Source organism: Syzygium oleosum, unplaced genomic scaffold (assembly GCF_021117445.2).
Source record: "Syzygium oleosum isolate NSW1041296 unplaced genomic scaffold, Sole_v2.1 Sole_v2.21, whole genome shotgun sequence".
Taxonomy (NCBI): domain Eukaryota; kingdom Viridiplantae; phylum Streptophyta; class Magnoliopsida; order Myrtales; family Myrtaceae; genus Syzygium; species Syzygium oleosum.
The window spans coordinates 4,809,560-4,938,389 of NW_026607505.1; the positions used below are offsets into that span (position 1 = coordinate 4,809,560).

A 128,830-nucleotide genomic window follows, 5' to 3' on the forward strand; every position below is an offset into this window, starting at 1 on the left:
TATAATTCACAAAAGAAATTATTGGTACGTAGAAGTTTCAAACATCACCAATGATTTCGTGAATTATATTTCATTCTTTGTAAGTTTAGTTCATAGCCTAATAAGCACCAGTTCCGATGCATTACATTTAATTTAATTTAACCCGGCATTTATTTTTATTTTCTTTTCAAAACCTTTTAAAATATGTAGGAGATTGTTGAATATTTCAACAATTTTGAAAATCTGAAAACCATTATTTGTAACGGCTTTGTAATGTATGTTTTGATTCGTTTCTTTATTAACCCTCTCCTTCATTTGCCTATAAAGAGAATCTCCAAATCAAACCAAAACATACCAAAAACAAGAAATTCTTTCTTTTATTTTCATTTATTTGATGGGTTTTACATATAATGTTGTTATTTCTACTCTTTCTATTTATGCCATGCAGAGTAAAGAGGAACATTTATTGTATCCTGGGACGATAATCGTTAGAACTTGTCGCACCGAGTTTCGTACTCTAATAGGCTAAATTATGTTTAAGGACGATGTCTGCACGCCCTCGGATATTAGTTCGTATGTTTTCATCTTTTCCAACAAATTTTCCTACATGGGCTCCACTTGAAGTACGCTTCAACTTTAATCGGGCTTCCTTGAAAAATCGTTTTCAATTTGCACGAAGTGATCAAGACGCAACAAGATGATGGCGACAATTGATAAAACACTTACATTCTGATTTCTCGAAAAAAGAACACTTTTACCTTAAGAACAGATCCTTGTGCTGGACAAAAACTTTAAATGGCTTAAGTCGCTCGACCCGATTCACGACATTAGTTCTTATGACTAGAAAGTCCGCCTTATACTGTCACGAAATACTGTTAAATGGGCTCAACAACAAGAGTACTCAAGTTCGAGCAGACTCCAACTAGCTCAACTGCTGAAGTGGTTCAACAACCAAATTTGCATTATTCCATTCCATTTTAGTTCCAAGTTTTGAGTTTAAGCTTGCGCTGTTCTTAGTATTGTTTTTGCCAAAAAGCATGCGGCTCTGCTGGTAAACGGATTGAGAGGTGGGGACGCTAGTATCACAGATGTGGGGTTCAACTTCCGCGCTCTGCAAGAGGCAGAGCAAAAGTTAAAAAGTGAGAAGAGTTAGAGATACGACAAAAAAAAAAACAAGTCCATTTTTTTTTGGAGATTTGGAACAAAATTTGACATTTTAGATATTATCTTAATTAAGATTGGTATCCTCTTTTTTAGGAGGCGAAGTTACTTCATCAATCTACCGTTTGCACAGGTTGACACATTATCATAAGGGAGTTTGGGAGGCCCAAAGTTTATTCTTCATTTCTTTTTGTTCCCCTTTCTCTCATTTCTTAGTTTCCACCGCTGCCCTTTGTCTATCCCATGAGCGACTGTGTTCTGCACACTGTGCACATAGGCGTCCTCTCCCGTCGCCGCTACAAAAATTTGTCTGAGCCAGGCGGCCTCCACCGACCATCGCATCACAGTCGCACTTCCACCGAACATTGAAACGGGACAACGGAGCGACAGGCGAAGGAAGCAGCATGCAACGGAGGTCGAGGAAGCCACGACGAGGCGTGCCGCATGGCACGGCAGTGGCAGAGCCAATGGAAGGGAGGGAGAGGCGCACATTAAGTACACTCGTAAGGATAAGGCGAACATTAGACAATAATGCCAGTGCTGGTCAAAATCTTAGATAGCAAGTTAAGCACAGTGCTCGGTCTAAGCTCCATCCTAAGACTAATCAAAATGCTACTTTGGTCGTCTGATCATGACACCAACATACCAAACATCAGTCGACCGCAAATATAACGCGCACGTTGTAATTAATACTCTTCAGACTTTCTTACATTTTTCTATGCTTTGAATTAGGAACACAGTTTTGACCAAAAAAAAAAAAATAGGAACACAGTGCCGCTCTTAAAAGATTATTAATAATATCCTCATCAGTCCTGTCCTTTTCTTTGTATACACATCTACACCGTACTTTAAGAAAGGGTCTACCCTGGCTAGTGAATTTATGGCTGGTATGCTTCATTTTTTCTTAAAACTAGATAGTGGCCCCAATGTGCACCAGCAGTGTCGCTACTAAGGCTATATTGTTCTTCTTATTCTTTGGTTGTAGCTTAAATAAAGATGCACTTATGAGCAAAAGGCCAAATTATTATACCGAATACCTATAGTCTATAAAATTATTATTCACATAGTAATTTGAATGTGAATGAACAGTATGTGCACCGATATAACTAGATGTATGTAGCATTTGGGCGAAAAAAGCAAAAAGCGAACTTTAGGTACCTAGTCTAAGTTATCGGTAGATAGTGGATGATAGCAAAAGCTATACTTCGTTTTCCTCAAAAATTATAAATTACCAATTATATATATTGTAGTCTTACATTTATTAAGAGTCCAACATCGCCTAGTTATGGAGTACCAGTACACACGGACATTATTCCCTCGTGTTAATAATTCATGTTTTAGGGTTGAATTTGAGAACGTGAATAGTAGTAGAAAGGACTCTATGGTTATGGGGGTTAGTAGGAAAGTTGAAGTTTCAACCAAACGAAAAGGCGAAGGCGACAGAAGAAAAAGATGCAAGAGGGTCGCTCATTTCGCGTAATGGCGGTGGCTCTGGCTATATAGCTAGAGACTATTCATTACACTTGCTCTGAAATGATCCCCGAACGATAGTCTTTTTAGAGATCTACGCATGTGCTGGTCCCTTGAATTGGGTCAATATTGAAGGGTGGTAAAGGACAAAAGTGAACAGCGATTCCAACCAAATTCAGCGCATCGATTCCAGCAAATTATGTAGTTACGAACGGCGTAAATCCACAGATGCTCTTTTTTAATAGGAATTTTTCTTATTTAAAAAGAAAAACCCAACATCTAAATTCATGCTTCAACTCAGAACTTTTATGAAGCTCGCATCCGAAAGTGTGGATAAGCCTAGTTGCAGTCAAAATCTTGCACCTTAGGGACAAAAAACCCCAGGTAATTAAGGCAATTTTGATCTATTCGTTCGATTAGACTATCGTTTGTCTAGTAAAGATAACGTTGCTGAGTCAAAAAACCAATTTGTTGGTCAAATCTAGGGTTTCTGAAAAATTCAAAGGGTCCGATTTGCACGCGAATTCAAGAACCTAACCCAAGAACTTTCAATAGTTAAATAATCGTCCGATTCGAACACGATGGTCCTGCTGAACAGTAAGATCCTCGCACGGCACGTCGACCACCCGAACCCAACAACAGTTGACTATTTTCATATTCATCTATCAACTATCAAGACACGTGCTTTCATATTTTCCTTGTTTTTTTCCTCGTTTACTTTCCCCATGATCCCCGCAATCTTCTCCTAAGAAACAGCAACGGGAACCACGCCACGATTCGGGAATCGATCCCTTCGTTTGCGTGACGAGACAAAACGATGCTTTTTTGAGGAACTACACGGCATTATTGGCTTATGTTATTTCTGACAACCAATCATAGTGTGAGATTTGGCCTTTTGGGTGTATTCACTCACCGAAGTGGAACATGTATGGGATGCTATAATTCGATTGACAATATCTCATTTGCTGTCGAAGTGCAATGTGTCAAATCATGCCCGGCAACTTTGGAGAATATCTGCCAAATCGACAGTAATTTTTCTATATATGAAAATTTATGAAAATTTATTTGACTTGGTACCATGGGAAATGAGAATACGTATCCATTTATAAAGCTAATAACAATGTCTTTTCTAAGGGTCGTCCCTATTATTGAAACATAGGACTCTAATCTGTACGAGTATTCTCTTTGTAAAGAGTGCTTTTCTTGCACCCCCAATTCATTTTGCTACCTAATTATTACCCATGTTCTTCCGCTCTCTCTTCATTATTCTTTCTTCCATTTACGAGTCTTTTGTATTAAAGAAGTTTCTTTTGCATTGACATATAATATTTTGTGCTAGTATACAAATACGACGTAAACTAACGTGTACTTGAGGCATAATAAAGAACAAACACAACATGGTGGGTAACACCATTGCGTTAAATATTTTGTTATATAAGTTGCTCAAAATGATTGATGTTATGTCGAAAGTAGCATTTTATAAAATAAGTATGCTTAAATGTTTATATATCATCTTTGCTATAAATTTGCACAATAAAATTTTCTCTAAGCGTTGCCCCTAGATGTGCCACCTAGGAGTAAAGATTGCTAGAATTAGATTCTCCTCGATTTTGATGTTTTCTCCACAAACGCAGCAAAATATAAGTTATTGCCCATCATCCTTTTCCATTCTCTTGATTATATTACTATTTAACTGTAACTCATTTGTATTTATGAGATATTCTTTAATTGAGCATAATAACATAATTTAAAGCTCTTCCCCTATTAATTAGTAGACAAAAGCTTCTAGTGTTTATATGCATTTCAGAGACAAAATAACGTCCGCAATGTATTATATTTCATATTATGTTTGTAAATTTTTATTTTCATACTAGTAAGTAAGTTCGTACTTTAATAATTTCAATTCCATGTGTACATTTTACAACTAATGATATGTCAATATAATGACACATTTACACTAAACTATTTCATGCTCCATTTCAATCATATCTTTTGTACGAAAATCCACGCAGTGCGGATAAATGTTCTGTTATTTATATTACACTTGACCTCCAATATCTTCGGTTAATATGCATTTCTTCGTTTCCAATGCAATAAGAAAATAAAAGAGTCCTTTTGATTGGTGGTGAATGGTGAATATTAGGCCTAAAAATCCAGACTTTTCGCCTTGTGTCAACTCCTATATACTTCGTAGGGGTGAGCGGTTCCCAATCTGGTCCGGTCTAACCCAAGAACTGGGAATCGGATCGGGAGGACCAGTTCCCAGTTTCTAGGACCGAGGACCGGACCGGCTAGTCTTGGGATCGTGGTCCGATCCAGTTCTAATGGGACCAATCACTTTATTAGTAAAGGCAAGAGGGAATTTGGGAAATTAGATTAGGCTTTCTATTTTTTTCAAAAATTTTAAAAAGTAAATAAATATGTATATGAAAAAATTATAAAAATATATATTTATCGGTCCGATCCGGTTCCCACCCTAGAACCAGGAGCCGGACCACCCGGAAACCGGTTCCAATTTTAGGAACCAGAAACTAGACCAATATTCCCTAAAACCGGACCAAACCGGTCGGTCCGGTCCCGATTTGGACGGTCCATCTTGCTCACCCCTAATACTTCGGAAACGGGGGAAGAACACTAAAAGTGCCAAAACTTGTATACGGCGCTCACTTTAGTGCCAAAAGTTTTCGCCGACTCACTTAGTGCCAAATCGGAGGAAAAACGATCACTTAAGTGCCAACGGCAAGAAATTCCGGCCAAATTAATATATGGCTTTTATAATTAAAATTTTAATCTAAGTTGGATTTTTTTAAAAAAGAAATCAGTCTACGTGGCATTTTCATGTGTATATTTCGATTTTTTAAATATTTTCTGATTTTTTTTCCAGGTTGATAGAAGGAAAAAAAATCAAAAAAATGTTTAAAAAATCGAAAAAACTATTAGAATATTATTAAATATTTTCCCCGTCAGTGCCTACGTGCCACATAGGACTGAGAAATTAATAAACTATGATCACGTCAAATTTTCGACGACCCAAATTAAAGTTTGCACTTAAGTGATTGTTTCTTTTAAAAAGTGACACTTAAGTGATTCGAAAAAAAAAATTTGGTACTAAAGTGAGCGCCGTACACAAGTTTTGACACTTCTAATGTTCTTTTCCCCTTAAAAAACATAAGAACATCCAATTGGAATAAATAAAACAAATTTAGCACCAATTAGAATAAGCTCTAAGAGCATCAAGTACCTGGTTGGCTCATTTCTATTTTAATTAACGAAAAATAAATTAATGTTGTTCACATCACGAGACAATGAAACGCATCTGGTTGGCTCATTTCTATTTTTTTTTTAATGTTTTTTTTCTCCTCCACGTCCTTAGAAGTCAGTGAATTTAAGTAACCATTTATAGTCACCTTCGCTCTGCAACTCCACGTTTCACGCCCCATCACCCCATAACTATAAGATCAGAGAATCAGTGTGACAGTCCAAGTGGTTCTTCCAACATTTATCAATGTGCCCACCCAACTGCATAAGTAACTTTTGCTTTCCTGACAAGAACATCGCTTTAGCCATAGTTGCATTCTTTTCTTTTATTTTTTTATGTTTTACCGATTAAGCTAACCTAGTGTCGGCAGGAGAGATTGGATTCTTATGCGGTTGTTATTGTTCTATCTGTGAGATATTATGAAATTACTATCGACTGTTCTAAAAACTTAAATGGGTCTCATATTTTCTAACTGTCTTCTTGTTCTAGTACCATAAAAGATATCATGGCCTCACTGCTAATTGTTCTTAAAGTTTAAATTGTTTGATGAATGCGTTGTTTAATATTTAAGTATTCTACCGCTCTCCTCATGAATCCAGACCGACACTTTTTACGTGTTTAATTTTCTTGTAGTTCACAAGTTCATTACTGCATTTTTTTTCCATTTCGCATGTTTTTAAATTATATACTTGTTAACTATCACAAAATTGACATAACTTGAATTTTTAGATACGCACCAATAATTTAGAAAATATTTTCTTAAAATTAATCGCTTGTATCATTTACAAAAATAAATTAACAAAAAATATTTTCATCACCATTAAAATATTTAGATATAAATTATTATCGATGGTAAAAACGTTTTTCATTAATCAATTACTCCAAGAGATAATATTTAAAAATATATATTTTTAAATAATTTATTTTTCGTAAAATAGACGGAGCCACGTGTTAAATTTTCTGCTGGGTAAGGTGTCCGTTCCAATTCGCCCGTCTCCTGTTTCCTTGTGTATTTATTCACTCCCACGTCTTTTGGTGTGGAATTAAATTGCCAGAAGATAGGAAGAGCAAGTGAGTTATGAACTATGAAAAGATGGAGCAGCAGATACACTTCCCTCTCTCCCCCTCTCTCTCTCTCTCTCTATATATATATATAAATGGAGGAACCCTGGACAGGTGCACATCTTACTGCAAGAGAAGTAAATCATAGCAGCATTATTGGGGAAGAGATGGTTGGGACTACACTGACAACTTTCACTGACATTTGGTTAAATTCCTAGCTGCCAAATTAATTACCATCATTATTCAGAGGACAAAGAGGGACTCTCCAATGCCCCGGAGACTGTCATCATCATCATCGTCATCAGTTCACCTCAATCCTCTTGCTAACAGCCAAAAATCTTGACCCACCATTGTTTTCAATGCCTAATGGAGAAGTATCTGCCCTAAACTGAAAACGTGGCTGCACTGTAGCCCACTGCCCAAAAAAAGAATAAAGAAAGAAAGGAACCCACGATTTAATGCATTGTCTTTTAATTTCTACGTGTATTTTCCCAAGGCGAACATAACTACACGTTCTTGATGGAAGCACTCAAGCATAGAAATACAAAACATATTCATATTGGGTAAGAGAGAAACGTGTATAACGCCGAGATCAGTACGCTCAAACACAGCGCTACGGTTTTGGGGAACTCTTCCATCCATTAATTCGGCGATACGGGTTTCATGTTATCTTGACCAGAAGGCTCATGTCTGCCCAAGGCAAAATGCCTTGATCTTCGGACACCAAAAGCTACTTCAAATACAGAGCATCGGTCTGATTTTCTAGCATTTCTTATTGACCACTTCTTGCTCCGGAGTGATCAGCTAAGAGGAAGCTTCCTGACGTCTTCCTGTATCGCAACTGAATTTCTTGTTTTTCTTTTGCGTTCTTGGGTGAAGTAGGGATAACTATGGAGAGGAACCAGAAGTGGGGTTGGGGTTAATAATAGTTTGACAGTGTACTGCAGAAGAAACAAAAAAATAATGCTCGGTGGCAATTTGACCACGCGTGCCCTAGTCGCCGGGTGGGTACGGGACAATAATACACCATCAATCCATTTCTATGGAACTAGGCCCACATTTTCATTGAGATAATTACCAGAAAAAAAACTCCTATATTTATTGTACGAATATCGGTTCAGTCATAAATCTTTTAATTTGATCGAATTTAATCTTAAAATTTTTTACGATTTGTCAGTATAGTCCTTTCGGCCAATTTTGATCGAAAATCACTGACGTGGATGCTGACCATCTTACATAGCACAAGACGGCCGGCACTGATGAAAATAATTTTTTTAAAAAAATTTGAACTTCTTATATATTTTTTATTTTCTTTTTTATTTTTATTTTTATTTTTTTCATTGTGGTCGATGAGGAACGGGCAAGGGCCGCATCCCTCACCAGCGGTCCGGAGGGCTTGTTGTCAGTGCGAATCCTCGCCGGCCACAATTAAAAAAAGGGAAAAATTAAATTAAATTAAATTAAATTTCAAAAAATAATTTAAAATTTTAAAAATTTGTCCACATTAGTGCTAGTCGGCCATGTCAGTAATTTCTAGTCTAAATTAGCCGGAAAGACTATATTGATAAATCGTTAAAAGATTTAGGTCTAAATTTGTCAAATTAAAAGTTTATGACTAAATAGAATTATGACTTTTCCTTTCGTAATTTTCCCCATTGTCAGCTGCACGGTAACTCATCATTCGACCTGTGATTGGGCACCACATCGAAAAAAGAAGAATAACCTGGACACCCGAAAGTGTACGTTGGTGACATACATTGTGTGGTCGTGAGCTATTTTAGCCTATTTGTTAGGCATTTTTATTGTATAGATTTCTTCCTAGTATAGAATCCTTCCTATTATATATCTCCTATTTAGGGTTGTCATATGTCATATATATATATATATATATATCAGGATTGAGCATTGTAAATGTACAGAAAACATATTCATTGAATAGAAAAAGGAGAGTCTTTTCCTACATGGTATCAGAGCCCTAGGGTTTGATTCTTGGGGTACTGTACGTCAATCATCGACTACGGCGGTCTTGCTTTCTTTCTCTATTGCGCCGTCCGACGTGCGTCTTTCCCGATCTTCTTCATCGCAATTCAGTTTGCGAATCTGATCTCATGGCCGACGAACAGTCGAGTGTTACAACTGACCAAGCAGATGCTAGCGCCTCTGCTACTGCCATCCTGGCAGACCTGACCGCTGCGATGAAGCAGCTCTTGACCCAGCAGGCCGCGCCGCCGCGCGTTGAACCTCCTGTTGCACCGATTGCTGTCAAGCTTGATGGCAAAAATTATGGCGTATGGTCCCAGGTTGTTGAGATGTATGTCTCGGGCAAAGACAAACTGGGTTATTTGAATGGTGATTCTCCTGAGCCCCCTCCTACAGATCCATCTTTTAGACAATGGAAGACCGATGATTCTACGGTGAAAGGTTGGCTTATCAATTCTATAGACCCAGCCTTGATACCAAACTTTATTCGGTTTCCTACTGCCAGAGCCGTATGGGATGATGTGGCAACGACCTTTTTTGATGGATCTGACACCTCCCAAATCTATGATATTAAGAGGCAGGTTTCTCGATTGAAGCAAGGCGGTGGACCCATCGAGAAATATTACAATGATCTTCAAGGGCTCTGGCGTGAGATTGATTTCCGCCGTCCTAATCCTATGCAATGTCCGGCCGATATTCTGAGGTACAATGCCATTGTTCATGAAGATCGAGTTTATACTTTTTTGGATGGTCTCGATGACCGCCTGGATAATGTTCGTGCTGATGTTATGAAGATGGATCCATTTCCCACTATTGAGCAAGCTTATGCCCGAGTCAGGCGAGAGGATATGCGCCAATCTGTCATGCTCTCCACTCCTGTCGAGGTCACCTCTGGTTCCGCCATGGTGTCACGGCGGGCAAGGGTGATCGTTAGTGCTTTCGCCCGGGACCTCGCCCTAAACCCGGTATGCCAATTCAATCCGAGGGATGCTCTCACCTGTGGGAATCCTAAACATATAGCAAAGCATCTTGTTTTAAACTGCATGGTTATCCGGATTGGTGGGATGATTTTCAGACCAAGAAGAAGAAACAGGGCTCCCAAAAAGGGCGGAATGGAGGGCAAGCCTCCTTAGTGACTAGCGGCTTGTCATTAATTCCCATGGAGACTGAATCTGCTAATGCCAAATCTCTTGAAGGTAATTGTGGGTTTGTCTTTGCTAATGGACATGGTGATGGTCATCATGGGTGGATAATTGATTCTGGCACTACAGATCATATGACTCCGAAATCTGGTGATCTTCTTACATCTACTACACCACGTCGAGATCATATTTACAATGCTAATGGATATAGCTTTCCTGTGACGGCTGCTGGGCGTGTGTCTGTCACGCCTTCTCTCTCTCTATCTCATACCTTGCTTGTTCCTTCATTGTCTAATCGTCTGTTATCAGTTGGACAACTTACTAGTGAGTTGAACTGTGTTGTGCTTATGTACCCTGATTTTTGCCTGTTTCAGAACATTCTCACGAAGGAGATTATTGGGCGTGGTACTAAGAGGGAGGGGCTGTATTTCGTGGATGAAATTACTTCTGGACGAACCTATCATTCTCGTGGACAGTTAGCTCAAGAGAAGGAACTTTGGTTATGGCACCGTCGGTTAGGTCACCCATCTTTTGGGTATTTACGGCATTTGTTTCCCAAGTTATTTCATGGTCTATCGAACTCTAGTTTTCAGTGTGATACATGTATTTTGGCAAAGAGCCATCGCACTTGTTTTCCTCCCAGTTTGAATATAAGTTATGCTCCTTTTTCCTTAATTGATTCTGATGTATGGGGTGTGTCTCCTATTACTACTGTATCTGGGTTTAGATGGTTTATCATCTTTGTTGATGATTGCACACGTATGACTTGGCTATATTTGATGAAACATAAGAATGAGGCTGAAGCTATCTTTCGGACTTTCCACCGTATGATTCAGACTCAGTTTGGGGCCAAACTTCAGGTTCTCAGGTCTGATAATAGTGGCGAATACTTAAGTAAACCTCTTGCAGCTTATTTTCAAGAACATGGTTTGATACATGAAACTTCTTGCCCTCAGACTCCTCAGCAGAATGGTGTTGCTAAGCGCAAGAATCGCCATCTTCTTGAAACCACTCGAGCACTCTTGGAGGGTAGCCATGTTCCCCATCGTTTTTGGGATTCTGCCGTAGTCACAGCTGCTTATTTGTTGAATCGCATGCCTTCCCGCATTCTGAGCTATCGCACGCCAATGCAAGCACTTGCTGCCCATGTGTCTCTTCCTTCGGTTCTCACATTGCCTCCTAAGGTGTTTGGGTGTGTCGCTTATGTCCATCTTCACAAAAATCAGCGGACCAAACTTGACCCTTGTGCAGTCAAATGTGTGTTTCTTGGTTATGGCCCTTCTCAAAAAGGGTATCGGTGTTATGATCTTGCCGAGAAGCGCATGTATGTCACCATGGATGTAACATTTATTGAGACGGAGTCCTATTTTCCTTCCCCCCATTGTCCTGTTTAGGGGGAGACTAGTTGTAGAACCAGACATTGGTGGGAGGTAGGAATTGCAGGAGCGACGGATGGGTGCACACGTGATTTTGAGGTTGCACGTGATTCTGAGGCTGCTGAGGCTTTTGAGCTACTGCCGCATGATTCTGAGGATGCACGACCAGACAACACTGAATTACGGCATGGGTCCGAACAGGTGTCAACAGATGCACAGCTGCAACTGTCAACAGATGCACAACTGCAACAGCCCTCCTTGTCTTCGCCCTCTTTAGTACCACTCCAAGCTCCTGAGAATGTACCTGAGGTAAGTACTTCTACTGTACTTGATTCTTTTGAAGATACTGATGTGCTTACTGGTTATAAGCTACCCGATAGGCATAATAGGGGTAAACCACCGAATCGATATTCTCCAGATGTAGAGGACCGCCGGTCTCGATACCCTATTGCAGACTATGTGTCTGCCAAGAGGCTGTCCACACCACTACAAGCCTTCGTGTTTACGATTTCCTCAGTTCAAGTTCCAAACAGGGTTGAAGAAGCCATGAAGGATCCGAAATGGCTTCAAGCGATGGAGGCAGAGATGGAAGCGTTGGAGAAAAATCGAACTTGGAAACTTGTGGAACTACCAAAGGATAAAAAGCCGGTTGGATGTAGGTGGGTGTTCACAGTCAAACATAAGGCAGACGGCACTATTGAGAGGTATAAGGCGCGACTGGTAGCTAAAGGGTATACACAGACTTATGGGATGGATTATCAGGAAACATTCTCTCCAGTTGCAAAGTTAGACACTATAAGAGTGTTGTTATCTCTGGCTGCAAACTTGGACTGGCCTTTGCATCAATTTGATGTGAAGAATGCATTTCTTCATGGAGATTTAGAGGAGGAGATCTATATGGAGCTTCCACCTGGATACAGATGCGCGAGATAAGCCGAACATGGTCCGTAAGTTTGGAAAGATCATTGTATGGGTTGAAGCGGTCCCCTTGTGCATGGTTTGGTCGCTTTAGCTCAGCTATGAAAGGGTATGGATACTCCCAAAGTAACTCAGATCATACTTTGTTCTTAAAAGGTGCTCAAGGAAGGATGACAGCTCTTATCATATATGTAGACAACATGATTATTACAGGCAATGATAGTGCGAGATTATGAGGCTGAGGATTATTATCAAGGGAGTTTGAGATGAAGAACTTGGGAGGTTTGAAATATTTCCGGGAATCGAGGTTGCTAGGTCGAAGGAAGGGATTTACTTGTCTCGGCGGAAGTATGTTCTTGATCTTTTGACCGAAGTTGGCATGCTAGATTGCAAGCCTGCAGACACTCCTATGGTACAAAACTGTAAGCTTGGAGAGTACCCTGATCAAACGCCTACTAATAAAGAGAAATACCAAAGGTTAGTAGGTCGATTGATTTACTTATCACATACACGTCCTGATATTGCTCATGCAGTAAGTGTGGTGAGTCAGTTCATGCATGCACCTAGTGAGGATCATATGAGTCTTTGTGTGGCGCATCATTCGATATTTGAAGTCAGCCCCAGGAAAGGGGTTGCTATTTGCAAAGAATGGCCACCTTGAAATAGAAGGTTACACAGATGCAGATTGGGCTAGAAGTGTGACAGACAGGAGGTCTACATCATGGTATCTTACATTTGTGGGAGGCAACCTTGTTACATGGAGAAGTAAGAAACAAAAGGTTGTAGCTCGGTCTAGTGCGTTTGAATTCGGAGGTGTAGCAAAGGGGTTATGCGAACTTCTATGGCTTCAAAGCGCTAACCGAGCTCGGGTATCCACCAGGTTTGGAAATCAAATTGTTTTGTGATAATAAAGCAGCCATAAATATTGCTCATAATCCAGTTCAGCATGATAGAACCAAACATGTGGAGATTGACAGACATTTCATCAAAGAGAATTTGGAGGCAAAAGTGATCCAGTTACCATTTGTCAAGTCTGAAGACCAATTAGCTGATATATTGACAAAGGCTCTGTCAAGTAGAGAATTTCATTGCTCACTTATCAAGTTGGGTATCAAAGACATCTTTGCACCTACTTGAGGGGGAGTGTGGTCGTGAGCTATTTTAGCCTATTTGTTAGGCATTTTTATTGTATAGATTTCTTCCTAGTATAGAATCCTTCCTATTGTATATCTTCTATTTAGGGTTGTCATATGTCCTATATATATATATCAGGATTGAGCATTGTAAATGTACAGAAAACATATTCATTGAATAGAAAAAGGAGAGTCTTTTCCTACACATTGCACCATGCATATGTCACACATTTGGTACAATGTACGGTTCAATTTTCAAACACTTAGGGAAATTAACGGACAGCAGCTTTATCTATAATCTAAGTGTTTTGAATCCTCTAGAGAATCCAAATTATTCCGATCGAATCACAATAGTTTTCCCATTTCCGCGATAACCGTATAATTTAATTATCAAGACAATGGGTCTTTCGTATTAATTATAAGCCCCAATTGGTAATATTTGTTAAATAACTTATGGTCAAGACATTTGCAAAATCACCATCAGGACGACACATGTAAGTACTCGCGGCCACTTAAAAGATTATATTTAACAAGTGTTATACGTACAATAACGGGGCTAATTCCAAAAAAAATATCAACTTTACCTTGAGTAATAATTTTAACCTGAATTTATTTTTGTCTCAATAAAAAAACACTAATTTTTACTCGAGTCCCAAATCTGGTCCCCGCAATATGAAATTTTCAAATTGTTCAAGTCATATTTGGAATTTGAGTGAAAGTTAGTGTTTTTTACGAGACAAAAAAAAGTTCAGATCATAATTGTCACTCAAGATAAAATTAATATTTTTTTGTGGAATTAGGCCTACAATAATGACATCTGATTAAGTTCCGTTTTACATTGCCAGTGTACCAAATTATATCGCCATGAAATGGGGACGAAAATCGATAAGTTTAGGTACAATGAAAGCTATAACCAAAAAAAAGTGCAACGAAAGTATGCGTTGGCTTGTCGAAATAAATGTGAGAGTTGACGATGCAAATTGGTGGTCGCAGCAAACCCAAGTTTTGCTCTGGGGACCAAGTTTTGTCCAGTCAATAGGAGCAAGTAGGATTTTTTCTAAGCATATATATTATCTCGCTAATTATTCGACGGGCGTTCATGACAAGCAAGGCTCTCCTGTTTGACTTACGTGCATAGAGTATAGAAGTCAATAAGGATGACCCACCAAAAAAGTTCTGAAAAGATAATTGCTTAGCAACCTTGAATATTAGAAAAAAAATGGCCCATCGACACAAGCAGTACACAATAAATCTCAACCATGCTATTGCTGAGGCACGGGTTCTCGAGAAAAACCGCAGCAGGTTCTTGTTCACACCAGCTATAAGCCAAGATTTTCACTCGTAAGAAATCAAATTACAATCTGTGATGAAATGCCTAGAGAAATCTGCGGGTACTTAGAAAAAGAGAGCGACAGAGAGAGAAGATATGTGCAGTAGTCACTCCCCAAGATGATATTTGTTAATTATATGTATGCAGAGTCCAAAGCCTGCATTCACATGAGACTAAAGACCAGTTGGCTATCTTATAATGCACAGCTGATCCATTCACATATCTCTCTCTCTCTCTCTCTCTCTCTCTCTCTCTCTCTCTCTCTCTCTCTCTACATATATATATATATATATATATATATATATATGTACATGCAGGGCTTGGATGTGACCATGCCCTCCAATAGGAACTTCTTCCTTCACTTTCCCAGGGAAACCAAAAGAAATCCAAAACCTTCCAAATGAGCTTTTAGTGGAGAAGCACCTAAAGAAAAAAGAGAGAAAGCAAAGGGGCTTTCCAAGTCCGCCACCATTATCAAAAAGGGGAAAAAGTAGAAAGAAAGAAAGAGGGGAAAAGATGGGAAGAAGTCCTTGTTGCACCAAGGAGGGACTGAACAGAGGGGCTTGGACAGTTCTCGAGGACCTGATCCTCACGGATTATATCAAAGCTCACGGTGAAGGCAAGTGGAGGAACATTCCTAAGGAATCTGGTGAGTGAAAGCTTCTCTCACTTTTCTGGTTTTTGGGTTTGTTGAACGAGAGCAAAGTGGAAGTTTTTGTGTGAGTTTCTTGATTATAAGTTAAATAGCGAAAAGGGTTATTGTAATTTTCTGCAACATAATTTGTTGTTCTTGCTGTGTTTTAGGGCTGAGGAGATGTGGGAAGAGTTGCAGGCTGAGATGGTTGAATTATCTGAGGCCTGACATCAAGAGAGGCAACATCGCTCCCGAGGAAGAGGACCTCATCATCAGGCTTCACAAGCTTCTGGGCAACAGGTTCTTCACCAATACTTTTCTCATTACAAAGAAAAAAGCGAACACTTGAGTGAGTCCAAAAAAAGACTGTTAATGGAGAAAATCCAATCAAAAAATCATTGTGAGAGCCAACTCTTTATGATCACCGCCTGGACTTCATGGGGGCTTGATCCCTTTCAAAAGTTTTTGGATCCTCTTCAAGTCTTTAACTTCTTTAAAGAAACAAAAAATAAAAATCCCATGAGCAATGAATATTACATGTTATGGTAACTGATTTTTTGGTAGTATTTAAATTTCTTCCAGAAGTAGTCTCAGTCCTTTTCTTTTACCAAGCACAAAAAACAAGACAAAACTTGGATCTGATAGTGAAAGCACACTAGCACTACTCAGCATAGAAGTTGAATAGAAGTGAGGCTTAGCCCATGAGCTAGAGTTTTACCAAGAGTACTAAAATGGCATAATAGGCTGAAAGCTTAGTGTTCGATTTACTCGTAATGATGCATATTGTTGCTGGTTTAACCTTGTAGATGGTCTTTGATAGCCGGAAGACTTCCAGGGCGAACAGACAATGAAATCAAGAACTATTGGAACACCACCTTAGGAAAGAAGGTGAAAGGAGAAGAACCAAAGCAACCTAAGAAGGATGAGACCAAGAAGCCCAAGACTAAACAACCCAGCAAAGATCCGACGCCAACATCGGCAGCTAACATCGACCCAGACGCGGTTCGGCCCCAAACGGCAGAGTGCAATGAGATAATTGTCTATCCAGAGCCACAGCCAGAAGCATCAGTAACAGATTTCGCCTCGGTTCAAGATCTGGCGGGGGATTACGCATATGCAGTGCCGAAATCCAGCGAGGGATCGCCATTGATCTTGTCGGAGGAAGAGGACTTCGGGAATCTGCCGATGGACTTCAGTCTGAGCGAGCTCTTGCTGTCTGATGTTCCTGAGTCCGAGTTCTGGGAGCTGTGCCAGTTTGATAATACTTTGGATCAGCCTCTCCGCTTCTCAGAAGAGATGATGAGGAGTTGGGCCAGTGAGGATGGTTTCTAATTCAAAGCTTAATTGACCTGCAAGTTCGAATCTACTTTGCTTTTTAATTGGATCCATGAACCATTTTGTGCTACAGTGATTTTAACTCTGGGGATGAACCCATTAAAGAACCAATGCTCAAGTTTGGCTGGTCCTGCAATCATTAACGCCTATGGTCTTCGATCAGCTAGCGTTCTGGAGCTGTGTTTGACTAGCTAGTCGTTTATGTTCTTGTTTCTTTGTCCAAAGTATTGGTGTTTATACCGTGGCAATAAGCGACGATCGATTTAATCTGAATAAAACGATGTATATCATTAACTTTGCAATGCAGCAAATGTGCCATTTGTGCGTTTTAGCTCTTCGTCATTTTGCTTGATTCTTGCAACCGATGATGTTCCGCTTTTATAAGACCCGATTCGAAAAGACGAAGAAAACACCGGGTTACATGTGCTTCTTTAACTTTGAGAAACGAAGAAGATTGACGCAAGTAATGGGGGTCCGATTTTGATACCAAACTTCATTCTCGAGCCATAATTATTATTATAGTGCAACTACCATAATTATAGAGAAGAAAATGACTTCATTGATAACTTTTCAAGCCCGCACGGTACTTTTGCCTTATTGACATTTTGCTCTGCCTCTCTATGCAACGCACTAAGAAAAATGGGATTTCAATTGAGAGTCAATAAGGGCAGCTACTTCTTGATGAAGAAAACTCTTCGATCTTGAAGTCTACTTATCTAGCTTCTTGGATTACATCATCCCTGGTTTTTGTCCAAGGTGTGATTGAATCAAATTCAATGTCCCGATGGAACCAGCAAGGCCGTTTAAATATCTAGAAACCTATGAATTATGAAGGTAAAATGACACAATAAACATTTGTCCAATGCGCAATATGGTCCATTGACTTTTTATTTATTCGATGTGACCCCCAAACTATTGGTAAATGTTCAAAGTAATCCTTCCGTTTGCTCAAACGGCAAACTAGACTTTATTTGATGGCGTGGGTTTATTATATGCTAAATTAGATTTTTAAAAATGATAAGTCAAACTATTGATAAATGCTCAATGTAATCCTTCCCTTTGCTCAAAATGACAAATTAGACTTTATATGACCATGTGGATTATTATATGCTAAGTTAGATTTTTAAAAATGATAAGTCAACGTGTCCATCCTTTTATCCATCTATTTTAGAAAGTAAAATAAAAAATTAGGTTGTTAATATGTCCATCGTGATTTGATGACGTGAATTATAAAATCTTGATTTTAGATGAATATCTTACGTGAATAATCCACATGTAACTTTTTTTTCTTTTCCACCATTCAAACTTAAGTATTAGAAGCCACATCAACAGATTCCATTGACTTGAATATAATGGACTGACGACATTGAACATTCTCATATAATCTAAGGACTAGATCAGACATTAACCAATAGTCTAAGGATCACATTGAATAAATTCAAAGTTCGGAGACGGCGTTGCGCATCGAACCAAGGCTTAGGAACCATTTGTATTATTCCCGATTATTAATAACTAACCTGAAAGTAATGTAATATTGATAACTTACAGATTATTCAATAAATTAGACCGCTCGTATAGTGTCGGTGGATGGTGGCATCATCCATGCAATCAAAATATTGATATGGTAGTTGGGCTATACCCATCAAGATGAATCAGCTTGTCACTTTCCCTTTCCTTGGACCGACCATAATAAAAATAAATCCTCTGTTTAATTTATTTTTTAATGCCAATAGGGGCATCTTGACTTTAGAAAGATGGCATTTAGACAATGACCTAGGCAAGCAGGATCTCTCAAATTCGGCCCCAGATGTATTTGTCCAGTTATCCTTGGACCTTCCTAAATTGAGGGGATTCTTTCCCGCCATGAGTTTTACGGCCTAATTCTCTAAAAAAAAAAAAACCATAAACTTATGGGTTTAGCCCGATTCCAACATGAACTTTCATTTGTCTTAAAAAAAAAGAGCGCAAACTTATTATCGAAGTCATAATCGCTAAAAATGCCGACATGTCGATGGACGTGGACTGGGCGCCTTACATCATTGCTAACCTACTGTCCAAATTGAAGAAACAACCCCGTTTCGTCAAGCCTTCATCAAAAGCTAACCCCTCTCCCTCTCTCTCTCTCGCTTCATCAGTTGCAAAAAGGGTTATCCATTTTGGGGGCAAAATTAGGGTTTCAGGGGAAAGAAACTTAGGGTTCTTGCCCTTTGTCAGTTACTCGAAGGGCAAGCGGAGGCAGCTCCTTCGTGCTATAAGTGGGCGCGCCAGATAAAACTATATGCGATCGTTTTTTAAGCCCCTACTCCTATAAAGGCAGGCTGCCCCGTTTCCTTTGAGACTATTTTTTGCCTAGAAGAGCAAAAAACAGGACCCTGGACCCGTGTCCAAAATCCAGTGCAGAGGCAGAATACCGGGCTATGTCTGTAGCCACTGGTGAAGTGGTTTGGCTACGCAGCCTTCTATCTAATATGGAGATCCATCTCACCGCCTGCAAGGCCTCTTCATTGGAGACAAATGAAAGTCCGCGCCATAATTGGGCTAAACGCATAAGTTTGTGCCTTTTTTTTCGGGGAATTAGACCTTAATTAAGAAAAATAGAGGATAAAAAGAAAAACGATCACATAATCGCAGTCTAATTTATTCAAAACCGAAAATCCCGTGCCATTCACTCTTGTTTTGCAGTGTAGCATTGCACTTTCTTTCTCTACCAGTAATTTAGCATCAGTGATCTAAGTTCGGACCAAGATGGGTCACGACGAGCCGACGACCCTTCTTTGGCCTGCGATTTTCTCCATGCACGAGACGATCGCCGCCGCTCTGGCCGAAGCCAGAGCTCGCTCGCGCGCTCCCGCCGCGGCTTCGCTCTCGCGCCTCTCCGCCTCTTCGCGTCTCCGCGCCTCTTCTCGCTCCTCCCTCTCTCGGTTCATCTTCTCGACCGCCTCCAGGAACTCCCTCTGGAGGCCCTCCAGGTGCTCGACCAATTGCCTCGCCAGCCCCTCGAAGAACCTGCTCGTGGATCTCGATCCGCACCTCGCTCTTCTCTTCCTCTTCCTCTCCGGAGCCCTCCTGCCCGGAGACCCGGCTTCTTTTGCCTCACGGGTCGAGCTCTCCGAGGCATGGCCACCACCTGTTCGACCATTTGTCTCCTCGTTCGGATGCCCCGTGCTGCTCGATGTTTTTGGGAGCGAGGCTTCGAGGGATGGGCATTGGCTGTTGAGGGCCGAAGGGGGGCTCATTTGACTGGTCTGGCCGATCTTTGCGAGGCCACAAATCACCTCAAGCTCAAGCTCCGGACATTTTATTGCCGGTTTTTATCTCCCTCAGTCTTTTGACTTCGATGATTGTAATGTTTTCTTGTTGTCGTTCAACGGTTCACTGTCGAGTGGCTTCCTTCATCTACCAGATAAGACACCATCGTTGCCAGAAAGTCTCACCAAAAAAGGCAACAAATCGGATCTCGAGGTGGCCGAATGCTCTTGATGAATCCAGGAAGAAAGGGTCATCACAAGCGAATGTGGGCCAAAATCTTTACCAAATTATTATATTGAATCGTCTTGTTGTGTTCAACCCAAAAAAGAAAAAAAATCGTCTTGTTGTCGAGTAATAGACGACATCACAGGTCTCCTCAAACAGAGAATTAACTGTCGGTCTCATTATCTCCAGAAATGCGAAGATTGGTCTCATAAAAGAGAATATATGCTTTCAACAGATTATATGCTTGGACGATGGTCGTCTTATTTATGCAACCCGAGAAGCAAGCGAAAGCAAGAGAGGAGGTGTCACGGGCTTGTGAAAAACGGACTCCTGATATCGATGAGATTAATCACCTAAAATTTGTAAGGGTTTGTTCATTCTATGTCTCAATTAATAGTCATTATTTACTAAGTTCCTAGTGAGGATCGCCCAAAAAGATGGCAGTGAACTTTCACTATGGGAAATTTTCTCAGTAACTATGTAGCGTATGCAAGTGAGTAACACTGGCTCAAGTGATTCTTTCGCAGGTACTGATGATATTACACGAAGTCATGAGACTACATTGACCCATGACCGCCCTTTACCGACACTCGTAAAATACCACTTTAGGAGGAATGTCGATCCCCGCCGGGGTGGACATCCTACTTCCGACTCTGCTGCTTCATTTCGACCCCAAGCTTTGGGGCAACAATCGAGATGAATTTGACTGGAGAGATTTCCCGACAGCATCACGAATGCTTCAAAGCATCAGTTGGCATTCTATCCACTTGGGTGGGGACCTAGAGTATGCCTAGGCCAGAACTTCTCCACAATCGAAGGAAGATGGTATAAAGTTTAAAAGATTTTATGCAACCGATGCATTTTCCATGCGCTGAGTACATGTATTTATACAAAAGATTACAAGCCGTTAGAATCAATCAAATTCAACTTACAAAATCGATCAAATTGAATTTTACAATCCCTTGATCTTAGCACTTGCTTGTTATGTTAGATGCTTCCTTGACTTTAGTACTTGTGTGATTTGATTTGATCTTGATTCCTTGATCTGTGCCATTATCCTTAACACGCCCCGCAAGATGGCACTTCCATCGAAGATGCCAATCTTGGGTCGCAAATAACTTAACCGAGGTTTGGATAATGATTTTGTGATGGCATCTGCAAGTTGATCCGTGGTTGAGATGTGAGAGACGCGAAGAGCTCCACTTGCAACTAGATTACGAACGAAATGGTAATCTATGGCAATGTGCTTCATTCGGTAGTCAATGTGCTTCATTCGGGAGTGAAATACCGGATTTGCACATACATATGTGGCGCCGATGTTGTCACAGTACAGAGTTGGAGTGGTGATCGATTAGATGCCAAGTTCGGACAGCAAATTTCAAACCCACTGTAGTTCTTCTATGGCGATGGCAACAGCTCGGTACTCGGCTTTGGTCGAAGACCGGGCAATTGTGCATTGGTTCCGTGCACTCCAAGACACTGGATTAGGGCCAAGATAGATGACAAATGCAAAGGTGGATGATCGGTCATCTGCATTACCTGCCCAATCAGCATCAGAGAACCCATGAAGAATAGATGTTGTGGAGCGTGTTAGATGTAACCCATGAAATATGCTTCCTTTTAAGTACTGGAGAAGTCGCTTAGCAACATCCCAATGTGTGATAGTGGGACGTTGCATGAATTGAGATAATTTGTTGACGGAGAATGCGATATTGAAGGACCCCAATAAGACTTTGATACTCGCTTGCATTGGTTGCCTCAGCTGGATCATTGACAGATAAGTTGATTCCCACTGCCAGTGGAATGCCTACCTCCTTGGCTTCATTCATTTTATGTTTTTGTAGAATCTCACGGATATACTTATGTTGAGAGAGAAGTATACCTGTCTTAGTTAGGATCACTTCAATGCCAAGGAAGTAATGAAGTGTTCCCAAATCTTTCACAGAGAAATGCGTATACAGTGCTTCAATAAATTTGGTGATGAAAGAGGTGTCATTGCTTGTGATGACGAGATCGTCAATGTAGACAAGAAAGAATGTTGTAATTGGACCCATGGTGTAAATGAACAAGGATGGATTGGAGTGGAAGCTATGAAAGCCGTGAGTGTGTAGGAATTTACTCAATGCGGTGTACCATGCCCTTGGCGTTTGTTTTAATCCGTAAATAGCTTTCCTCAATTTGCATACATGGTTCGGTCGAGTCGGATCAATAAACCCCGGAGGTTAAGTCATGTATACTTCATCCATGAGATCCCCTTGTAGGAACGCATTGTTGACATCAAGTTGCCGAAGTGACCATCCTCGGTTCAATGCAATAGAAAACACAACACGAATGGTGGTCAGTTTGACAACGGAACTAAAGGTATCCTTGTAGTCAATCCCAGGGCATTGGTGGAAGCTTTTGGCAACGAGACGCGCTTTATAGCACTCAATACTGCTGTCAGGTCGGCGTTTAATCCGGAAGATCCACCTGCAACCAACAACATTGCTGGAATTTGTGTTAGGGGTGAGTTCCCATGTTTCATTGCGCAACAGCACATTAAACTCCTCGGACATGGCATGTTGCCATTTGGCATCCTGCAAGACTTGAGTAACGCATGTTGGTTCGATGGTGTCGGGTAGAGGATATTTAGTGGTGTGATGAATTTGTTTGGGTTTGAAGATGTTATTCCTTAATCGTGTAATCATTGGATGGCTGCGGGTTGCGGTTGGTGGAGGTGGTGGTAGGGCCAGTTGTGGTGGTGGATTAGAGGATGAGGGAGGTGGGTCTGATGGGGTGGGGTTTATGGTAGACAGTGGTGTGTTATTTTGGTTTAAGTTGGTCCTGGTTTTAGGTAAGGGGTCAGTTGTGGGTGGGTTGAGTGGTGGCTAAGGTTGTCGTTCGGGTTGAGGATGGTTATTGGTGGCGTCAGTGCTACGAACTGGAGAAGCAGCTGTTGCGTAGGGAGCAGTCAGTAGGTCGGTAGCAGTTGTAGGAGCTTGTGATCGAATCGGTGATGAGACAGGAGGCGAGGCTGGACTCGTTTGTTGGGCAGTGATTTGGAGTTGGATCCATGTGGGATTCGTAGGTGGTAATGGGTTTGGAGGTGAGGAGTTTGTTGTGACATATGGAAAAATGTGTTCATGGAACACAACGTGACGAGAAGTGTAAACGCATTTGGTTGGTGTTCGAAACATTTGTATGCGCTTTGAGAGAGCGAGCAACCAAAGAATATATACGAACGGGAACGGTTATTAAGCTTGTTTTGGGCATATGGGCGAAGCCACGAATAGCATAAGTATCTGAAAATTCGAAGTTTGAGATAGTTCGACTTTTGATTGAAGATTTTTTGATATGGAGATTGATATTGAAGGATTGGGGTAGGTAGTCGATTGATAAGATATGCAGCGGTTCGAAAGGCATAATACCAAAACGAGGTTGGAAGAGATGCGTTGTGGAGTAAAGTTAAGCCCGTTTCTATAACATGGCGATGTCACCATTCGGCGATGCCATTGTGTTACGGGGTGTGAGGAGGAGTGGTGAAGTGAGAAATACCGTGTGTGGTGAAAAAAGTTTTGAGTTTTAGATACTCACCTCCTCTATTGGAGTAGATAGAGATAATAGGATGTTGAAATTGTTTTTCGACAATTGGTTCAAAAGCACTAAAAATTGCATAAACGTCGGATTTTTTTTGCATAGGATAAAACCATATGCATTTTGTAAAATGGTCGACAAATAAAACGTAATATTTGAAACCATCAACCGAGGTGTCTTGAGCAAGACCCCAAGCGTCGATGTATAGGAGTTCTAGTGGATTTTGACTCGAGAGAGTAGAAACATTGAATGTCAAACGATGACTTTTATTGCATTGGCACGAATCACAGTATGATTTGGAAATGGGTTTGGATGGGGGAAGAACAGCAGAAGTGCCAAAAGTTGTGTACGGAGCTCACTTTGGTGCCAAAAATTCTATTTGGATCATTTAAGTGCCAAAAATTTTTTAAAACGATCACTTAAGTGCCAACTCCGGTCAGTTTGGCCGGAAATCCGACTTGGCTTTTTTTATTAATTTCTTAAGCCGATGTGGCTCGCCAGAGATATAGTCAGCACGTACAGTCAGCATTTTTTTATTTTAAATAATTTTTTTCTTTTTTCCTTTTTTTTTTTTCTTTCTTTTTTCCTTCTTTTCTTTTTTTCTTTTCTTTCTTCTCCCTTTGGTCACCGCCGGTGACCGGAGGCCGGCCACCGGCCGCCTGGCCTCTCCCGGACGAGGCCGCCGCCGCCTGCCACAGGCGAGGCCCGGCAGACCCTCTCCTGTGGCGGGCGGCGGGCAAGCCTCGGCGAGGTCGGCCTCGTCTCGCATGGGCGAGGCTCCCTCGCCCAGTCCGGCGAGGCCGGCCGTCGCCCGAGCCACGGCCCGCCGGACGTCACCCGGTGGAAGCGACGCCGGCGGGGCCACCGTGGCCCGGGCGACGGCCGGCCTCGCCGGATCTAGCGAGGAGCCCTCGCCAGGGGTCGCCCTCGCCCATGCGAGGCGAGGCCGACCTCGCCGTGGCTTGCCCGCCGCCCGCCACTAGCGAGGGTCGGCGGGCCTCGCCGTGGAGGGCGACGGACAAGCCCGGGCGAGGTCGGCCTCGCCGCCGCATGGGCGGCGAGCCCCGTGAGTTTTCCCCTCCCCGAGATCCGGCGAGGCCGGCCGTCGCCCAGCCACGGCGGCCCGCCGGGATCGCCCGAGCCACGGCGGCCCCGCCGGGCGTCGCCCGGGGAAGGCGACGCACCGGCGGGGCCGCCGTGGCCCGGGCGACGGCCGGCCTCGCCGGATCCTGGGAGGGGAAACTCGCCGGGGCTCGCCCTCGCCCATGCGAGGCGAGGCCGACTCGCCGGGCTTGCCCGCCGTCGCTCTAGGCAAGGGTCGGCCGGGCCTCGCCTGTGGCGGGCGGCGGCGGCCTCGTCCGGGCGAGGCCAGGCAGCCGGTGGCCGGCCTCCGATCACCGGTGGTGACCAAAGGGAGAAGAAAGAAAAGAAAAGAAGAAAAAAAAGAAAAAAATTCAGAAAAGTATTTAAAAAATCGAAATATATACGTGGAGATGCCACGTAGACTAATTTTTAAAAAAAATCCAACTAAGATTAAAAATTTAATTATAAATGCCACGTATTAATTTGGCCGGAATCTCTTGCCGTTGGCACCAAAATGATCATTTTTCCTCCGATTTGGCACTTAAGTGATCCAAATGGAACTTTTTGTACCAAAGTGAGCTCCGTACACAACTTTTGGCACTTCTGTTGTTCTTCCCCCGGGTTTGGACATAGGACTTATGGGTAATGAAAATGTCCTAACTACATAATTTTGAATGGAGAGAGAAGGATGTCCCAAACGTCGATGCCAGTCGCTTTCTCTCCTATGAACGCCATAGGTTGGTCTTTGTGTGGCCGTAGGGAGAGTGGCATCCGATAAACTCCGTGCTTATGCTCGCCACGCAACAGCGTCGCTCCCGTTCGAAGATCCTTTACAAAAAGAACGTGGCAAAAAATTCAATAGAGGTATTATTTTGGACACAAAATTTAGAGACGGAAATTAAATTTTGAGTAAGAGACGGTGCGCAAAGTGTGTTAGGTAAAACAAAGGTGTTTTAGGGAGACACAAGTTTTATCGTTCCAACATGTGAAATACTCAAACCTGTTCCGTCGCCAATCACAATGTCATCTGGTCCTTCATACTCCGAGTGGAGAGATAGGTTTGCTAAGTCGTTGGTGACGTGGTAGGACGCTCCTGAATCAACAAGCCATTGCGAGGTTGAGAGTGTGGCAGTTGTGTGGTGCATAACAGGTTCGGTATTTGGACGACCTCGGATACAGTAGCAAGTCTTGGTCACGTGGCCGTATTTATCGCAAAATTGACATAGAGACCGAGAGTCATGAGATTGAGATAGGCTGCCCCGCTGGGTGAGAGACTATTGGCTGCCAGAGTTGTTGCGGGCACCATGAGAATCACCGCGTCCGTTGTGGGCACCGTTCCAGCGAGCAGCGGACGAACTAGAGCATGATTTGGCAGTATACTGAGCTATGACAGGAATAAATTCTACAGCTTTTTCTTCATGCTTAAGGTAAGTTTCATAAGCGACAAGTTTGTCGTGTAATTCCTCAAATGAAATAGGATTTTCTCTAGCATGAATTGCAGCCGCTAATTCTTTAATTCAGGACCAATTCCATGTATGGCATGAATAACAATATCGTCATCTTGAAGAGGTGTATCAATAATGGAGAGTTCATCAGCAATACCCTTTAATTCTTGAAGATATTCGGAAACTGACCTCGATTGATGCCCGATTGTGGACAACTGGTCCTTAAGAAACATTACCCGAGAATGGGATTTGTTGGCATAAAGGTTGGTAGCTTTTTTGGTGCCTCTTGAGAGGTTTCGCTGAATGCAATCAGCAGCAAAATAGATTCAGAAACTGAGCCGAAAATGGCAGATAACAACAGCTGGTCCTGGCGAATCCACAATGTGCGTGCTGGACTGGCTGATCTGGATGAATCAAGTGACGGACAAGGGTGTGTGCCGTCAACAAATCGAAGCAGATTATGCCCGATTAAAATGGCTTGAAGTTGTGCTCGCCAAGAGGGAAAGTTGCCAACTGTGAGCTTCATAGTAAGCTGAACAATGTTGCCGATAGTGATCAGACTAGTGTTGCCGATGGTGATGAGACCGGTTGCGAAAGAGTTGGTTTTGTCACTGGTTGAACTCGACATGGTGGGATCGAAGGCTCGGTTGAGCAAAAAAGCTCCGATACCATATAAAGTTTAAGAAAATCGAGAGAATTCTGAGAAAAAGATTTTATGCAACTGATACATTTTCCATGCGCTGAGTACATGTATTTATACAAGAGATTACAAGCCGTTAGAATCAATCAAATTGAATTTACAAAATCGATCAAATTGAATTTACAATCCCTTGATTATAGTACTTGCTTGTTATATGAAATTCTTCCTTGACTTTAGTACTTATGTGATTTGATTTGATGTGATCTTGATTCCTTGATTTGTGCCATTATCCTTAACAGATGGCCCTAGCAATGATATTGCAGAACTATGAGTTTCAGCTTTCTCCTGCTCATGTCGACGCCACACATACCTTCATTACTATCCAACCACAGCATGGAGCTCCGATAATACTGCCCCCGGTTCAACATTTTAAGACATTGTGAAAGTAAGGTATGTCAATAAGTAAGGTATGTCAAGATTAGTTCTTTCGTTTCCGAGATTTGAGACTTTTGAAGCTCAAATCTCTCTTGTGTGTGTCCTACCCCAAAGTGCATATTTAGTGCAGAAATAAAGAATCTTGACTACCGATTCAACTTGCCTCTGGTGCACAAATTTGACAAAATTTTCAGACATGGCTATATTGTAACAAAAAGAAATGTCCTTTACTTGGGTAAATGTATCAAGCTAAGGCATAATACGTAGCATTTCTCTTCTTTCTACGGATGACCTCTTTGGCAATTCTTCTCATCATGCATGCTCACGTACTAGATTTATGAAAAAGAGAATATATGCTTTATCAGTTTGTCAGATATAACCTCAAAGGGGAAATGAATGACATCGGAATGGCAAGAACATGGTCCGGAACAATCTGTTATGTAATTTTTGTCGAGTATGTGAATTCTGCTTTAGCTCTCTGCCTTGTCTTGTTAGGTCCAGTTGAAATCGATGACAAAATCTCGTGCCTATGGAGACACCAAAGGGTCAGATTTTCAGCTCTCTCCGGCTCAGTTGACACCACACAAAAAATGTTTCAGCTCTCTCCTGCTCAAGTCGATGCTATACGTACCGTCATTACTCTCCAACCTCAGCATGGAGCTCCAATAATACTGCCCCGGGTTCAACATTTCAAGTCATTGGGAAAGTAAATCAATAAATTAGGTATGTCAAGATTAGTTCCTTCATGTCCGAGATTTGAGCTTCAAAAAGATTTGAGACTTTTGAAGCTCAAATGTCTCTCGTTTGTGTCCCGCCCCAAAGTGCAAAAATAAAGAATCTTGACTACCGATTCAGCTTGCCTCTGGTACACAAATTTGACAAAATTTTCAGACATGGCTGCATGGTTACAAAAAGATATGTCCTTTACTTGGGTAAATGAATCGAGCTAAGGCATACTAGCATTTCTCATCTTTCTACAGATGACTATTTTGGCAATCCCTCTCATCATGCAAGCTCACATACTAGATTTATGAAAAAGAGAACATATGCTTTATCAGTTTGTCAGGTATAAGCTTAAAGGGGAAATGAAATACAATGGAATGGCAAGAATATGGTCCGGAACAATGTGTCACGTAATTTTTGTCTGGTATGTGAATTCTGCTTTAACTCTCGGCCTTGTCTTGTTTGGTTCATTTGAAAACGATGACAAAATCTCGTGCATATGGAGACACCAAAGGGTCAGATTTTTTCTGTTCAGCAGAGACATTTGATTGAGCCAAAAAGCACCGAGTCATGGGCACAAGAAAGACTGAGGTTGCAGATAAACATATTTAAGGTCATTGTTCTCTGATATAAAAGCTCATCCATGTAGACGGGTGTCGCTGCTCGTGCTCCTGAGTTAAAAGAAACAAAATTTCCATCCATATTGACTTAAGCTTGTTTAATCTCTGGACCCTTCTGTTATCGTGATTTACTAATCTCTATACCCACAAATCAAGATTCTTCTTTTTACCCGTTTTACTATTTCATTTCGGAATCTGTATCTCGAATAATGAGACTGATTGGCCTTTTCCAATTTGATGATTGCTTTCTGTATATTGACAACATCTTTTGAGGGAGCTTTTTCTCTCTGTTCACGGATGGAACATTTCTGAATCTGTCTCCAATAATGAGACTGAGTGGCCTTTGCCACTTTGATGATTGCTGTCTGTAGCTTGACAACATCTTTTGAGAGAGATTTTTCTATCTGTTAATGATGGAACCTGACGGCCGTACAAATTTTGGCCAAAATCTGCTCAGCTAAATTGGTTTTTAGGCGATGACAACAATAGTTGTCTGCTTTTGATAATTGGGACCAAACCATTGATGGAGTCTTGTATTTTTCTTCTGTCTTGCCCTGTTGCCGAGGTCGGGCTTGCGGGTCCATGGAAAACTGGACCATTCCATCAGACTCACGCGAGGTTTACTTTATAGTTACAGTCAAAATCGACATAAACTAGTGCGTGGGCAAGATCATAAGTCCATATCAATCATGGAAACACTAGACAATTAAGAAAATAGCACATGGTTGTCAACCTTGGTTAAAGATCCACACTTTAGGATAAATTAATGTTGGTGCAGTTTACAATTGAGTGAACTTCTGGGAAAACACTCGAACACTCCAATGAAGAACGCTAATACTAATTGGCACATTTTATTGATACCTTTTAGGGTCTTTGGAGGAATCAACATATGCCATTACAATATGATGTCATATTCTAGAGCAAGAAGTTCTGCCAAAAGATAAGAAAATGATCCAACCCTAGACGTGTTGAACACCTAGCTTGAGTAAATATGCAAGATTTGCCAAGCGGTATCAACAAAAGAGTAACATTCTTGGCAGTTTCCCCATAAATTCCTACAAAAACTACCATTCCCTGCCTGAAAAATACCATTCCATTATGGGGTGGTAGAATCTAAATGTTGGACTGCCCAATCATTGCTTATCATAAATTGGGGGGAAAAGAAGAAAATCTACAGTTTTGGCAAATCAAAACCAACTCTCATCCATTTCCAAAAATGTGCTCATCCATTCCAAGTTGAGAGGACCCTCATCGAAGCTATCAAGGAAGTCAACCCTAGAGAAGTCGGTTTTCATCTCTTCCTCTCTCTTTGATGTACCTCCATCGTTGCCCGCCGTACTATGCATCGCCGTCGCATTATTCCTCATGTCCTGAGATTGATCCGGCTGGAGCAATTTGCTTTGGTACTCCTTCTGCTTTATCTTTTTGCTCAAACGAGAGTTCCAATAGTTCTTGATCTCGTTATCTGTCCGACCTGGCAGCCTTCCAGCGATTAAGGACCACCTGAAATAGTTTGCAAAAGGAAGAAAAAAAATTAATTCAACCAGTCATTGAATTCTGGCAAGATGGGTAATCAGTTGTTGCAAGAAGCTGTGATTCTGGTGAGAAAGTCCACCTGTTTCCTAGGAGTTTGTGAAGCCTGAAAATCAAGTCCTCTTCTTGGTCTGAGATGTTGCCTCTCTTGATATTGGGTCTCAGATAATTCAGCCATCTTAATCTGCAACTCTTCCCACATCTATTGAGGCCTACACCAAAAAACAGAAAAACTCAATTCAAACTCACATGGGTCCTAATTACCTTAAAAAAGGAAGGATCTAGAGTGGTCGTGAATGAAATGGGACATTGCATTAAACATTGTCAACAAACCCATATACCTGCTTTAGCTGCAACTAGCTTCCACCTTCTTGGGCCATGGGTTTCTATTACTTGAGCTAGCTTTCGGTCTTCTTCAGAAGTCCATGCTCCTCTGTTAGCATCTCTCTTCGAGTACTGACTTCTTGTTGGTGTCGTCGGCATGCTTAGTGTGCACAGGCAACCCCAACTCAAGCACTGAATATGAGGCCTTGTGTTTTGTGTCTGAGAGAGGGAGAGAGATAGAGGTTAAGTGTTGGAAGAAGAATTGATGTGCATGTTGCAGAGTGGAGAGAAATGGGGTCCCCTGTATCTATCTAATCTAGCTACCTTTCTTCAGAGACTCCAACTAACCATTTATAGATGGGTTTGGGAGAGAGAGTGTGTGTGAGGCTGCCCAGCAAGCGATTTTCTCATTTTCTTTTTCTTTTCTCTGCGGTTTATGATTGAGTAAAAGAAAGAAAACAGAGGGAGAGAGAATCTTGTGCAGGACTTTGTCCCTTTTGCTGGAGCTCACATTCCCTCGTCTCTTTTTTTTTTTTATACTTCCAACTGCCTGAGTTTTGCTGCATTAAGTAGGTTTCTTATGGGCGTATGGCACCCCAATGGGAAAGAGAGAGAATGTAATGTGATATTGAATAAACACAACACCAGCACTTGAAGTAGTGTTGAAGTGGTCAAATTTCAGTTTTACATGTCTTCGATAATGTAGTAGTGGAGTCCTAGTTTGTATGGGTTTGTTTCTACACGTTTTAGTTAGTGAGATATGTTAGTGGGTCTTTGTTATTGTTATCCTGTTGTTATTTTCTTGCTGAATAGTTTTTTGATGTTATGCCTGTTTTCAGGCTTGTGATCTGTTGAATAAAAAGTACGAGAGTTTTTCAGCAGCAATTTTTCGTGTGTGTCCTCTTCTACTCTTTGCTCTCTTTAGAGGTTATTGAACCATACTTGCCGCTTGTTCTTTTTCAACAATCTGGTATCAGAGCCAGGTTCTGGGTATTTTGTGAGCATCTCTATTGCCAAGATGGGTGATCTTCAAGTCGTTGGCGGAATCAAGAAGCTCAGCAACCAAAACTACAATTCTTGGTCTACCTGCATGATGTCTTATATGCAGGGCCAGGATTTGTGGGAGGTTGTCAATGGAAACGATGTGAGACAACTGGAGGCTGAAGATGCGAATGGGACATTGCGGAAGTGGAAGATTAAAGCGGGCAAAGCCATGTTCGTTTTGAAGACGACAGTTGAAGAGGATGTGCTGGAGCATATCCGAGATGCGGAAACTCCCAAAGAAGCTTAGGATACGTTCGCCAAGCTGTTCTCTAAGAAGAACGATACGAAGCTCCAACTCTTAGAAAGTGAGTTGTTGTCGATGGCGCAACGCGACATGACGGTCGCTCAGTACTTCCACAAAGTGAAGACGTTATGCCGAGAGATTGCGAATTGGATCCGGAGGCTCCGATTGGCGATACCGGGATAAAGCGGATCATCATCCATGGTTTGAAGCCGATTCGGGAGTTTTGTTTTTGCCATACAAGGATGGCAAACTCAGCCGTCGCTTGTCGAATTCGAAAATTTGCTAGCTGGTCAAGAAGCATTAGCTAAGCAAATGGGAGGAGTCTCGTTGAAGAATGAAGAAGAGGCACTCTATGCCAACAAAGGCAAGTGGAATTCCAAGCGGCATGCCTACGGTGGATCCAAAAAGAACGATGACAAGGCGAGAAGTCATCAAGATGAAGGGAGCGTTCGTGCATGGAAAGGTTCTAAGAACCATGGCAATGGCCAAAAGTTTGAAGGGAAGTGCTACAACTGCAATAAGAAAGGTCATATGGCGAAAGATTTCTGGTCCAAAAAGAAGGCCATCGAGAGTAACGCTGCTACTTCAAAAAACGAAGACGAATGGGATGATGAGGCTTTCTTTGCTGTAGATAAGGAGGAGCTAGCCCTTACAGCAACAACATTCAATCAAATTGATTATGAGAATGATTGGATCGTTGACTCGGGCTGTTCAAACCATATGACCGGTGATAAAGAAAAGTTGCAGAACTTGTCGGAGTACAAGGGAAGTCGGGTGGTGGTGACGGCGAATAACTCAAAGTTACTGATAGCCCATATCGGTAATACGGCCGTCTCTCCCCAATGTAGCGATGCCGAGGTGCCACTCCAAAACGTCTATCATGTTCCAGGTATGAGAAAAAATCTTCTCTCGGTAGCACAATTAACATCTTCTGGCCATTTTGTTCTGTTTGGTCCACAAGATGTGAAGATATATCGAGACCTTGAGATTACAGAAGAGCCGGTAATGAAGGGATGAAGAACGGAGTCTGTCTACGTAATGTCTGCGGAAACCGCATATGTAGACAAGACGAGAAGGAATGAGACAGCAAACTTATGGCATATGCGACTAAGTCACGTTAGCTATTCTAAGCTAGATGTGATGATAAAGAAGTCGATGCTGAAGGGACTTCCACAACTTGAAGTGAGAGCAGACACTGTATGTGCAGGCTGTCAGTATGGAAAAGCGCACCAGTTGCCGTATGAAGAGTCCAAATTTAAAGCGAAGGAACCATTAGAGTTGATACACTCTGATGTGTTTGGACCAATTAAGCAAGCCTCCGTTGGTGGGATGAAGTATATGGTGACCTTCATTGACGACTTCTCGAGGTACGTGTGGGTTTACTTTATGAAGGAAAAATCTGAAACTCTTTCAAAATTCACAGAGTTCAAGAAGGTAGCGGAAGCGGAGGTTGGTAAAAGAGTCTGTTGTCTACGCACCGACAATGGGGGAGAGTACATCTCAAATGAGTTCGCAAATTTCCTTCAGGAGTGCAGAATACGCCATCAGTTTACATGTGCTAGCACTCCGCAGCAAAACGAGGTGTCAGAAAGGAAAAACAGGCATCTGGCAGAAGTATGTCGAAGTATGCTTCATTCAAAGAATGTTCCGGGACAGTTTTGGGCGGAAGCGATGAAGACTGCGGCCTTCGTGACCAATAGGCTTCCTCAACAAAGGTTATGCTTTCGTTCACCTTTTGAAAAAATATCGAACATGAAGCCTGTTGTTGGTCATTTTCGAGTTTTTGGATGCGTGTGCTATGTATTTGTACCTGACCAGTTACGTAGCAAGATGGAGAAAAAGGCTGTTAGGTGTATCTTTGTAGGATACGACAGTCAAAGAAAAGGGTGGCGATGTTGCGATCCAACAACCAGGAAATGCTACATATCTCGGAATGTGGTGTTTGATGAAGCTTCCTCATGGTGGTCCTCGAACAAGGAAGTACTACCGGACTCGGATGTTTTTAAGGAAATGTTAGAAATTTCTCAATTCCAGTTGAGTTCAAGTGAAACAGAGGTTGCAGACGACGATGTAGATGTTGAAGAAGGCATAGCTCAAAATCCTTGGCAAACAGGTGTATACCAAAGGCCAAGCGAAGAAGATGAGCCAAGTGAAGCAAGTACACCAACTGCACTTAGAAGGTCAACAAGAGCCCGAAAGCCAAATCCTAAGTATGCTAATGCCGCCATAGTAGAAGAGGCAGATGCAAAAAAGCCTGAGACATTTGAGGAAGCGTCTCAGAGTTCGGAATGGATTAAGGCTATGGAAGAGGAAATTGCTGCAAGAGAGCGAAATCAGACTTGGGAGCTCATACCAAAGCCAAGAGATGTGAAGCCTATTTCTTGCAAATGGGTGTACAAGATAAAGCGCCGCACAGATGGATCAATAGAGAGGCACAAAGCTCGTCTGGTAGCTCGAGGGTTCTCTCAACAATATGGACTAGACTATGATGAAACGTTTAGTCCAGTTGCGAAGTTTACAACTGTACGAGTCCTACTGGCACTTGCAGCAAGCAAAAGTTGGAACTTGTGGCAAATGGACGTGAAAAATGCATTTTTGCATGGGGAGCTAGATCGGGAGATCTACATGAGCCAACCAATGGGCTTTCAGAATCAAGATCATCCTGAGTATGTGTGTAAGCTCTGGAAGGCTCTCTATGGGCTAAAACAAGCACCGAGGGCTTGGTATGGTAAGATTGCTGAATTTCTTACTCATAGTGGTTATTCGGTGATATCTGCGGATTCTAGCTTGTTTGTCAAAGCTAAAGGAGGGAAGTTAGCTATTTTGCTGGTGTATGTGGATGATTTAATCATCACAGGAGATTGGGAAGAAGAAATTCTCCAAACCAAGGAGAATTTGTCAGTTCGCTTTCAGATGAAAGAACTTGGACAGCTCAAACATTTTCTTGGTTTAGAGGTCGACTATACTCAGGAAGGAATATTTCTCCATCAGCAAAAGTATTCCAAAGATTTGTTGAAGAAATTTGCAATGCTTAGATGCAAGCCAATCTCGACACCGATGGAGCCAAACGCCAAAATGTGTGCTCATGAAGGGAAAGATTTAGAAGACGCTACCATGTATCGGCAGTTGGTGGGTAGTCTTATCTACTTAACTTTAACAAGACTGGATGTTTCTTTTGCAGTTGGTGTGATGAGTCGCTACATGCAAAATCCAAAGAAGACTCATTTGAAATCAGTTCGTCGAATCTTGAGATATGTGAAGAGCATGCTTGGCTATGGTATTATGTACAAGAAAGGTGGAGATTGCAGACTAGTTGGCTACTATGATGCCGACTATGCAGGTGACCATGATTCCTGGCGTTCAACTACCGGGTATGTCTTCATGCTTGGGTCCGGAGCAATTTCTTGGTGTAGTAAAAGACAACCAACGGTGTCTTTGTCAAACACGGAAGCAGAATACCGAGCAGCAGTGATGGCAGCTCAAGAAAGCACTTGGCTTATGTAATTGTTGAAAGACTTGCATCAACCAACAGAGTATGGTGTCTCTTTGTACTGTGACAACTTGTCGGCAATACGTTTGGCGGAGAATCCAGTTTTTCACGCAAGAACTAAGCATGTGGAGGTGCATCATCATTTTATCAGAGAGAAAGTCTTGCAAGAAGAAATTGAGTTGGAGCATGTCAAAACGAGAAAACCAAGTTGCAGATTTGTTTACAAAAAGCTTGAGTAGCAACAAGTTCGAAAGTTTCTGTCATCAGCTCGGTATGGTGAAAAGAGTAGAAGCTGGTGTTGAGGGGGAGTATTGAATAAACACAACACCAGCACATGAAGTAGTGTTGAAGTGGTCAAATTTCAGTTTTACATGTCTTCAATAATATAGTAGTGGAGTCCTAGTTTGTATGGGTTTATTTCTACACGTTTTAGTTAGTGGGATATGTTAGTGGGTCTTTGTTATTGTTATCCCGTTGTTATTTTCTTGCTGAGTAGTTTTTTGATGTTATGCCTGTTTTCAGGCTTGTGATCTGTTGAATAAAAAGTACGAGAGTTTTTCAACAGCAATTTTTCGTGTGTGTCCTCTTCTACTCTTTGCTCTCTTTAGAGGTTATTGAACCATACTTGCCGCTTGTTCTTTTTCAACATGTGACACAATTGGAAGAGCTAGTCACTCTTTCATGGCTTGGTCAACAAACCCCAAATGTTCCTACATTTCCTTTGAATACTTTGATTCGTGGTGGGCTGAAATGGAATTTGAAATCATAGTGTCATTTGCCCTTGACCCAACATGCACAAGATTAGAACAAAGAAGAAAAAAAAGGTTGCATTTTGACGTACCATGTTTTACATAGTGCTTAGTCATATCGCTGAAAGTACTTAGTACATATTCGACCGCCTCCGCATGTGACGTGCTCATACTGGCTCCAGTACGAATCGGGTTCCCAAGCAGGGACCCGGCGCGGTGTTGTCATGATGAGATCAAGAAGCAAAAGGGCAGGGGAGGGGGAGTGGGGGCAGGGGCAGCGCAGTGCGCGGACAGCGAGAGCGCCAAATTACAGTTCAAAACAAGGGTCAAACCGAGTCATCATCAAATCCTGTGAAGCTCGAACGAAGCAGAGCGAGGCAAGGCAGGGCAAGGCGAGCATGTGAGCGAGGAGGGAATAACGCTACGGTACATCGAGAAATGGCGGAACAGGACAAAAGGGTGAGAGGAACACGAATCATCGATGGCGTGATTGTCGACGATGCTGATGATGATGATGAAGATGGTCCTCTCTCGCGGTCCAGGGCCACGGGATTCTGCGCCATTGCGTGATGCTATTTTATCCTGCGCTCTTGTCCGTAAGCCTACGAGTTGCACGAAAAACAGGGTCGGGGCTTCGTAGATTATTGTTTTTTTGCATTTTGCTGCTCTTTCTTCTGATTTGAGGTCAAAGGAGCCCACTTGGGATTTCTGACGCTGGTCGGGGAGATTGGGGCCCGAATCCCCTGATCTTGGTCCACCGATCCATAGCTGTTCGAAGAAATTTTCAATTGCGCTAACACAAGCTAGATGTGACAAGGACAGTTCAGCAAGGATAAATTCTACGAGGAATCAACCATTATAGGGTGGAAAGAACCTGCACATGAACAAGTCAGTTTAGTGAAGGTGTGTCACACAGATTGCCGTATTGGGAAGGCGGCATGTGTTAACCTTACATCTATAATATATCAATAACATTTGGGCCCCAATCAAATGATTAAGTTGGCATTACGGTGATTAAGGTTGCGGTTCGTTTCGCGAATTTTTTTTCGAAAAAAAAACAATCTTTTGAATCATTTGCAAAAATTACCAAACGAACGAAATATATTTCCATTGCTCACGAAAATATTAGGACATAAATCGTTGTCGATAATAACATTTTTTATTGGCTAATTATTTCAAACGATTCGAGCGATCATTTTTAAAGAAATATTCTCCAAATCATTCGTCTTCCGCAAAAATAAACAAACGGGAGCCTAAGTATCTAACTTAGCCATGGACGCAATTAGTAAACATCACTACCTAGCATGTATTTGAGTAAGATCGATTGCATCTTTCGAGGTAAATTTCGCTATGATAAGGGCATGTGGGATGTTGGGAAGTGGATCTTTCTTGTAACTAGGGAAGACAATCGGTCTACCCTTTGACAAAAAAAAACAATGATTGCTCCCTAATCGCTTTGTCTTGAGAAGGCTTCCGTACATTACGCTGATAATGATATTATAGATAATTTCATGCACCGAAAAGATGAACACCCAGACCTGCTCTAAGCCAAATCCTGTGTAGAACACGAAGGAATCCATCGTCGCGCATCGTGTGATGGTGAAGAAGAAACACCACTGCACATTCTTTTGAACTGGTCATCTAAGCTATGGCGGTTTGGGCTTACCCTGAAGGCTTCAGGGCTGCTGTGATGCGCTTCAATGCGCAGAGGACCCGATCGATATAGTCGATCGAGGAACGATGCTATAACACGGACACCTCCGACCACCCTTCTTTGAGGAATGAGGGTATGACGGAGATACCTGCGAGATGTTGCTCCTTTTTTTAACCAGCATGATGCAGTTTCACATGAGAAAAACCACATAAATGTTCCAACACAGAAAGCTCGAACTAATCATCTGACGTGATATGAATTTCATCTAGAATGGTACAACGAAAAACCATCAAACCGAAGAACTCCCGGTTTCCTAAACTGTATAATTCAGCGGGTAAGAGTTTGGATGTCTAGTTGAATTTAATCATATCAGAGGGAGGTTTTCCAGAAGAAAGGAAGCACAGTAATTCAACAATCACAAAATTGATCCAACTGCTTCTTTTCAGGTCTAGTATTTCGGGTTCCCGTCTCCTGGAATCCTATATGGATCTGCCGCAGCCTTGCCTTTGTCCAACACGTCTTGGGGAACACTGTGGAGGAGACAGTAAATGGAAGAACTAAAAGTTTAGGATTAACCATTTAAATGCATACTAAGCTGAACACTCAAAATAAACCGTCACTAGCAAAGGAGAATAGCATGTTTCCAGAGACAAAAGCATGTGTGTGTGTGTAAACAGAAACGAGCAAAAGCATATATGTATCTGTGCGTGTGCGCGTGAGTGTGCCTGCATTTGAACAGGAAAGAGATGAAGTGATACCTATCTGATGCATCAACTGCAATACCTGTCGTGGCTTTCATGGAGTTTACCGAGGCATCAAATTCATTTGTTAATGCATTCAGAAGCAAGGAATCAAGTTCTTTCAAGGCTCTACAATAAAGAAATTTTCAGCTCTCTTAAAATGACGCTTGCTCCTGTTTGTGGATGATCATATAACATTTGTAATTACATAGGGACAAGTTGATAAGGTGAGACATATTCAAGTGCTTTGGTAAGGTGAGAGATGTTCAAGTGATGAATATATCGCGGTTCTAGTATGAATCTGAGGTTTCAATCAGTTCATAGGGTCTTAACAAGGGAATTCCTATCAATAATAAAGAAAAGAAGAGTAAAACTGCATTCCACTCGTTCCCTCCAAACTTGGATTTAACCCATATAGTGCAGCCTTAAGTATCAACTAAGGCACCCAATGTTTATCTGAAATCGAGTATTTAATTTTTAGGGGAATATAGGAGCATCCTCTTTAGAAATGAAAACTCAGGCAGAACAAAGCTTCTCAAAGGCTTCAACCCCTGACTTTCCACTCTTAGGATTTAGAAATCTTTTCCCAAATGAAGCTTCTTTGCCTTAAACACATTGCAAGCAAGAAAAGTTTGAAGGAGTAATGGATAAATGAAGGAGTGCTAGTCGAATATCTTTTGAGGATATGAAGATGCTATTTTTCTAGAAATATTATTTCACAAAAAAAAAATGTGGTTGCATATGCTGGCTTTGGTGCATTGTTCGCAACCCACAAAAGAATTTCGTATCCCCAGAATTTTTAGATTTCTATATTCTATAATTCATGTGAAGAGAATCATTACAGCAATAAATCTGTCAATGACCTGTTACAAAATTCAGTCATCATCATCTTCTGAATAGACTGGATATGATGCTGACAAGCAAGCAAAAGCATTCCCAAATAATCATTAACAAGCAAGGCTCATTAAATCCTAAAATAAAAACAAGTATGAACTCACTGGTATACAGCTTTGACTTCATCATTACAGTAAAAACAGCAGGGACATTACGTTAACTCAACTCGAATTAAATATATATCGCCAAAGTTTCAAATGAAGTAACTGAGACATTGATCGACATTGTTGAGAGCAGCTTTACCATTCCCACTGTCTGAAGCATATTGTGCCACCTATAGTTCCGAAGAAAATTTCCAAAGATATAGAAAGTCAATGCTTGCAAAACTGCCATGAAGCGAATGGAAAAAGAGCATGAAAAACAATGCCAACATAACAGTTATTAGTCTGAGATAAACACTCGCGTAAGTGTTTTGTCAAATTAAACACAAAATGAGAGTCAAAAGAGATAGTACCACAACACAAACTGATAGATCGTCAGAAAGTGTGAAGAAACATTTTGGATAAGAAATTAGACAATGGACACCAATTGACAAAATATTAAGTAAACACAACGCAGTAGTTGCTAGACCTGGTCTATCCAACAATACACTCCATTTCATCGGCTCTCGCAAAAGAGTTGTTCAATATGCTGGTTATATGTCTTAGTCAAATTAAATAAATGAAAAAACAATTCCTTCTGCCAAACTTGCCAATGGTCAAAAGATTGATTCGTTGGTCGGACTTCGAAGTAGAGGTTAAAAGTGAGAAAAAAAGCAAGAAACTAGAGCATGCACAGATGAGATCAGCCAAGACCTCAGAAGATCGTCAACCTACCGCACTGGTGTTATCGCGAAGAGATCCTGTTGGGCCAGAGCATAAAAGTGATCGACACGAAGCAAACGCAGGCTTCACACCCTAAGTAGCACCGACACCGACACCGATATCGACACGCAACACGACACGACACGTTGACACGTCATTTCCCAAAAAATAGAGAATTTCGACACGTTATATATTAAATATATATTTTTATATATACAAGATAAATTATCATTTTTATGATTATTTTTATCAAATTAATTTGATTCAGATCTATAAATAAATAAATAAATAACAATAAAAAGAGTGTCGGTGTCCGACACGACACGGAGGCCCCCGGCGAGTGTCCATGCTTCCCAGTTCACACCTCCCAGAGCTTTCTATGCAATATTGGCATTGCTAAGTGAGGACCAATCTATCTAATTTGACTAAAAAAGCCTAGTTCTATCTTGTGGAGAGAAAGGCAGATATGGAATGTTTATGCCGAAGAAAATAAAAGTGAGGCAGCTGAATAACATCAAAAAAGATGCTATCGGTGATGTACATAATTAGGAATGCTCTCACCTACCGATAAAAGGGGAAAAAGTTAACGCAAAAGGAGAAGGAAATCTGCCTAATTCTTAATCTGCAGCTGACTTGATATTACAGCTGGCACATAAGCTCTCCCTAGCGGGTCAAGCCCTTTTCTAATCATTGTATGTTAAGAAGGATCAGTATCAAACTCTAGCACCCAATAACAAGGTGCCAAAGAACAAATCTTGAGAGTTCCACCAACTGACTTCTTTACATATTTTATCCAAAAAGCTGCCAGCAATAGCATCTGCATTCAACAAGAGAGGAAAAAGAAACTGGAATTAACAGTCAATAACGAAACTTTTAACTGCATCCATAGATCTTACTTCGATTTCTAATGCAGAAGATGACTTTCACGGCATAATGAGCGATCGCATCAAACAAAGGGTTCGCTCTTGATTCCCGACCCAACTTACGTCGCATTATAACAAAGAGGCGAAACCGATAACTCCGGCAAGAAACCTATCGTCGGAAACTTAGCCCCGGAAGAAAGGTCTCAACCCCCACTACCATTTAATAGGATTATCACCACCCGAAACATACCACTCTTCGGTCCACCCCCTTTTCCCCCACTGCCCTTTTTGTTTCAGTAAATCTCCTCTGTGTTACCTCCGAAAGGATAGAAAGAACTAGTGGAAATCGCCATCCGCAGCAACCAACACAAAAGAATCTGAAAAACACTTCAAAAGGCTATCATGACTATGACAATTCAATCCACGTTATTTCACATCCTGAACTAACACTCCGCGTAAGGACTATTCGTACCACCCCCCCCCAGAGGCTTTTTGAATTCAGCTCTAGTACCGTGACAACCGAATCGGGCCATGGATCACCTGAAAAACTTTAAGCTGTTCCGAAACGATACGCCATACCGCTGCCAACAAGGTCCCTGAGTTCCTCCGTCGAGTTAGTTAGGCGCCAAATCCACGAAATGCCAGATCGCTGAGCTCAACCAGATACGATCGATGAACTTCGAAGCGAAGAGTAGGAGAGCGACCGCCTGCTTTCCCGCCATTCCGGCCGGCGTTGCGCACCCCCGAGCGGGAGAGCTTCTCCGGCGCCGCCGCGCGCCGGCGGAGAGAGCGAGTGCGTTAACATGCGCGAGCGAGGAGGTCGATGTTGATCGGCGTCGCCATCGATGCATGCTCGCATGCATTTTAAGATTTCCTTTTTTCTTTTTTTTTTTCTTGGCGAGCTTCCTTTTAGTCGTCGGAGCTGGAGGTGCGAGCGAGGAGGGTGTTAGCCGTTGGTTTCAACGTGGACAGCTGTTCCCGACAGCTCCCATGCGAATTGACGTTCTTGCCCTCGCGCGCGTGTCTTCTCCATTTTTTGTCGGGGAGGGGATAATTAATAGAAATTTTTTTTTTGGTCGAAATAATTAATAGAAATTCACCGAGTGGGAATACACACAACACATGATCTAAATGGCACGACCGTACGAGTCCGACGGATAACGATTCTTTGCCCATCTCTAATCTCGACATAAAAAATCCGTCTCCATCGATTGTCGAATTGTCATGATCAGTTGATTCCATTTGACGCATGAAAAAACCGGCACGAGATTTACGCATCATTGCTATAAGAAAATGAAAACTAAGGATCTTATGAAAATCTAAAATTAAATGCAATTTCCTCTTCCTCCGCTGCACCTTGTCTTAGTAGATTCGCCGTCCAACGGTTGTCCTGTGACTAAGTTAGTTAACTCATTGTATTCGTGCAACGTGGTCCTCTTCTTGATCCTATGATTGCTGGCATCATAATAATATATATTGACAAACATATTTCCCCATTGTGCATGTTTAAATAAACGACTGTGTTGTAGAAACCTTGTGACCTAACTATGAAAAACAGGTAATGGTGGGCCAAATTCAAAAGTTGTTTAATTTTGGGATAATCATACTAAAAGTCCCAACACTTGTCACAAAAGTGTAATTGAGTTTTAAAACTTTTAAAAAATACAATCAAGTCCTAAAACTTATCACGAAAGTCCAATCGAGTCCTAAAACTTTCAAAAAGTACGATCGAGTCCTAAAACTTTCAAAAAGTACGATCAAGACTTTTTGAAAATTTTAGAAATCAATTGCACTTTCGTGACAAGTTTTAGAATTTAATTACATTTTTTTAAAGTTTTATGAGTCAACTACACTTTCGTGATAAATTTTAGGATTTTTAACGCACTTATTCACTTTTTTTTTTTTCAAGTAAGAAGTAAGGCGCCAAAATTACGCGTAGTAAATAGCGTTCCGAAGAAGGGCAATTTCGGCAAGCGCGGCCCGCCCGACCGGGCATGACTCGGGCTTGGAAACCCGAGGACCCGTTAAGGTGGCCGGTCACGGTCGAGCCAGCCCCGTACCGGTAGTTGTTAAAGCCCGAGAGACCGGAGGGATCGAAGTTGACGTGTCGCTCGACTCCGTCGCTGAAGAAGACAAGCCCCCGAAATCTCATCCTCTGTTTCACTTCACCTCTCTCTCTCTCTCTCTCTCTCTCCGTGTCGCCGACAATGTCGAGGCTCGCATGGCTTCTGCCGCTCTCCCTCCTCCTCCTCGTTTCGGTCTCCGCCGCCGCCGACGTCCAGAGTAAGTCCTTCCCACCCCGCGCTCGCCGCCGCTCTTCGCCTGCATTCCCGTGATCTCCGTCTCCGTTTCTTGGAATGTGGTGTGGGGTGGTGGCGCGGGGGCCTCTGAGCTCCGGCGTCGGTCAGCTTGGTGGTTCATTACGTTTGATCTGCTCGAGATGTTTCTGGGTTCTCCGTTTCCTTTCTAAATATAGCTCTGCGATATTATGTGCACTGGTTTGAGCGCATTCTTGATTTAGTGGGTGTCGTTGTTTGTGCGCGTTGCTGGTGTTGGATCTCTTGCCTGAGATCTGATGCTCCCGTTCGAGATCCTGCCGTGATACGGAAAATGTCTTTGCTGGTTCTTCGGGATTGAGCTGCCGACCAATTTAAACCGAGGTTTTGACTTTCTTTCTTTTTTATTTATGTCGGTTGGATCTTCTAGGAAATAAAGCCTAACAAGAAGGGATCTTGCGATTGAACGCAATGCAAATGACTTTCGGGCCGGTTTGAAATTCTAAATTTAGTAACAGGAGATTAGAATGGCCTCCATTTTGGGACTTAAAAGAATGGTCTGGATGTGGGGAACAGTGATGAGGGTATTCTCTGAGTGGAGCATGAGCTAACTATATATGGGCACGGTGGTGATATACGAGAGGCCTCCCAAATGGGTGTCGAGCTGCCTTTTCTAGTATTTCTCTGTTTTTCTGAAGTAAAAGCTAAGGGATGAAGGGAGGAAAAAGGTACATAGAGCATTTCAAGGACCAAGGGCTGGAAATTTGATCACCACTAGGTGCTGTTGTTTCCGCTCTCCTTAGCTTAGTGAAATGCGTCGCCTATTTTGTTCTCTCATGTTAGTCTCATCATAAATACTATTGCAGTAAGTGAAACCTTGTAGTAACTAGTAAGAAACAAAGATTCTAGCAGGGGATTAATTTGTCATTAAGGTAGTGGTTAAGTCTGGATTGAGGAGGGTTGGTAGATCAGAAATGTTTAATAGGTGGCTGCATAACTGCTCAAGGTCAGTTCTTTTCCGCTTACTGTGCGAGGATACACGAAATCCGTTTTTTTATTTACTCCTATAAATAACGGCAGACAGAGAAAAGTTCATTTGAGTACATCATATTAGAAATTCAATGTTGATGGCGATTGGTGTCTGTTAATTGGATGATGTGCGTGATATTCTGAGGTAACTGTGGTCTGTGAATGCTTCACGGATTAGTTCTTGTTTTGTGTCAAGACTCTTGCCAGAAAGTTATGGTAAGAAATGCCATATTGTTGCAAGTGCTTTTTCTATTCATCGAAGTATATACCTAAACTTTCATATGGACACTGACACACCAATACTAACTATACAGCTAGATGCAAGCAGACATTCCATACTCAGAATTTTGACTTCAGTGATAAAATCGAATTTTGCAGTCAACGGGCTAATGCAGGTCTACTTGCATGATATTATGCACTCCTACATCATAGTCAAGCTCATTGCCTGTTGCTTGTTGGGATCATCAATTTTAACGTATTTAGTTTTGATATGTCATCATCCCTCCTGCATCTTAAAGGCGGTTGATAGTGAAATCGTGCATTTCGATATACTTGTCACTCGGCATGTCACCTGAATTTCATATCAAAATTATCTTATATATCTACTTTAGATAAAGTAAACAAAGTAAAAGCATCAGCAGTGTGCTCTCAGATAGTCTTTTTTTTTTCCTCCCTCTTCCACATTCAAGTATATTCCACCTGTATGATTATGCCTAAGAAGCAATTTTGTGATCTTGATTGCAGTAAAAGTTACCAATAACCCTGCGGATGAGTTGGTGGCTGTAGTTAACAGCAATAGAACTGCAAGCAAAGGATCTTCCCTCTATGACAACCCTGGGCTAGCGTGCATTGCTCTGCAGTACATAAAGGCATACCAAGGTGATTGCGGTGCCGTAGGAGGCGCCAAAGCTATGAAACCTTCCGATGCTGACTTCGCCGAGACTTTTGCCCCCAATTGTGGTGTTCAGACCTCGACGCTTTCCCCTATCACTGGTCGTTTACTTGGGTGCCAGACTAAGTATGTGTCTCCTTCCGAAGCATTCTCGGAAATCTTGATGCAGAAAGAAAAGAGCATAGAAATTCTCACTGACAAAAACCATACTGAAGTGGGAGCTGCAGTCAGTGGCAGTGATGGTGGATCTCCTTACTTCTGGTGCGTCTTCTTCAGCAATGGCACATCCAACGGTAGCTTTGTTTTAGATGGGGGTGTGGCCAAGATTACTAAACCCGGATGCTTTAGCGGCGCCAATGACGACTGCAGTAGCGCATATCCTTCTCAAGTTCATCACCTATGGCCATTTGTTGCCTCGGGTTTGGTTGCACTATGGTATGTCTTTGCCCTATGATCAAGTCTCTAAGGCTGTTCACCATTTAATTTTTTGGCTCTCTGTATTTGTCTAGTCAATTCCTTTGCCACTGTAATTTGTTTTCTGTATCTTGGTCATTTTGCCCCCCGCAATATACAGTCCGTGAAGTAAGCTCTTTATTTTTGTACTTAATTCACGTTGAAGAGTTCGTCGTTACGCGATCTACTCACATGGAATACACTATTCGGAGTGCTTTTTCACTATTGCTTTTACTTTTAACGCTTCAGCCGATTGAACAGTCTACTCAATGTAATTCTGGACGAGAAATGTAAACCAGAAATTGGAAACTTCCTCCGTTTACCTAAATTTGGAAGAACAGCCACATCCCCCTTCTCCTGAACTTCAGGCTTGCTCGCGACTGTTCTGTTTCTTATTGTTAGAAAGATAGCTAATAGCTGCTCCGTTTTTGTTCGCAAGAAGGAATTATTTGGACGGATTTTCTGAAAGAATCTCCGAATAAAAAAGCAAGTTCGTTCTTAAGGATGTTTTTTTAAAGCATCGTATGGAGACGACTTAAGCTAAGCAAGCAGAAAAAAGATGAAACTTTGAGATACTCTTTCACTATTGATTTCACAAAACGCCCTCAAATCTTGACATAGATTACACGGAGAGTGAAACGTCCTTTCGAGTTCCTCCTCCTCTCTCTCAAGCTTTCAACTTTAATATAAGAGCAAGAACGACGAGAATAAAGAGAATACCACCCGAAGAACCTCCCACTCTATGAATCCAGTAAGGATCGAACCTCGCAAAGTTCTTGTCCAGGAAAGGCGACAAGGCAATCGCAAAGATCAGCATGAGGAGCAGCAGCGGTAGCCAAGCAGCGAAGTTGATAAATTCAGCTTCTTCTTCTTCCTCTTCCGCCGGCTCCCGGTCGATGAATAGCGGCGAGGCCACGGCCACAATTGCCAATCCTATGGCCACCAGCCTCTCATACGATGAGAACCTGCTCCTCGGGGCAGAAGCAGTCGATCCTTCCTCCATTGGAAGAGACAAGCAGAGAGGTTTCTGAGGAAATAACTTGGTTTCTTTCTTCCTTGATGCAACATATAGGTGATACAATAGAGAAGGGTTTTACAGGAATCTTTGCTTTGCTGGATATGGGAACAAAGCTGGTCTGCACAAACTAATGAGGTTATGAGCTAACTGGAATCTTTTCTTCTTTTACATAGATGCCCTGTTGGAAAAGCAACATTGCGCGGTTTGTTCTAGTGCTGTTGTTGCGTCCAAAATGGTTGCGCTTCGATCATTGGTAACAGTTGGAATTTAAGAATTCGTGTAACTATCTAGTTTGATCTGCTGACTGTATGCATAGCCTTTTCCAGGAGAAGTGACTCCCTGCGATCTGTCAATCTGCAGATTCTTCAGCTCACAGACATAAAATGGTGGGAAAATCTTCCGTTATTCAAGCAACTAGTGGCTCAGGACAATAATTGAGAAACTTTACAATCCAGCACCATCCGTTTGAGCCTTCAGGAAAAAGAATCTTCTTTACCTTTAACAGTTCGTCTTTGCCAACGAATCGTTGAAGACCAAGAAGAACTCTGGATTATTTCAGATAACTTGCAGTTGGCAGCTTCAACAGGAAGCTTAAATTTCCATGTTGCTTAAGATTTTGAGGACCGTCCATAGTGGAAACAGGACGGATTCTGCAGAATCCGATTCTTACTGAAATTCTCTGTAGAACTCTGCGATCGGAAAGTCAGAAACCATACGCAATACTTCATAAAACGAAAATCTAACAAGCCCCTTAGACCGATTTATTTTGGTCATAGCTTGTGAATCAAAAGCACAAACGAACTATTCAACATGAACCGGGCGCATTCGGTAAGACCCCTACATATTATTAGAGGCTGTGCCGCGTCGAATACAGTCACAAGCAAATTCGGCGCTTCAATTGATAAGGAAAATAGGGGGAAAAGAGCTGTCTAGGCAGTCGTGATATGTTCAACTTAAGGGCAGGCAAACAGTTGAATCTTGTGCTTGAATAGTGAAATACTAAGCAAAATGAGCATTATTATCTAGAGAATAACATGATCATAGCATACTTAGCTTTCCGTGTCTGTGGATACAAAAGGAATATCAAAGAACATAAACAGTGACCGATGAAAAATGGCCTAAAAAGGACCCGTTGTGCTCTTTTGCTTGTGGCCGCTCAGCCGTCTCACCCATTTCTTCTGGGAAGTCGTTGCGGAGCTGATGCAAGAAGCAGCATTTTCTTGAGACGCTAATGTTGGAGGAAGCTCCGCAGGAAGAGCAGCTGCGGCACTGGTGAAGGCATTTAGGGCGAGAAATGCCAGGATCGGAGAGAAGTCCAAAGTCCCTCCGAGCGGCGGTATGATTCCGCGGAATATGTTCAAGTACGGGTCGCACAGGGTGCTGAGACAAAGCATCAAAGATTACAAATAAATGACTTAGATAAATAACGCAAAGTGGATCTTCGTAATTAAACCTCATGTAATCAAACACACGTCAAAAGAGGAAAAAAAAACATGTTGCCAGGATGATTATGATGTTCTATGATAAAATTTGATCCCGTGATGCGAGAGACGAACCTGAGAGGGCTGACAATGGCTGGAGGAGCATTCGGGAACCAAGTCAAGACGAGCCTGGCAACCAACAGGGTGTTGTAGATATTCAGGAAATTCGATATGCCATTGGCCACCACAAGCCCCGCCAACGAGTCACCGCCGGGCAACACCGCGGCGAAGTTGTGACCCGACAGCGAGATCACATTCCTAGAGCTCCTGCAGTGAATCTGAATTGAAGTTCAAAATCACAGTCATGCGCACCGTAAGAACAAGAGAAACTATAAATTCAGAACCAGTTCAAGAAATCAGCACCAACATGACCGAGCTCGAGCTACCAATGATAAAATATCTTAATGGGTATTACCAGACAAACTCGCATAGAATACCCAAGTGGTGAATAACAAAAACTCATAATGCTTCAAGAATCAAGCGCAACATAGAGCGACCGAGTCGGATTACCTGTCGGCAGATGCTGCGGAAGTCGGAGTGCAAGGAGAGGACTTTCCCGACGAGCGGGCTCCGCGAGGCGACGGAGTGGAGGAATCCGAGGCACCCGTCGGCCGCGGAGGCGAGCGACCTGCGGAGGGCGTCGAGGTTGAGGGGATGGTCGTCGTGGCGGTGGTGCTTCATCGCGGGCCTGAACGATAGGGGAAGCGCGAGCGGGGTTTGGACGTTCGACGCCGGGACGAACGCGCGCCTGGGCGCGTGATGTCGCCAGGCCTCGTCGGAGGAGGACGGCGGCGGCGGCGGGGGCTCCGCTGGCGAAGCCATTTGCTCCGCGGCGGAGCTCGCAGAGCTCGGGCTGATGAGAGAGAAAGAGAGAGAGAGGGGAGGCGGGGAAGTGAAGCTGATGAAGAAGAAGATGATGAACCGGATAATTAGGAGAGAGAAAGCAGTCGTTTGGGGGTGGTCGGATCGACTGCCCACGTGGCACGCAACTGTTCGTTGATGATGTATTGGATTGGGCTTTGCCCAAGGAGAGAGAGTCCACGACTTTTGGGTCCATGGGTGTGCCCAGCACAGCGACGACAGCCCATCGGATCCGACCCGACGGCCCACGTAAGTTAGGAGTTCGACTGAGCATTTGGTCCGGTTCGACCCGGAAACTGAACCGAACCGAACCGAACGGGCCAGTTCGAGACCGGTTCCGTGTTCAAGACCCTAAACCGGACCTAATCGAACCGAGACTGACTCTGATTTCTATCTTTTAGACCTCTTGGTCCTGTTGCTGCCCCGTCCTCACTCGAGAAAATATTCGGTGGTTTCAAACCACCGCATCATCAGTATACGTGGCATACGTAATCCTATTCAGATCCATTAAAAAAGTGACACATGTCCACGTGACATACGAGGCAGAAGAGACTCTCGATGACTAAAAACAATTTCATGAAAATTACACTTAATGACCACTAATCGATCTATAATATGCAAACTACATAAATGAATCTTCGGATTGGACTGTAAAAAGTATTATTTCGCAAATAAATCTTACGAACAATCTGTCGAACAGGTCTGTGCACTTTCAACACAAGTCTCAGTTTCGAAATCGATGCAATTTTTTAATCCAAACTATGAGCAGCAATCAAGCACGGTATTGCCTCTTCAAGGTTTCCGGACACAACACGGAGAAGAATAGGGATGATTCTATACCCTCTCGAGACTAGATGGCTTATGGCAACAAGCGAAGGCGGGCGATGTTCGACGATAGTGAGGAAAAAGGAAACGAAACTCAAATGTTCGCTTTTTTTCTCAAGCAATTTTCTCTCTCTCTTAAGGATGCACAAAATCAAGGGCAACTAATCATCCCAAAATTAAGGGCAACAAATTTCAAGCACTAATCAAAAGCAATGGCAGCAGCAAGGATGTGCTAGTTAAGAGCAGCGGCAATGTAAGCTTACCGATGGGCAACTAATCATCTCGATGGACGTAGGCAATGTGCCGGAGGACGAGGAGAAGGAAGAGGAGAGACAAAAGCAAGACGAGCGGGCAACAAAGAAGACGATAGTGCCAGTGAATGCAGAGGTGGGATGGTGACAACGACAGGGAGTTCGACTTCGCCCTTTCTTCTGCATCTCACAGACGCGAACATTCCGTTGTTTGTATCTCTCTCTCTGACAATCTCTTATTCAAAGGGAAGCTCTAGCTATCGAGCTCTCCGACCCGAACTCCATCAAGCCTTCATCGTTTTCCAGCAACTAAAAAGAGAGCATACGATGGTGATCGTCCGGAGGTGGCCATCGGATTTTGCGAGACAAAGAGGAGAGAGAGAGAGAGAGAGAGAGTGAGAGAGGCGTGAGCTGTTTGGAGTGAAATTTGAAATGAAGGAAGAAAGAGAGGGGGGAGAAGACACGGAAAGAAGAGAGAGAGGGTAATTAACGAGTAGGGAGAGAATTTGCGCAACTATTCCCACTAGCCTACAAGGTTTTTAATTTTTCATCTTTTAATTTCCGCCTCACTTGGACACGTCACTTCTTTAATGAATCTGAGTAGGATTATATATGTTACGTATGCTGATAACGATAACGTACGTGGTGGTTTAAAACCAAATATTCTCTCCCCCTGTCTCTCTCTCTCTTCATCTCACAACTCCCTCGTTGGTTGCTCGATTGCTCCCCTCGCAGCCGTTTCTCGCTCTCTTTGTCTCTCCCTATCGCCCGTCCGGCCAAGAGCCAACAACACGAGGCTCGGGTCTGTGTTGCGTGTCACATATGCTGATAACGTGCGAAATTCGTGTCCGGAACGGCAACCTCGACGTGCCAGCCTGGCACCTGCGTGGGACAGTAGGATCTCCTCCGCCACCGTCTTGACCACAAAAGCGTTGACCCCACATCCTTCCTTTCGGGATAAAGGCTTCCCCACCGCCACGTGTCCCCTCTTTTGACCACCACCACCACCACCACCACCTACCCAAAAAAAATCAACCGCCGTCTCATCTCCGCCCACCTCCTTCCCCTCCTCCTCCTTGTCCGGACCATCTGCAACTCTCTCTCTCTCTCCCGATGACTACGGACTTGCTCAAGCTCTCGTCTCATCGCGCGCTCCGCTTCGCCAATGGCGACGACCGGAGCCTCCTCCTCCTCCGCAGCCACCGCCTCCTCCCCCTCCCCCCGCGGCGGCTGCGCGGCGGCGGCGGCCGCCACCACCTGCTCCCGCTGCGTCTCGCCTCCCGAGCGCCTCGCCTCGCCCTCTCCAACACCCTCGAGGCGAGCCGCCCGACCCCGTCTCCGGCTCCTCCGGAGAATGGGGACGAGCCCGGGCGGCGGGGCGGCACGTCGGTCCTCCTCGACGTCTCCGGCATGCTGTGCGGCGGCTGCGTCTCCCGGGTCAAGTCGGTCCTCTCCGCCGACGCGCGGGTGGAGTCCGCCGTGGTCAACATGTTGACCCAGACCGCGGCGGTCAAGCTGAGCCCGCGGGCGCTTGGTGGGGGCGGCGGCGGCGGCGATGATTCCGCGGCCGGGGTTGCGGAGAGCCTCGCCGCGAGGCTGACGGAGTGCGGGTTCCCGGCGAAGAGGAGGTCGTCGAGGATCGGGGTGGCGGAGAACGTGAAGAAGTGGGAGGACATGGCGAAGAAGAAGGAGGAGTTGCTCGCTAAGAGCAGGAATCGCGTGGCTTTTGCTTGGACATTGGTGGCGCTGTGCTGCGGATCGCATGCCTCGCACATACTGCATTCTCTCGGGATTCATATTGCTCATGGTGAGTACATCGAGCTCTTCGCATCTTAGTAACGAATCGATCTCAGCTCGCTGATGATGTCAAGTGAAATCTGCACTTTGAATTGACTGTTCTGTTCGTGGTGGCCGACTTAGGATCATTTTGGGAGTTTCTTCACAATTCGTATGTTAAAGGGGGGTTGGCTTTGGGGGCTCTTCTTGGACCAGGAAGAGGTTAGTTGACCATTCCCTTCTCTTTTACTCCCATAATCGTTAAATTCCTGCGCGTAATATGGTATATTTGGACATCCGATGCCTTTGGAAAGGCTGATGGGTGAGTGGGTCATCGTCCAAAAATAGATGGTTTGCAGAGTGAATCATGCGGCTCTAGATTTTAAGACTAAGATCTTGTGCAGACTTGCTCTTTGATGGTCTAAAGGCTTTCGAGAGGGGATCTCCGAATATGAACTCACTCGTCGGATTTGGATCAATTGCAGCCTTTTTAATCAGTTCGGTGAGGCTCTTCGCGGATAGGTTTTTGGTGTTTCCCCAGTTTTTTTTTCTGGTTTTGTCGCTCTCTTGAAAATTAAATTGTCGAGTTACTTTCTCGTAGGTCTCCCTTCTGAACCCTGGGCTTGACTGGGATGCATCTTTCTTCGATGAGCCGGTGATTTGCTATCTTTTATGAGTTTCCGCTGCTTCCTTTCCATGTTTATACCTGATGTCAAGCGGCCTGTGAGAAGCGACTCATACTGGATGCATGCTATGGCCACTCGGTTATTATTGTTTTGTTTGAATGGTTTGGTAATGTCATTTCTAAAAGCCATAATACTGATTAAAATAAATCTCAAAATCTCGATGAGGATCTTCGCAGCAAGCCTTTTCAAGCTGCACTAAGATATACTGTTTCATGCTCACGCAAATGACATTCTTCTACACGAAAGATAATAGATAAATGTCTCACACAAGGCAATTTATTTTTAGCATGCAGGTCATGCTTCTTGGCTTTGTGCTCCTGGGACGTTCCCTAGAAGAGAAGGCAAGAGTCAGTGCATCTAGTGATATGAATGAACTTCTAGTAAGTCAAAATCTTCTCTATATCTTTTTTACATAAAACATTTGAACAGGATGCGCCTTGAGATCTGTTGATGTTAAACTACACTTTAGTCTAGGACGTGCAAGGAATCTTCAAAGTGAACATCACAAATTTGATTATGCCCAGAAACTATTTTAACATCATTTTTATTTTGATCTGTCAATATAATGTTGTAGATCTGCCAAATTAAACTTTTCGGCTTGTTATTGTATTCGTTGATTTCACCTTAACTGAATGGCAGAAATTTCCTTATATAAAACATAATCTATTAATGCGGTATCCTCAGGCTAAATATTCCACTTGCTCCTCCTTGTTGATCTTTCCACTAGTTTTTATGCCTTTGTGAAACAAGAAATCTGGTTGGGCAGTTGGAGGCTCATGATATGGAGTTTTCTGATGCACTTTGTCCAGTTTCGCATTTATGCGCAAGAGGCATTTCAGAAGCACCTTCTGATTGGGCTTATTTCGTAAGCATATCTGCATCATGTCTCATCTATCCTAGGTTTACGCCTAGTGCCTATATAAGGGCACACATATTTGAATTGCTTTCAGAAGTACTTGGGCTGTACTAATTATCCTATCCTGATTAATGTCAACTGTTTTCCAGTGTTCTCTTTTAACCTCGACTGTACATCACTATGATCTTTTTAAATCCTGGGTATTGTTTCACAGATTAGTTGTTTAAAGACTTATCATTACTTCAAGTAAGTTTTATACATGGTTTAAGCACTTTGAAGCTTTTTGGGAGATTTTTGCTCATCTTGAATACCCCTAAATCCTAATACTCTAAGACTGACCGATGCTGGTAATTTGCAGTCATTGATATCCACTCAGTCTCGACTGGTCATTACTTCCTCAGAAAGTGATCTCTCTACTGATAGTGTACTTTGCTCTGACGCATTATGCGTTGAGGTTCCAACAGATGATATTCGAGCTGGTGATTCTGTGCTGGTATTGCCTGGGGAGACCATTCCTGTGGATGTGAGTGTCTAATAACCTCGTGAAGTTATGATTTACATGAATACGCCACATAGGCAAAAGATGCAGTAATAGTCTTTTCCTTAGTATGAGAGTACCTTTATACTGGTGAATTTTTTTATTCAGCTTATTCATCCTGCTTCTGTTGAATAACCTTTGCTATAGTCATCTAGTACATCGAAATTTGCAATTTACTTTACTGAAGTATCTTTCCCAAATGTTCAATCATTATGAAGGACTGTGATTGTAGTATAGTACATCGAAATTTTCAATTTGCTTTACTGAAGTATCTTTCACAAATGTTCAATCGTTATGAAGGACTGTGGTTTTAGTGGCCCTTTAAATTGCTTTGCGTACCGGTTTGTTTTTTTAGTATGGTGCTACATTACTCGTGTAAGTGTACTTCTATTGAATCAGCAAACCAGTGATCCGGGCATAGTCAGTGTTACACTTTTAAGCAGTAGATTTTGTGGCATATCTCATAGATATGTTTTTCTTAGCTCAAGTCTTACTTTACAGGGGAAAGTTCTTGCCGGTAGAAGTGTTGTTGATGAATCCATGCTTACTGGAGAATCACTTCCTGTTTTCAAGGAAAAAGGTCTCAGGGTCTCAGCAGGAACAATAAACTGGGTAAAGTTTTGCATTCATAGCTTATTCCTCATTTTAACTCTAATGACAAGGAAATTGATTTCCCCTTATCTTACAAATGATTTGCATAATACCATGCATAATTACCCTGAGACAAACATTCTGGCCTTTCGTGCTTGACTAACAAAAGGAATTATGCAGTGACATTTCAGGCAATTATTTTGTAATGAGTTTGTTCAGAGGATTTGCCATTTATGGTTGACCTTTAATGTTCTTAATGGTGGACATTTCTTCTGTATTTATTTTCAGGATGGTCCTTTAAGAATTGAAGCCACTACAACTGGTTCCAATTCAACGATATCCAAGATATTTCGCATGGTTAGTAAAAGACTCTCTTTGTCAATGCTTGGATATTCTGACATTTAACCTTACCTGAAATCTGGATTTTGACACTCTTTATCCTTATAATGGATGTGTGGCTGTGACATGGGTGACATCCAGCTTTACCTTTCAACCCTGGGCATTAACATATTATCGGCACAATTATAGTGAAAGTAATACAATTGGCATCATACAAGCGTGGATTTTTTTCCTTATATAGTTGTCCAGGATCTTTAAAAGTAGGTGAAGAAAATGTACAAAGTGAAGTTGAAAAAAGAGAGGAACAGATGGATTTATAAATGAAGATGCATGAGGACTAGTAATGCTAGGGAGAATCAGAATGGGCAATTGAAGAAAGACAAGGTAGATAGATTGAAACAGAAGCAGGAAAAGATCCGGATTAAAAAAACTGAGGGAGTGTGATGTATATGACTTATGAATCAACTGATAGAAGTAAGTTAGGAAAATGAGTTCATCAGATTTCACGTGTCAATCAAGCTACACAATGATGCCTGAAGTTGCTGTTGTGATCTCTTTTGCATCCATTGAAGCCGACAGATGAATCTTTGTTTATAATTCACTTTGGTGCTCTGCCACACTCTTCTCATTGTCTTTTTTTTCCCTTGTTAATTGTCAATAGTTTTCTTTGTGGGGTCAATGTCATTTCTAACATATATCATGTCAGGGTCACGAGTCACCCAAATCTTTAATCATGGAGCTAAAAACACGCGTCGGAATTCAATGATTATGGCTTTTGACAAAGCATTACAAAAATTTCTAAAACAAAGTTAAGGAATTGGTGAAAAGCATGGACGAGCTGATAATTTTGTCGATTATTCTATGACAGATGAACGAATTTAAGCTTTATCCTGTGCAATGTTTTGGGAATATTTTAAGCTTACACTGTCAGGTATACAGACAGAGAGACAATAATGCACTAAAGGTGTTGCTTTCAAAATTTTAGGTTGAGGATGCTCAAGCTCGGGAAGCACCCATACAAAGACTTGCAGATGCAATAGCTGGACCATTTGTGTACAGTATAATGACCCTATCGGCAGCAACATTTGCTTTCTGGTGGGTATGCTTGTTTAATGTTTTCCATCACCAGCCATGCTACATTCATTGTGAGAACTGTTATTGGGGATTCTGGCTTATAATATTCCTCCTGAATATGGGTCACAATATAATGAGTCAAAATCTATCTTAAAGTATTCTGAGTGAAATGTGCCGTTACTAGTATTAGTATTGTCTATCCTTTGTGAAGAGGAGCTATCAATAACCTATGTAATGTGTTTACCTTCTTTTTTAGGTACTACATCGGGACACACATTTTTCCTGATGTCTTGCTTAATGATATTGCTGGTCCAGATGGAGATCCCTTGCTCTTAAGTTTGAAGCTTTCTGTAGATGTCCTGGTAAGTAATAGTCTAGAAAACCGTATGTCACATTCTATTTTCGGTGGAGTTCAAAGTGTGTTTTTTTGAAACTGTCACAATCCATGTTCAGAGGCAAGATGGTAGATTGACCATGGGTAAGATTTTCAGGAGTTTCTTCTGCCAGGGTTGTAATGATCTGCTTCGTTCCTCAATACCGGAACTTAGCCTGCTAAACGTGAAATGAGTAACTAGTGCTGTGTACTCCCCGAAAATTGTCAGTCTTCATGTGATGCAGCTCACAGAACTCCTAATGCTTAATCTTTTCTCTTAGTTGGATTAATACACTCCAATGAAGAATCCAAACCTTATCACTTAAGTTTCTTCCGTCAATATTCCTGTGCTCTGAATCTTAGCTGATAATCCCGTGTGTAAGTTTTGTCTTCTGCGTGTCTCTCCAGGTGGTCTCCTGCCCTTGCGCATTGGGCCTTGCAACTCCAACCGCAATCTTGGTCGGCACATCTCTTGGTAATTACTTTACTTTTGTGATTGATCGCATAAATGAAAGAGTCATACACTCCCAAGAAAGTAAATGGTGCTGGTAATTGCTACGATTCACTTTACTTTTGTTTCTAGAAGGTCGCCCTTTGGATGTTTGGGTAGGATTCTGGAATAGTTGACAATAAACTTGAAGGTGCTGCTTATGATGCCATTCTCTTCTGGTCTTTATCACTGCAATTTTGGAGTTTTTACAGGCATCTCTGTGCAAAAGTTTTCTTTTTTAAGAGCTTACTATAAGTCTTCATATTCTGGTACAAATTACACGATTCGTTTCAAAATTTTAAACTTCTGCATATTGTGGGGAGATATCTATTCCTTATGGGAACTAGAATGAGTAAGACTTATTCGACTTGGGTTGATCCTGTCTTCTCTATTAGATCTTTCTACATGTGCAGGTTTATTTTCTCCTAAAAAGAAAAGCAAGGTTTACAATGTTTTCCCAACAAATGAATGAACATTGACTTTTGGCAGATCTAATTTCCCTTTTGTCATGCTGAAAAATGAGCAGGAGCCAGAGAGGGGCTACTTGTTAGAGGAGGAGATGTATTGGAACGCTTAGCTGGTGTTGATTACGTTGCTTTCGACAAGGTACCTCTGATTTGCAGTATTATATCTCTTTTAACGTAGCATTCCGCTTTGAAGTTCAAATACATGTGACGAAATTGCAGAAACTTATTTTGTTATTATTAACCATCAGACAGGAACACTTACTGAGGGAAAACCAGCTGTTTCTGCAGTGGCTTCATTGTCTTATAGTGAATCAGAAGTTCTTCAGATGGCTTACGCAGTAGAGAGGACAGCGTTGCATCCAGTTGCAAAAGCTATTGTGAACGAAGCAGAAGCAATGAATCTGTCCTTGCCTGGTACTAGAGGACAACTCTCAGAACCTGGCTATGGGACATTAGCAGAAGTAGATGGGCATCTGGTGGCAGTTGGTTCGTTAGACTGGGTTCATGAACGATTCCATAGAAGAACGGACGTATCTGACCTTTTGAACCTCGAAGAGGCTGTGATGCAACAATTGTCTAAACGGGTGTCACTGTCAAAAGATTCACAAACAGTGGTTTATGTTGGACGAGAAGGTGAAGGCATAATTGGTGCAATTGCCATATCAGACGGTCTGCGCCAGGATGCCAAGTCTACAGTAACTAGGTTAGTTTCTGTCTGTCTGAGATATACTCATCTAGCAACTGCATACGCAAAAAGGAAAGTCCCCACATTTTCTCTTTGGAAATTAAGATTTAAACTGAAGTTGGCCGGTCTCGTTCCTCTAGTTGCAATGCTATGCCTCTGGCAGCAGATCAGAAGAATTATCATTCAATACGTACAAATCTGAGTTTTTTTTTCCCCTTTTTCCTCTCTTTTGCCCTCAGTCATATTTAGGATTGTTAAGTTAGGAAACTTGTCAGAGAAGACTACCCAAATTGAAGCAAATTATTATAGTATAGCACGATGCTCATCTATGGGATCTCTCTTACTGTAGCAAACATGAACTCATCTTGTATAAATGATGGCATGAAACAGCTAAGAAAACACTCAAATAACCACATCAGTTTATTGTCAGAATAACTTGACTTTCCATCATTCTATTTTTTGTGCTAAAGTCTATAATCTGATTTCTTCTTGCTTTTACTGTTTTGAAAAGGCTCCAAGAGAAGGGAATCAAGACCATCCTCTTGTCAGGAGATAGGGAAGAGGCAGTTGCAAATATAGCGCAGACAGTTGGGATAGGACATGAAAGTATCAATGCTTCCTTAACTCCCCAACAGAAATCTGATGTCATATCGGCTCTTCAAGCTGCAGGACACTGTGTTGCAATGGTATGTTAATCCATTCAACTTGGATGATTTTCTGAAGTTAGTCTTAAAGTATTGCAACTCGTTTTATCCAACTATGGCATCTTTTAAAAAGTCTGCGAGGAAACACTGAAGTTGACTTATTGGCCACCTGTGTGTTTGGCATTTGTGTGGCCATGAAGATGCCTGTGATAACTCCACCTAAAGTATTTAAGTTCACCAACCTGATCAACGAGAGCATAAGAGATCAGTTTCCACACGGATAGCTGAAGGGCAAAGAGTGATTTAGAGGGCAAGGACAATTGTCTCCGAGCAGTTTCGTGTGATCTGTCATTGTAAATACACGTGTACACTGCACTATAGTGATGAAAATGAGCCATATTCTAGGATTGTTTACTCATGAAGCCAGCTCAGTGATCTATCGCGTGTATTGCTTGTTTTTAGCATGGAACTTGATTGCTTTGATCATTGTATAGTCAATGGTACCTGACATGCTTGTTCTTTGCAGGTTGGAGATGGCATAAATGATGCACCCTCTTTAGCTCGTGCTGATGTTGGGATTGCTTTGCCACTTGAGGCACAGGAAACTGCTGCTTCTGACGCAGCATCCATAATACTACTCCGTAGTAAACTTTCCCAGGTATGCAGTACTTGGTCAAATATTGTTCGTAGTGTTGATTGATTCATCAAGGTTGTATCTAATGTTTCCTCGTGTTTCTTTAATCCATCTTATTTTGTCGGGGGCAGGTTGTCGAGGCACTTGATCTTGCACAGGCAACGATGGGTAAAGTGTATCAAAATTTATCATGGGCGGTAGCGTACAATGTCGTTGCTGTGCCCATCGCTGCAGGAGTACTACTTCCCCAGTTTGATATTGCCATGACACCCTCTCTGTCAGGTACCTTCACGTAATGTCCATGGAGCTGTAATTCGAAAGAAAACACGCTCGCACCGAGTGACCTCTCACGCGTGTGGGTTCCATTGCACGAGGGCATGGAATTGTTTTCGATCATCCCGCAGCCTCTGATTTCGTGCTTCCACATATTGACATTCCCATAACTCTTGATTGCGTGTTCAACAGGTGGACTGATGGCGTTGAGCTCGATTTTCGTGGTGACCAACTCGTTACTTCTCCGACTCCACGGATCGCGCAGGAACAGAGAGGAGTTACTATTTCCTAGTAAGCCGAAATGCCGTGCAGGAATAACCAAGAGCTAGGATATAACAAAATGAGGAGAGAAACCCTTCGCCATCTTCGGCTTCCCAACTTAGTCTGTTCAATTTTTTTTCCTCCTCCCAATCCTTCCATGTGGGAGATTTTTTGTATTTCTATAAAACTGATCATAGAGTTTAACAATTCGCTGACTATCCAGTGTGTGAGGAAAGGGCTGGTTCTGTGTAGTGGACCAGTCAAAAAAGCTCGACAGGCGAGAGAGCATGTATAAAAAAAGGAACAAAGGGTGGCATTCTTACTTTTCTCGGTGGACTCTTTACATAGCATGATCACAGCATCTTCCTTTGTGTACTTCCTTTGGATAAACGGGTCTTCCAGTTTTCAAGTAAAAGATTGATTGGCCACACAGCTCTCTCTCTCTCTCTCTCTCTCTTCCATCGAAAGGTTGGGATATTATCCAAAAAGTCTTAAACTCATTATATGGCGGTCAATTCTGTCTTAAATTTTTTAATTGTGCCGATTTAATCTAGTTAATTTTGGTCGAAAATTATGCACCGGCGTATCAGAAAATTTTAAAAAGAATTTGCAAAATTATTCACGCTAGCACCGGTAGTTGTCACATATGATGGCCATCGTCCACCATCAATCAAGAGGACGTCGTGGACCAGGTAGAAAGGCCAGATGGGCCTGGTAGTGAAAAGGGGTTTTTTCGCAAGGGCCCAAACGACCTTGGAATTTCCTCATAGGAAATGGCTGGAACCAGTACCGATACATCACATTAAGACCCGACCCCAAAGCGATAGGGACGTGGGGGGCGGTACGCCTACCGCGGAGCTTTGTGAGCCCCGGTTTCAGAACCGTCCCGCAGAGTCGCACATGGATCCCGGGAAAAGGACTCGTCCTTCCTTTCCTCCTTCGGTCCCCGTGGGCCCCAGATCCCTGACAGCCAATGAACGGCCGCCACGGTGCGTGGCCTGTGTCGCCTAGCCTAACGCCCCCCCGTTTGCTTGAGGAGCGACGTGATCCCTACAAAAAAAACTACTCCCAGCCGGAGCAGCCAGCTACGGGCACTAGCTTGGCATCCACATGACGCCATGTCCTGTGTATGCCTCTCGTCATTTTCATCAAATTGGGTTTTTTGCACCTGATCATAATGAATTCGATAACGAATTCCCCGTAAAATTCGAGAAAATTTCAAATAAGTACCGGAAGCAGAAATTATCTCAAATAAAAACTTGAAGAGCATCTTTGGCAACTTGCCAAATAGTAAAAATTTCTGTTCTTTTGTTCCCAGAATCAGTTTGGGAACAGAAATCCGTTTGTTAAATTTTTTGTGCCCGGGCACAATTTTGCAAAAAATTGTTTCCAGAATCAGTTTTGGAACAGAATTAAAAAGCAAAAAAAAGTAGCTTCTTGATTCTTGAACAATTTTTCCATTTCTGATTCTTCTTGATTTTCTTCTTTTTTTTGGTTTGTTGTTGTTCTTCGGCCTACCGCCCACCGCCCGCCGTTGAGGGCGTCGCGGCCCTCGCCGCCTAGGTGAAGACGGCTCGCGACCGCGACGGTGAGGCCTCGCCCAGCCAAGGCGAGGCCGACCTCGCTGTCGCCACCCAATGAGGCTGGCGGCGAGGGCGAGGGCAAGGGCCGCGACGCCCTCGCTGGCACCGGCGATCGGCCATGGCCAAGGAAGGGAAGGGAAAGAAAGAAAAAAAAAAAGGAAAAAAAAGAAAGAAATATTAAAAATTCAAAATATTATTAATAAAATGAAATTTTGTATAGTTACCAAATGCATTTCTATTCTTTTTCTATTCTAAGAATATAAATTTTGGGCAGTTGCCAAACGCATTTAAATGCTTAGAAATTATTTCCGGGCACGGAATAAAAAAGAATCATTTCTGAGCATAATCTGTTTCCGGGCACATAATGGTTGCCATGCGCAGCCGAAGTGTCATCTTTTTCTCAAACAAAAGCCTAAAATGGACATTATTTCAGATAAAGACTGGCCATATCAATCTTAAAGAATAATTTGGCCTTACCGGTCGAAAGGCATATCGTTCTTTACTTTTTTTTCTTTTTTTCTTTTTTGATTTTTTTTTTGTTTTTTTCTTTTTCCCTCTTCTCTCCATTGGCCATCACCAGGCCTCATCAATGGCCGACGACCCTTGCTGGATCTGGCGAGGAACGCCCTCGTCCGACGCCGACGAGGGCAGCCCTCGCCCGAGGCTGGCAAACTCCACTGGCCATCAACGAGGCGTGGTGATGGCTAGGGGAGGAAAGAGAAAAAAGAAAAAAAGAAAAAAAAATCAAAAAATTTACTTAGAATTTTTTTGACTGAAATCCCCCTTACCGGAATAGTCACGTCTTGGTTGGACGATCAAAAGTTCTTATTTGAGATAATTTGGCCACTTTAGGCCCTTATATGAAATAAGGTCTGCTTCATGTCATTATTTAAGAAAATAATGGCACTTCAAACTCTTTTTTAGAATTTTCCCATAAAATTATTGATGGGTTCAAACATTAAGGTCCTAAATTTATCCTTCTCTCGCAAAAATTGAAAGATTATTGGCTGCCAATGCAGTGCAAACCAATCCGACCCATTTTCACATTCTCCCTTACCCTTTCCATGATCCCCATCTTAAATAACATAATCTGTTGTGATTCAACTCGATTTTGATGAGTTAGCAGTACACTCATGAAACAGGTGAGTCGAGTCAGATTTGGATCAGATTGAAAATGGTTCGATCTATTTAATCCGTTTTGACTCATTTTCTAAAAAATGCAAATTTAGTGACAAATACCCAACCAAACCCATATCGTACTCATACCAGACCTGATTCAAATTGCTATGTATTTGACTTAATTTACGAAAATTTATACTTAAATTGAGGTGAAAGTATGGCATAAGTGAGCGCAGGGTCGAATAAGGCGAGAAAGAACAGAAAGAGATTCATAAAAGTAAATTGGATCCAAGTAAATTGTAAACTCATTTATAACCCATATTATTTAGGGTTAATACCACGAAAAACCCTAAACTGGTAAACTTGTGACACATTTACCCCGAACTATTTTTTTTACCATAAAAAACCCCAAACCGGTACACCTGTGACAATTTTACCCCGAACATATCACAAAAAACCCCAAACTGGTACACATGTGACAATTTTATCCCAACTAATTTTTAATATTTTTTTTCTTTTTTCTTTTCTTTTTTTTTTCTTCACTTCAACCAGTGGCTGGTCGCCAGTCCGGCGACCGGCCAGAGGCGAGGGCCGCCTCCGGCAGCCGCTGGCGAGGGGCCGCCCTCGCTCGACTCGGCAAGGGCGACCCTCGCCGGATCTAGCGAGGGCCGTCCTCGCCCGCCCAGGCGAGGGCCGTCCTCGCCCGCCCAGGCGCGGGCTGACTCGCCCGAAGCCAGACGAGGGCAGCCCTCGCCCAACGCAGCGAGGGTCGCCCTCACCTGAGTCGGGCGAGGGTCGCCCTCACCTGAGTCGGGCGAGGGTCGCCCTCACCTGAGTCGAGCGAGGGTCGCCCTTGCCTGAGCGGGCGAGGACAGCCCTCGCCCGACGCCGGCGAGGGCAACCCTCGCCCGACGCAGGCGAGGGTCGCCCTAGCCAGATCCGGCGAGGGTAGCCCTCGCCCGATATCGGCGAGGGCGGCCCTTGCCGGCTTCCGCCTCTGGCAGGTCGCCGGACCGGCGACCGGCCAAAGGTTGAAGACAAAGAAAATAAAAATAAAGGAAAAAAAAATAAAAATTCGAAAAAAATAAAAAATAATATTAAAATTTTAATTCAGGGTAAAATTGTCACATATGTATCAGTTTGGGGTTTTGTGGTAAGTTCGGGTAAAATTGTCAGATGTACTGGTTTGGGTTTTTATGGTCAAAAAATAGTTCGAAAAAATTGTCGCAGTGTACTGGTTTGGGGTTTTTATGGTAAAAAAAATAGTTTGGGGTAAATGTGTCACAAGTGTACCAGTTTAGGATTTTTCGTGGTATTAACCCTATTATTTATAAATCCATACATGATTTATCTACTAAATATAATTAACACATTTACGACCTATTTAACACCCATACGGGTTAAGAAATTGGTCAATAACTCATTTTGGCGGATCTAGTTAGCAGCAATAATGCCGACTTCCCGGCATCGATGAAATGACCAATTGAACATAAAGTGGAGTGGGGGGATATTCACTTCGCAAAAATATTCTTTAAGCTTTGGAAAAGAAAGATCTGGTGGAGGGGGTACAACAGCGGGGGGAGTTGGGGGCCATGGATCCTTTAAATAAATGGGGCATTGAATCGGGCACGTGATAATGGGAGGGGGGCAGCAATTGCGGTTGGTCGAGAAAGACAAAGGCCAAACTTCCCATTTCATGCGCCAACGCTTCGCATGTGATCTCTTGTCCCTACACTCTCTCTCTCTCTCTCCCCCACTTCTTCTTCTTCTTCATGGTTTTTCCATATCATTGCCTTCTGCTCGTTCCCACGTTTTGGTAAAAAGTTTCGATTCCATGTGTGCGCACTCGAATTTGGCCGAGGGGCAATGCGAAATTATTCACGCGGGATCCTTTTTACCTTATTCTCTATTTGAAAAGTTTTTGGATCGAACTTTCCGACACTTACTCAAGTGTTTGTATGTGGGCGATTGCCGTGCATTCGAAAGACTTTTTAGGGACCAGTTTTAGATAGAAGGAAAACGAGAGGAGCGGAGGTGATGCCAATATGGGTGGTCCTCTCTGGATGGCTGCGGATGAGTTAGCCAGAATGGGTGGGTACTCGAAAGTCATCTCGCGGTTGGATTGGTGAAGCTAGACGATGAGCTGCGGGCATTTTGTATTCCTATGTATGGTCACCCTTCCGATCGCTTTTTGCGAGCTGATTAAAAATCCGCTGGGCTCGACGAGTTTCACGCGCAATCGCCTCGCATCCTCCACAGATGATATCGGACCGGTCTGCGCCTAAGTTCGATATAAGTGTCCGCACTGGAACCACTGTAATAAATAGAAGAGTCCGTCAGGGGCCCATTTCGTACGGTGCCAAGGGAGATCGGATCACAAAGCCATTGCGAACTCTCCATCCGACGGCCGACGACCACGAGGCTCCTCCTCGATCCGACGATCTCGACCCAACAAACGTTCGACAGTCGACGTCCTCAGTTCGATGAGATTTCGAGCCTCGAACGATCGGGGCAACGTACGCAGCCACGTCCCATTCGTTTACACATGGTAACGTCCACTTGCTCGCGATGGCATATCACGAGCAACAGGAAAGGCCTAGAAAAACATCCCAATGAGCCACGTGGCGCCAGGCCCACCGGTGGGGCCCCCCCGTGGGGGTAGAGAGAGAGAGACATGCTGGCTTTAATCGGGACATCCTCTGATGTGGAAAACCCGAAAAAACCCAGGACAACATTAAACAATTACATCACGTTTCATTAAAACCCAACGAAGCATGGATTTGGCCAGTTCTTTAAACAGTTAGTTGGTCATATCCCCCCCCACACCCCAAAATAGAGTAAAAAACAAAGCCCACCACAAAAAGACAGGGTTAATATGCCAATTAAAAAAATCTCCAACTAATATGTCTGGACCGCATTTTGCGACAAAAATAATTTTTGGCATCGCAAAAACTCCCGCACCGGTACATTCGCGCGACGTTTACCCCACCCAAAAGTAAGTTAAAATATCTTCAAACCGGCACATCCACGTCACATTTATCCGAATCATATTTACTCCGCGAACGAATTAATTGTTTGTGTCAAAGAAAACCTTCCAAACTGGCATGTCATTTCTCTCAAATCGGTGCACACATGGTACCAAGTGTGCCCATTTGAGGATTTTTCATTAATTCGGGTGAAACGTGGTACGGTGTGCGCTATTGGCTTGTGTTTTTTTTTTAAGTGGGTATTAACCTAAAGAATTAAAAAATAATAATAATAATATGAATAAAACTTTGTACATGTTGGAGCCAGGAGGAGGGACAAAGGCCGTGAAAGGGACGTATTGACGGTGGCGATCCTGGAGCCGTAAACGGCGTCACACCGGCCCCCCCGGTCGGGGTCGGGTCGGGTCGGGTCACGAGCGAGGACAGGCTTTTTCCCCGGGGGGGGGCCCACGCGGGTCGTCAGGGGCGTCAGGGGCGTCAGAAGAGGGGGGCTCGGGGAGGGATGGAGGGACGGGGAAGGACGGGACAAGTGGGGGCACCCCCCCCTACTCCCCTTCCAAGTTCCCGAGGTTAAAAAGTAAGAAAGAGGAGAGAGAAGAGAGGGAGAGATGTCTTCCTTTCTTTCTTTCTTTCTTTCTTTCTTGCTGCTGCTGCTGCTGCGCTTTGGTCAGATCAATCCAATCAGAGTTCTCCAGATACGGGGCCCACCCACCACCCCCTTTCTCTGCAGATCCTCTCCGCGGGGCACCGCATCTTTAATTGTCGAAACGACCGAGGACCTCCCTGCAAATTCCGTCGACACCCACCGAGGACCTCCCTGCAATCTCCTCCTGCTCCTCCTATTCCCTTTGGTAACGTTTCTATTTCACTATTTTTCTGTTTTTTCTGTTTCTCTGGGATAAAGAAAGAACGAAAATCTGTTTGGTAACGCATTTTATTTTTTTATTTTCCGGAATAGAAAAATGGCCAAGAAATAGATTTAGGACAGAAATAAGAAGTAGATTTTTTTCTACTTCTTTGGTCCCAGAATAAATAAAAAAAGAAATAAAAAGGTCCGATCCTCAAGTCGCGGCCTCAGCTCCTTCTCCATCCTCCGTCGTCTGTAGATCGTCTCAAAGCACCGGTCCGGTCCATTCCCGACGGGAATAATAAAAAAAATATTCATAAAAAAATTCCAAAAATTCAGAAAAATTCTCAGAAAATCCACAAAAATCAGGAAAATTCAGAAAACCCATAAAAATTTGCAAAATTCTGAAATTTAAAAAATTAAAAAAAATTCATAAAAAAGTTTCTGGAAAATAAAAAGAGAGATTTTGGAAAAGTAAAAAATTTTAATAAACTTTTCCCCAAAAAAATCAAAAATAAAAAATTCATAAAATGGCTTAGAATAAATTAAAAAATTTCGAAAATTCATAAAAATTAGAAAAATTTCAGAAAAATCCCTAAAAAAAATTAGAAAATTAAAAAATTCCAAAAATTCATAAAAATCAGAAAAATTCTCAGAAAATCCATAAAAATCAGAAAACCCATAAAAATTTGCAAAATTCCGAAATTTTAAAAATTTAAAAAAATTTCATAAAAAAATTTCTGGAAAATAAAAAGAAACAGATTTAGGGAAAGTAAAAAATTTTAATAAATTTTACCCCAAAATTTTTTTTAAAAAAATTCACAAAATGGCATAGAATACCCGTGGCCACCCACTTTGAGTGAAATTTAAATTTTTTGAGGTGCCCAAGTGGTATTTTTGAAGATTTCTTAGTTTAGGGATTAAAAGGGGTTTTAAACCTCTAAAAAGGATTAGAGAAATCAATAAACCATGCTTATTGGTTTTTTTCACTTATAACTTGTACTTATGGTTAAATAAAAGATATAGATTTGAATGCAAAAAATTGGGAATAGAAATTTTTTTGGTTGTGTCAAACACATTTCTGTTTTTTTTCTATTCCAAAAATAGAAATTTTGTGCAGTTACCAAACGCATTCTTTTGCTCAAAAACTCATCCAAGAAATAGAAATAGAAAAAATTATTTTTGAAAAGAAATTGTTCCCATAAACATAAACATTACCAAACGCGCCCTCAGGAGTTGGAGATCCGGACCGGTGGGAACCGGTCGGATTTTAGATTTCCGGGGTAGGTTTTTTTTTTGGTAGGTTATGGGTTCAGAAAATTGGAGAACCGATCCCGATGAGTAGGTTTCGAACCCGCAACCTAAAACATGTCTTTGCGTTTTTCTTTGCTCTATGTCTTCGCGCGATCCTACAGTATTCCACGGCGTCCATTGATGAGTGTATAATCTGAATCCATCAGTCTAAGTTTTCATTTTCTGGCGATATCGATGAATGAGACTTTTACTTTGTTAATATTTTATATTTTTTGTGTATCTAAATATGAGTTGTGGCTGGTAAATTGTAGCAAATGGTGGTCATTAGATGTGACGATTCACCGCAACGTTCAATTAAGAATATAGTTGGAGTAGACCTGGAATTGACCATATAGCCAATGACATGGTAGGTTTCAAGTTCTTAGGTGTACAGGGATTCCAGATTCCCAAAATTAGGAAACCGGTTCCAACGGATGGGTTCCCGGTGGAAACTGGATCAACTCTAGAAATGCTCACCCCTGCTCCAAATAGAGTCAAATGTGGGTTTATTTATTTGATTTAATTGGATCCATTGGTCTTTATATTACGTACGAATCTATTGTGCTCACCCCTACTCCAAAGGGAGTCAGATGAGGGGGTTCAATCTGATTAGATCCATTGATTTCAATGTTACGTACTGTGCATGCGATCGATTTTTATGCGATGACACTTTGCAGGCTGCGTGCATCCGCGCAAGTTTGGATTTCTTTTGATTGGTAGGACTTTATGAAAGACGTTTCGAGCGTAGATTATGTATCTTCTGCATATTTCTTTTGTTCTCAAATTTTAGTTTGGGTAGATTCGAGCCATTGCATCTTAAGCTTGGATTGCCCTGAGCAACGAGCCTAAGATCACGGCTAGAGCATAATTAGGCTCGAAAAAAGTGGCGTTGGTCCGGGCTTTCGGGCTTTTCCGATAACTCCTATGTATGTATTAAACATTTTGTTCCTTAAATTCAATGATTGAGAGCCATTAGAAATTGCGTTTTCGGAGAGTATAATAATTATTCGAATAATAATTACCTTTGGATGAGTGACGCATGAATGAATGAGGTTACGCACCTATCTCTAGGTACACACAACGCCCGTCAATCGAAAGTGTCTACAAATTTATTTTATGCTAGAAACAGGCTCGAAAAGAATCCTAATTTTTAGCAGAATTCGATAGTTTGCTACGAGAAATGTGTTGAACGAAGGAGGTTAATGGATACCAATTTAAAAGCCGGAAAAGCTCCACACAGCTGAAAGGAGTAAATGAAAAATATCTTAACTTCAAGAATATACGCACGTCAGATCATGGATGATTCCATCTTAGGTGATGAAGCTGCGAAAACTTCTGGATAGGTATACCTTGGGCAGACGAGGAGCTCCTTATAGTAGTCGAGCATTTTCAGAATTAAATAGCGTCTCATTACGCGATGCTCTCAATCAGTGCTCGACGCTCGGTAATATGACTTTGAATGAAATTCACTGTATCATTCGATAATACGACAATCATCAAGGATCAAGAAACGAACTCGACACAGCGATGCCCTGCAACCTAGAACCCGCATTGATGCATACACGTTAGGCCAATTCGATTTTGGCAATATGCCAGCAGCGGTTGAAGATGGTAACCAAAATTCACAGGAGCTTCTTGCAGAACGCATGGCATGCCAAACAGAAACAAGATGGGGGGGGGGGGGGGGGGCATCGAATATTAAGAACTGAGAATGATGAGATGGGGGGCCTCGGTGCGAGAGCGCAGTTAATTCTTGCTCTGGAAGAGCGAGAGAGGGAGGCGAGAATGACTCGTCCTTTTCGACCCTCAAGGATCACCATTTACATTTACCCATCTCCGCAGCAACAAAAACACCCCGCAGAACCGAAAAGCGAAAGCGACCCGCTATTCATTACGGCATGTATATAAGCATCCCAACATTCAAGAAAAGGGAGAGAGAAACGGTGGTGGGAAAGAAATGTAGAGAGAGAAATTTCACCACCGAAGAGAGTCACAGAGCAGCAGCAGAGGGAGAGAGAGAAGTGTTGCAGGTGTCGTTGCAGAGGTGTGGCAGATGGTATTTTAACCTTTTCTCCCGAAATAATTCGCCCTCCCTCTCTCTCCCCATCTCTGTCTCGCCTTATTACAGTTCTATTCTGGGGGGCTCTTGCCTGTGAGTGGCGAGCATTATATGCTCATCAATGAAAGAAAAAAATAAAGATAGAAAGAAATCCAGTGTACCCCATCTTTCGCTGCAGAGAGAGAGAGAGAGAGAGAGAGATGCCTATGTGTGCCAGAACGATGTGATGGAACGAGTAAAAGGAAGCTAATCTCAGACTTGAAGCTGTCATAATATCCCAGAGGCAAATGAAAAGCCCGAAACTTTCTTGTTATTTTTTCAAGGTGAACATTGAAGACCCCCAGCAAACAAACGCTGCTCTTTCTTCGGTCTCTCGTTCCTCGCTCTTCGGCTGTTAACACGTCGGTGAGCTTCACGTAGACTCCCGACCGAGCAAAGCTTTGCTTCTGAAGCATTGTGTTCGTACCCGAGTTCCAAGTTCGCTCCTTCGGCCTTAGAATGGCGTTCTTTGCCGCGAATTTCGGAGTTTGAAAAGTCGTGGGTTCGCTGGGAAAACGGTCATGGCATTTCGGCTTGTCCTCGTACTTGCGGTCTCTCTGGTTTGCTTCAGCTCTGATTTGGTGGACTGTGACGACGGTGAGTTTTAACTTTCGTTTGTGTGTTCCCCGTGTTCTCTTTGGTTCCTCAGAATTTAAAACAGGGAGGACAAAGTCCGCATTTTTTTATGTGTAATATGGGTTAAACTTGAATTTTTTTAGTGGGTGGAACATTCTCAGGTCAATTTTATAATCTTAGAGACTGACTGGTTGAATATTTATTCTATAGACTTAAGTGCTAACCTTAAAAAGTCAAATTTTTTATTTGCTTATGTTTAATGTTTCGCCTTTCTTAATATAAATATGTATACTGAAGTTGGTTCTTGAATTTCCCGGTTCTCTTGGAATGGCAACAAAAACGAGCTTGTCGGGTGATGGTTGGATGCGGACATTGTTTTCCCATTGATGTAGATGTTTGTGTTTACATGCCTTTGTCATGTCCGCGTTTCTGCGAAATTCGCGAAATGCTTAATTTGCATTTTGTGATCGGGGGTTGGTTAGTGTTCGTTATTCATTCGTGCTTGTTTTTGCATGATGTGAAGGAGCCACACTGTTGGAGGTAAAGAAATCGTTAAGGGACGTGGACGATGTTCTTTACGATTGGACAGACTCACCATCCTCTGATTATTGTGTGTGGAGAGGGGTCTCCTGCGACAATGTCACCTTCAATGTGGTAGAGCTGTAAGCAGTCTTGGTGGATTTCTTTAATTTTGTCGTAGTTTTTCTTGTTTACAACATTGTTTGGCACATAAGTTTATGATTGGTGTTTTCGTGATGTAGCAATTTGACAGGTCTAAATATGGATGGCGAAATCTCTCCCTCCATTGGAGATCTTAAAGGCCTTCTCTCACTGTAATGTCCTCTCTATGCATTCTCTATATTTGCAACGATTTTCGTTACCCTTATTGGTATACTTTTTGAGCGCTTCTAAATGAGGAAAATTAAGTTTAATGGTGTGAAGCAGTTTGTGTATAACTAGAAATGAAATTGAGGGGTTGAGGCAAGCTACCATTATGAAGTAGGCACTAAGCTTGTAATATGCATTTTTCTGAATGAATAGACTGAGGCTGATTAAGTAGTAAATACTTGGGTTCCCCCACTATTATTTGTATCTTCTGGACAGTTGGTTATGGGTGACTGATTGTGTTGCGTTGCCCTATAGTCTGTTGAAATTAACTATTGCCCACCTCTCTGGATTTTGTACAATTGAGCAGTGATTTGAGTAGAAACCGGCTCACGGGGCAGATTCCAGATGAGATAGGGGATTGTTCTTCTCTGAGGAGCCTGTAAGTTCAGTTTGTTTTGAATATGTCCAGCTTTATGAGTGAATCTGAATACCTTGGAATCACAATACATGCTTATTGATTTTGTGCGTGCCTTTTTTCATTCGCTGTTAACCATGGTGATCAATCTCTCAGGGATTTGTCATTTAATGAGTTATATGGGGACATCCCGTTCTCAATATCAAAGTTGAAGCAGCTGGAGTGCCTGTAAGCCTTTTTGGCAATCATTTGTCGATGCAGTTTTGAAGAGTATGAAGTTGAAATTTTTATACGATGTTCTTTCTGATATCTTTAGGGTATTGAAGAACAATCAGCTTATTGGACCGATTCCTTCGACCCTTTCTCAGATTCCAAATTTGAAGATTCTGTATGTTCAGATTCACGTATTGTGCTTACTATTTGTTATCAAGGGTAAGCTTCATGCTCGAAATAATTAATTATGGAATTTGTCCAGGGATTTAGCTCAAAATAACTTGAGTGGGGAGATACCCAGACTACTGTATTGGAATGAAGTCTTACAGTATCTGTGAGTATACTGATCCTGTGAACTTTTTGTTTTTCGCTAATTTATGCATCAAGTAGTGGACGCTCATTATATTTTTTTCAATCTCGTCCAACTCTAGCGGATTGCGAGGGAACAATTTAGTGGGCACACTATCCCCCGACATGTGTCAATTAACTGGTTTATGGTACTTGTAAGTCTTCTTCATTGTTTTGACCACAAGCCTGTCAAAAATTTCTGTTAACTTAGATCTCCTTTTGAACATTATTGCCCTTCTGACGTGCAGTGATGTTAGAAACAATAGTTTAACCGGAAGCATTCCTCCCAGTATAGGCAACTGCACAGCCTTCCAGGTCTTGTATGTGTTCACGAAACTAAGAGCTGCCTGATCACTTCATTATTGCATTCTCTGATTTGACAATCATAAAATCTTCATCTTTTATTGGTAGGGACTTGTCCTATAATCGGTTAACAGGGGAAATTCCATTCAACATTGGGTTCCTGCAAGTGGCCACCTTGTATGTGCTTGCAACTTCTGTAGAGTATTTCAAATATTTGCATTTGATCTATCAAAACTTTCCCTAATTCTTTTTGCAATCTGTCTGCGTACTAGGTCATTGCAAGGTAATCAGCTTTCAGGGCAAATTCCGTCTGTGATTGGTCTCATGCAGGCCCTTGCAGTCTTGTGAGTGAAAATCTCATATTCTCCTATTTTACGTTCAGAATAATTGTTTTTCAACACTTGTTTTAACATCTTGTTTCTCTTAATCGTCTAGAGATCTGAGCTGCAACATGTTAACTGGACCCATACCTCCTATTTTGGGAAATTTGACCTACACGGAGAAACTGTATGTTATCCTCGATACTTGCTATCATTTGTTTACACTTTTTGTATTTAAGCTTGACCTGGGTATGAAACTTGTTGTAGGTACTTGCATGGCAACAAACTGACCGGACATATCCCTCCGGAGCTCGGAAATATGTCAAAGCTTCATTATTTGTATGCTTAGCTTCTCTTATATTGGATTTTCTTGAAGCTATGCATGTGATTTCCTCTGCATGTGATATCCATTTTCTGCAACTTTTTTCCTGATTGAGGATCTTTATAACTGTCACATTCTCCTGTTCTAAATAGTTTTTCCAAGTCCGTTCCCATGATAATCTGGCATCCTCCATAAGCTTTAATAAACATCAATAAGAATACGTTCTGCATGTTTCAGGCCACTTAGAACATCTTCTTGCCCCAGCTCTATGTTGAATGTTCCTTTCGGCAGATTACCTCTGTCGGAAGTGATTAATAATGTGCAAAATTCTTCTTTAACAGGGAATTGAACGATAATTATCTCACAGGGAGTATTCCGCCTGAGCTTGGGAAGCTTACTGAGTTATATGACCTGTATGTTCATCCTCCATGATTCCTAATTTCCGGAGCTTAATATTCTTTTTTTAAATTTATATATGCAGATTGTTTGTAATTCTTCCTAATAATAAAGTTTTAATATGATGACTCCATATATCATGGTTGATTCCCTCATTCATTGTCTCAGGAATGTTGCCAACAATAATCTCGAAGGACCGATTCCCGATAATATCAGCTCCTGTACAAATCTCAACAGCCTGTAAGCAGGTTATCGTAATTTTAGTTTCCTTTATATGGAAAGTTGGTATCATGACTCTTTACGTCATCGTGCAGCAATGTGCATGGGAACAAATTGAATGGGACTATTCCCCCTTCTTTGCAGAGGCTAGAGATAATGACAAAACTGTAAGTAGCATTACTAGAACTCCTTTCGATCATTGTTTGTCACGGTGCTTCTTTCATTGCTAGAAAGAGTCGATAAGCATTCTTTGGTGACAGACTTTATCCCTTCACATAATCCTTTTCCACCATTTTGATTGCTCCTCTGTGTAGGAATGTTTCATCAAACAATCTTAAGGGTTCCATTCCAATTGAGCTTTCCCGCATTGGGAATTTGGATATCCTGTAAGTTTAGACTTCCTTAGTTTCTTTAATGCCCATGGTCAACACGTTTGGATTGTTGCTTATTTCTACTCTTACACAGGGATCTTTCCAATAATAAGCTCAGTGGTTCTATCCCTTCTTCTCTTGGCGACTTGGAACATCTGCTGAAGCTGTGAGTGTCGTAAACTAGAAAACAATGGTCCCATGGAGATGGGAGGCATCATCTGATGTTGTGCTGATTTCTCTGTTTGTTCTGTTTGCAGGAATCTGAGCAGAAATCACTTGACAGGATTTATTCCTGCTGAGTTTGGCAATTTGAGAAGCATCATGGATATGTATAAAACCTATCATCTCATGCTACTTGCTGAAATTTACTTTGAAGACGGATGAATTCCTGAGTTACTAATTTAACTCTCTATGTTGCAGAGATCTTTCAAATAATCATCTATCTGGCTTGATCCCTGAAGAACTTAGTCAACTTCAAAACATGTTCTCATTGTACGCATTCTCTCCCTTCGATGGGCCTACGATGTTTTATATAATATTCCTAAACTTGGATATTTAATTTTAGGGTTCATGTTTTCACGCATCAAATGTAGATAATGTTATGCCTAACTTTACAGGAGGCTGGACCATAATAATTTATCTGGAGATGTGATTTCACTGATGAATTGCCTTAGTCTGACTATTCTGTAAGTTCATTGCTGTCCCAATCCTGTCCCAATGCTGCATAGATAATAACGGTACAATATTTTCTTAAATTTTGTAGAAACGTATCATACAACAACTTGGTTGGGCAAATACCCACAAATGACAATTTCTCCCGGTTTTCACCAGACAGGCAAGCAAAATAGATACTAAGCTTCATGAATGAGTAATCCTGAACATCTCCACTTGCATACCAGCTTTTTCTTTTTTTTTTTTTCAAATTTTCTATAATCGTTGGTGCAGTTTTGTTGGGAATCCTCGACTCTGTGGCTATTGGCTAAATTCTCCTTGTGGCAATTCTCACCTGACTGAGAGAGGTAAACATGAATCTAAAGCATGTTCTGTAGTAGCTGCTTTGCCAAATACATGCTTTTGATCATAAAGAACAACAATACATGCTTCAGATTTCAAAGAAAAGAGGGAAATTTGGTTTCTTTCATCTTCTGTTCACCTAAATCTATTTTTTCTGGGACCTTACATATGAAGAATGACCAACCATACAAAATAGCACTGGGTACTGTTTTGGGGTGATATGTTCATTTTAGCTTTGAGATGCATGTTACATAATATTTGGTTGTGTAAGTGATTTTGTGTATTCTTACTATTCATATTTGCAGTTACAATTTCTAAAGCTGCCATATTGGGAATTGCTCTTGGTGCACTTGTTATCCTTCTCATGATTCTCGTGGCAGCATGCCGACCTCAGAATTCTAAACCATTCGTTGATGGATCCCTTGATAAACCAGGTACCATGCATCTTGAGTAACATATTTCTTACTGCATCATAGAATGGGGATATTTTCTTCAACAACTATATAAGCTCATGCTTGTGAACTTATCAGTTGTACTTTAGGAACTGTACTTCTACCATCAGCAGGATTACCTTGACATGTTTGCCTTGCCTCATGACTTATGTCCTTATTATGATAAACAAGCACGCGTTGTCACCAAAACGAGATTCTTGGTTCTGACAATGAGCTCTTTTGAAAATCCTGTGAAACAGTTTTTGCCTGTAGTGAAATCATTGAGCCTGTAATCTTGCACTTAACTCTTATATTGTTGCTCAATAGCCATTTACTACTCATCACCAAAGCTGGTAATTCTACACATGAACATGGCCCTACATGTCTACGAGGATATCATGAGGATGACTGAGAATTTAAGTGAGAAGTATATAATTGGTCATGGGGCTTCAAGCACAGTATACAAATGCGTTCTTAAAAATTGCAAGCCGGTCGCCATCAAGAGACTCTACTCTCAGTATCCGCAGTGCTTGAAGGAGTTCGAGACAGAGCTTGAGACCGTCGGAAGCATCAAGCACCGGAATCTCGTCTGCCTCCAAGGATACTCTCTGTCTCCTTCTGGCAACCTTCTTTTTTACGATTACATGGAAAATGGGAGCCTCTGGGATATTCTCCATGGTGAGTGAAGTTTCTCTCTAATGACATGGTTGTCCTGTTCAAGAGCCTTTTAGGCAGATTCAAACATCAAACTTTTTCCCACCATATGTGAGAACTAGATTGAGTAAGCACGTAAGAGTAAAAATCTGAAGTGGCTTTTATTATACTCATTTCACTCTTCTGCTAAATTTTCTTCAATTCATGTATATCGAAATCCTGAAATAAATCAGTCTTAGGTTTTGATTGTATCAGGATTCTTCCGACCTTAGATCTTTACGATTTAATGATTTCTGTAGGCCCTGCAAAGAAAAAGAAGCTTGACTGGGATGCTCGTCTCAAGATAGCACTTGGTGCCGCTGAGGGGCTTGCATATCTCCACCATGATTGTAGTCCCCGCATCATCCACAGGGATGTGAAATCATCAAACATTCTACTTGATAAGGAATTTGAGGCGCATCTCACTGATTTTGGGATTGCAAAGAGCCTGTGCACAACGAAGTCCCATACTTCTACGTGCATAAGGGGGACCATTGGATACATAGACCCAGAATATGCCCGCACTTCTCGCCTCACAGAGAAGTCAGATGTCTACAGCTATGGAATTGTTTTACTCGAGTTGCTGACTGGCAGGAAAGCAGTGGACGACGATTCTAATCTCCATCACCTGGTTTGTCTTTCATCCAAAATCCTTTAATTCCTCTCGTTTTCTTTTGGTTCATACTCTTACAAGAACAAGTCTGTTGTGAGTAGTGGCTAGTAGAATCTTGGGCAATTGCATAATATCAGCAGTTTAGTTGCCCGACTGAATGATTTTAGATTGGTCATGGTATCAAACGTGTTCTTTGCACGCTCTGTGAGTTTTTGAAAGGCAAGGTTGTCATATCCTGGTTAGGACTCTAGGATTCTGCATGTTTGGTCGATCTCTGCAGTTTTTCGTTGTTCACAACAATGACAACTTGCATAATGCAAAATAAGTACGTCTTGCGATTTCTCTTATGTTAATTGCTTTGGATTCTCATTAGATCCTATCCAAGACTGCAAGCGATGCTGTAATGGAAACAGTTGATCCCGACGTCACTGCCACATGTAAAGATCTCGGAGCTGTGAAGAAGGTTTTCCAACTTGCTCTCTTGTGCACTAAGAGGCAACCATCGGAACGTCCTACCATGCACGAAGTGGCTAGAGTTCTTGCAAGCCTGGTGCCGTCCACAACCCCACCGAAGCAATTGTCCACGGTAGGGTCCGCTCTCCCGTGCACAAAGATAGCTAGTTACATGGATGAGTACGCAAATTTGAAGACTCCGCACTTGGTAAATTGCTCGGCCATGAGCACCTCGGATGCCCAACTCTTCCTGAAATTTGGTGAGGTGATCTCTCAGAACAGCGACTTGGAGCCGGAAAAATCGGCTTAAGAAGGACGAGTAGGCTATTTTAGGTGGGATGGAGGCAAGAGGGAAAATGTGTATAATTATGTGGTACTTCACGTTCTCTTAGCAAGTTCTAGTACTTTTCTTTTTTAGTACCAGTTTCTAGCTTAAGTGAAAAGGTTTGAACAAACTCTCACTGATACTGATAGGTCAAATGGGTTGTGCCCAGATTCTTCCATGAGCGCTGTACTGTGTTTAAGTATGATACTAATTTTTGCACATGGTGGACAGCCGTCGCTGCCGTCTGGTCCTGTATGTCATCGAGTACTCCTGTTCTGATGGTAGAAAAGTACTAATGAGCAGACGCAGTGGAAAATACATCAAGGACCATTTGCCAAAAGAGTTCTGTTCGTAGTGCATTATGCAGCATCTGAATCGAAATAGATCCAGTCTAACGCGCTGACTGAAGGTGGTTCAGTTCAGTCGGGTTTTTCCTGGATGGAGAGGCATGTTCTCGAGCTTTTGTTGGGAGAAATCTTGTTTATGCCACAAATACATCTTTTTCTATGTTTTTGGACGGTTCATTTCTGCTAAACATTGTTTGACCCATTAATTAAAACTCAGGTTTTATTAACCTCAAGAATCTCTCGCATCTTCCATCCGAAGTTCAAAATTCAACAGCACAAGCCCTAGGGCATTTGATTTAGCAGAAAACACACGAGCATTACAAATAGACTACAATTTCTTTGATGCTAGTGAACATATTTACAAACTTCCAGTCCATCGTCCCGCAAAATACATGGGCAATGGCTTTGAACCTCAGATGTAGCGGTCGCACTGCCCACCTCGTAGTTTTGCAATGTCCTGAAACTCTCGTAGAGAAATAAATTAGTACAAGTGGAACATGTATCCAAAACCTGACTAAAACCCATACAACCCGCGCCCCCCCCAACCGCCCGCCCACCCCCCTGAACACGAATGAACCTCATGGAAACTAAACCGAACCGAGCCTAGCACAATCTACAGTTCTCAAGCTATATCCTCAAAGTCAGCTTTTTCAGTAACCGAGTCATAGACGGCTGAGCTCGATCGGTTTGCACATTGCTGCAGATCAGCTAAGGAGTACGACCGCCAGGGCGAGAAATTCCGTTGAGGAGAAGCAATCTGGTTATGAGAACCCTTCCCACGCGGATGAAGAGGTGGAAGCCGAGGAGGAGATCGTGAAACAGAGCTGGTACTAGAGTCTTCACTTGTGGAACTAAAACTCTCTGAGTTGCACATAGCGACCGCCAGGGCCAATGTACTCTTGCTCGAGCTGAGCGGTCTCTTAGATATCCCCGCTATGTTGCTTCTAAGAGGGAAATTGCGGCTTTTGTCCCACGTGTAACTGGATGCGAGCATATTTCTGCGCCTTCTGCTAAAGGCATTTTCAGGTTTCGCGATCTCTTTTACAGATGAAGAAGAAGCATCTGCTAAGCTTGTGAAAGATTTCGACTTGCCATCATAGAACTTTGATATGCCCCTCCTGCAAATAATCAAAAGCAACCATAAGCAACGGCACATAAGAGATGTTATATCTTTGCGTATAGGGAAGGACCATTTCAACTCAAAACTTTCCCCCGTGTTTGAGAAAATCGACTCAAATCGCGTTTTTAAGGTAGAGCAACCGTTTCCACATCAAGTATGCAAAAGCAGTCACTTATCTCTACTCTAGCCTAAGACAATCTAACCATTGACGAAATTCCAGAGGAACACAGCAACCAAATCTGATAATCCCATGATAAACAGATGATGAAACTTATAATCACTACCCTTAACTGAAAAAAGAAGAAGGCCCATCAAAGCTGTTTGTCATCCTAAACCTTAAACGAGGTTCCTGCTAAATACTTGACTATAAAATTATGATGCTACCCCGGATTCAAGGCAAGCCAGCACATCGTCCCGACTTAGTTTTCCTTTCCAGAAGATCTCTAACCCTAGTTCATGCAACGACCGACCAAATTTTGCTTCAATCGAATGAACGTGAAAAGCTAGACACAGTACTCTAGCATCACGCATCAACGAGCATCAAGTCAATAAATTGATAAGAACCTTTACGACGCAACACCAAATCTTGAGCAGATACAGAGGTACAACAATCCAGGAAACATTCTTCCAACACCCACCGAAGAGAATCTCCTGTAAGCATCAGACTCGCAGCACAGAGCGATCTAAACCTAATCCCATCCTCGAGTAAGCTCTCGGTCCCCTAAGAGATCGATTAAATTGACGAGCTTCGATCGATTTACCTCATAGGCAAGACCTCCTCCAGCGCGTCCATCATCTCCAGCGGCCCCTTGTAAAAGCTCTGCACCTCGTGCTCCTCCCCGTCCTCCTCCTCCTCCCCCCCTCCCCCCGACGACCGGTTCCCGGTGTCGTCGCTGTCCTTCCCGATCGAGGACGACAACGACGACGACGAGCTGCTCCGCGCCGGCCTCGCCGCCGCCGCGCCGCCCCCCTCGCCGCCGGAGGAGTCGAGTTCCGGCGGATCGAAGGCCGAGGGCGGCCGGACGGCGCCGATCGAGAACCCGGGGGGCTCGACCTCGACCCCGCGGCCGCTGTGCAGCGCGACCGACATAGCCGCCGCCATTCGCGCGCGAGCGCTCCTGCCTGCCTCCCTCCCGAAGCTCCGCGGCGGACGGAAATGGCGATCGGACTGATCGAATCGGATCGGATCGTGTCGTCGCTGTTCTTCGCTGCGCGCGAGTGAGACGAGAAACGACAGGAACGAACAGAGACGAGAGGTTGAAGAAGACGAGCGAGGGTTAGGTTTTATATTCCGGCTAAATTTCCGGTCGATTTTTTAAAATTTTTTTTTTTCCCTTGAAGGAAAGAGGAGGGAGGTGGGGACCACCGGACAAAGGGAGGAAGAGGATAAAGATTAGGAGGAATTGTTCTTATCCTTATCCGTTGTCAGAATATTACAACATCATTTTCGGGTAATAATAATAATAATTGTTGTTGTTATTATTGCGAGCTGTCTTTTTATTTATTTGTTTAATGGTTTTACTTGATAATTATCAGAACGGGTCAGAGATAATTTGCTTCGGCTTTCGATAAATATTCAGACAGAGCTTTATCCAGCTCTGTTAGAGCCGTTACCCAGGGAAGGGAAATGGATTATTATCCATTTCCCCGTGATTAACGGATATTCATTTCTTTATTATCCCTTCGACGGTTAATTTATAAACGATCGGATTTTACCGAAAAATGAAAATTGAAAAAAAAATCATCGCACATTTTTTTAAAATGAGAAATACATGATGGGTAGGAAGAATTTGGTATCAAATAAACGAGAATTCAAAAATAAAAATACTCGAGGAACAATTTGAAGGCATTTTTTCTTCGGGTCAAAGACTTTAGAGGTATCTTGAATTGACAAAATTCCGCCCTATCAATTTGATTTCGTGTCGAAATATATATAATTATCATTTTTTTTTAGCCGTCAGCTTATCCGATTAACTGCTATATCACAGTTTATTGACACCACTGGTCCTCGGCGGCGAGGTCAATTCTTTATCATAGAAGATCGCTCGTAGGGATGCATCGATTAACAAATGTTAGTCAAGGACGTTTCATTAGTTAGTATTTTTTTTCTTTTAATCATTAGTTGAATTATTAAATGCATATTCTCGATTTTTCTAGAGCGGGGGAGACCCACGCGGGGCCGCCGTGGACCGCGACGCACCCGATCCCGGCGACGGCCGAAGCGAAGCTGGCGGGGGGGGGGGGGGGGGGAGAGGGGTAGAAAGGTACATTCCGCAGCTGCCCGAAGGAGGGGGGCGGGGGTTGGGGGCAGCTGCCCGTGCCCGGGGGAGGGTGGGGGGAGGGGGGGACGCTGACCGCGTCGAGACACGCGACGGCGGGGGGTTTGACTTGCTGAGGAGATGTGGTCGGTCGGAGGGTCGGGCCCGATGACGTGGCGCCGATGGCTCCGCTTCGAGGCCTTATCCACAACGACAGGGGGTGTGGGGGGCGGGGCCCACGCGCACACAAGAAGCAGCACACGCGGCGCACCCACATTTTTTAGGGGTTTACGTCTTTCCGCAATACACGCGCTCGTTGTTTCCGTGGAAATCTGCTGGCTCCCATGACGCTTCTCTCCTCTCTTTCCCTTTCTCTTTCTCTTTCTCTTTCTCTTTCATATCCCTTCTGAGGAAACACCTCTGTATAATTATATATATATATATATATATATTATATGTAAGTATATGAGTGGGTTTGTCCACGTTTCAAGAGTTCCATTTATTATCTGAAAATTACGGGGGCACAGCGAGAGGATAATGCTTTTAAAACACAATCATGGCTGTTGAATGCTCTGGATATGTTAAAATAATCCAATGTACCGTCTTTTGGAGGTATTGGATATGTGCATTGATTGCCGGCTGCATCGGGCGCGTCGCCTCCCGTTTCTCCGCCAGGTCCATAGTTTTTCGGTTGTTGCTGGAGAGTCTTTCGCTATCCGTTTTGTTAAAATCACCACCGCCATGCTTGCCCGTCCCCCCCCCCCGGGCGAGCCGGATCCTGCAATTTCGTCGCGGACGGCCGATGGATGCGGCTTCACGCGCCGCCGGGTCTTAGATCTAACTGATTCAGCCGCGCGTGCCATTCCAACACGTCCCCGGTGGTTGTTTCGGAAACAAACTCCCACCACTAAAACTCGTTGCTATTAACCGAGTCGGACACTAAAATTTCGCCGCTAACCACCACCGAACGCACCCTCAAGCGCTGTCAAAAGCCACCGACGTCACATGCGAATCCATCCGACACAACTGCTACCGTAGAGGCTTTTTCCAATAGACTATTTGTCGCTCTCTTCGTAGAGGATCTTCGTTCCATTCACTGAGAATCTGATATCTCTAGCTCCTCTAACCCTTCTGCTATGTCTGTCACTTCAAGTAATTTTTATTTTTGGATATCTTACTCCACTTGTAGCAATCATATGACTTCAAATTCTAATTTATTTAAGTCAAAACCATACTGTTCACACAAATGATAATTTCCAAATGAGAGTTAGCCATTCATGAAATATTTCTACATCCATATTATCCTTACCTAACAAATTTATGGTTTCCAAACTTTCCCGAAAGTTGATTTCAGTAGGACAACCGTGTTAACTTAGTTTTGATGTTCACTTCTCTCCTCATGGTTGTCATGTGGAGGATTCACAGACAAGACAGATCACTGGGACGGGCCGTAGAGTGCGACATCTATTTGAGCTCGTTTTCTTAAATATTCCCAATTCTTTTGCTGGTTCTACTACCATAAAATCATCTGAAATTTGGCATTATCAATTAGGTCATGCTTCCTTCTCTAGATTTAGGTCTTTGATTTCAAGTGGCCATTTAGGTTGTGTTGATAACAAACGTTTTAATTTCCCGCCTTGTTAGTTGGGAAAAATCATGGCTACCATTTGATGTTAGTGAATTTGTCTCTCATACTCCATTTGATCTAATTCACTCTAATATTTGAGGACCCTCTCCAACGCCAACCATGGGAGGCTCGTGCTATTTTGTAATATATATGGATGATCATTCTCGTTATGCCTAACTTTATTTTATAAAAAATCGATATGAACTTACTCGTTTCTATCGTGATTTTGTTGGCACGATAAAAACACAATTTCTAAAGATATCAAGGTCTATCGTACTGAAAATGCCCTGGAATATAGTGACACTGAGTTTCTTGAATTTCTCTTCCAAAATGGTATTATTATTTATCGTTTTTGTCCAGGAACTTCCCAGCAAAATGGTCAACCAAAATGTAAAAATAGGCATATTTTGGATATTACAACACTCTTCTAGTGTCTGCCTCTTGTCCAGAACAGTTTTGGAGAGAGGCTTGTCTTATTACTGCACACATTATAAATTGTACTCCGTCACCTATCTTAGGTAACATTTCTCCTTATGAGCGCTTGTATGATAATGTCCCCAATTACAGTCTTTTTCATGTCTTTGGTGGGGGGTTTTTTGTACATCTTCCTCATGAATCCGTTCATTTTGCTTCCTTGGATATAGCATTGAGCACAAATGGTATAAATGTTGAGATCTCATCTCCAACCGTCTTTGTGTGTCCTGGTACATGATGACGCTCCAAATTACTTGGTCTGTTGTAGTCCTTAGAATTCTTCTCTATGACAATGGTACATTATATCACGGTCTTCAGTTTTCAGTTCGTTCTACATTTGGAGTTGATAGCTTATTATAATGCTAACTAACCTAGTAAACCTCAAGGTCGTTGCTCCAGTATGGGCTACTGTTTCTTTTTGGGCAACTCGCTCATCTCATGACGTAGCTAGAAATAGACTGCTATAGCTCGTTCCAGTATAGGAGTAGAATATCAAGCTTTTACTGATACGACATCGGAGCTATTATGGCCTCGACCCTCGATGGCTATTAGAAAACATGAGAAATAAAAATAGTGTAATAGTCACTCGTTACAACAATCAAAGTGCTATCCAAATAACACATAACGATGTTTTTCATGAACGCACTAAGCATATTGAAATAGACCGTCGTTTTATTTTGGCATTGTTCGACTCGTCTCCACTTCATCCGTTGAACAAACTGCTGATGTCTTCACCAAGGCATTTCCACCTTGGCGTTTTCTCCATACTCAAGTTGACTTCTTTCAAATTCAAGTCATCTTAAATCAGTGAAAGGAGTACTGTTTAGTTTTACTATTTTTGAGATTAACTTAATTGTAATTAAGTTTGATTGCCTTCTCACCCTATATATGTGGGCTTTGTACTCTCCGTTTAGTAATATACAGAATATTACATTTCTCTCGTTTATCTCGAACCTCAACTTGAAATTTAATTTAGAATTTGATATTTTCTTTAAAAATGTCCACAGCACCTCTATAAATCCACAAATATTTCATCATTGCCTTTACGACGATTAAGATATAGCGGGCAGTGGAAAATGTGAATATCTTATCGTTGGAATAAGTTGACTTTGGAGTCCGACACAAGTGCCGGACACCAAGCCTAGTGCATATAGACTAGACTTTGTGTACTTTTGAAATACTTCAGGTGTTGAACATTAGGTCAACTTTAAGTGCTACACAAAGTTAAGAAAAAACGAAAGTCACATCAATGAATCTCGAATGCTCAACATTTTCGAAAGATTTGTTCTTTAATTAACAACTGAAGTTTTAATGCCAGTTTGGTATAACTGTAGCCTAACCGTAAGCTGTTGGTTTGTCGTACAGTGCTAAAATTTTTATGCTCGACAATACATATCTTCAAAAACCCGGGTGAGGTAGCTTTCTAGAAGTCGTTATATGTTATTATCGAAGATTTGAAGCAATTGTAGTTGAGACCCGCGTGGCGTTTGCCGAACGCCTTATGAAAACTACAGCACCCCTTTTCGACAATAGACCGAATCAAGGAAGATATAGCACTATGATGAAGTGGAACGAGAGGGGCCGTTACCATTCCGTCTTTTCACCTTTTATAATTTTGGTTATCAGCCCATCTTCTTTTTCTTAGTTGTAAAACAAGGCGAGGCCCAAGACGTTTGAAGCGTTTTACACAATCGGCAAAGAAGCCCTGTTAACACATCTTGAATTCGAACAAAGATGTGAGCTTGAGATTGTCCAAGAAGGGCTCTTTCCGCAAGCCCATATGCAACCATGCATGCGTCTAGGATTTTTTTGTTTTGGGTGACGACAATTTATATGAAAATATAATGACTCAAATGATATATAAATCTAAACTTTTGATAAATCTCAACCGCGAGAGGAACTTCGTTTCCACAAAACACAATCATTGAGGCTAGTTGGGACAATGTTCCTAATTTTACACCGTGTCCGATCCAAAAACCACGTGCTGTCGTCGACTCTTGCGAGGAGTTTGCGGTGGGTGTCTAGTGATCGCGCCACGCCTCAGCGAATGCTCGCGGGTCGGACCTAATGAGCTGCACGGCGGATCTACACTGACTAGGGTCGATCTCGCTCGACCCGTTACGAGCCAACGTGACGGGCACAAGCAGCTATTGAATCAAAAGTTGTACCCAACGTTGAGAGCCTAACTTGGGAGCTTGCATGGATCTCATAAAAGATGAATCACGCAGATGAACTACTCGATCAATGCTTGCAAGGTTGAGGACTACATGTGAGTTTGGTCGGGCGGAGTGATGGACAATGAGGATGCTCGCGACACGGTGGGCGCGGATAAGACGAGCAGCGCCGTTGCGCCGCTGGTGGGGCAAAATGCCGACGTTTTTCCTTGGTGTATTATAGCACTGTCCCTTGCGAATGCCCTCAGAGGAGGATCATGAGGATTTTAACGTGAGATGATTGGTAAAACAACAAAGAGAAAATATAATCACCACCGAAACCGCCTCAATTCAAAGGCGCAACCAATTAGCTAGTCAAAGTTACATAAGAATGAAATCTACATCGATAATTGGCCACGATCGACCTTTTTGCATGCGGGGCCGTATCAATGAATGCATGGTGCATGAACAAATTAACCAACGTATCTTTGGTATATGTCTTTAGTTATGCATGGGGTGAGGCGAGCTTAGCGAGAGGGCCTACGGCGAGGGAATTGACGTAGGTGCAAGGCTCAGTCATGGACGACATCCAGCGTTTGTCCTCAAAGAGGTCGTTGCGGTCAGGCCCGCCCATGATGGCGCCGGTGAGCTCGTTGACGTTGGGGATGTCCGGGGAAAGCCATTTCACGAAGCTCATGGGGCAGCTCACCACCTCGTCGAGGGCTAGTTTGGGCACGGACGAGCCTCGGTGATGGGGTTGGGTCGGAGGTTTGTTGCCGAAGCCAACCATGTATGATCTGCCTTCCGGGTTATTCCCAAGTAGGTAATCCATCTGCGGGCAATACAATGTGGAAGTAAGCAGAAACACCAATTTTATGGCAGTTTCATAGAGATGGTTCGTATTTGATTTTAGGTTTGTTCAGGGTATTGACATAGCCTGGGTGGGTTTGATTTATGTAGGCATTTGGATGAACTAATGATCCGTCAAAGCTGAATCTCTAGCTCAACACTTGGTCTAAATCCTTGGTTTTAACTTGCAAATATTGCCAAGATTTTTGTTCCGGGCATAGCTGAATTGGCAAGTACCTGTTGCTTGGCAAAAGCCTGGAGGTGCGTGGCATCGAACTGTTTGTCTCCGCAGATGACTTTCTGGTTGTGTTTGGCCAACGTGTCGGCATAGACATCGAACAAGAAAGATGTGCCAGTTACATGCTGCGTGTTCGCCCCACTCCTCAAATACAGCATGCCCCCTGAAATCGAAGCCCAAAAACTGGTTACTACGTTGCCATATTGCACTTTGAGGCGAAGTTCTAATGGAGACTCCCTGAAAGGAGTCGGTGTAATCAATCACATTTAAAGAAAACAGCAGAACTGATCTCGTGCGCGAGAGAGAGAGAGAGAGAGAGAGAGAGAGAGAGAGAGAGAGAGAGAGAGAGAGAGTTGCACCTGGGGTGATGTAAACCTGGTGGTAGGGGCTATCAGGAAGAATTGAGCAGACAAAGCTGTCAGCTTGTGTTTTGAAGTTCTCTAAGCCCTGGTCTCCTTTAAAGTATAGCTGCATTTACACTGGCCAACGCTCAATAAAGAAAATGGGCTAGACTTTTCTCTGTTCCACAAAAGAAAAAGCTCTTGAATTGGCTCATAGGATGATAATACCTCTGAGAGAAGAACCTGGGCACCCGCATATTTGAGGTCCCAGCTAAATTCAGTGACACTAGCACTGATGGACTCTTCTTTGATGTAGTTAAGGTACACACTTCTCCTCGTGGCCATGTACAGCCAAGATGCTGCCCACAGAAGCTCATCCTGCAATTTTCAGCTCCGTGTTAATCATCAATTCAGTCGCTTTTTATGTCATTTTAAGGCCCGAGCAAGAGAGAGGAAATTTCTCGATCGTACTCATGCCATGGATAGAACTGGTCCCTAACCATATGATGACAGGGACCTATGTGATTAATTGAGGGTTCTGTTCTAGAACACACGCCGTTCGAGGTTGAGTGCGTTGGGCTAAATTGAGGGTCAATGATATTGTTGAGATTGCAGTGGATTGAGATTAACAAACAAGCTATTGGAACAGATAAAGCGAGTGGGCAAGCTTACATTGTAGCCAGAGAACGAGCAGTAGAAGGGGCATTCTCCATCGAAACTTCCTTTGTGAGACTTCGCGAATTGAAATAGCTGCAGATCCATAAGCCATAAATCTTGTATCATATTTCAAAATGCGAACCTTTGGACATTCCCTCCCTGCTAGAGGTTTGCACCTAGCACAGCGTGGGAAGATCATAACAGAAAATGTACATTGATGTACCAGTTTGGCTTTATTGAGGAGGCGGCGAGCGTATGCACGGTCGAAGCCTCTAAAGACCATGGAAGAAGCAGCCATCGCAGCTGCAGTTTCGGCAGCGATTTCTGTTCCAGGAGCACTCTCATCGATCTTCAGGACTGTCCTAGGAGTCTGCATATTTTCTGGTCTAATCCAACACTGGTGATCTGGTACTGGGTCTCCGACCTTCATTCATTAAACACAGGCATCATTGCTTATTTACCAAGAAAATCTCAATCAATCACTGCTTGTAAACTTGACAAGAATGGCAACTTTAATATTCAGAACAAGCGGACATCTTTCTCGAGTCCAACAGACTATGTATTATTTCAGAGAAAGAAACAAGTCGGACATATTGCAGATGTATAAACCCGCCATGTTCTTTTATGAATATAAACTTTTCCAGGGGCAGGCTTTTGCATGGGAGAAGCGAAAAAAAGGGTTCTGGCGCGTACTCAAATTTAGCACGAACGAACCTGCACATACAAACGATTTTTCCTAGAACTGGCCTTGAGAAAATAATCGGTGCCCCATTTGATAGCGGAGCGGACATTCTCCAGTTCCCCGGCTGCTTGAAGCTCTTTCTGATAAAATAGACCAGCCCAAGACAAGGTGGTGACTGTAAATGCCATGGGCAGTCCAAACTTTATGTTGTCGCCGGCATCGTAATACCCTCCAACAAGGTCCACCTATAAAAAGAACAAAATTTGAGGGACTAGAATCAGATGAACTTCAAATTTGGATGTCCATTCTCAATTAACAGGCTCGGAGAGGCAACAGAACATTGGTTACGGAAACCAATCATAGCTCAAAGAATGTTCAAATGAATATCGAAATGCCTAATGATTGCCGAAAAAGGAAAAGGTTAGAGACCCACATTTGCTTCTTTTCCATCATCAAGTGCAGAATCTCCTCTCCAAGAAAGCCTGTGATTCGGAGGGAGCTTTCCAGATCTCTGAGCCTCCAGGAATATGAGGGACTTGGTGAGAGCGTCTTTGTAATCGAAATTCGCATCAACGGCGACGAGAGTGACTTCGAAGAGGACGAACCATGCCACCGAAACGGCAGCCAATGTTCTTACGGGTATCCCCATGAACAAGAAACCTATTCAGAGAAAACTATGAACGAAAGTGTATTGCGAGAATATCCTTGAGGATGACTTTTTGTTGTTGTTGTCGTTGCTGAGCAATGCAGAGGAAGAGAGAGGCAGTTTTCGGAACAGCCTTGTTGTTTAAGGATTGGAAGTTTGGTTTCTGGTGGAGGGAACACAAAGAAAGGAGTCAGTTATTTTCTGTTTGCATTGAAGAATATGGAGTGCTTGAATGGATGGGTAATAAGAAGAGGCCTCTTCTTTTCACAGGTAAACGTGGGGTCACAAGAGTTGCTGACTCAATTTGACTGACCGTAATTAGGTGCCCTCAAAATTTTTTGTTTCCTTACGGTTGGTGCATATTCAGAGGTTCTAAACCTGCTCCAATCTCCACAGATTTGGAGGAAAGAGAGAGGAAACAAAGAAACCCCTCAAACGTATACTTCCTGAGAGTTTTTTCTGAGAGTCTATACATTCTTATTTGGGCATCATGATTCAAATTGCTGCGTGATGGACATAATCTCAAAATGAAAAAAATTCTCAGTGGAGAATTACTAATTCCCCTGGATATTAATTTTCTTTTGACAATTTGGCACCAGTGTTTTTTCTATCCTTCAGGTTTTTTTCCATTTGATCTTCTTAAAGACACATTGAATCTGTGTGGCCGCTCTCGATCACAGTTCGCACCAGAAGATCGCCCCGTAGGACGTACTAGCACTAATAATCAAACACATTTGGCGATCGACACAACTTGTTCATTGATCCTTGCCTGGCATATAGTACTCAAAGGAAAAGCTTCTAAATGGTCTTGTTAGTCGAAAGCTTATATTCCATACCGTCCTCTGTCAACCCAGAGAACCGGCGGTGCCCGATTTGAATTGGAAATAGACTGTGAAAAATTAGCAGTTAGAGTGGTAAGTTGCCGGGATTTCTGAAGTAATGTAATGCATTTCGTCTATTAAAGAAGGTAACCGGAAGAAACTTGCATGATACACGCGACCGTCTTTGCTCAGGCACTACCATCCAAGCATCATTTTCAGCAGACTGGCAGTGAAAAGGCAAGAGCCAAAAGAAATTGAACTTTATATTCATTTTACACCCTGCATCCGACTGTCTTACCCCCACCCTTCTCCCCCACGCGCCACAAAAATCTAACGGGGAGATCGTATCCCCGAATAACCATCCTAATCTAAGATCCATAATACATGGGATGAATGAGGTAGAATCGTCTTTCCCAAGTTATGGGACATTACTCCATCGATTCCTATCACCGTTACAGAAAGGAAAAGAAAGGGCAGCATAGAACCCGGATATCTAATAGAGGTCCCCAGTCCTGGTGCCCTGGCCCCAATTTAGTGGGGAAAACGAAACGGCTGAATTTCTGAACCAGCTCAGCATCTCATTATGATGCCAGCGACATTTTTACCAATCTCTTCTTTTGCTAATTCAGACACTGGGACATCTCCTATGTACATATCGAAGAAAGCCCCTGCAAGTGTACACATGGTTTGTAGACTTATTTATACTATTTAACAACAGGTGCTACTTCACACCCTCAATTATAGAGCATGACAACTAAGTCACTTCAAATATTTAGATCAAAGAGAGTTCCACTTACTGCACAAATCCCTACTCTGGACAGTTCCAACCTTGTTGCCTCCAACTGCAAATACAACACTAATTAAAACTTCGGACTTGCAAAAACTAAATTTAAGCAACGGAAGAAACTTGTTCAATGAAACCACCACACCCATTAGGATGAACTATAGGGAAAACAACATTACAATGCACAATTAATAGAGAGTGAAAAATTTCAAAAAATTTTGCTTGACAAATATTGCAGCTATTGCCATGGGCAACGGAGTTTATTCACTTCAAGTTTAGCACTTCAACATTGTTATCAAGTACAACCCCTACTTAGAGCAAAAAATGCAGGTACTGACATCGAACTTTTTACATTCTTAGTCTTCAATGAATGATCACTTACTTTCAGTTATTAGATTTCCATCAGCTGTTCGGTGAAAGTCAATAGTTGTTCCCTGCAAAATCCCGCAACTTGATGATACCTCTTTGACATATAGATACTGTACCGTGTGTGTATGAAGATGTTCATTTTGTGAGTGCAAGTGATGCATGTGTGCTCCCGTGTGCGTGCGTGCGTGCATGAGAGAGAGAGAGAGAGAGAGAGAGAGAGAGAGAGAGAGAGAGAGAGAGAGATATTTACCATAGGCAATGGGACATCGTGAGTGAAGATTGATCCAAATTTACTTAGACAATGATAGTCAGTGTTTGGATTTGTCTAAGCAAAATGAGATAAAAGAGAAGTGTTAGCAATTGTAATATGTGAATGGAATGGAGGGCGAATCATTCTATCGCTGGTACCTTTAACAAGCGGGCTCGAAGAGACTTCTCAAAGGCACTGTAGAAATTTAAGATAAGAATAAATCAATCAATATGGATTTATTTTCAGATAGGAGTTTTGACAAGTAGTGCCTAAATAAATAGCGCCTGATGATAACCATGTCAAAATGAACCGTTTAACATTAAAAATCGCAATATTACTCTAAGGTTCTAATGACATAAAACAATCCAAACTAGTTCATGAAGATTACTATCCACCGTCCCAGGTCCACTATCTCATTTGCAGGCGAAAGGATGATGCTGCTAAGTTCACATATAACCATGCAGATCCTCGCTAATTTATTAGTCCAGAAAAGTCGGACCATAACACAAAAACGTCATATAATCTCGGAAAGAGTGATTAAGGTGCAAGTGAAAGTATATTTTGACAAGAACAGTTCACATGGTCATTGACATATATGTTCCAAATAATGTAACTTACTCTCTCACAGTGTTGATTTTCATTCCATTGCAATTAACCACGAGTCTCACTGTCATATTAATGTCTTCCCTGCATCAGCTCATGAGGAAAAAAATTTAGAAAACAATCAAACTATTCACATATATGATTCTATGTAGTCCAATTCACACATATGCTCTCACAGTTCATGCAGTTGGCATCTTAAACTAGACATCTAATTACATGGCCATTCATATTCTACCTGAGAAGATCCTGATAAAAAGTCTGGCATTTATTGACCTCACTGATTGGCATAGAAGCATATTTTGGACCCAGCTTCTTGCAGACAGAGTAAGGATGTATATCTGGGGGAAGTAAAGTATGCAGAGTAGCATATCAATGAAAAACAACATATACACATATAAACACAAACGTAAGTATGAAGTGAAAACTGCAAATACTTACAAAAACCAAATGCATACAGCTTCAAAGACTTAATCTTGATTATTTTCATAGATCTGGACCCAGTTCCTACAAGAATCTGAAACGCAAGCAGACCGTAAACTGAATAAATAAGCATATCGAAGCACTCTTCAGAAGGAAGAAAACTGCAGAAACTTGGTCAGTATAAAATAAGTTTGACATCAAGAATATATTGCAATAATAAGACAATGAACTCCAAGAGGACTGTCATTTGACAAGAATGAGAACTTTTCATAAGGAGAAGAAGGTATTTAAGACTCTAGAAACAGCTTGAACGGCCTAAAGACAAAATGCCTCCAGCTTGTAGGGTAAGAACATGAATCTAGGTGGCATATGGTTCTGAAATCGGATCTAAAGTAGAAGGTAAACCCCACATGTATTGGATGCATATTTTTCGGCGTTAATAAGCATTTTGATTGAAATCTTCGGCAGAGACATGTCAAAAAAGTAATCATCAGAGCAGAGACAAGGATCAGAGGAAAACTGAAGGCTTCTCACTCCACTAAAAAACCATTTGTCCTGTGAAAGCATTTTGATCCCAATCTGGGCATTCAGATGATAACCCAAAGCCCACAGCCCCTCCTTCCCCCATCCTTCCAATCTCTATCATTTTCTCCAATGCTACTTTGTGTTGTATCAAGGAGCAATAGTTTGCGAGCATTATATGCACTATTGCCAACGAAAGCAAGGTAGATCAAGCCCCAAGCAGCTCCTGGGTATAGCCATCCATTGCTGAAAAAATTATCCTGCTGCTTGGTCCGGAATCTTTATGGTTATATCCATAGGACGAGCTCCTAATGGAACAATTACCTATTCTATCTGCTTCGCGGCCAATACTCACATTCATTGAATTGCTATCAGTTCTATCTATTCGATCATGGCCTCACTCTAACAAGTAAGCAAGTAAACTACCTTACGACCGTTCTTTAATCCATTATTTAATTTTCCACCTAATAACAGCCTGAATCTGTTACTTTAGCAACTGCTATAGTCATAGACCATCTTTAATCCCATTGATTGTATACTCCTCCAATCACTAATACACTCAAAGAATCATTCTCCATCTCTAACAACTAACGATCAATGAATAATTGCATCCAATGCTCTCTAGCAATCAGGGGAAAACAGATTTTCACAATTGAGGAACCTCCAAGTCACATCATCCAAAACCGAGTTTCATTTGCCAGCTAGAATCAGGAAGATAGAGCAATTTAATCTCTTTCACACAATTAAAAAGTCCCTTGAGTTAGGATGCCAATCGGAATGCTTAGTTGAGACCCACAGCCTGTGATTTGCTACGAATACAAAATGCCAGCTGCCAGCGAAAAAGCTTAGTACTGACCTTTGATGTCAAATTGCAATTTCTCTCTCCAGCCAGTATACTATCCAGAATCATAGGGAACTCGATGCCGGTTCGAGGTTCCACTGCATGTTCTTTCCAGGATAAGTCTGGAACAGAGAGCCCGGAACATCCTCGATTCTCAACCTCACAGGGTCTTTGATCTAGGCACATGTGACTTCTCACATCAGCACTCCCCGGCAAGACATCAAATACCTTGGAAGATCTGTAAAAGGCCAATGGAATTGGCAGCCATCTTTTAGGAAGAGAGAGTATTGCAAATGCAACTCTGTCTACAAGTAAAGTGCATAAATGACTTACAAGTTGCCAAATGGTGGTACAAGTACTGCAGCTATTGAGAGAATAGGAAGCGATCGGAGCTTGTCCGTCTCTTTGGAAAGGCGTTTCAGGATGAAACTAGCAATTTTGTTAAAGAGCTCAGGGCTAACAAATTCTTTATTCGATGCACTAGACGAAATTTGTCTAACTAGAGTAGCAAATTTACAACTTCCACTTTCTGAACCAGGTAAATTCCCCACAATCCTCTGACCCAAATTTGAAGCAGTTCCACTCGCGAACCAATAGACAATAGCATTGGAGACCCTGGAGATGCTATGAAAAGTTTCCTGAAGAGCGACACTTCTGGGGACATGCAAACTTCTTGTCTGATGCAGCGAGTTATCAACAAGAGAACTAATTCGAGAACATATATGACCTCCTAAACTATGCAATAAAAAGGGCTCAGTCGGTAAGATATATGGCGATCCCCCGTTTAAATCTTTGAAAGATAACCGATTTTTCCTCATACTCTGATCTATTTCACTAAACTCTGCACTCGGATGCCTCAAACTTTTATCTGTTCACCTGCATGAACAGAATCGGATCAAAAAAATATAAGTATTTTCTCGCGCATAATTCTATTGAGTCTGATAGAGGAGCAAATTGTCCAAGAGGCACAGCTAACTTGTCAAACTTGCAAAGTTCTAGGGGCCATGCTATGATCACGGCACTAAAGCACATTACGCAAAAGAGGAGATCGCATGGATCCAATAACAATTGTAGCTCAGCAACAGGAAAATGATCCAAGAAACCTCTGGAAGTAAGCTCTTTTAAGCAATTCTTGATGGCATTCACAACAAGGCGCCCTAAATCACAACAGCGGATCACAACCCAGCTCTATCACAGCAATCCCAATCGAACCCAGATGAAGATCCAATGCGAGCGGACCACAACGCAAAGAAACAGAGCAAAAAGGCAGCACCTTCTTCGTTTCCCCTTCCAAGAATCAAGAAACCCAAGAAAAAGAACACCCTTTATTCGCAAAAGAGAAAAAGGAAAAACAAGAAAGGCGATCTGTGCTGTTTCACGAATCTCTCGAGTGGCATTCACATGACATCGATTCACCAGGAAAATGGGAAATGGTAAAGCGATAGGAAATGGGAAAGAGCAGGGAGAGCAGAGTGAATCAAAGACCTGAACCGCCCGGACGACCGCGTGGGTAGGCGAGAGAAAGAGAAGCGTGTTCGGGTTGTGGCTGCATGAGATGGACGGGGCTCGCTCGTTCCGTGCCTTGAGCGAATACCCAGCACGGAGAGATGGAGAAGAGAGAGAAAGGAATATGCTTTGCATACGGAACGGGAGCAAGTCAAAGAAAGGGGATTCCAAGCTTTTTCTTGATGGAGAAAGGAGAAAGGCCGGAACTTTGGAGGAGAAAACGACTTTTCCTTGATTAATTTAAAAATGGGTTTTCCTCTCGACCGGGGTTGTTCTTGATGTCCGAGTCTCGCCACTTTTCGCAGCTTTGCGAGATCGTTGACGGCGGAAGACGACGAGACAAAAGCCTCTGGCATGCTGTCTCTGTTGTTGTATGCTCTCTCTCTCTCTCTCTCTCTCTCTCCCCAGCGACTTTCTCTCTCTGCTTCCAAGCCCGTCGATGCGATGCCACGTGGCGAACCGGTGGTCGGGTCATTTAATTTCTTTTGGTCGGTCCTAAAGAAATTCCGTAGCTGACTTGACATCCAATTTTGCAGATGTCGGTCGAGCCTAAACATTAGGAATAAAATGACGCGAGAGTCATTTGAATTTTAGCTCAACGTGTAATATCGTTTCACGAATTTTTTGATTCATGAATTTTAGTTCAATATACAATATCGTATCTTCTAAACTTTTAATACATTCGTTGTAGTCCATGAACTTTTAGTACAAATTTAATTTTGTCCTTAGACTATATAAAAATATTTATTGTTACAATTTCATTAATTCAAGTTCGGGAACACTATTGAATAACTTCATATAATTTAGGGACTAAATTGACATGTATCAAAAGTTTATGGATCAAGTTGAACAGATTAAAAATTCGAGAACGATGTTGCGAGTTGAGTTAAAGTTCATGGATTACATTGAATAAATTAAAAGTTCGTGGATAACATTATATATTGGGCAAAAGTTTAAGAACCATTTGTATCATTTGATATTTTTCCCTATGCAGAATACTACGTATTGACTACATATAAAATGTAATTGGGGAGAGTCTTGATATATCAAATAATCGCACAAAATGCCAATGGAAAGGATTTATTATAATCTGACAGCCAGTATCTTCTTAAATTGCATATAGCAACCATCACAAGTAGGAGTATTAAAAAAGCCCGCACCAACCGACTAGGAAGCACAGACACTCTCCAGGGGGTTCCGTGTCGTGTCGGACACCGACACTCGTCTGACACTTTTTTTTTTTATGGATTTGAATCAAATTAATTTGATTGAAATAATCATAAAAATAATCATTTATTATGTATATATAAAAGGGTTAATACCACGAAAAACCCTAAACTGGTACAGTTGTGACAATTTTACCCTAAACTATTTTTTTGACCACAAAAAATTCCAAACTGGTACACTCGTGACAAATTTACTCCGAACTATTTTTTTTACCACCAAAACCCCCGAACTGGTATACTTGTGACAATTTTACCTCAACTAATTTTTTAATATTATTTTTTATTTTTTCGAATTTTTTTATTTTCTTTTTATTTTCTTTTCTTGTTTTCCTTAATATTCTTCATCTTCAACCTTTGGCTAGTCGCCGGACCGGCGACCGGCCAGAGGGGGAAGCCGGCGAGGTCGGCCCCACCGGCCGCTGGCGAGGCTCGAACTCGCCGGCTTCCGCCTCTGGCCGGTCGCCGGTCCGGCGACCAGCCAGAAATTGAAGATGAAGAAGATTAAGGAAAAAAAGAAAAGAAAAGAAAAAATAAAAAATAATATTAAAAAATTAGTTTGGGTAAAATTGTCACAAGTGTACCAGTTTAGAGTTTTTTGTGGTAAAAAAAATAGTTTGGGATAAAATTGTCACAACTGTACCAGTTTAGGGTTTTTCGTAGTATTAACCATATATAAAAATATACATTAAATATATAACGTGTCCCAACGTGTCGGATTTCTCTATTTTTTTAGAAATGATGTGTCGGCTTGTCGTGTCGTGTTTGCGTGTCGCATGTCGGTGCTACTTAGCCAACCGGGTCTAGCCCAACCCTACCTTAAAATTTATGGTATTTCGGGATCAGGCCTCAGTCTTCTTGAGGTAGAGTTTTTAGGTGTGGGTATTGTGAGGGTAGGGTCGGGTCGGGCGGCCGACGCGGGCTTTTTTGACACCACTAGGGCCAGAGCGAGCAGCAAAGAGAATTCATCCCAAATATTTCAACAGCCGATCTCCCTCTCTCTCCTCTCCCCTTCTCTCTCCTCTCTCTCTGCACAAGCTAGATTTAAGCCAGCTAATCGGCGACGGACCCAATCGCCCCTCCGCTCGCCGTGGATCACCCTCGTTCTCAAACCCTAGATCAAACCCATTTCACAAGTCAATCATGAAGCTTCTTTTGCTGCAGATGCGGTTCGTGTGTCATTGTTTGTGGCTTGATTTTTGTTCCGATGCCTTCAACAGCCAAGTCCTCTCCTACTGGCGCTTCTTCAACGCCGACCCATCTCTAAGGGTATATGTTGATCAGGATCTCGGAGTGGATCGGGTCGAGCGCGACCTTGTAGGTTTTGGGTCGGGTATCATGAAAGCCCAACCCAACCCATTGACACCCTGATGATTTAGAAACCTTTAATCTCACCATGGAACTCCCTCCGGACAACTGAAGCTACTACGAAATGCACAGCATGAACGTATTCACGACCGACATCTTCTAATGCAGAATCACGTGTACAGCTCGAAGTCGCAAAGAGCGTCGCATAAATGCCAATCCTTCGTTGTATATCGCTTTATTCAGTAATCATCTGCGGAAATTAGTCCGGACGAATGTTCAGATCCCTCGTATCATCTGAAATGACGAAAATCTATAATGACCCCCATCGGCACACATGTTAACGAGATGATATTGTAAGTGTTCGAGTTTGGTAAGTTTGCATCGGATTTAACATTACTCATGGCGAAGAAAATGGCAATGTACCTGGACGACATATGCATTCGAAGCTTCCCATGCACAATGTTCACAATGTGGAAACTATTCATCCATATAATAATTGGGCGGTGTTCTTTTGACGTGAATTATTTATTTATGTTTATGTTTTTTGGTCAGGTCTTGACATCAATTCAATCGGACATAGTTTGGAATTATATGCACTTAGGGAGTGGCAAAAATTTCTACATCACATGCTGACAAACGTGCACGATTCGATGAGTACATTTCAGATTTTTCTGGTCCTCATGTGGGGACGAGATGTTGGACCATGAGGGCTTTGTCCCCTTTCATTTATTGCTCGCTTCGCACGGCTTCGATAATTCTTAGTAGGAGATTTGAGATGATAATATGCGACCTCTTCACTCGAGGCATTGTTAGATTTGGCCCATTCCATACCAAGCCTCACGATTATATCCTTTGACGTATAGATGGACACTTTTGCAGGAGATTATCTATTTGGATAGTGCTCCCACCTAAGCATATTTGTTTTGTTAAAAGGTGCCTCCGTCTCTAATATTCAGTGCAAAATTTGTTTCATTCTCACCTCCTTTGCCATCCTAGAAGCCTGCTAGGAGCCGCTCCTTATCCGAACCTTGGCCTAGGCGATCACTCCCTGCCCTTATCGAACCGGATCGTTACATAATGAATGGTTATATCAATTGCTTGACACCCAAATCTTGATTGGACTTTTAGGTTTCAAGTTACGAGATAGATAGACATTAGGCGGTCTCGACCAAAAGGGCTTGGCGACCCTATGCTCCATCGGCCAGTAAGGCAATAATGGGCGAGTCGAAACAAGCAATCTTCTTAACGGGTCGAGCTCGCTCCACTCAATTATTTTAACGTACAGAAAAATAATGAATTGTTAAGGATGGGCCTAGGGTTGATGCTTAGGCCCGATACGAGACTCGGCTGGTCCATTGATAATCTAAGCCTAGCTTGCTCCTTTCTTAGAATGTTGGAGATATGACATAGGGAAAGAGTTTCCTAAAACCACATCACATCACTTTTGACAGAAGCTGCAAACATGCTCTGTTCTGATCCAAGCCCATCTCATGTTCGATGCTCGCACAAACATTGTCGTTTGCTGCACGAAAGTGTCCGAGTTTACGTGTTATTACCTGGCATCCAATGCGTTTCCACAAAAGAGACGGTCAAAGATTGGATTATTCGTCGTCGGCACGCTCCTCTGCAACTGCTACACAATGGCACAATCTATTCGCGAATTCAAGAACGGACTATTGGTCGAGGCCGGCTGGTTTTTGGCTCTGTTGTCTGATCGTGACGTCTTGTCACTTAGAGCAAGCTCTTTTGGCTTAAAATAAGAAGCGCACCAACACTAAAGATTTCAATAAACCGAAGACCGGCACTGCAAAACAGCAAAGCGAAGACCTCCTGGGTTGATTCCTGGAGCCTTCAAAATGGACTTGACAGGAGTTTTCTGAGTATAATGGCTAACAAAGAAGCTTTTTGAAAACTTTCACGGATGATATACCTGATGGCGAACAAAGAAGCATTTTGAAGTCTTTAAAATGAAGTTTCATAACTAGAATTTTGAGGCGAATATACGATAAATTCTCAGACAGTTTCTCTCCTCTTCCGGTTTCCTCTTTACCAGCAAAGCAAACTGTCATGGTGTTACCGGTATGATTGCTGTAATGATGTGAAGACGTCGAACCACCATTCAAACCTTAAACAAAGAAAAGAAGAAAGAGGCAATATGTTTGTTTATGCAAGTAAGGAGCATCCTATTGGTAGTCTCCTGGAGTCTTCCAATCACCCCCTTCATTTCATCAGCTCTGGGGGCCCAAGGAAGAGCCGTTTGAATAATATACGAGTATATGATCCTTCCATGTAGCTACATGCTCATCTCAAGCATTAACCTATAAATGCTCTCACTTCGCATCATCGGTGAATCAAATTTTAATCTCCTTTTGCAGGATTGGTCGTGCATGATGATGACACTGAAGAACATAACCTGGAAATCTATGATCTTTGGCTGCTACAAAACCAGGACTTCTCGGCCCAAAAGGGACGAACCAGCCACAAAGCAGGGCCACATTGATCGGGTATCCCTCACAGATGTTTGTAACCCGAGCTTGCAGGTCTCCGTCCATAATCTCTCAGTTTGTCTCGTCAGCTCCAATCTTCACGTATTCACACTGGCGGAACTGAGAGCAGCGACCAGTGACTTCTCGTGGAGCAATTTTCTTGGCGAGGGCGGGTTCGGGCGAGTGCACAAAGGGTTTGTTGCTGACACGCTTAGGCCTGGACTGGAGGCTCGAGCTGTGGCTGTGAAGCTGCTGAACTTGACCGGGTGGCAAGGCCACAAGGAGTGGCTGGTCTGACTCTGCAATTAACTCTTCTTTGCCTTGCACAAATGAATGTTTTAGGTGATCATGAACTCCCTTTTCATTTGGCCAAGCTTGTGCTGTCACAGGCGGAAATAATTTTCCTTGGACAACTCCAGCATCCGCATCTCGTCAAATTGATCGGGTGCTGTTGCGAGGACGAGCACCGACTCCTAGTCTACGAGTACATGGAGCAAGGGAGCTTAGAAAATCTCCTCTTCAATAGTATGTTGCCTTAACAGAAGTCCTGTCTCGGCTTTTGTTTAACCCGCAAAATGACCACATTCGATAATATAGCACATAAAACTGTGTATGCTTATGCTGTGATGCGATTCGTACCAACCAGTGATTAATTCCCAAATTTTTTTCTTGGTCGATACGAAGATTGTTCCCCGGCCCTGCCATGGTCGGTCAGGATGAAAATTGCTCTAGGAGCTGCCAAAGGCCTGGCTTTCCTTCACGAAGCAGATAGACCGGTGATATACCGGGATTTCAAAGCTTCAAATATATTGCTGGACTTGGTAAGCATCTCTCCTAGTTCCCTCAATGAACTTAAAACCGCATTCTTCATAAGAAGAAAGAGACTATTAGAGTCCTGTGATTGCATGATGGTGGGAGTCTTGTTGATATAACTGCATAACACTAAATAAACTCGAGCTTCTATTTGTTCGAAGGACTACACGGCTAAATTGTCAGACTTCGGCCTGGCAAAGGATGGTCCAGAAGGAGACAACACGCACATCTCGACACGAATCATGGGCACCCCGGGCTATGCAGCCCCCGAGTACATCCTGACAGGTGCGCCTCGTGTTCTCTTCCACGCTGACTTCTTTCCTTCAGCAACACAGCTATAGCCTAACAACTTAGATTTCCAGCGGCTGCATAATGTCGCTTCTCGCTAATACAGTCGCAAACGTGTTAATCAAACCCCACTTGCAGGTCACCTGACGATGATGAGTGACGTGTACAGCTTCGGGGTGGTCCTGCTGGAGCTCCTCACGGGCAAGATGGTGATGGACAAGACGCGGCCCCGGCGAGAGCAGGACCTCGCGGAGTGGGCAAGGCCGATGCTGAAGGACCTGAGCAAGCACGAGAACGACATCATGGACCCAAGGCTCGAGGGGCGGTTCTGCGCTAACGGGGCTCAGGTGGTGGCCATGCTGGCCTACAAGTGCCTCAGCCATGACTCCAGCAAGAGGCCCAGGATGAGTCAGCTGGTCAGGGTCCTGGAACTTCTCCAAGCAAAGTGAAAAACAAGTGAAGGGATCGAAATTTGCATGGAAGGAATCTTGTAGTCAACTATTTAAGAGTACAAGGTGGTACCTGATTGGTCTCCGACATGTATAGAAACACAAACAGTATAGGATACGATGATCAGGTTTGCTTCAGACACGTTGCAGTCCTGAACTGATGTCTTCCCCTTTCTGGGTTTTCAGCACAATGTTTGCATTTTTATTTATTTAATTAGGTTTTATTTGTTTAGGTTTATGATCATTCCACATGATCATTTTTATGGATGAATGAATTGCAAGTCTTATTTTCCGAATAAATCGGCAATATTTATTCGTTTATTCTGAAAAATAGTAAAGTAAATTATACGCATTTCTTATTTGATGATGCGATGACTTATCGTTTGCTGTTTTCGAGCAGTAATTTAATAAATCTCTATTTCTTCGATTGAATGTTTTGATTAATCTCTCGAGAAATCAAGAAAGATCCCTAAAGCACAGACTTCAGTCTTTTTATTATTATCTTTATTTCTTGCAACAGAAAAACTTAGCTCTTAAGGCAAAAGAGGAAAGCATGAATAAACTAATTAAAAGATTAACATTTTAAACTGTAAAGAAGGTGAAAATATGTGGACAATTGCTGACCGGATCTATTTGAAATATTTGAAAATTTTTTAAATTTTTTGACTTTCTTCAGCTTTTTCATTCGCACAATTTGGCTCCCATTTAAGGGAAAAAAAATGCCTAAAAGCCTTTCAAAATCACAAATGCCGACCAACAAAAACCATATACAATATAATTTCTTTCGATTATCACACGAGAACAAGCGGTGACAATCAATGAATTTCATGTTAAAATAAGGAACTAAAAAACTAAAAACAATTCATCAGCCGAAAATTATTCGACCAATTTCCAGATAATTTCCTTCTTTTTTTTTTTTTGTAACTAACTAATTTCGGTTGCGAGTTCCGCACATCGTATCAACAATTCCTGGAAAATTTTCCCAGAGCAATTCAGCACTCGAGCCCCACCACCACCTGCTGCGCTGCCGCTTCGACATTCTCTCTCTCGTTTTCCCGGAAAAAACCCAAATTCCGGGAAAAGGAAAAGGCCTCGAGATCACTGATCACAGAGAGAGAGAGAGAGAGGGAGGGAGGGAGAGAGATGGTGAGCGCGGGGCAAGCGGCGGCGGCGGCGGCGGCGGGCGGGAACCTGAGCCTGCACGATCGCGAGATCCTGACGTCGGTGAACGCGGTGGCGTCGAGCTTCTCGCTCCTGGGCTCCGGCTTCATCGTCCTCTGCTACGTCCTCTTCAAGGAGCTCCGCAAGTTCTCCTTCAAGCTCGTCTTCTACCTCGCCCTCTCCGTAAGCCCCTCCTGCCGCCGCCATTTCTCTCTCTCTTTTTTTTTGGCCCTTCCCCTTTTCCCCCCGGGTCTGTGCTCTCTGGAAGAGCTCGGGGCTGCTTTTCCTCAGTTTCGTGTCTCGAATTTCCTCCGGTTTGTTCGGTTGGGGAGGTTCGCGCATAACGGAATTGAGGTTCGATCTGAGTGAGGGGAGTGAAGTGGTTGTGTTCCAGTTAGATCTCGCGAGTTAGCTAGATGAGCATTTTGCCTTTTTCGTTTCGAAGCGTGCGGCTTTGTTTTTTCGAGTTTGTTCCGGTGGTAGTAGCGGTTGAGTACGGGATTCGATGAGAGAGGGGAACGCCTGTGTTTCGTTTGAGGCTTTGTGGAAGACAGTCCAGTGAGCGTGATGGTTGAATTTTAGGTGTGGCGGAGGCTTATGAGATTTTAGCGTTCGAATCGTAATTTTTTCTCTTGTTCGTGACTCCGAGCTTTGACATCATTTTAAGGTTCATGTCCCTGAGGTACAAAAAGTAGAGCTCAAATTTCGTGCGGTCTAGTGATTTGACTTTGTAGTTTGGCATGTATGTGACTAGAAAGGCAATGAATGCTATTTTTCGAAAAGGACACAGTTCGATGCAAGATATTTTGGTGTGTGTTTAGATAAAATGCTGTCCGTCGGGTCTAGATGCGTATGCGGTGATTATCTTTGCGACACTGAAGTAGAAGGGTCAGATGTATTGGAGAGGCGGCCACCCCACATTTGATTCGATGATTACGATCTGCTTTTCCCTTGACCGAATGCAAGTGATATCTCTTTTACTGAGTCTATTTAGCGAGGGTGCCAAGCCAACTGAAGTTTGCTTACTTTACGACAATGTGGTCCTGCTTTGATCCAATGTCAACTGCTATGCCCTCACTTCTATATGCTTGTCTGCGGAAGATACGATAAACTCTTGTGTGTTTTCCTAGTATGAGAGTAGGGAAATTTTACAGGGAAATCTATTTTTGATTTCATCATGATTTGAAGGCAATAAGCCCGCACTTGTTCTAACCTATAGCATGATGTTTGTGCGCAGGATATGCTTTGCAGTTTCTTCAACATAATTGGGTGAGCTACCCATGTTTGCCTATTTAAATTTTTATTTGTTTTATCTAGTGCATCACCTTAGATGTTGTGGTTTTATTGCAGTGATCCATCCAAAGGATTCTTCTGTTATGCTCAGGGCTATACCACCCACTTCTTTTGTGTGGCATCCTTTCTTTGGACAACAGTGATTGCATTCACTCTTCACCGAACTGTTGTTAGACACAAAACCGATGTTGAAGATTTGGAGGCTATGTTTCACTTATATGTATGGGGTATGGACTTATGACCTTCAATGTTGAGACTGACAGATTTTTAGTGGCTTGCTGAGACTTATTTGGCCAGAAACTGTGACTATGTTTCTTTGCACATATGTCTGCACTATGGTTTTTGTTAGAAAAGGTACAGATTTTGTCAAAAAGATCTCTTTCCTCTGTCTTCAGCATGAAATACTGATTGGCTGCCAAGTAATTCTTCTATTCTATGAATGTAGCAATTGGTGCATTGCCCCTTCAGAAGCATTTACAGGATTTGGCAGGACCATTACTATTTTTAATCAGTTTGGGAGTGCCTGACATATTCCTTAAACTTCCTAGAGACAATGTTTTTGACATTTCAATTGGAATGGAGGGAAGAGACGAGAATACTTTTTTTTTTATAGAAAATCCTAGCTAGCTTAGGTGCTTTTGGTGGTTCTCCTACATCCTCTTTGATGACCCGTGCCACGTAGAAGGGATGCGATCTGACCACCCATTGCATAGAGCCCTGAAGTAGCAGCTAACGAAAGAACCGGGGAAAGTATAGGGAAAGGTCTCCTCCAACTTAGAATGGTTCATTTTGGGGGGCAAGATGCTTGGCAGAAGGATAGTTTTAAAAATCGAGTAACTGAGTAGGGTTGCTATGTCAAGTAGTTTTGGTTTGTTGTTGTAAGTCAAATTCTCTGACTTACAGTTGGAAGTAGTATAATATGGAGGCCAACTTTCTTTGGCTGGTAAAGTGGGCTTTGTAAAGCTGATGTCTAGGATAACTTATTTCATTGTTGTTGAGGGAGCATATAATTTGTTCAATGGTGTTGCTGCAGTGAAGCTCAGCTTCCAGTTAACTTGCCATATTTTGCCATAATGAGTGTATGGCATGGCTCAAATAACTTTTAAGTACCAGTGAGGATATAGATGAAGATCGAACAAAGAAATTAATAGATGGAGCAGAATATGAGTGGATGATGTAGTTCATGTAACTGTTCTACTCTCTACTGCAGCACATTAGTGAAGCTTCAACTAAGAAATTGGAAGAAAGGAATAAATCTGTGTGGTTCTAGTAGGCTGAAGACATACTTGAACTTCTCTCAGTCTTTGCTGCTGTGATGAACCTGTATAGGAGCTCATATTTCTGTTTGTTTTATTGTGTCAGGCACATCTTTGGTTATGACGGTCATACGCTCTATTGGCAATGATCACAGAAATTTAGGTGCATGGTGTTGGTCACAAACGGGGCGCACAGGGAAGGCAAGCTTTCAAGGACATTCATTTGTTCTATCACAATATTGCCTTTTCTAAGTTTTTTTTTTCCTTGCCTTGTAAATACAACCATTCAATTGCCCAAACAATTTTTTACTGGAAGGGCTCTCTTTCCTATACGAAGATAAAGTGAAGAATGCTAGATTCAATTTGACCATCTTACTGGTTTTGGAAACAGCAGTCCTGGGTCCTTATATATCTACAGATATAGAAAATGGGCACTAAAAGTTAGGAATTCAAGCAAATGCATCCAAAGCTCAATCTTTCTCCTCTATTATTGCAGTTGTCCTTGAAAAGTTGAAATCATTGTCATATCTGGCAGATGAGGCATACTCCCCATATATGCTGTGGCAGATTTTTAGATATAGTTAATATGTTTCATTTACTATTTGGCGGTATTATGTATAATTTGAGACTTGCGCATTATTAAACTTCAGATTTTTAAGGCATCTGTAGTAATGGAGAAGCCTGAGAGTTCTATAGTCCTTCAAAAATCTTAGTGTTGCATACATTTGACACCTCTCCTCTTTTGGCTGCAGGCAGTCCACTTCATTACGTTTTACGCGCCACTCTGGGGAGCCATCCTTTATAATGGTTTTTCATACTTTCAAGTGATACGCATGTTAAACAATGCCACACGTGTATGTACATATGTGTACATATATTATTTAGGAAAGTAGCAACATTTATGTTTAGCACAGACTACTGACTAATGCTCCTTTTGAAATACGTAGATGGCAGTTGGCATGTCAGATCGAGCATACCACTCAGATGCAAGACCTGATATGAAGGTATGCTGTACATGGCAATTAGATGTAGATGCTTGGCAGGGCTTAAACAGTCTAGAGGAATCGAATGTGCTAATAGACATCTACCCTTGGACCATTCTTTCCATATATATGAGATTTCACTTAGCCTTATTATGTCGTTAAAAGTGTTCCCAAACTGTGCAGATCTGTTCATTACCATTTCTCTAGCTAGGAAAGTGAGTGGCTTCACCTGTATTTAGATTATCGAGAGCCCAGTTGCTTTACCTGTTCTTTACCGTTTTGAACATTGTTGATGAGAGTCAAAATGTAAGGAAATAATCATCGAACATAAATTCTTTGCTTGATGTTTTCCCTTTCCTAAATTCATGTCTTGTGATGACCGTTTCATATTTTATCCTGCAATCATTTGATTAAATGGAAAACTGATGTGCGCGATATGTCTTCCGCATCATGCTTCATGTACTTCACAGGCTTTGAACAGGTGGGGATATTACCCGCTCATTCTGATAGGATCGTGGACTTTTGGTACAATCAATCGCATACATGACTTCATTGAACCTGGACATAAGATTTTTTGGCTGTCTCTTCTTGATGTTGGCACTGCTGCTCTGATGGTAATCCTCATCGGCCTTAAGCTTGACTCGATTTGCTGTTTGAATTAATACTTGGTAGATAATATGTGGGGTTTGTTCAAGGTTTTGGGACAAGACTGCTCATAGGAAGTTTCTTTATCTATTTAATGAAATCTGGGAATGCATGACTGGAAAGACTTCCGCACTATGAGAGAGCTAAATTAAGATTTGCACTCTATGTTTTTTTTTTTTGGACATAGATTTGCACTCTATGTTTAACTGCCCTGAATAATCTCCTCTCTTAAATGAGCACTCATAGGCTTAACCATAACAAAAAGTTCGATGTTTCTGAGATGGAGTGGTCCAATGATCAAGATGTAGTTACTTCCAAGGTTTTTGTATAACCTTGTTTTGCATGTCAAAGCGGTGAATTGCTGATAACATTAACAGAATGGCCTGCCTCTAAAGGGGAAGTCATCTTTTGATTTTCTATGATAAACAGCAAAGTGAATCAGTTCTTTTTTTCCCTTTTTCATTTAGGGCCTGTTCAACTCAATAGCATATGGCCTGAATTCTTCGGTGCGACGGGCGATTCGCGAGAGATTGGATCTGTAAGTCCTTGTCACTCTTCTTTTGGCCATCAACAAGTCCTCATCACTTATTTTTTCGGAAATAAGTTGTATCTCCTGCTTTCTAATCTTAACATTATCTCTCGACGGACTTCACAATGCTTTTCTAAACAGCCTGGGAGCTGATCTTTGAAGTATGGCTCATGCCTATAAAATTTACATAAGAAAAACCACAAAGCAATCGATTGTTTGGTCGAACTCAAACGTTAGTCTAATATCAGTAGTGGGACAAAAGGGGCGTCCATTAACAATTCATAGGTGAGGTAATTTATCTTGTAGTAGAAATCGGCGGGCCGGGGTAATTTGATATCCATGTTGCATTTGGAAAAGGTACTTTGGAAATATATGGGTTTAAACTGGGAAACGTCCTACTTTGCGTCATGTCGATACTATAGGTACAGCGGTTGCTGCTCGTCTTTTGTTGAATCTATTATGCTGTTTTTGTGATTAGCAAGAAAATTAATTCCTGTAAATGGCTGCATCTCCATTTGCAGAGTAATCTGGCCGGAGACGATTAGGCCATGGTTGCCCAACAGTTCAAGGATCAGAAACCAACAGCAAGAGAGTGAGCTAGTGTCACTGAAAATCCAAGATCCGCACTGACGATTTCAAAATTATATGCCCATCTTCTTCGACAAGGTGAAGTGATTGAGTAAGCCATGGAGCTACCGCTTTTGATAACCCTCATCTGACTGATCCGAAGTTCCGGTAGACGCTCGTGAGATTGGACCGTTTCTTACTTCTTTTTCTAATGAAACACCTAGTAATTTTTTTGTGACGAAGGGGGTAGTGTCGCCAATCAGCAACCGGTAGCCGCAATCTTGTACAATAGAAGCGATTTTTTTCTGCTGCTAGAGGGACTCGGGTTTCGGTTCCCCGTTTTGTAGGTTGATTTGTATAGAATATATTCTTTCCACGACGGACTGATCGCCGGACCGCATGGTACGTTTCCGTACACTGACATGATCAGAGTAACTGCATCATTTTTCTCTTCTTTTTTCCGGCTTTTGGACATAGCAAATCAATGTACGTAGCTCGATTGCCAATCGGTTCATCTTCACAAAGAATCGAAATCAAATTCATCACCCGTCACAACGAAGCATTCGGGAATTCGAGCATGGCGAACGGAGTTTCCCACCTTAGGAAGAAGCCGCTCGCTTGTCGTGAATTGAGAGTTTGCTTTGTCGCACGCAGTTTACATCATCAAACCTTTGGGGTAAGTGGAGTCAATGAGAATAGCAAAACGGGACGTTACTTTCCCACGCTTAGCTTAAATACAAAGCCACGCGTTCGGGCCCGTCGCATTATTGAACAGCCAAACCCATGCCAGAACCGACACTCCACATTTCATCAATGCTCGACTCGAATTTCCCGTTCCAGACTTTCTCCTCCTTCGCGCCCGACATGGAAAAATTGCAGTCTTTTGAGCATGAGAATCCTCAAACTGGGTGACTTCTCCAGCTTCGAGATTTCCGTCGTTTCAATCGCATATTAAGGCAAAAACTAAAATTAAAAAAAGAAAAAAAGAAAAAAGAAGGAGGAGAAGATAATTCTGAAAAAAAACCCTAAAGAAGAAACAAAGGAAAAACAAAAACAAAAAACAAAAAACTGTCTCAAAGCGAACGGAGCTTCCAATAAAGTCAAAGATGGATGGACACAACCAAAACGAGAAAGAAGGAACACAACAGAAATTCTGAGCTTTCGGTTAAGCCTCGCTTCGCTTTTCAGGCAGATCCCCACAACACTTACAAATTGCCACGAAGTCCCTCATCGGAAGATCCGACGCCAATCACCAGCCAACCCAAAAAACCAAAAAAACAGAGAGAGAAGAACCTGTCCCGATTCATGGTCTTCACGATTTACATGGTGATGTTATCTAATCACAACAAGGAAAAGCTTAAGCCTAGGCGCAAGCGCAGGCGTTGTCCGCGGCGGCCGTCGCCGTCACCGTCACGGCGTCGTCGGTCCCGCTCCGGAACACCAGGTACCCCACGCCTAGCCCGCACACCACGCTCAGGAACACCCCGCCGTTGAACGACATCACCGCCAGCATCAGCAGGTACCCGATCGCCGAGTTCAACCCGAACAGCACCGACCCTCCCACCCTGGCCACCGTCCACCCCTTCTTCCCGCCGGCGGCCGCCGACGACGCCTTGGAGCCGAGGAGCGGCGTCTCGAGCGGGGCCTCCGGGGCGGCGGCGGCGTCGGCGTCGGCGGCGGAGGAGGGCTTGGCGGCGTCGGCGGAGGCGGAGGAGGGGGAGGAGGAGGAGGAGGAGGCGAGCTTGAGGCGGACGCGGCAGTCCTCCATGAACTGGTAGAAGGCGGAGGCGAGGAAGCAGGCGAGGATGGAGAAGGCGTAGCTGGTCCACGAGGTGGTCTTCCACGAGTCCACCAGGAGGGTCACCTCCCTGCTCCAGTAGAAGGTCATGTGCATCATCTTCTCCCTCCCTCTCTCTCTCTCTCTCTTCACAACCTTTTTTTCTCACAGAGCTCTTGACCCAGAAGAACAAGAAGAAGAAGAAGAAGGAGAAGGAGAAGCTTTTAGAGAGAGAGAGAGAGAGCGTGTGCCTCAAAGAGGAATCGCTTTCACACCGGTGGAGGAGGACAATGGTGGTGAAGGTGAAGAAGAAAGAGCAACAAGAACGAAATGGCGTCGTACGTTGTTGTTGGTGTGGTAGTACTACTGTAAGGGCAAAAAAAGAGAAAGAAAAAGTTTTCTTGCCGACGATGACGAGGTTGGATCGGGCTACGTTTACGGTTCTGCCCCCGAGGTCGGTCGTTATTTACGGTTCTGCCCGGTCGTGAGGTGCGAGGGCCTCCAGGGGCTGCGGAGGGAAACTGACCCAACTCACGGGGCGGGCCCGGCTCCATCCGATTTGTTGATAGAAATTGGCGGGTACTAACCGAGGGCGGGAGGGTCTTTTCACTTCTTCTTTTGGTGGGTTTGACTAGTTGCTGGGGGAACGGAAAAAATTCAAAAAGAAAAAAAAGAATTTGAAGGAATAAAAAAAAGGTTATGTCGAATACGGTACGAAGTCCGAACTAACGTGTCATTTATTTATAATGCAATTCTTATCCTACGTGTCATTTATTTATAAAAAAAGAAGGGGGTTTGATTTATCTAATTTCTTTATTCTTTTGTGGGGGGGGGGGGGGGTGTCTCTGGATAAGCGTTCGCGTCACGTCACATTCTATGGGGGAGCAAAACGAGAGAGGAAGAGAGAGTCGTCTATAAGCAACGTCGCCGAGCAAGAAGATGCTTTCACGCGTCGATTTCGCGAGGGGCGCGACCATATAAAAGAGACCACAAACGATGTCGAGCCTCGATGGCACGATGCTACGGTAATAAGACGGGAATCGCGGGGTCAATCTTAGGGGGGAGGATCGTCGGAAGGTCTCTCGTTCGGGACTTCAAGTACGCATTTTCGTCCGAGTAAAAGAGAGCGAGAGAGAGAGATGAGGCTTGTGCGTGCCTTTTTTGTTTCCTTACTTTCCTTTCACGTTTTAATCATTTCTCATTTGTTATCTAATTTCTTTTTTTCCTTTTTGTGGGGGTGTCTCTGTCTCTAGATAAGCATTCGCGTCACGTCACATTTTATATGAGCGAATGAGAGAGTCGTCTCTCGGACCGCGCATGGCAACGATTCTGTACCCGAGAACAGATTTTTCTCAAAAATGATTCTTTTGATTCCGTGCCCGAAAACAATTTCTAAGCATTTGAAGGCGTTTGATAACTGTCCAAAATTTCTATTCTTAGAATAGAAAAAGAACAGAAATGCATTTGGTAACTACACAAATTTTTTTTTATTAATAATATTTTGAATTTTTTAATATTTCATTTTCTCTTTTTTCCTTCCCTTCCTTGGTCATGGCCGATCGCTGGCGCCGGCGACCGGCCATAGGCGAGGGCGTCGCGGCCCTCGCCATCGCCCTCACCGTCGCCACCCAGGTCCCTTGCTTGGGCGGTGATGGCGAGGCCGGCCTCGCCACCGTCACGACCGCGAGCCGCCCTTGCCCAGGCGATGAGGGTCGCGACGCCCTCGCCGACCCTGGCCGGCGGTAGGGCGGGAAGAAGAAGAACAACAAACCAAAAAAAAGAAGAAAATCAAGAAGAATCAGAAATGGAAAAATTGTTCCAGAATCAAGAAGTTATTTCTTTTTTTGTTTCTTGATTCTGTTCCAAAACTGATTCTGAGAATAATTTTTTGCAAATTTGTGCCCAGGCACAAAAATTTTAACAAACGGATTTATATTCCCAAACTAATTCTGAAAATAAAAGAACAGACGGGGAATCGATTTCGCAAACTGATTCTGAGAACAATTTTTTTGCAAATTCATGCGTCGATTTCGCAAGAGGCGCGACCGTAGAAAGAGACCACAAACGATGTCGAGCCTCGATGGCACGACGCTACGGTAATAAGAACGGGAAATCGCGGGGGCAATTTTCGGGGGGGAGGATCGTCGGAAGGTCTCGTGTTCGGGACTCCAAGTTCGCATTTTCGCCCCCCCGAGCAAAGGAGAAATTTGAAAGTACACCGCCCCCCCAAAATCGTACGACACAGGGAGAGAGAGAGATGAGGTTTGTGCGTGCCTTTTTTGTTTCCTTTACTTTCCTTTCACGTTTTAATCATTTCTCATTTGTTGCGTCTCGAAAATGAAAGACAAATAGGGGAGGACATTTAGGGGGAGAGATGGGGAAAAGAAAAGAGAGTGAAGGAAAACCAAAGCCTTTGTGATAAAAATAGCGAGACATTTATTTTTATTTTTTTGGGTCGAAGGTGAGACATTTATTAACATGTAATTAATATGTACCATGGAGCTGCTTTTTCTGTAATTGCACTCTATTTTTGATTAATTACTCTTATAAATACAAGTCTTGCGGCCCTACTTGGGATTAAGCTACCATAAACAATAGTATGTTCTTGCCGAATTACCGGTGTGCACTCGTAGGACTGAATTCAGCATTAGAAGCAAGATGATTGCATTTTTGTAGTTTGGTCTAGAACGCATTTCATAGGAATTTCGAAGAATAACACAACCTCTCAAAAAATGTGGACATGAACTATTTGCTAACCTTCCTTACCAAAAAAAAAACAAACTATCTGCTAACCTTAACGATGCAAATCAATTTCATGCTGTTTAATTTGGACTAATTTCTCGTTATCGCTTAAAAGGAATCTAAATACACTTATCTTGTGACATTCATAAATTAACTCACTCGTTGTATTATCCGCTTTGGTTCATCCCATACCGAACCTCACGATTTAATCATTTGCCTTACAGGCATACCCTTTACCATAAGGTCACCCATCATGATAGTGTTCTAGCATGAGCGTAAACTTTGGAGCCAATACGTCAACAGGCACCTCCATGAGTTCATTTCAATTTTCACGTGTATACCCTAAACATCGTTATCCCTCTATTCGATGTGTAATTTGGTTCATTCATGGCCCATTTGCCATCCTAGAAGCTTGCCACGAGCTGCTCTTTATCTGAACCCTTTAGCCCCGGCAACCACGGTTTTGCCCTTTGGCGTACAAGCACGCACTTTCCTATGAGGCTGCCTGTCTTGGTAGTGCTCTAGCTTGAGCACGCTTAATTTTGGAGTTCCAAAGCAAAGTTTGCCCCATTCACCATCCTAAAAGTCTGCTAAGAGTTGTTTCTTGTCCTAACCCTCTGGCCCCAGCAACCACGGTTTTGTCCTTTGGCGTATAGACACATGCTTTCCCATGAGGTTGCCTGTCCTAGTAATGCTCTAGTTTGAACACGCTTAAATTTGGAGTTCCAAAGCAAAGCTTGCCCTCTTCGCCATCCTAGAAGCTTGCCAAGAGCTGCTCATTGTTCGAACCCTCTAGCCCCAGCGATCACGGTTTTATCCTTTGGCATACAAGTATGCACTTTCCCATGAAGTTGCCTATCCTAGAAGTGTTCTAGTCTGAACACGCTTAACTTTGAAGTTTCAAAGCAAAGCATGTCGTTACATTAAAAGGCGTCTTCATGAGTTAATTCTAATTGTTACATACATACATACATATAAGATATTGCTCTTTTTTTGTTCAGTGTTCAATTGAGTTTATTCGTGCCCTTTTCGCCATTCTAGAGGCTTGCCCATAGCCATTCCTCGGCAGTGGGCCCCGTTCATATTTTCTTTTCTTAGGTGGTAAGAACGATGGTGGGAGAGTCTTTTCCTGCTTTTTGGTGGGTTGGACGAGCTGTTGGGGAGTCATAATAAAAAATATATATTAAAAAAGATAAATAAAATGATAATGGAGATAAATTAATAGAAAGAAATCATTAAATGCGGGGAAAACTATTATGGTATACTTAGTCTAGATCTAAAGGCATTAGCTTTTCCCACAATCTTAGATTGTTATGCAATTTTGCTCGTGTAAAAGAAAGGGAGGAAAATTCCAAATCAATACCTAAAATTGGGTCATTTTCTTAAAAAAAAAGGGTCCAAAATGGACATAGTACCAAAATTAATTTTTATTTCGCCTGAGGCTGGCAACCTCCGCCGGCCCTGGCTATGGCCGGCGGAGGGAAAAGAGGAAAAAATAAAAAGAAAAGGGAAAGAAAAAAATATTAAAAGGAAAAAAGAAACAAAAAAAATTTAAAAAGTAAAAGATGAAATTGCCCTTATTCCGGCTATCGGAACAGTGACGTGCTCGCCGGCCAGTGAGCATTTGACCGGCCGGCGAACCCAGGCCCTTATTTGAGATTAATTGGACACTTGGGGTTCCTATTTGAGACTGATTGGGCACTTCGGGCACTTATTTGACACTATATCAACTTTGGACCCTTTTTTTGAGAAAATGGCCCAACTTTGGGTACTGATTTGAAAAGCCATCAAAAACCCTAAACTATACTTACTACGACGGATTTACCTTAAACTTTTTTTTGCGACACAAAAAACTCCAAAGTTGTACTTATACGACACATTTTATCCCAAACTTGCACAGTGTAACACATTTACCCCAGACTTATCATTGTGATACCAAAAACCACAAAACTTGTATTCATATGACACATTTATCTCGAAAATTTAGTGTCACAGAAAAAGTCAGGGGCAATGTGTTACACGGGTACAAATTTGAGGGTTTAAGTGTTAAAAAAAATAGTTTAGAATAAATGTGTCACGACAGGTAAAGTTTTGAATTTTTCGTGACTTTTTTCCTAAAAGAAATAAAAATTAATTTATCTAATCTTCTTCGTGGGCGTGGGTGGGGGATTACTACAAATCGTTAAGTACACATTTCGTGCGAACAGCAAAAATGGAAGTACACGGCACTCAAAACCGCAGTACAGAGAGAGAGAGAGAGAGAGAGAGAGAGAGTGGAGTGGTTCCGAAGATGCAAGTGCACATGCATCTTTCTTTCCATACTTTCTCTCTGTTTATAACGTTTTTCTCGTTTGTTGTTATGTATGCGTAACGAAAAAAAAAAGAAAACGACACAAAACGGTCCATGAATTTCTATTTGATATGCAATACCGCTCTTAAATTTTCAATTTGTGAAATGCGATTCCTGAACATTGGCCCAATTTACAATGTCGTGTAATTATTTTGGAAAATACACTACATTGGAGCCGCTCAACGGTCCTCGATCATGCCCGTTTTGCTTTTTGTACAGATATATTCAATTAACAAAATTCTATTACTATCTAACTTTTTTTATAGGGTTATTCATTTTGCATGATTGTGATTCAGTCTGCATTTTTTTTAATTAAAATACACCGATGGTAAACAATTTTTTTTTTTTTAAAACTCGTGTTGATCTATTATTATATTTGGATGAGATGTGTTGGAACATGCACGATTGGGTAGGGCTTAGCAGGTGAATAACAGCCCAGCCCAGAATTCATGCTCTCAATTGGAAATTGTTCTCATATCACATTGAATTGTGATTTTCTATGATGACCATTCGCGTATGATTTTCTGCCATAGCTAGAGCTTGAAGTTCAAAAAAACTGGTCTCTACACCATCAAAATGGCTTCAATAGGCCTTAAGAAACGAAGCTAGATACAAATTGGTTTCGCGGATGCCGACCAAAATGCATCGATTACGAAAATCGAGAGCAACAAAAAAGTAAAATGGCATCAAAATTTAGGGACCACGAATGAAAATTACCCTCATAACTTAATGTAAGGCTAGTTCAGTTTTCTCAATTTGTAAAGTTCTCGGGGGGCAAATGATGCGTGTTTCGTGAGTACATCGACAGCAAAATTGAAACATGATGTGATTGCTCAATTGTGCACATAGCATATTGGACTCTAGTATCACGAGCAAGAAGAAAACAAAGGTATAGGAGGTCGGCTTCTATCGTAAAGTTCAAAATAGGGCTGAACGGATAAGAAAAACGAGAATTCAGAAAATCATCCTCCTGTTTTGTTGCACGCACATCAAACAGCGGTCTCGATCGATTTCCTATTTTTAAGTTAACGTCCGGGTTTCGATCCTATTTACGAATTTGTCATTTTTCCTTCCGACCCGCCATGCTAAACCTATCCCACAAAACTCGCATAACCAAAAACCCTAACACGACTCAAGCTCAGTGCTCCTCCTCGGTGATGTCCACGGCCACCATGCTACCGCCCACCTGCTGCCCCCCGAGCTGAGCCATGGGGTTTGAGGTGGTGTGATGCTTTGGTCTTTTTTAGCAGGGGATTCTGTTTGAAGATGCAAATTACGGATTTTCTAAACGGGGATGGAGCTTGATAAGAGTTGTCAAAGTTGTGGATGATTTATGAAATTATCCAAAAAAAACGTTCTTTTCTTTTTCTAAAATTAGTAGGTGCCCTTTTTATACGATTGATCTTTACAGATGCATGCGAACAATTTCACGCACGTAAATCGCATAAGATCCACCTACTTGATAATAGACGCGACTCTCAAGATTACTTTGCTTAAATGTCCTCGTGTCAAATAATCTAAACGCCCCGTGTCTCGTTATCCAGAAGTACACTGTAATCTTTCTCTTTAATCTATATATAGAATAGTGATGAGCAGTACATGTACATTACACGTCGGCCTTTGGTCACCGGAGAAAACCGGCCCAGCCGATCAGATTTAAGGCCGAGACATTTAGGCTGCGAATGGTAACCATTATGTTTCTCTATTTTTGTTCTAGAAATAGGTTTGGAACAGAAATCTGTTTAGTAACGAAATTCCAATTTCTATTTCTGGAACAAATTTTTGTTTCAGAAATAGGTTTGGAACAGAAATCAGAAATTAAAATTTTTTACTTTCTCTATTTCTGGAACAGAAATGAGAAACAAAATTTTTTTGTTCTTCTCATTACTTTCCTTCACTACTAGCCGGTCGCTCACACGCCGCCCATCGCTGGCCGCCGCCGACCGCTGCTACCCGCCGCTGGCCGCCTACCCTCCTCCCCCTACCGACGGTCGCCACCAACCACCGTCTCCCGCCACCACCCGCCTCCCACCCCCGGCCTCCCTCCTCCCGCCACCGCCGCTCGCCTTTGGCCGCCGCCCACCTCCCACTGCCGGCCGCCGTGGGCTGCCGGCCTCCGTAGGCCAGCCATCGTCTCCCGCCACCACTCGCCTCCCACCCCCGGCCTCTCTCCTCCCGCCACCGCCGCCCACCTCCCACCGCCAGCTGCCATCCACCGGCCACCATCTCTCACCACCGGCCGCCCTCCTCCCACCGCCGCCCGCCGTCCATCGGCCACGATCTCTCGCCGGCTGCCGTGGGCCACCGTCTCCCGCCGCCAATCGCCCTCTTTTGGCCGCCACCCACCTCCCACCGCCGGCCACCGCCGCTCGCCGCCCGCCGTCCATCGGCCACCATCTCCCATCGTCGGCCACCGTCCTCCCACCGCCGGCCACCGTCTCCCACCGCCACCCGCCCTCCTCTCGCCTCCATCCACCGCCCGCCGACCACCCGAGAAAAAGAAATTTTGTGCTGTTATCAAACAAATTTCTGTTTCTGAAACAGAAATTTTGTGTAGTTATCAAACGTGTTTTTTTGCTAAGAAACTCCTCCAGGAACAGAAATAGAAAAATCAATTTCTGGCCAGAAATTGATTTCTGAAACAGAATGGTTACCATTCGCAGCCTTACACTCGAGACCGACAAAACCCGACAAGAAGAATTACTTCCTTCTGAACTCATTCCAAACAGTCGCGCTAGTCTCTAGATGGGAATTGAACCCGAACTCTCGCGTTCCAAAGCCATGCTCATCGACCTGCGATGCATTCAGATTCGAACCGGTCGATACACTACATCTGTTGAATTATTGAGGGGAGGGTTAGGAAAACATTAGGTGAGCCGTTAACCAAAAAATGGTTGCGCCCATCTGATTTAGTGATACATCACTGTCAAATTTTTTCTTTGTACCTTGCATGAGCACATGAATTTCTCTTGTTCTGACCACACATGTGCATTGAGGGCTTGATCATGGGCCAGCATGGTCCTTGACCTCTTTTTCTCTTGGGGCACCGTTTGGTGGACGAAGCACATCTCTAACCAACAATGACCCGCCGTGCCTAACGAAAGACACTTAACAGCTTTGTCGTTAGCGAAGGTCAATAATCAAAATGGTCCTCTCCTGATCACAATCTTAATCGATCCAAGGCATAACATTTTTGCCAAAACTGAACTGATAGTCGGGTACGGCATTGTAGAGATCCGATCCCGTGCCCGTCTTGCACCCGAATGAGTGAAAACCGGAAAGATCGGTTCACGTATCGACACGTCATGTGATGACGGGATTTGGCATCGTGCATTGCACCAAAGCGACGTCTAAGAACAAGGACTTCGTTGGTCTACTTTTGTTACGGACGAAAGGGTAAGAAGAGATCGAGACGGGGTCATGAGTCATAGCGAACCTTCCTTTTGGCATTATCATAAAAATTCCATGCCCGTCCGTAGAACTTTAGGCTTCGAGCCTCGCGAAATTTAATTTGACAAGAACATAACTTCTTAACCAATAAGGCTTTAAATAATTAATTATTTGGTATTGTTCTGCATCATGTTATGCAAATAAAGAAAAGGAGGTGGGGAATCATGGTACTGGGGTTGGTAAACTGCTCTTATCATATAATTTCATTTTCACAAAGATGAATGCAAATTTTTTTTGTATAGTATTCTTTTTTTTTTAAATTTTTGATTGGCCGCATAAAGATGGAGACAATTTAAAAAAAATTATCTTCCAATGTATTATATCCTCCTCGTCCAACCTGGTGGAGACAATATCCTATTCTCCCATCACGTGAAATATTCACAGGTTTGTACCTAGTAGGGTCCAAGGCATGTGGTGTAGGCAAAAAATGTGTGAAAGCTATCATAAACCTTTGACTTCGATTAATCACCGATCATATCCATCGAAGTAATCGCGCACGCCCCGTCTGAATTAAACATCTCTAGTGATTAGGATGAACAGCGCCACGCGAGATGGAAACTAGCGGGTTTTGGGCGAGCGATGTTAACATCAAGTGAGATTTAATAGCATCGGCCGGTAGATTCATTTCTACAGACGAGTTTAGAAAAAGGTCTGTTTAGATGATCGTCGCCTCTCATCGCCGTTCGGGACATGAATGATGCGAAGTTGCTGCTAGCCTCGGTTGCTGGTCAGTTCCCCGGAATAGACTTTGACATGATATGGTCCCATTGCTTCCGGTTCACTCAAGACCACAATGCTAGATATGATTCCCACTTTTTCTTAAACCATGCCATAGCCACAAGATCTCATTCCAATGGGCTCAAACCAGTCCCAGAGCCTGGACCCGCCACCATTAGTGTTGGGCAGATCACTTTCTTGGTCCTCACATCACCAGTTTCTGTCATGGAGAGAGCAATGCAGCAACACCACGCGTCATGAAAGGAAGTCCCCCTTTCCTTAAGCTCTAGCTTCCGCCGAACAACGAGAGTGTTCGCAAGAACGATGAATCCACGCGGGTCTCACATGGAATTCGCTACAGTGCACTCGAAGTCTTCTCTAATCTGAGCACTGCATACGGGGATATGATCAATGTTTCGAAAAAGCTTTTGACTATGCTCTCTCTCTCTCTCTCTCTCGCTAGTTTCCTGACAAACAAGAGATGGAGATATTCAAGAACAGAGGAACTTGTTTTTCATGAACAACAGTGAACGCTGACAATTTCACGGTTTCTACCAGCATTCCACCGTCCACACACATCGCAGCAGCATCCTGTGGGCTACCCTTGATTATCAGAAAAAGTGCAGACCTTTTCGAGCCGCTCTGAAAAGAAGCTAATGATGATGGCAGATTTCGAGTGCTGTTCAATCTTTTGGCCGTATTAACGAATCCAAAAGGGGGCTAATCAGAGAAAACCATGTGCAAACAACTCGAGAATTTTGCCAAAAGCTGCTCAGTTTTCACAGCTGTGCCGCAGACAAGGACGCATTCGAGCGCACATGCATGCATGTATCTGCATATCTACATCTCGATGATCTGTGAAATGATCATTAGGCATCAATATATATTTGAAGGGATGCTAGAGACACGCACAAGAGAGCTGTGGACTTAAAAGAACATTCGTTTGGAGGGAAGATTCCGTCAACCTTTCTCTGCATAACGTGTCGGTAATGATTAAGGTTGGAATTAGACGGATATTAGCCATGAGAAATGGACGAGTTGAGATGATTAGGGAAGCATTGAACTAGACCAAAAGCTCAGCAAATCCTACGTTAACCTGAACTAAAAAAAATTTAACTCCTACCCTGAAATCATGTTATTCTTCGTCGGTTCTAGTTCCTCTGCCTGTGATCTCCAGAAATGCTAAGGCGAGACCCGTCATTCCGACAATGCCGAGAAGCAGCTCTTGGATCGCACCATCATCGGCCGGCAAGCCGAGCCCGGCTTCCTGGGAGAGTCCAGGGTCCGCCTCAGGAGCTGCTTCACCGCCGATATCAAGTCCTCCGTTGGGTTCGCCGGCGGGCTCGAGGACCTGAACTGCTGGCAGAACTTCATGTGCCGGCCGAGCGCCTCCTCGCCGTCGATGCCCCCCTCCGACCGGACCGCCTCGTCCTTCACCGCCTCCGCGCAGAGGCCGCAAATCCACCGCCCGCCGAACCGCTCCCGCACGCGGCCGATGTACTCGGGCGTGCACTCCTCCGCGAGGCCGCAGCAGCCGCACTCGGCGAGCTCGAGCTCCGGCGGGGGGACCCCGCCGTGGCCGTTCCGGGGCTGCGGTTGGGAGTCCATCGCGGCGGTCGCGGCAGCGCTAGCCATCGGATCCACACGCCCTCGAACGAAACCACCTCCCCCGATGGACTAATACCAAGAAACACAAAGCGTCAGGATCAGAACCGAGGAATCAAAAGCCGAACTCCTGTCAACCCAACAGAGACTTTTAGCTCGAAAGAAGCTCCTGACAAAGCAAGGATCTTTAAGATCTCGATCGTTCGCGCAGGAGAACACACAGTCCGTCTTATCTATCTCTGCATCTCCCCCAACGTCAGCCCTCTCTTCAACTGCATCGCCGGTCCCGCGACACGCATCTCAGAGGAAGGAGAGCGACACCCACTTGCGCTTCTCTCTCTCTCTCTCTCTCTCTCTCTCTCTCTCTCTCTCTCTCTCTCTCTCTAGGCGTGAAGAGAGAGAGAGCTGGAGGCCATGGCCATGGCTGTGTTCGGACTTTCGGAGCTGCGAAAATGGAGGGAGGGAGGGAGGAGGGTTAGAGAGAGAGAGAGACTTTCGGGGGGGGGGGGGGGGGGGGTATTTATATACGAGGACAGGAGAGGGTGGGTCCCGAATGGTGTCCGACCCGACCCGATAAGGGAGATGCGGGCCCCGCCCCGCCCCACCCCCCCAACCCCCAATCATTGGCGCCTCGGGGAGCGCCGTGATTGCTGCCACGTCACCTCCTTCCCGCTCTCCTCCCCCCCTTCCCCCGCCGTTCGCCTCCGCCGTCGCCGCGTTTTGTAACAGTCGGATAACGTCGAATTAAATAAATAGGGAAAATTTCAATTAAGGACCCCAAGTGGGGTCAAATTCTCAAAAAGGGGTCCAAAGTGAATATAGTGTCAAATAAGGATCTGAAGTGCCCAAAATGTCTCAAATAAGGACCTGAGTCCCCGGCCGGCCAAAATACCTGCCGGCCGGCGAGAGGTTACTGTTCCGTAACCGGAATAGTAACTTTTTAATTTTTTTATTATTTTCTTTCTTTTTTCCTTTTCTGTTTTTGTTCTTTTCCTTTTCCTTTTCCTTTTTTTATTTTTTATTTTTTATTTTCTTCCTCCGCCGGCCATAGCCGGGGCCGGCGGAGGTCGCCGGCCTCAGGCGAGGGCCGCCCTCGCCTGGGCTGGGCGAGGTCGCCCTCGCCTGGGCTGGGCGAGGCCCCCTCGCCGGCGTCGGGCGAGGCCGGCCTCGCCAGTTGCAGGCGAGGTCGAGCCTCGCCAGATCTGGCCAGGGCTCGGCCTCGCCGACCGCTGGCGAATGGTGTCCGAGGACAAGAGAGGACAGGAGAGGGTGGGTCCCGAATGGTGTCCGACCCGACCTGACCCGACCCGACCCGATAAGGGAGATGCGGGGCTCGCCCCCACCCCCCCAACCCCTAATCATTGGCGCCTCGGGGAGCGCCGTGATTGCTGCCACGTCACCGCCTTCCCGCTCTCCTTCCCCCCCTTCCCCCCCTTCCCCTTCCCCCGCCGTTCGCCTCCACCGTCGCCGCGTTTTGTAACAGTCGGGTAACGTCGAATCAAATAAATATGATGAATCGCTCTTTTTTAAATTCCTTTTTATTAATTACTTCCTATTTTTTATTTTTTTTAATTTAGGTAAATAAGACGATTATCATTAGTAAAGACGCAGGCCGATTGCCTCAACCCCGTGGGATCTAGCTAGCAAGGGGCTTCGTGGAAGCATTTATTTTATCATAGCTTTTGCATACCGCTTCACCAGAATTTCTTCCTCCACAAAATGTCTTTTATTAAAAAAAATAATTTTTCAGTTTTTATTAAATGAGATAGGTTTCTTGGTAATTCCGGACGAAAAACATCATTGGTACACTTGCTCCGAACATAACTGTACAAACACAAACCGTGTCGGAATTTGATCCGCGACAAAGTTCGGATAATACGGCCACTCCTGCGGAACCAAATGTAAACGTGCCATGCCAGAATTTAATCGACGACCAAACTTGAGAACGCAAAAATACTATGCCGAAATTTAACCGACGGCGCAGTATCGGTGATCAAGATACATGCCGACACGGATCTAGAATCTACAACTAATAAACACGCCGGAATTTAATCGACGACGAGAGTGTGAAAACTAAAAGTATAATACGAGAAAGTAAAGATAACTGAAAGATAATAGATTTGTTTGTTTTGCGCGGGGGTCTCTAAAGAGTGCGGTATGACTATTTAAAGCCTACCATCGACAGTTGTTAACTGGGGTTACAAAGGGAGGTTATAAATAATTACATCAATAGTTATTTTATTTTCAATGTCTTTATGGTTTCTTCGACTCTACTATCTTGACGGTAGTTTTATTCCACTACATTAACACTTACTTCTTTGATTGCTTTATTTGCATCCGAGATTGTTGACTCCGCTTTTTTTCGATTCTTTCAAGCCATGATTCATCAAGTTGTTGATACTTTAAATAACCAAACTCTACTTTTATCGACTAAAGATTCAATGGTTCGCTCTAGTACTGACACATGACGGTAGACATGATTGACTTATTATAATTTAATCGAGTTTCGATGGTTGAATTAAGATTCAATTGTCATTTGGATTTGGCATAGAATTTTTGTTTTTAATTGATTCTCGTAATCAATTTATTAAACACATCCAATGATAAAAGAAAAGTTACGTTCTTTTCTTGGCTGATGACTTATGACTGAAAATGTGCTTAATTTGACGAAGTGTTCGAAATACCACGATCATATTCCATCAACACGAGTTTACAACTTTCGTACGAATTTAAACGCTTCTAAGTTGATTGCATGAATTACAATTTTTCAAGATTTCATTGCACTATATAACAAGTAGGTTTTTTTATACAAGTACAAAGATAATTACTTTAGGCTTCATTTATTTCGCGAAAAATGAATGGTTTGAAAAATATTTTTATAAAAATAATTTCTTATACTGCTAGAAAATATTAGTCAAAGAAGAGCAATAAAGGTTATCATTCTAACCACAAGCCAAAAAAAAAATAAAAGCATATGATGTTGGCTTATTATACAGTTGCTCGGCTTCTAGAAGGGCAGGAAGTCAATAATTATCTTCATCTCATTCAATCATCTCTCAAACGTTAAACACGTAAAGGGTAGAATTGGGTGCTGAGCTAGATATAGATACAGCTAAATCAAGGGAGTTGGGCATCTGGACACAAGTATCGGCACATTAAATAAAGAACACAGTTCTATCAATCGGCCAGATATATACACCTAGACAGGCGAGACGGCCTATTCAATAGCAATACCCTTACCGTGGTGAGGTATCCTTGTAACCACACCAAGAATCTACGGCAATAATTCTCTTCATCTCATTCAAACTTCACTTATTCATGGAAAAATATTATCTAGAAAATATCAAACTTTTCGTAAGCACCGTGTGGAAAAATTTAATGATGTACGGTTAAATTACCGACAAAATGGTAATTTATAGCGACAAACATAAATCTGGCGTTATCCTTGTCTTTCAATTTCAATCTAATTTCTTTCATCTCACAAAAAAGAAAACTTATTTCCTATCTTACCCCCTAAAAAAGAGAAATTCTTCATTCGATTGCTAATTTGGAACGTATCGAAATGGGATTACAACTATCGTTGACCAAACGCAACCACGCGGCAGGTAGAAAATCACGCCTAAAATAATATATTCAGAAAAATGATGTAAGCGCGAAATTCTTCCAGCCAATCACGTGATCCCACGTGTCCAAGCGTATTAAAGGGAGTGGGAATGGTATTATTAATGGGAAATTTTTTAATATTTTCTTTCTTTTGTCTTCTTTTGGGTCGTTGGTCCATGCGTTGAAGGCCAATTCGCGAGTCATAATTAATTAATTAGTTCCCACTTTTTTTTTAATGACGCAATTTTGCCAGCTGTCACGACAGGTGTCCGCTGTGCGTACGTTGTCCAAGTCCACGGCAAGACCTCATGTACGAGTACGCGTTGACCTGGCGCGTGCGACAACGCAGCCTGAATTTTTTTTTTTTGTCGAAAACACGGTAAAAAATGTTAATTCTTCGTGGAGTTCATCTTATTTGATATTAGAAAATGAAAAATTGAAAATGCAAACTAGTCATTTATGAATGAATTAGAAATGAACTCTAATCGAATTAATCGTATGCAATTAACTAGTTGTTATCGTTTCTTTGCGGCCGAATCGCTCTTATATATCTTACTGACGTCGAGATGTCATGCATGATCGTGCACGTAATTGCGTAAGTGTGTAATTTCGGGTATGATTGTAATTGAGCGAGGCCGATACACGGTCAAGTTTGAAGTCGATCACTTGTTCTTTCTAATTATATTTCATAATTATATTAGCATGCAGAAGCACAACAAAATAATCGCATCATCTCATACAAGAAATCCAAATAGTTTAATATACGTATGCTTTTTTTATACAAACATTGTAGTTGCTAACTTAATACAATGTTCAAGCAAAACACAATTACATAAAATCTTGGGAAGGGTCAGGATCGCTTATCACTGACGCTTTACTCTCACGCCCCAAAACTCGCTTGCTCAAAAGTCACATACTAAACTAAAGATCGATAACATTGCCCATCGACATGTTGTCGTCAATATCGAAGCCCCTCGGTGGTCTAACTAACTCACCGCCAATTCAGTTTTAAGCACATCTTGGTATTCACGATCAAAATACATGGGAGCTCCGAAAAAGCAGTGGCGGTAGGGGATTTATCCAACATATATGAAAAGTAAAGCGGTGAGCTGAGATCTAGTAAATAAAATCTTTAAATTTAAAGTAGAAGATCATCTTACTACTCAATCTGGTACTGACAAACAACGTGAGTTCAAAACAGTATAATTAACTATGCATGACAAATGTAGAAGTAAATGCATCAACTTACCTATGATGATATGTCGATGAAAATATTACAACATTGCGTAAGATTATTCATTCAAGTGTAAGTAAATGTCATATTATTTCATGATGTGCAAATATCATGAGGTGGCTTACCACTATAAACATGAGATATCTATTCTCTACTCGTCATGAAGCTCACCGACATACACAGTGTAGTTTATACTGGTCCTGAAGCTCATTGATATACATAGGTGATAGTTCATACTTGTCATGAAGATTATCGATATACACAACTGAATGGCCAGGACCCATTTCAACTTAGAGGCATCCCAAACACTCCCCGGGCTACCCGACACCCGGGGCATCGTCACCACCAACTCTTGGGGAATGGAATCATAAATAAATATTTGCCATGCCACATAACCCGATCATCACGGGTCCTCTACATCAAGGATGATTAATACGCCATTGTATGACAGCATGATGATGGTCAACATAGGCTAACACGAGCCAACTCCAGCTATGCTAGCCAACTCATATCGTGTGTAAATTATAAGGCTTTCATGTCCATTCAACCTTGTAGAAACCCGTCTCTAGATGGTAAAATATATGGCTAACTCCAGAGTTTTTCACACATGCTCATACTAGGGTACCGGCTGTGTTAAAGGTCTCCCTCACATGGCATCATTCACATATACTTCATAAAAATCATCATGTAAATCACAATAATTTGTCATTTCTCATGCAATTTACGATAAACAATTAATTACATGCACTTTAATACATATATCCTCACTTTTTCTAAGCTAAACCATCATTATTTAATCGGAAGCCATAGATAGGTAATCGGTAACTTAGGAACAGATACTTATAAATCGATAAATTTAGAACATACAACTTTATTCAGAAATCGATCTTTTTTAAATCGAAAACTCAAATAATCGATACCATGAATGTCGACAATTCAAATAATCGACCATGTGATAGCAACACTTAGCTAGTAATTCAGTAACTTAGTCGAATTACATTTATATTATTTTCAGGTTTAGTTTCACCATTTCCACATTTTTCACACCTAAAAAAATATCATCACATCTCACAAAAATAATCAAATGCCCTTAGGAAATCAATCACATACATTATAGGCATGTAACAAGCTTACTGATCCAATTTAAGGGAACACAAAACTCACCTTCACTTGACAACAAAAGCGGTGCAAAATCAACAACCATCAATCAACCAACCAAATCAAGAGCACTAAATAGATCAGTCTAATTTAGTCCCTAGAGTTTTCATTTATCTTGAACAGAGACTTAAACAACTCAAAGCCTTAACCACCTTAAAAGCAAAATAAACAAGAGAAAATATTAACAACCCTCAATCTTTCAACGACGAAAAAGAATAGAGCCCATAAGTTCACCTTGTAAAATTTTGAAAGATATAATTTTTAAGCTTTGCCAACACAAGAATGAAATCTTTGTTTTCACTAAAAAGATTGGAAAGTGAAAATAGGAGAGGAAAGTGACGGAATATCTCTTTTTCTTTGCAAGACCGAGTTGGAATTCTTTTTTTAAGCTTAATGACATATGAAGATATATTTATAGGCCAAAGGGATGAATCAATAGTTACAAAAGGATAAGATTAATCAACCAATGTTAAAATAATAATGACTTCGAGTTAAAAACATGTGGTGGAAATTGGAGGTGGTGTGTGTCAAGTAAAAACACTATACATAGCCACATTTGGTTTGCTTGATGAAGATATTCTATAAGTTACAAAAGAACAAATAACCAAGGTTAAAGTATGATGACTTTGGGCTAAAAACTCTATGTGTAAAAGAGAGAGATAAGTGTTCCGATCCAAAAACTACAAGCGGCTTAATGATGCAAAGGAAAGATAGGTGTTCCGATCCAAAAGCTACAAGGAGCTTAATGTGAGTAGCCAAATGGAGATGCATGAATGAGGACACAAACTTATCTAGAGCATTAATGAGGTGTTCAAGTAGGAAAGTTACAAGTGGCATAATTATATGGCTTCATCCAATGGTACAGTCAAGGAGGATGAACTTATAAGACAGTTACCAAGCGACAAGAATGAATAACTAAGGTAAGGATGGCTTATAGTTAAAAACACTTGGTTGAAATTGAGCGAGAAGTGTTCAAATTAGAAAGAGACAAATGGCTCAATTATATGGTTCTCAAAGTAGATATTTTGTTAAGTTACCAAGACATCTATTAAATCAGTATGTAAATAAGGAAATCTGTGTCTGTTCCAAGAACCGATAAATTAGAAAACATTTTGAACTCACTAAAATCATTAGTGAAATATAACTGATGTTAGGATTATCTTAACTCAGTAAATTTTAAAACTTGAAAACTGTCTAAAACTCCGAGCTAATTGATACTTAATTTTTTATTCGACCATAAAAAATTCTAGATATCACACATACGTTTGATTTATGTCTTGGAAAAATGTCATGGATGGTCTATGAACTTTGACCAAATGTACATTATTATTTTTGGACTTTCAATTTGTTCAATATGCTCCACGAACTATTGGTAAATGTTAAATATCATCTCGTTTGCTCAAACGACAAATCATACGTTGTATTGAAGACAGGAATTATTATATCCCTAGTTGGATCTTAAGAAAATGTCCATCGTTATTTGATAACATTGACTACTAGATCCTGATTTGAGATGAATATCTCCTGCGAAAAAATTATGTATAACTTCTTTTTTTGTCCACCATTCAAACTCAAATGATTAGAAGCCACATTAGCGGATTTCGTTAAATTGAATTAATCGAAGGATGACATTCAACATTTTCATATAATTTAGAAAAGATAAGACGTCTGTCGATAATTCATGGATCACATAGTATAATGTCATACATTGAGCTGAAATTCACAGACTTTCCGTGCGATTTTCCCTCGTGTCTTTATCTTGTGGCGAGGCCCAATTATACAACCTTTATTTTCCCCTCTTATTAGTCACAGCTACTAATTTTAAATGGCCATCAATTCTCTCTTTGTATCATTCAATGAACGTAAGCATTAATTAACTAAAAAATTAGGAATTGGAGAGAGAGAGAGAGAGGGGGGGGTCAAATCGGGTGGAGCAGGGTGGGGGCGTGCTCTTTATAATAGCTAAGGTGGGCTGTTCTCAAATTTTTTCTTTTACGAAACAAAACATATCCTCAGTTTTTCCCAAAAAAAAATA

General features: G+C 42.4%; 14 protein-coding genes across 20 annotated transcripts; 6 read left to right on the forward strand and 8 right to left on the reverse strand.

The window, feature by feature from the left end:
• The first annotated feature begins 15,118 nt into the window (after window positions 1-15,118).
• On the forward strand, window positions 15,119-17,081 carry LOC115671203 (transcription factor MYB123-like). The gene is made up of 3 exons (XM_030592696.2): window positions 15,119-15,459; window positions 15,615-15,744; window positions 16,251-17,081. Exons 1-3 carry the CDS (start codon window positions 15,327-15,329, stop codon window positions 16,774-16,776), a joined length of 789 nt encoding a protein of 262 aa, XP_030448556.1. The 5' UTR covers window positions 15,119-15,326; the 3' UTR covers window positions 16,777-17,081.
• A 12,766-nt stretch (window positions 17,082-29,847) lies between these two features.
• Window positions 29,848-31,016, reverse strand: LOC115666435 (transcription factor MYB4-like). Its single transcript, XM_030588161.2, has 3 exons — window positions 30,647-31,016; window positions 30,388-30,517; window positions 29,848-30,275 (listed from the first exon to the last, which is right to left on the reverse strand). Exons 1-3 carry the CDS (start codon window positions 30,786-30,788, stop codon window positions 29,960-29,962), a joined length of 588 nt encoding a protein of 195 aa, XP_030444021.1. The 5' UTR covers window positions 30,789-31,016; the 3' UTR covers window positions 29,848-29,959.
• A 12,182-nt stretch (window positions 31,017-43,198) lies between these two features.
• On the forward strand, window positions 43,199-45,982 carry LOC115671205 (uncharacterized). Its single transcript, XM_030592698.2, has 2 exons — window positions 43,199-43,393; window positions 45,160-45,982. Exons 1-2 carry the CDS (start codon window positions 43,318-43,320, stop codon window positions 45,759-45,761), a joined length of 678 nt encoding a protein of 225 aa, XP_030448558.1. The 5' UTR covers window positions 43,199-43,317; the 3' UTR covers window positions 45,762-45,982.
• Window positions 45,983-46,317: 335 nt separating this feature from the next.
• Window positions 46,318-47,616, reverse strand: LOC115671206 (uncharacterized). Its single transcript, XM_030592700.2, has one exon. It carries the CDS (start codon window positions 46,761-46,763, stop codon window positions 46,428-46,430), a length of 336 nt encoding a protein of 111 aa, XP_030448560.1. The 5' UTR covers window positions 46,764-47,616; the 3' UTR covers window positions 46,318-46,427.
• Window positions 47,617-47,762: 146 nt separating this feature from the next.
• On the reverse strand, window positions 47,763-49,152 carry LOC115671204 (ylmG homolog protein 2, chloroplastic). The gene is made up of 3 exons (XM_030592697.2): window positions 48,770-49,152; window positions 48,335-48,537; window positions 47,763-48,158 (listed from the first exon to the last, which is right to left on the reverse strand). Exons 1-3 carry the CDS (start codon window positions 49,079-49,081, stop codon window positions 47,897-47,899), a joined length of 777 nt encoding a protein of 258 aa, XP_030448557.1. The 5' UTR covers window positions 49,082-49,152; the 3' UTR covers window positions 47,763-47,896.
• Window positions 49,153-51,241: 2,089 nt separating this feature from the next.
• On the forward strand, window positions 51,242-60,209 carry LOC115671200 (copper-transporting ATPase PAA2, chloroplastic). Its single transcript, XM_030592692.2, has 17 exons — window positions 51,242-52,003; window positions 52,117-52,194; window positions 52,377-52,474; window positions 52,574-52,627; window positions 52,952-53,038; window positions 53,873-54,037; window positions 54,554-54,664; window positions 54,932-55,000; window positions 55,968-56,077; window positions 56,313-56,418; window positions 56,838-56,904; window positions 57,446-57,525; window positions 57,635-58,089; window positions 58,583-58,757; window positions 59,242-59,373; window positions 59,481-59,631; window positions 59,815-60,209. Exons 1-17 carry the CDS (start codon window positions 51,310-51,312, stop codon window positions 59,949-59,951), a joined length of 2,769 nt encoding a protein of 922 aa, XP_030448552.1. The 5' UTR covers window positions 51,242-51,309; the 3' UTR covers window positions 59,952-60,209.
• Window positions 60,210-69,658: 9,449 nt separating this feature from the next.
• LOC115671199 (LRR receptor-like serine/threonine-protein kinase ERECTA) lies at window positions 69,659-77,828 on the forward strand. 2 transcript variants are annotated; one of them, XM_030592690.2, is made up of 27 exons: window positions 69,659-70,407; window positions 70,910-71,048; window positions 71,148-71,219; window positions 71,582-71,653; window positions 71,786-71,857; window positions 71,946-72,017; window positions 72,105-72,176; window positions 72,274-72,345; window positions 72,439-72,510; window positions 72,602-72,670; window positions 72,766-72,837; window positions 72,929-73,000; window positions 73,081-73,152; window positions 73,477-73,548; window positions 73,700-73,771; window positions 73,846-73,917; window positions 74,065-74,136; window positions 74,216-74,287; window positions 74,379-74,450; window positions 74,542-74,613; window positions 74,739-74,807; window positions 74,885-74,956; window positions 75,067-75,140; window positions 75,441-75,569; window positions 75,894-76,244; window positions 76,520-76,890; window positions 77,246-77,828. In XM_030592690.2, the coding sequence occupies exons 1-27, from the start codon at window positions 70,332-70,334 to the stop codon at window positions 77,633-77,635; spliced, it is 2,964 nt and encodes a 987-aa protein (XP_030448550.1). In that variant the 5' UTR covers window positions 69,659-70,331; the 3' UTR covers window positions 77,636-77,828. The 2 variants fall into 2 exon arrangements, with proteins under 2 accessions (XP_030448550.1, XP_056176806.1); XM_056320831.1 differs by lacking the exon at window positions 74,739-74,807.
• Window positions 77,829-78,263: 435 nt separating this feature from the next.
• On the reverse strand, window positions 78,264-80,337 carry LOC115671201 (protein OXIDATIVE STRESS 3 LIKE 1). The gene is made up of 2 exons (XM_030592693.2): window positions 79,879-80,337; window positions 78,264-79,115 (listed from the first exon to the last, which is right to left on the reverse strand). Exons 1-2 carry the CDS (start codon window positions 80,217-80,219, stop codon window positions 78,620-78,622), a joined length of 837 nt encoding a protein of 278 aa, XP_030448553.1. The 5' UTR covers window positions 80,220-80,337; the 3' UTR covers window positions 78,264-78,619.
• A 5,609-nt stretch (window positions 80,338-85,946) lies between these two features.
• Window positions 85,947-89,963, reverse strand: LOC115671259 (endoglucanase 16). Its single transcript, XM_030592774.2, has 8 exons — window positions 88,830-89,963; window positions 88,429-88,641; window positions 87,938-88,138; window positions 87,730-87,807; window positions 87,286-87,435; window positions 87,076-87,184; window positions 86,716-86,879; window positions 85,947-86,461 (listed from the first exon to the last, which is right to left on the reverse strand). Exons 1-8 carry the CDS (start codon window positions 89,043-89,045, stop codon window positions 86,135-86,137), a joined length of 1,458 nt encoding a protein of 485 aa, XP_030448634.1. The 5' UTR covers window positions 89,046-89,963; the 3' UTR covers window positions 85,947-86,134.
• A 130-nt stretch (window positions 89,964-90,093) lies between these two features.
• LOC115671260 (fatty-acid-binding protein 2) lies at window positions 90,094-95,461 on the reverse strand. Of its 6 annotated transcripts, none has more exons than XM_030592775.2 (11): window positions 95,138-95,461; window positions 93,986-94,528; window positions 93,668-93,890; window positions 92,308-92,383; window positions 92,105-92,207; window positions 91,885-91,953; window positions 91,425-91,461; window positions 91,267-91,341; window positions 91,030-91,081; window positions 90,661-90,705; window positions 90,094-90,531 (listed from the first exon to the last, which is right to left on the reverse strand). In XM_030592775.2, exons 2-11 carry the CDS (start codon window positions 94,468-94,470, stop codon window positions 90,434-90,436), a joined length of 1,263 nt encoding a protein of 420 aa, XP_030448635.1. In that variant the 5' UTR covers window positions 94,471-94,528; window positions 95,138-95,461; the 3' UTR covers window positions 90,094-90,433. The 6 variants fall into 6 exon arrangements, with proteins under 6 accessions (XP_030448635.1, XP_030448637.1, XP_030448636.1 ...); XM_030592777.2 differs by lacking the exon at window positions 95,138-95,461 and adding an exon at window positions 94,756-95,116; XM_030592776.2 differs by lacking the exon at window positions 95,138-95,461 and adding an exon at window positions 94,926-95,115.
• A 4,217-nt stretch (window positions 95,462-99,678) lies between these two features.
• On the forward strand, window positions 99,679-102,023 carry LOC115671296 (serine/threonine-protein kinase RIPK). The gene is made up of 5 exons (XM_030592829.2): window positions 99,679-100,466; window positions 100,565-100,700; window positions 100,860-100,996; window positions 101,150-101,273; window positions 101,415-102,023. The coding sequence occupies exons 1-5, from the start codon at window positions 100,014-100,016 to the stop codon at window positions 101,723-101,725; spliced, it is 1,161 nt and encodes a 386-aa protein (XP_030448689.2). The 5' UTR covers window positions 99,679-100,013; the 3' UTR covers window positions 101,726-102,023.
• A 645-nt stretch (window positions 102,024-102,668) lies between these two features.
• On the forward strand, window positions 102,669-108,611 carry LOC115671087 (G-protein coupled receptor 1). Its single transcript, XM_030592565.2, has 9 exons — window positions 102,669-103,069; window positions 104,124-104,155; window positions 104,237-104,406; window positions 105,542-105,636; window positions 106,188-106,289; window positions 106,383-106,439; window positions 106,889-107,032; window positions 107,531-107,601; window positions 108,114-108,611. The coding sequence occupies exons 1-9, from the start codon at window positions 102,869-102,871 to the stop codon at window positions 108,220-108,222; spliced, it is 981 nt and encodes a 326-aa protein (XP_030448425.1). The 5' UTR covers window positions 102,669-102,868; the 3' UTR covers window positions 108,223-108,611.
• Window positions 108,612-109,228: 617 nt separating this feature from the next.
• LOC115671089 (copper transporter 5.1-like) lies at window positions 109,229-110,202 on the reverse strand. Its single transcript, XM_030592566.2, has one exon. The coding sequence runs from the start codon at window positions 110,054-110,056 to the stop codon at window positions 109,523-109,525; it is 534 nt and encodes a 177-aa protein (XP_030448426.1). The 5' UTR covers window positions 110,057-110,202; the 3' UTR covers window positions 109,229-109,522.
• Window positions 110,203-120,048: 9,846 nt separating this feature from the next.
• LOC115667695 (uncharacterized) lies at window positions 120,049-121,286 on the reverse strand. Its single transcript, XM_030589249.2, has one exon. The coding sequence runs from the start codon at window positions 120,828-120,830 to the stop codon at window positions 120,393-120,395; it is 438 nt and encodes a 145-aa protein (XP_030445109.1). The 5' UTR covers window positions 120,831-121,286; the 3' UTR covers window positions 120,049-120,392.
• Between the last annotated feature and the right edge of the window lie 7,544 nt (window positions 121,287-128,830).

Coding starts and splice junctions, on each gene's coding strand:
- LOC115671259 (XM_030592774.2), bottom strand. CDS start 89,045: ATGGGGATACCCGTAAGAACATTGGCTGCCGTTTCGGTGGCATGGTTC. Junction 87,185..87,285: donor CCCAGGTTCTTCTCTCAGAG/GTATTATCATCC, acceptor GTGTAAATGCAG/CTATACTTTAAAGGAGACCA. Junction 86,880..87,075: donor CCAGGTTTACATCACCCCAG/GTGCAACTCTCT, acceptor CTTCGATTTCAG/GGGGCATGCTGTATTTGAGG.
- LOC115671260 (XM_030592775.2), bottom strand. CDS start 94,470: ATGAGGAAAAATCGGTTATCTTTCAAAGATTTAAACGGGGGATCGCCA. Junction 92,208..92,307: donor GCTGTATGCATTTGGTTTTT/GTAAGTATTTGC, acceptor TACTTCCCCCAG/ATATACATCCTTACTCTGTC. Junction 90,706..91,029: donor TGGAAATCTAATAACTGAAA/GTAAGTGATCAT, acceptor TTGTATTTGCAG/TTGGAGGCAACAAGGTTGGA.
- LOC115671201 (XM_030592693.2), bottom strand. CDS start 80,219: ATGGCGGCGGCTATGTCGGTCGCGCTGCACAGCGGCCGCGGGGTCGAG. Junction 79,116..79,878: donor GAGGAGGTCTTGCCTATGAG/GTAAATCGATCG, acceptor GATTATTTGCAG/GAGGGGCATATCAAAGTTCT.
- LOC115667695 (XM_030589249.2), bottom strand. CDS start 120,830: ATGGCTAGCGCTGCCGCGACCGCCGCGATGGACTCCCAACCGCAGCCC.
- LOC115671087 (XM_030592565.2), top strand. CDS start 102,869: ATGGTGAGCGCGGGGCAAGCGGCGGCGGCGGCGGCGGCGGGCGGGAAC. Junction 104,156..104,236: donor AGTTTCTTCAACATAATTGG/GTGAGCTACCCA, acceptor GTTTTATTGCAG/TGATCCATCCAAAGGATTCT. Junction 104,407..105,541: donor GTTTCACTTATATGTATGGG/GTATGGACTTAT, acceptor TTATTGTGTCAG/GCACATCTTTGGTTATGACG.
- LOC115671089 (XM_030592566.2), bottom strand. CDS start 110,056: ATGATGCACATGACCTTCTACTGGAGCAGGGAGGTGACCCTCCTGGTG.
- LOC115671203 (XM_030592696.2), top strand. CDS start 15,327: ATGGGAAGAAGTCCTTGTTGCACCAAGGAGGGACTGAACAGAGGGGCT. Junction 15,460..15,614: donor GAACATTCCTAAGGAATCTG/GTGAGTGAAAGC, acceptor GCTGTGTTTTAG/GGCTGAGGAGATGTGGGAAG. Junction 15,745..16,250: donor CACAAGCTTCTGGGCAACAG/GTTCTTCACCAA, acceptor TTAACCTTGTAG/ATGGTCTTTGATAGCCGGAA.
- LOC115671296 (XM_030592829.2), top strand. CDS start 100,014: ATGCTCTCACTTCGCATCATCGGTGAATCAAATTTTAATCTCCTTTTG. Junction 100,467..100,564: donor AAGGCCACAAGGAGTGGCTG/GTCTGACTCTGC, acceptor GTGCTGTCACAG/GCGGAAATAATTTTCCTTGG. Junction 100,701..100,859: donor AGAAAATCTCCTCTTCAATA/GTATGTTGCCTT, acceptor GTCGATACGAAG/ATTGTTCCCCGGCCCTGCCA.
- LOC115666435 (XM_030588161.2), bottom strand. CDS start 30,788: ATGCCGACGACACCAACAAGAAGTCAGTACTCGAAGAGAGATGCTAAC. Junction 30,518..30,646: donor GCTAGTTGCAGCTAAAGCAG/GTATATGGGTTT, acceptor TTTTTGGTGTAG/GCCTCAATAGATGTGGGAAG. Junction 30,276..30,387: donor CACAAACTCCTAGGAAACAG/GTGGACTTTCTC, acceptor AAACTATTTCAG/GTGGTCCTTAATCGCTGGAA.
- LOC115671200 (XM_030592692.2), top strand. CDS start 51,310: ATGACTACGGACTTGCTCAAGCTCTCGTCTCATCGCGCGCTCCGCTTC. Junction 52,628..52,951: donor CATCTTTCTTCGATGAGCCG/GTGATTTGCTAT, acceptor TTTAGCATGCAG/GTCATGCTTCTTGGCTTTGT. Junction 59,632..59,814: donor CATGACACCCTCTCTGTCAG/GTACCTTCACGT, acceptor CGTGTTCAACAG/GTGGACTGATGGCGTTGAGC.
- LOC115671205 (XM_030592698.2), top strand. CDS start 43,318: ATGTCGAGGCTCGCATGGCTTCTGCCGCTCTCCCTCCTCCTCCTCGTT. Junction 43,394..45,159: donor CGCCGCCGCCGACGTCCAGA/GTAAGTCCTTCC, acceptor TCTTGATTGCAG/TAAAAGTTACCAATAACCCT.
- LOC115671199 (XM_030592690.2), top strand. CDS start 70,332: ATGGCATTTCGGCTTGTCCTCGTACTTGCGGTCTCTCTGGTTTGCTTC. Junction 72,177..72,273: donor AATGAAGTCTTACAGTATCT/GTGAGTATACTG, acceptor GTCCAACTCTAG/CGGATTGCGAGGGAACAATT. Junction 74,957..75,066: donor TCCCGGTTTTCACCAGACAG/GCAAGCAAAATA, acceptor TCGTTGGTGCAG/TTTTGTTGGGAATCCTCGAC.
- LOC115671206 (XM_030592700.2), bottom strand. CDS start 46,763: ATGGAGGAAGGATCGACTGCTTCTGCCCCGAGGAGCAGGTTCTCATCG.
- LOC115671204 (XM_030592697.2), bottom strand. CDS start 49,081: ATGGCTTCGCCAGCGGAGCCCCCGCCGCCGCCGCCGTCCTCCTCCGAC. Junction 48,538..48,769: donor TCCGCAGCATCTGCCGACAG/GTAATCCGACTC, acceptor ACTTCAATTCAG/ATTCACTGCAGGAGCTCTAG. Junction 48,159..48,334: donor GCCATTGTCAGCCCTCTCAG/GTTCGTCTCTCG, acceptor GCTTTGTCTCAG/CACCCTGTGCGACCCGTACT.